Source organism: Hemitrygon akajei, chromosome 9 (genome assembly GCF_048418815.1).
Source record: "Hemitrygon akajei chromosome 9, sHemAka1.3, whole genome shotgun sequence".
In the NCBI taxonomy this organism is placed as follows: Eukaryota; Metazoa; Chordata; class Chondrichthyes; order Myliobatiformes; family Dasyatidae; genus Hemitrygon; species Hemitrygon akajei.
In genome coordinates, this window is record NC_133132.1 from 112,394,020 (window position 1) to 112,538,198 (window position 144,179).

The following is a 144,179-nucleotide window of genomic DNA, read 5'->3' on the forward strand; positions in this document are numbered from 1 at the left end:
GGATTTAATTTCATTTTTTTAAAAACAGGACAGCCCCTTCCCCTCTGCCTATCTGCCTGTCCTTTCAATAAAATTTGTCTCCTTGGATGTCAAGTTCCCAACTATGATCTTCTTCCTTCTTACCACTCTTTAAAGCCTAAAACATCTTAGCTACCCATTTCTAACTGTATTTCAAGACCTTATTCTGTGTGCTGTGTACATTTAAATATAATACCTTCAGTCCTGTTTCCATCACCCTTTTGGATGTTGTCCCATGTTACATTAACTGCAATGTTGCCTTATTGCCCTTCTATCCTTCTTCACAATCTCAATAGGCAAATGCATCTACTTGTATGCTACCTGCCCCTTCCTCAGCCCATTCACTCCAGTTCCCATTCCCCTGCCAAAATAAATAAAATATGAACCAGTTCACTTCTTGCTGCTGTTGCAGTCGGGGAGATTGCATGTCCCAGATCTTCCATATCTTGTACAAGGAGCACACCACATGAGGTCATCATTAAGTAAAGTATAGTCATACATATGATTTATTGAAAACTGAAAAGCTGTTGACCTGAAATAAGAATCGATTGAAAGAGAAACCAAGTTAACATTCCAGCTTGATCACCTTTCTCCACTTCTAGGGATATTTAGAAATCAAACATACAGAACATTAAATTGTAGAGAAGGGAAAGTGTGGAGAGAACGAGGGAAATATCTGAGATGGATACTATTTATCAGCTTTGTGACCCTTGCCCTTCATTTGTCAATCTACATTGCACCTGTTGTGCAGTTCTCACACTATATTCTGGACTGTTTTTCTTTTTGCTAGCACAATGTACTATGGAATCATCTGTCTGGATGGCATACATTTCATTGTCATTGAATCAGAGATTCATAAAATACCCAGTTAACCATGTCCTCTGGTTATGGTCTCAACCAACCTTGGTGGAAAAAGCTTGCTTGCATTTACCCCATCTATATCCTTAAGTTTGTATACCTCTATCAAATTTCTCCTTAATCTTCTATATTCTAGGGAATAAAAATCTGACCTATTCAGTCCTTCCTTATAATTCAGGTCCTTCAGACCCAGCAACATCTTATAAATTTTCACTGTACTCTTTTAATCTTATTTACATTATTCCTGTAGGTCGATGACCAGAACTGCAGAATTAGGCCTCACCAGTGTCCTGTACAACTTCAACATAACATTCCAACTCCTGCACTCAGTACTTTAATCTATGAAGGCCAATATGCCAAATGCTTTGTTTTTGACTTTATCTACCTGTGACATCATATTCAATGAATTATTGACCAGTATTCCCAGGTGCCTTTGCTCTACTGCTCCCCAGTGCCCAACCACTCATTATGTAGGATCTACTCTGTGGTACCCCAAAGTGTAAACACCTCACACTTGTTAAGTTCCATATGCCATTTGTCAGCCCATTTATCCAGCTGCAATTTCTGATAGTCTTCCTTGCTGTCCACTAAACCCCAATCTTGGTGTCATCCACAAATTTTCTGATCCATTTAACCACATTATCACCCAGATTATGTATAAAGATGATAAACAGCACTGGACCCATCACCAGTCCCTGTGGCACTCCACTAGTCACAGACCTCTAGTCTGAGGGACAATCATCTACAACCACCCTTTGTCTTGTCCTGCAAAGCCAATGTCTAATCCAATTTACTACCTTATCTTGAATGCCAAGTGACTGAACCTTCTTGATCAACCAGCCATGTCAGCTCTTACCAAAAGCCTTGCTGAAGTCCATGTAGGCAACATCCACAGCCTTGCCTTCATCAAATTTCCTGGTAGCCTTCACAAAAAATACTACAAGTTTGGTTAGACATGACCTACCATGCACAAAGCCATGTTGACTATCCCTAATCAGTCCCTATCTATCTAAATACTTATACATCCAGTCTCTTAGAATATCTTCCAATAACATTTTCACCACTATTGTCAGGCTCACTGGTCTATAATTTCCAGGTTTATCTTTAGAGCCTTTCTTAAACAGTGGAAAAGCCTCAGCTATCCTCTGAATCTCTGGTATCTCTCTTGTCACTAAGGATGATTTAAATATCTCTGCAAAACCTCCTGCAATTTCTGCACTTGCCTCCCACAGGGTCCAAGGGAACATCTTGTCAGGTACTTGTGACAATAATAAACTGATCACAATTACATTATTGTTTATATGCTCAGGTAATCCATAATCACTATGTAAATATTAAGTGCTATAAAGAATAATTGTGAGTTGCTCTGGAGATTATAATTGCCTTCTCTAGTGGTGGCACCAATTGTGGCATAATAATAGGTGATTATTATGCTTATTTTACATACCAGTTTGTTAAGATTCTAGTACTTTGAATCAAAAGGCAAATCACAGTTTTTTATATATTTTAATGACAAAACTAATCTGTACAATAAATTTCATGATAATAGATCAACAATGTATTCAATAAGTGAGTCCATGGACACAGTCATCTTAATGTGACCACAAAAGAATGAAAGCTTTTGAATTTATTACAACTTTTAATAAACTCTGTGAAATAAATATGGCTGTATATTGAGCCCAGCCTTGGGCTCCATCCCCATTGTCTCCAGCACTAAGTACTATCACTTCTTCAGGATTGGCTGCTTCAGGCTATTTGAATCCCATCTATATCTCTGTCAACTCTAGACTTCTCTAATGTTGAATGATGCCTCATCCAAACTTGTTGAGAAGCATAACCAGCTTTGTCCATATTTATAGCTTTCATTTATTGTGCTTTTGCTTATTTGATGTAAAATTCCTTGATTCTGGAACCTTACCTTTTGTGGAGATCCATGCACAAAATGTAATTTTTTTTATCTGTTTTCTAACTGTCCTTGCTTTCATTGCCTGATAAGGAGAATCCTTCAGGAATTGAATTCTTGTAACAAGAAGCTGCATCAAGACCATATGCATTACAAGTTTTTCAAATGCTTCAGATTTAGAAAGTTACTGAACTATAAAGATAATGAATTTGAGGTGTAATTTGGATTGTATGGAGTCAAAATCAAAATGCTGAATTTTCAAATGTTTACTTTGCATTTTGTTCAGGACTGCTTTTTCAGTCACCAGTCATTCTTCAATCAAAGGAATGCAGTGAGTGACATTTGCTGATGACCAGATTATGTCAGCAGCTTTAAAGCAAGACAAATCACACAGGGGGAAAACAAGAAGTAAAAGAAGAAAATATTCATAGGCAAAAGGATTTGATCAGGAGAAAGATCGATTTATACAGATGAAAAGTGATATTGCTCAGCCTTTACAGAGTACAAAGGCTTGGAGTGGATATGATCAGCAAAAGAAAGTAGTTGAGCAGGAAATGGAAAAGTCAAGTATGTTCATGGAATCAAAAAGGTAGTAAATCTTTGGCTTAGTTTTTTTTTGAATAAGAAACACAGGCAATATTTAAACTTTATAAAACATGAAACCTAGGTCAAATATAATTGAAATACACATTTTATAAAATTTGTGATTATGAATGTGGATAATTATTTTCTGAAACACAAAGCAGCAAAGCCATTTCTATAGCCCTTTATTGCAGCAAATGATCCATAGGAAAATAAGTGAATCCTCATCCTGCCCAGGATGCCCAAACTGCCCAAACTGCTGGAGGAGCTCAGCAAGTCTGGCAGCATCTATGGAGAAGAAAAATCAGTCAACATTTCAGGCTGACGATTCACTTATTTTCCTCCTGTCACCTATGGATCATTTATTGCAATAAAATGCCATAGAAAATCTTTTACTGATTTGTGTTTCAGAAAAATAGGGGAAGTGGGAGAAATTACTGGAAGTCATTCCCCATTGAGGAAGGACATGAAGCTTTCAATGCCGACCTTTTATTCGGGAATATGGGACATTCTATGTTTCAAGCATACACTGGTAATGGCCCCCAATATTTTTTCTACACTCCATTGACCCCCTTGTTTGCTCATCCCAACCCGATGACCTCCCACCTGCAAGTGGGACAAGTGCTGCACCTGTCACAACACCACCTCCATTATCACCATTCGGGGCCCCAAACAGTCCTTCCAGCTGAGGTATCGTTTCACTTTCGAGTCTGTGGAGGTCATTGCTGAATCCGGTGTTTCAGGTGCACTTCCTCTACATCATAGAACATAGAGGAAGTACAGCACAGGAACAGGGCCTCTGACACACAATGTTGTTCTCAAAACAAATAAGTTAGTAGTGAAATGGCTAACTAAGCTAATCTCTTCAGACTACATAAAGTCCATATCCCTCCATTCATGTGTTTATCTAAGCATCTCTTAAAAGTCCCGAATGTTTCTGCCTCTACAACTACCTCAGGTAGTGCAATCCAAGCGCCCCATCACTCTGTTTTTTTTTAAAAAGTGCCCCTCGCATCTCCTTTCAAAAGACCCCTGTTAACCTTAAATGCATGTCCTCTGGTTTTAGATGTATCCATCCTGGGAGAAGATACTGTCTCTCTCCTCTGCCTATGCCTCACATAATCTTATAAACATCTATCAGATATTCCCTCAGCTTCCACCACTCCAGAGAAAACAACCCAAGTTTGTCCAAGCAGCACACACAAAATGCTGGAGGAACACAGCAGGCCAGGCAGCATCTATGGAAAAAAGTATAGTCGATGTTTTGGGCTGAGACCTTTCATCAGGACCAAGTTTGTCCCAGCCCCTCATTATAGCACATTCCCTCTAATCCAAGCAGCAACCTGGTAAACCTCTTCTGAAACTTTTTCGAGGTCTTGACATGCTTCTGATAAAGGGTTGACCAAACTATATGCAATACTCTAGATGCAACATAACAGGAGATCTAATACTGCAATGTAACTTCCTGAGTTTTGATCTCACTGCTTCGACTAATAAATGCAAGCATATCATATGCCTTTTTAACCACCCTATCAAGCACTGAGCATACCTGTATGAAACATTGTTGTAAAAAAGCAGTATCCTCACCACCCAGACCATACTCTTTTCGCGGTGCTGCCATCATTTAGAAGGCACAAGACCATCAGGATTCACACCATCAGGTTCAAGAACAGTTACTACCCCTCAATCATCAGACTCTTGAGCAAAAGAGGACAACTACACTCATTCTAATTCTAGTGTTCCCACAGCCAATGATCTCACTTTAAGGACTCTTTATCTTGTTATTTCATGTTCTCATTATTTATTGCTATTTATTTATATTTTCATTTGCACAGTTTGCTGTTCCTTGGTCCTGTTTACAGTTACTGTTCTACAGGTTTGCTGAGTATGCCCACAGGAAAAGGAATCTCAGGGTTGGATGTGGCGACATGTATGTGACATGATAATAAATCTTACTTTGAATTTTGAACCAGAGTGGACACTTTCAGGAAGCTATGAACTTGATTCCCAACATCCCTCTGCTCATCGACACTGTTAAAGATCTTGCTATTAACAGTATACTGTCTGCTTACAAATGACCTACCAAGGTGCAACACTTAACATTTAGCCAGGATAAACTGCATCTGCTGTTTCTCTACCATATCTGCAACTATATTCTTTCAAAATCCCACTGTATTCTTTGCCAGTCTTTTACACTCTCCATAACACCACTAATTCTCATATCATCTGCAAACTTACTAATTCATAGAAACATAGAAAACTTTCAACATAATACAGACCCTTCAGCCCACAAAGTTGTGCTGAACATGTCCCTACCGTAGAAATTACTAGGCTTACCCATAGCCCTCTATTTTTCTGAACTCCATGTACCTATCCAAAAGTCTCTTAAAAGACTCTATCGTATCCACGTCCACCACTGTTGCCAGCAGCCCAGTTCACACACTCACCACTCTCTGCATAAAAAAACTTACCCCTGACATCTCATCTGTACCTAATCCCTAGCACCTTAAACCTGTGTCCTCTTGTGGCAACCATTTCAGCCCTGCGAAAAAGCCTCTGGCTATCCACATGATCAATACCTCTCATCATCTTATACACCTCTGTCAGGTCGCCTCTCATTCTCCGTGCTCCAAGGAGGAAAGGTTGAGTTCACTCAACCTGTTTTCATATGGCATGCTCCTCAACACAGGCAACACCCTTGTAAATCAATGCACCCTTTCTATGGCTTCCACATCCTTCCTGTAGTTAGGTGACCAGAACTGAACACAGTACACCAAGTGGGGTCTGACCAGCGTCCTATATAGCTGCAACATTACCTCTCAGGTCCTAAATTCAATTCCACAATTGATGAAAACCAATACCCCATATGTCTTCTTAACCACAGAGTCAACCTGCACAGCTGCTTTGAGCATCTTATGGACTCAGACCCCAAGACCCTTCTGATCCTCCACACTGCCAAGAGTCTTACCATAAATACTATATTCTGCCATCATATTTGGCCTACCAAAATAAACCACTTCACACTTATCTGGGTTGAAATCCATCTGCCACTTCTCAGCCGAGTTTTGCATCCTATCAATGTCCCGCTGTAACCTCTGACAGCCACTATACTATCCACAACACCTCCAACCTTTGTGTCATCAGCAAACTTACCCATCCCTCGACTTCCTCATCCAAATCATTTATAAAAATCATGAAGAGTAAGGGTCCCAGAGCAGATCCCTGAGGCACACCACTAGTTACTGACCTCCATGCAGAATACGACCTGTCTACAGCCACTCTTTGTCTTCTGTGGGCAAGCCAATTCTGGATCCACAAAGTAATATCCCCTTGGATCCCATGCCTCCTTACTTTCTCAATATGCCTTGTATTGGGTACCTTATCAAATGCCTTGCTGAAATCCATATACACTACATCTACTGCTCTTCCTTCATCAATGTGTTTAGTCACATCCTCAAAAAATTCAATTAGGCTCGTAAGGCATGAGCTGCCTTGGACAAAGCCATGCTGACTATTCCTAATCATTTTATGCCTCTCCAAATGTTCATAAATCCTGCCTCTCAGGATCTTCTCCATCACCTTACCAACCACTGAAGTAAGACTCACTGGTCTATAATTTCCTGGGTATCTCTACTCCCTTTCTTGAATAAGGGAACAACATCTGCAATCCTTCAATCCTCCAGAACCTCTCCCGTCCCCATTAATGATGCAAAGATCATTGCCAGAGGCTCAGCAATCTCCTACCATGCCTCCCACTGTTGCCTAGGGTACATCTCATCTGGTCCCAGTGACTTATCCAACTTAAAGAGCAAACTTTAATTCTGATATGTCTGTCCATGGCCTCCTCTACAGTCAAGATGAAGCCACACTCAAGTTGGAGGAACAACCCCTTGTATACTGGCTGGGTAGCCTCCAACCTGATAGCATGAACATTGACTTCTCTAACTTCTGTTAATGCCCCTCCTCCCCTTCTTACCCCATTCCTGACAATATTTAGTTGTTTGTTTTTTTTCTCTCTCTCTCTGCCCATCACTCTGCCTGTTCTCCATCTCCCTCTGGTGCTCCCCCCTCCTCCTTTCTTTCTCCCGAGGCCTCCCGTCCCATGATCCTTTCCCTTCTCCAGCTCTGTATCACTTTCGCCAATCACCTTTCCAGCTCTTAGCTTCATCCCACCCCCTCCGGTCTTCTCCTATCATTTCGCATTTCCCCCTCCCCCCACAACTTTCAAATCTCTTGGTATCTTTTCTTCAGTTAGTTCTGACGAAGGGTCTCGGCCCGAAACGTCGACAGTGCTTCTCCTTATAGATGCTGCCTGGCCTGCTGTGTTCCACCGGCATTTTGTGTGTGTGTTGTTTGACTTATCCAACTTGATGCTTTCCATAAGCTCCAGCACATCCTCTTTCTTAATATCTACATGCTCAAGCTTTTCAGTCTGCTGCAAGTCATCACTACAATCACCAAGGTCCTTTTCCATAGTGAATACTGAAGTATTCATTAAGTACCTCTGCCATTTCCTCCAGTTCCATACACACTTTCCCACTGTCACACTTGATAGGTCCTATTCTTTCACGTCTTATCCTCTTGCTCTTCACATACTTGTAGAATGCCTTGGGGGTTTTCCTTAATCCTGCCTGCCAAGGCCTTCTCATGGCCTCTTCTGGCTCTCCTAATTTCCTTCTTAAGCTCCTTCCTGTTAGCCTTATAATCTTCTAGATCTCTAACGTTGCCTAGCTCTCTGAACCTTTTGTAAGCTTTTCATTTCTTCTTGACTAGATTTATTACACCCTTTGTACACCACGGTTCCTGTACCCTACCATAAATTCCCTGTCTCATTGGAACATACTGTTATGAAACCAGTAACTGGTTTCACTTACCAGCAAAGATAGATATGTCAGTTGAAGTCCAATGGTACTATTTTCAAAAGTTTTATTAATAAAGGGGCACAAAAATTAAGGTTAATACAAACATTCAGATAACATGCGTCAATACTCAATCTAAAACGCAGGTACATTAATAATCACTCAGAAATAAGCTCTTTCATTGTCTAGGGTATAATACTGAGTCCAATTGGAAATATAAAGAGTCACTCTGAAGTCTGCAGGCTTTTCCCTTTTTGGTTTCACGTGTTGGAGAGAGAGAGAGAGATTGTTAGGAAAAGAGAACACTTGCCGTTGTCTTTATGAATCAAATCCTCAGCCTCAGAGGATTTGGCTTCCCTGGTGTTAAATAAAAGCGGTTTTCCGTTGGTTCTAGCCACAAACTCCGCATCCGGAATTTAACGCACGTGGTTTCCTTCAAAATGGCTTCCCGTTCCCACGGGAAGCGGTATCGTGCTTCTCGGTGTCTCCTTGGTGCGTCTGAGGGTCGTCCTCTTTCAGACCCTTCTTTATACTGCCTCACGGGATCTCAGGTGTCAATCAGGTTGCAGGTGATGCAATCTCTCTCTCAACCAGCCCACTTTGCCCGAGGGCTTTACAATGTCCCTGCGAGTTGGCACGTCTGCAGTTCCCAGGTGTCTCCTGAGAACAATGCCACAGTCGCCAGCTTTTGTCCCAGTGGAATGCGGTATCCAGCACGTCGCTGTCTTTCCATTTCCTGTGTCCATTCGGCATGTCTCTCTCTCTCTCTTGCTCTCTCTCGGGTCATTGACCCCCCTTTCACTAGGGCTCTTGCAATTCTCACAAAGGAGGGGGCTGGTATCATAACACCTCCCCTCTTAAAGGTTTTTTACCAGCGGTTAAAAACACAGAGTGGTACAGAGTCTTACAGAAATTTTGAATCTAACACAATACAGAAGCTTTTCTTTTCACTACAGAGTAATACAGTTATACATTCAAGTCAGCATCTAAACAGTTAACAATTACAGTGTCCCTTTAGTTAATATCTTAACATTGCGTACCGTACTAAAGTCTTGTAACATCAGACTTCAATTCAATAACCACCTATTTATTTATTGTTTTCAGCAACAAAACTGCGGAGGTGTGATCTTAGCTTAGGTGCATCTACAAAAGTTTATGCGAATACTAATCGTTTCGGTCGGTTTACTTCGCCGGCAGGTCTCCAAAGGTCTGTCTTTATTATTCACAGGCTTTGGCGCAACCCGTAAAACCTGCTTTGCTGTTTAAAAAAAAATGGCATCCCCATTAACCGTCACCTCTTTTCTGGCGAGTTGGGACTTTGAGTAATTTGGCGTGGTGAACTCCCGCCCGCCTCGTTCATCGGGGCTATTTTTTCAACACCATGCCCCAAACTGTCAAGACCCTTCAGGCTATTTGTTTTTAATTCCAACTCCTCTTTCAGGTAGCATTTCGAATGTAACCTCTTCACACCCCACCCTGGCGTAACAATAGAGTGGGGGGCCCCGCTATTTCCCGACTCACTCTGTGAGCGATCTGCCAGGTTTAAAATTTCTTCCTTCGACTTGGGAACTACAGACTTTCCGTTTCCTTCAATAACAATCCTCATTCCCCCCTTAAATTCGGCATTAACCTTGGCCCCACTCTCGAATACAAACACCATGGAACTCACACTTCCCACGGTTACCAAGGTTAACCCTTTTCCTACTGAACCAACCCAACTGATCCACAAAGACGGCCGCCCCGTCCCCCTGAATCAAACACCTCAGACTTCCCCTGAGCTCTGTTACCAGGTTCAGCACCACGTGCGCCCCCATCTTGGACACACTCAAACGGGACATTGACCTCTTCCAGGCTTTCAACACCCGTACCTTTTTCAAATTCTAACGTCCCCCGATCCTTCCAGTTACTCTCTAGGCAGCCCCCCGTTGGGGAAGGCGCAACCCTGCGAGCTGAAACAACCTCCTCGGCCATGTCAGCTGACTTCTCCACAGCAAGGATACCCTTCTCCTCTAAGACTGCCCTCATTTCACTCTCGGGACCATCGAGAACATCTTTAGAACTCTCAACTTCTCCAAACAATTCTGCCAAACCAGACAGATCAACCATGTCCAACTCTGGACATTTTAACAACTTTATCCATTTCTCAACTTTAGTTCCTACCTCTAGGACCTTTCTCTTCACTAAGGGCAGGGCTATTTCCTCTCCCTTACCCCCTTTTACTTTACTGCTTTCTGTTTTACCACCCTCGGAACCCTCATGGTACAGGGTCGGTAAAAACATCTTGGCCAGATTACTGCTGGCCCGATTTAAACTGCTCACTGCTTTTCTGGACAGGCTGCGTGTGACCGCGCATGCGCGATAGCTTTGGGACTCTAGGGGCGGGGCCACCGCACTCGCCAGTCTGCGGGTCGGCATCATAGCTGCCACCTTTTCAAAAAGCAAGAAATAACTATCAACATCCGTCTCCTCGAACGGAGGTACTAATCTCAGCTCCCGACTAACATCAAACCCCTCCTCTCTCTCTATCCCTTGAGCTCTTCGCTCTTGCCTTCGCCTGTCCAGCTCCAATTCATGGATCCTTTGTTTCTCTCTCTCTGCTCGTTCCTTCTCTCTCCCGACCACTTCTAGCTCTTTTGACTTAATTTCATGTTCCCACCGTAATCTCTCTATCTCTAACTGATCCGTCGTACCAGCGGGTACTTTTTCAGGGATATTTTCCAACTCCTCTGCTTCAAACACATTCTCCCCAATGTAATACTGAGTTATGGCCCTTTGCACCTCCCGGTTTTTCATAAATTCACCCACGTCCATCTTTGCTGGTTTCCTGTCTGGCTACCTGCGTAACCAGATTTAAGTTTGGACTTACAGCCCGATTCACTGACCCTCCCGTTTGGTTTCAAATCCCGGACGAGCCCCCACTTGTTATGAAACCAGTAACTGGTTTCACTTACCAGCAAAGATAGATATGTCAGTTGAAGTCCAATGGTACTATTTTCAAAAGTTTTATTAATAAAGGGGCACAAAAATTAAGGTTAATACAAACATTCAGATAACATGCGTCAATACTCAATCTAAAACGCAGGTACATTAATAATCACTCAGAAATAAGCTCTTTCATTGTCTAGGGTATAATACTGAGTCCAATTGGAAATATAAAGAGTCACTCTGAAGTCTGCAGGCTTTTCCCTTTTTGGTTTCACGTGTTGGAGAGAGAGAGAGAGATTGTTAGGAAAAGAGAACACTTGCCGTTGTCTTTATGAATCAAATCCTCAGCCTCAGAGGATTTGGCTTCCCTGGTGTTAAATAAAAGCGGTTTTCCGTTGGTTCTAGCCACAAACTCCGCATCCGGAATTTAACGCACGTGGTTTCCTTCAAAATGGCTTCCCGTTCCCACGGGAAGCGGTATCGTGCTTCTCGGTGTCTCCTTGGTGCGTCTGAGGGTCGTCCTCTTTCAGACCCTTCTTTATACTGCCTCACGGGATCTCAGGTGTCAATCAGGTTGCAGGTGATGCAATCTCTCTCTCAACCAGCCCACTTTGCCCGAGGGCTTTACAATGTCCCTGCGAGTTGGCACGTCTGCAGTTCCCAGGTGTCTCCTGAGAACAATGCCACAGTCGCCAGCTTTTGTCCCAGTGGAATGCGGTATCCAGCACGTCGCTGTCTTTCCATTTCCTGTGTCCATTCGGCATGTCTCTCTCTCTCTCTTGCTCTCTCTCGGGTCATTGACCCCCCTTTCACTAGGGCTCTTGCAATTCTCACAAAGGAGGGGGCTGGTATCATAACACCTCCCCTCTTAAAGGTTTTTTACCAGCGGTTAAAAACACAGAGTGGTACAGAGTCTTACAGAAATTTTGAATCTAACACAATACAGAAGCTTTTCTTTTCACTACAGAGTAATACAGTTATACATTCAAGTCAGCATCTAAACAGTTAACAATTACAGTGTCCCTTTAGTTAATATCTTAACATTGCGTACCGTACTAAAGTCTTGTAACATCAGACTTCAATTCAATAACCACCTATTTATTTATTGTTTTCAGCAACAAAACTGCGGAGGTGTGATCTTAGCTTAGGTGCATCTACAAAAGTTTATGCGAATACTAATCGTTTCGGTCGGTTTACTTCGCCGGCAGGTCTCCAAAGGTCTGTCTTTATTATTCACAGGCTTTGGCGCAACCCGTAAAACCTGCTTTGCTGTTTAAAAAAAAAATGGCATCCCCATTAACCGTCACCTCTTTTCTGGCGAGTTGGGACTTTGAGTAATTTGGCGTGGTGAACTCCCGCCCGCCTCGTTCATCGGGGCTATTTTTTCAACACCATGCCCCAAACTGTCAAGACCCTTCAGGCTATTTGTTTTTAATTCCAACTCCTCTTTCAGGTAGCATTTCGAATGTAACCTCTTCACACCCCACCCTGGCGTAACAATAGAGTGGGGGGCCCCGCTATTTCCCGACTCACTCTGTGAGCGATCTGCCAGGTTTAAAATTTCTTCCTTCGACTTGGGAACTACAGACTTTCCGTTTCCTTCAATAACAATCCTCATTCCCCCCTTAAATTCGGCATTAACCTTGGCCCCACTCTCGAATACAAACACCATGGAACTCACACTTCCCACGGTTACCAAGGTTAACCCTTTTCCTACTGAACCAACCCAACTGATCCACAAAGACGGCCGCCCCGTCCCCCTGAATCAAACACCTCAGACTTCCCCTGAGCTCTGTTACCAGGTTCAGCACCACGTGCGCCCCCATCTTGGACACACTCAAACGGGACATTGACCTCTTCCAGGCTTTCAACACCCGTACCTTTTTCAAATTCTAACGTCCCCCGATCCTTCCAGTTACTCTCTAGGCAGCCCCCCGTTGGGGAAGGCGCAACCCTGCGAGCTGAAACAACCTCCTCGGCCATGTCAGCTGACTTCTCCACAGCAAGGATACCCTTCTCCTCTAAGACTGCCCTCATTTCACTCTCGGGACCATCGAGAACATCTTTAGAACTCTCAACTTCTCCAAACAATTCTGCCAAACCAGACAGATCAACCATGTCCAACTCTGGACATTTTAACAACTTTATCCATTTCTCAACTTTAGTTCCTACCTCTAGGACCTTTCTCTTCACTAAGGGCAGGGCTATTTCCTCTCCCTTACCCCCTTTTACTTTACTGCTTTCTGTTTTACCACCCTCGGAACCCTCATGGTACAGGGTCGGTAAAAACATCTTGGCCAGATTACTGCTGGCCCGATTTAAACTGCTCACTGCTTTTCTGGACAGGCTGCGTGTGACCGCGCATGCGCGATAGCTTTGGGACTCTAGGGGCGGGGCCACCGCACTCGCCAGTCTGCGGGTCGGCATCATAGCTGCCACCTTTTCAAAAAGCAAGAAATAACTATCAACATCCGTCTCCTCGAACGGAGGTACTAATCTCAGCTCCCGACTAACATCAAACCCCTCCTCTCTCTCTATCCCTTGAGCTCTTCGCTCTTGCCTTCGCCTGTCCAGCTCCAATTCATGGATCCTTTGTTTCTCTCTCTCTGCTCGTTCCTTCTCTCTCCCGACCACTTCTAGCTCTTTTGACTTAATTTCATGTTCCCACCGTAATCTCTCTATCTCTAACTGATCCGTCGTACCAGCGGGTACTTTTTCAGGGATATTTTCCAACTCCTCTGCTTCAAACACATTCTCCCCAATGTAATACTGAGTTATGGCCCTTTGCACCTCCCGGTTTTTCATAAATTCACCCACGTCCATCTTTGCTGGTTTCCTGTCTGGCTACCTGCGTAACCAGATTTAAGTTTGGACTTACAGCCCGATTCACTGACCCTCCCGTTTGGTTTCAAATCCCGGACGAGCCCCCACTTGTTATGAAACCAGTAACTGGTTTCACTTACCAGCAAAGATAGATATGTCAGTTGAAGTCCAATGGTACTATTTTCAAAAGTTTTATTAATAAAGGGGCACAAAAATTAAGGTTAATACAAACATTCAGATAACATGCGTCAATACTCAATCTAAAACGCAGGTACATTAATAATCACTCAGAAATAAGCTCTTTCATTGTCTAGGGTATAATACTGAGTCCAATTGGAAATATAAAGAGTCACTCTGAAGTCTGCAGGCTTTTCCCTTTTTGGTTTCACGTGTTGGAGAGAGAGAGAGAGATTGTTAGGAAAAGGGAACACTTGCCGTTGTCTTTATGAATCAAATCCTCAGCCTCAGAGGATTTGGCTTCCCTGGTGTTAAATAAAAGCGGTTTTCCGTTGGTTCTAGCCACAAACTCCGCATCCGGAATTTAACGCACGTGGTTTCCTTCAAAATGGCTTCCCGTTCCCACGGGAAGCGGTATCGTGCTTCTCGGTGTCTCCTTGGTGCGTCTGAGGGTCGTCCTCTTTCAGACCCTTCTTTATACTGCCTCACGGGATCTCAGGTGTCAATCAGGTTGCAGGTGATGCAATCTCTCTCTCAACCAGCCCACTTTGCCCGAGGGCTTTACAATGTCCCTGCGAGTTGGCACGTCTGCAGTTCCCAGGTGTCTCCTGAGAACAATGCCACAGTCGCCAGCTTTTGTCCCAGTGGAATGCGGTATCCAGCACGTCGCTGTCTTTCCATTTCCTGTGTCCATTCGGCATGTCTCTCTCTCTCTCTTGCTCTCTCTCGGGTCATTGACCCCCCTTTCACTAGGGCTCTTGCAATTCTCACAAAGGAGGGGGCTGGTATCATAACACCTCCCCTCTTAAAGGTTTTTTACCAGCGGTTAAAAACACAGAGTGGTACAGAGTCTTACAGAAATTTTGAATCTAACACAATACAGAAGCTTTTCTTTTCACTACAGAGTAATACAGTTATACATTCAAGTCAGCATCTAAACAGTTAACAATTACAGTGTCCCTTTAGTTAATATCTTAACATTGCGTACCGTACTAAAGTCTTGTAACATCAGACTTCAATTCAATAACCACCTATTTATTTATTGTTTTCAGCAACAAAACTGCGGAGGTGTGATCTTAGCTTAGGTGCATCTACAAAAGTTTATGCGAATACTAATCGTTTCGGTCGGTTTACTTCGCCGGCAGGTCTCCAAAGGTCTGTCTTTATTATTCACAGGCTTTGGCGCAACCCGTAAAACCTGCTTTGCTGTTTAAAAAAAAATGGCATCCCCATTAACCGTCACCTCTTTTCTGGCGAGTTGGGACTTTGAGTAATTTGGCGTGGTGAACTCCCGCCCGCCTCGTTCATCGGGGCTATTTTTTCAACACCATGCCCCAAACTGTCAAGACCCTTCAGGCTATTTGTTTTTAATTCCAACTCCTCTTTCAGGTAGCATTTCGAATGTAACCTCTTCACACCCCACCCTGGCGTAACAATAGAGTGGGGGGCCCCGCTATTTCCCGACTCACTCTGTGAGCGATCTGCCAGGTTTAAAATTTCTTCCTTCGACTTGGGAACTACAGACTTTCCGTTTCCTTCAATAACAATCCTCATTCCCCCCTTAAATTCGGCATTAACCTTGGCCCCACTCTCGAATACAAACACCATGGAACTCACACTTCCCACGGTTACCAAGGTTAACCCTTTTCCTACTGAACCAACCCAACTGATCCACAAAGATGGCCGCCCCGTCCCCCTGAATCAAACACCTCAGACTTCCCCTGAGCTCTGTTACCAGGTTCAGCACCACGTGCGCCCCCATCTTGGACACACTCAAACGGGACATTGACCTCTTCCAGGCTTTCAACACCCGTACCTTTTTCAAATTCTAACGTCCCCCGATCCTTCCAGTTACTCTCTAGGCAGCCCCCCGTTGGGGAAGGCGCAACCCTGCGAGCTGAAACAACCTCCTCGGCCATGTCAGCTGACTTCTCCACAGCAAGGATACCCTTCTCCTCTAAGACTGCCCTCATTTCACTCTCGGGACCATCGAGAACATCTTTAGAACTCTCAACTTCTCCAAACAATTCTGCCAAACCAGACAGATCAACCATGTCCAACTCTGGACATTTTAACAACTTTATCCATTTCTCAACTTTAGTTCCTACCTCTAGGACCTTTCTCTTCACTAAGGGCAGGGCTATTTCCTCTCCCTTACCCCCTTTTACTTTACTGCTTTCTGTTTTACCACCCTCGGAACCCTCATGGTACAGGGTCGGTAAAAACATCTTGGCCAGATTACTGCTGGCCCGATTTAAACTGCTCACTGCTTTTCTGGACAGGCTGCGTGTGACCGCGCATGCGCGATAGCTTTGGGACTCTAGGGGCGGGGCCACCGCACTCGCCAGTCTGCGGGTCGGCATCATAGCTGCCACCTTTTCAAAAAGCAAGAAATAACTATCAACATCCGTCTCCTCGAACGGAGGTACTAATCTCAGCTCCCGACTAACATCAAACCCCTCCTCTCTCTCTATCCCTTGAGCTCTTCGCTCTTGCCTTCGCCTGTCCAGCTCCAATTCATGGATCCTTTGTTTCTCTCTCTCTGCTCGTTCCTTCTCTCTCCCGACCACTTCTAGCTCTTTTGACTTAATTTCATGTTCCCACCGTAATCTCTCTATCTCTAACTGATCCGTCGTACCAGCGGGTACTTTTTCAGGGATATTTTCCAACTCCTCTGCTTCAAACACATTCTCCCCAATGTAATACTGAGTTATGGCCCTTTGCACCTCCCGGTTTTTCATAAATTCACCCACGTCCATCTTTGCTGGTTTCCTGTCTGGCTACCTGCGTAACCAGATTTAAGTTTGGACTTACAGCCCGATTCACTGACCCTCCCGTTTGGTTTCAAATCCCGGACGAGCCCCCACTTGTTATGAAACCAGTAACTGGTTTCACTTACCAGCAAAGATAGATATGTCAGTTGAAGTCCAATGGTACTATTTTCAAAAGTTTTATTAATAAAGGGGCACAAAAATTAAGGTTAATACAAACATTCAGATAACATGCGTCAATACTCAATCTAAAACGCAGGTACATTAATAATCACTCAGAAATAAGCTCTTTCGTTGTCTAGGGTATAATACTGAGTCCAATTGGAAATATAAAGAGTCACTCTGAAGTCTGCAGGCTTTTCCCTTTTTGGTTTCACGTGTTGGAGAGAGAGAGAGAGATTGTTAGGAAAAGAGAACACTTGCCGTTGTCTTTATGAATCAAATCCTCAGCCTCAGAGGATTTGGCTTCCCTGGTGTTAAATAAAAGCGGTTTTCCGTTGGTTCTAGCCACAAACTCCGCATCCGGAATTTAACGCACGTGGCTTCCTTCAAAATGGCTTCCCGTTCCCACGGGAAGCGGTATCGTGCTTCTCGGTGTCTCCTTGGTGCGTCTGAGGGTCGTCCTCTTTCAGACCCTTCTTTATACTGCCTCACGGGATCTCAGGTGTCAATCAGGTTGCAGGTGATGCAATCTCTCTCTCAACCAGCCCACTTTGCCCGAGGGCTTTACAATGTCCCTGCGAGTTGGCACGTCTGCAGTTCCCAGGTGTCTCCTGAGAACAATGCCACAGTCGCCAGCTTTTGTCCCAGTGGAATGCGGTATCCAGCACGTCGCTGTCTTTCCATTTCCTGTGTCCATTCGGCATGTCTTTCTCTCTCTCTTGCTCTCTCTCGGGTCATTGACCCCCCTTTCACTAGGGCTCTTGCAATTCTCACAAAGGAGGGGGCTGGTATCATAACAATACCTATGCAGAACTCCATATAAATATCCCCTGAATATTTGCCACATTTTTTCCATACTTTTTCCTCAGAACATCTATTCCCAACTTAAGCTTCTAATTTCTACCTGATAGTCTCATAGTTCCCCTTATTCTAATTAAACACTTTTCTAACTTGTCTGTTCCTACCTCTCTCCAATGCTATTGTAAAGATGATAGAATTATGATCACTATCTCCAAAATGCTGTCCCACTGAGATCTGACACCTTGACCAGGTTCATTTCCCATCACTAAATCAAGTACAGCCTCTCCTCTCGTAGGCTTATCTACATATTGTGTCAAGAAACCTCCCTGAACACACCTAACAAACTCTACCTCCTCTAAGCCCCTTGCTCTAAAACCTGGCACTGGAAGTAACCATTCCTGTCTCTGAGCCATCCAGGTCTCTGTAATGGCCACCACATCATAGCTCCACGTACTGATCCACACTCTAAGCTCATCCGCTTTGTTCACAATACTCCTTGCGTTAAAATAGACACATCTCAAACTGTCGGTCTGAGCGCGTCCCTTCTCTATCACCTTCCCTCACACACTGTCTTCAAGCTTTCTCTATTTGTGAACCAACAGCCTCTCCCTCCATCTCTTCAATTCAGTTCTCATCCCCCAGCAATTCTAGTTTAAACTCTCTCCAGTAGCCTTAGCAAACCTCCCCGCCAGGATATTGGACCCCTGGGATTCAAGTGCCACCCGTCCTTTTTGTACAGGTCACACCTGCCCCAAAAGAGGTCCCAAGGATTCAGAAATCTGAATCCATGCCCCCTGCTCCAATCCCTCAGTCAGGCATTTACCCTCCACCTCATTCTATTCCTATACTCATTGTTGCATGGTACAGGCAGTAATCCCTAGATTACTACCTTTGCGGTAGAATTCACCCAGCTATATTTTCATCCAGGTCATTTATATACATCACAAACATCAGAGACCCTGCGGAACATCACTCATCACAGATCTCCAGCTAGCATAAGTCCCCTCAATCACCATCCTCTGTCTTTTATAAGCAAGTTAGTTCTAGATCCAAACGGCCAAGTAACCATGGATTCCATGCATTTTAATCATCTGCTTGAGTCTCCCATGATGGACATTGTCAAGCGCTTTACTAAAATCTTTGTATACAACATGCAAAGCTCTACTTTAATTAACTACCCTCATCATCTTGTCAAAAAAACTCAAAGCCTTTGCATTACATTCTCTTATTGTGCACAGTTTGACAGAGAGGCCTTGAGTCTGGTTTGGGATGTAAAACTTTTAACCAGTACTTGTATGGGAGGGAGTTTAGCCTCATTACAGATTATCAACTTCTATTGTTTGTTTTCAATCCACAAAAGGGTGTAACATTAACAGCTGCAGCATGAATGCAGAAATAGGCTCTGTTTCTTGGAGGGCACAATTACAATGTTTAATTCAAGAGGGCAACTGATCATGGAAATGCTGATGGATTATTGCTTTAAAGTTGGAAAAGGAAATACCTGAAACATTTACAAAAGAGGAAACTCCTCTTGATATATTCTCCCTTATGCAAATCAAAAGTCTGCCTATTAAGGCAGAGATGATCCAAAGGCAAGATGGAGAAAAAAACACACATTCTCAGGTCCACATTTCAACTCAAAGTGGTCGGAATGTGCAGCAGAAATCCCAGTTCCCCTATTTTTACCAGCACTGAGCCAAACTTGCCCTTGATGGAGATTATCTTGTGTGGAGATTAAGAGATTTGTGTTATCCAAGCTGAGAGCTAAATTTTTGGAGGAGCTACATGCTGGTCATCTAGGTGTTGACAAAATGAAAGCATTGGCTTGAGGCTTTATCTGATGGTCTGGGATAGAATAGCGGATCAAGCATCTTGCCATGCATTGTTTGGGATGCCAATGCATCTAGGAAAAATTTATCCAGAGCTGTCAGAACCACTTCTTGCTGTCCCAGAATTAACTCCTCCAACCACCAAGGAAGAAGTCCTAGAAACTGAAATTGTTTCACAGCTGCAAGTCTCACCTGCCAAGTAGAGTGACCTCCCTGGACAGGAAAGACATTATAAGACATTATCCTACAAGAGTAAGAAATTCTCCACAGTGATTGTTGATTAAGTATTCTTTGTCTTAGCAATTCATATGTACAAGTACATGATTGTATATGTCATTATGGCACCATATCATAAGTGCACACTCACTCAAAGTGAAAATGAAGAATATTCGTTTATCCCATCTCCCTGTGCTTTTATTTTGATTAGTTTTATGTTACCCTATTGAAACCTAAGAGGGCTTGAAAAGTTGTTGGCTATTTAAATTAGTGGGAGAGTATCAAACCAGAGGACATAATTTTAAGATAAATAGCTGGTCATCTCAAATTGAGGAATATAGAATTTTGTTTTCTCTCAGGGGTGGAGAATCGCTGGAATTCTCTGACCTGGCAGATGGTGGAAGCTGGATCATTAAAAGTATTTAAATTTGAAGTGGATAGATAATAAAATCAAGACATAAAGGTGCATGGAGAAGACCAGTATGGATCAATAATGATTCTCTTATGAGGTTGATAGGCTCAAAAGGCCAGATATAGCCTATTCCTGCTCATAGTTTCTTGTATTCTCGAGCTGCTTTGTAATAAATTTTATTGGACTGACAGTTGCACAACTCATTATTTAGTGCAATCCTCAGCATTAGACAAGTACTCTGAATTTTAGCTTTTAGTTTTCTTGTGCCCTACCTTTCAAATGTAGTTTTGATAGATGCACAAGATAATAAGCCATTATCAAAAAACAACCAGAACTTTTAATTATAAATAGAAAATAATCTGCAGATGTTGGAAATCCAGATAAAATGCTGTAGGAACTGAGGACGTGAGGCAACAACTATGGAAATGAGCAAACAATCAATATTTCAGCGCAAGACCCTTCATTGGGACTAGAAGGGGTGGTGGGGGTGAAGAAGCTAGAATAGGAAGATGGGAAGGAAAACAAGCTAGAAGGTGACAGATGAAGCTAGGTGGGTGGGGTTGAAATATGAAGCTGGGATCTAATATTGAAAAAGTAAAGTGCTGGAGAAGAAAGAATCTGATATATGAGGAGAGTGGACCATGAGAGAAAAGAAAGGAGATGGGGCATAAGCAGGGGGGATGATAGACAGGTAAAGAGAAGAGAAAGAGGTAAAAGGAAGGCCAGAGTGGAGAATAGAAAAAGAGGGAAGTAAGAGGGGAAAATTTACCGGAAGTTAGATAAATAATTTTTCATGCCATCAGGTTGGAAGCCATCCAGATGGAATATGAGGTGTGGCTCCTCCAGCCTGTGAGTGGCCTCATCATGGCAATACAGGAGGCCATGGACTGACATGTTGGAATGAGAATATGGTTTGGAATTAAGGTGATTGTCCACCAGGAAATCTTGCTTTATGCAGATGGAGGACGAAGATGCTCGACAAAGTTGTCCCCAATCTGCGTCAGTTCTCACAAATGTAGAGGAAGCAGCATCAGGACCATTGGGTACAATAGACGACCCAACAGATTCACAGGTGAAGTGCTGTCTCACCTGGAATGATGCTTTGAAGTCCTGAATGGAGGTGAGGAAGGAGGAAAATGGGCAGGTGCAGCACTTCTGCTTGCAGGGATAAGCGTCAGGTTGGAGATTAGTTGAGCAGGAACTTTTAATTGTTATTACAAATCAAATAGAAACACTTCTTTAAAAAAATATATTTCAAATGCTCGAAATATGAACTCAGCAGATGAGGAAACATCTATGCAAAGAGAGACAATGATGATCTTTCATCAGAACTGGAAGATATTAGAACTGGAAATTGAATAGTCACCGTCTTTTTTCCTAAGTTAGGGGAGTCTAAAGAAGCTGAAATGGACAAATATTAAAGAATACTTAAAGGATAAGTTTTTTCACAGACAGTGTGGCAAGAATCTGGAAATGTTGAATGTGCTTCCAGAGGTTATGTGTATAATTACAACATTTGAAAGCCATCTAGACATGTGCACGGGTTAGGAAAGGATTGGAGGAGTATGGGTGAAACAGAGGCAAATGTGACTCCTCAGGTGATCAATTTTGTCTTCATGGATGTGCTGGGTGAAAGAACCTGTTACTGTGCTGTAAAGGTCTATGAATCTATATCAGAGATGAACAGCTCAAAAGCAGGAGTAGGCCTGCATGGGGATAGAAAATTACTCTAACCCACATCATAAAATCTATGAATCTGATTGTAGAATATGCTAATAAATATACCATCAATGACGAATAAGAAATCTATGCCTGAATGTGTGCCATGATCAATTTTGCTCTTGCATTTGTCACTATTTCAGTGTTGAACACTAATTTGGCAAAACATCAAAATACATTTTTAGATTTTCCAGAGAATTCCAAATTTTTACCCAGGAGGTCGAGCAGCATCTGGGAGGAGTAAAAAAATTACCTTCCCCTTACCACCTCCTCCAACACCAATGCTGCTCAACCAGCTGAGTTACTCCAGCAGACTGTTATCTCTTGTGTCTCCAAATGCATTACATATTTTAAAAATACTTCACTTTTTGCATCAAAGGATACTAATTTAATGATCATGTCCCCAGTTCATTCTCTGTCATCCAAAGGAAAAGATGACTAAACGATGTGTGTGATGGGAGATGGAACACGACCAGTTGAAGAGTTGAAAAGGAAATGATAAAAGGCAAAATGAATTGATTATGAGATGTATAAAGATACAAAGAAAAGCTGAGTATGCTAATTTGCTGCAGGAAACCAAAGTCAGAGAACCTAAGGGGTGGGGTGGGGGGGAGTAGTGGGATAAGGGGAGAGGGAGTTTAGTGCAGGTTTAGGGATGAGGAATTAATGGAAAAGGACTTCAACAAAGCAACACTTCAGATGTATCACAGAGGGAATATTGTAAACAAATAACACTCAGAACTAAAGTCACAAAGGTGAATTCATGGCCACGAAGCAGTAATTCATTGCATCTGGTCCAGGGGCCCATTAGTTGCAGGGCACAGCCTCGGTTCAGCATAGAGATGAGTAAACCTCAAGGAGCAGTGAGCTGAACCTCAGCCCAGAACACCATAAGACATAGGAGAATCAAGCCATTCAGCCCATCGAATATGCTCCGCCTTTCCATCATGGTTGATCCCAAATCCCACTTAGCCCCATACACCTGCCTTCTCACCATATCCTTTGATGCCCTGACCAATCAAGAAATGATCAACTTCCTTTTGAAGTATACCCATGGACTTGGCCTCCACTGCAGTCTGTGGCAGAACCTTCCACAGATTCACTACTCTGGCTAAAAAAAAAAGAAAAATTACTCTTTACCTCTGTTCTAAAAGGTTTTCCCTCAGTTTTGAGGCTGCTCCCTCTTGTTCTGGATACCCCCACCATAGAAACATCCTCTTCACATCCACCCGATCTATTCCTTTAAACATTCAGTAGATTTCAATGAGATCTCCCTGTATTCTTCTAAATTCCAATTAGTACAGGCCCAAAGCTGGCAAATGCTCTTCATAAGCTAACCCCTTCATTCCTGGAATCGTCCTTGGGAACCTCCTCCGCACTCTTTCCAATGACAACAAATCCTTTCTGAGATATGGGGTACAAAACTGTTGACAATACTCCAAGTACGGCCTGATTAGTCTCTTATAAAGTCTCAGCATTATCTCCTTGCTCTTGTATTCTATTTCCATTGAAACAAATGCCAACAGTGCATTTGCCTTCTTTACCACTGACTCAACCTGTAATTTAACCTTTTGGTGTCTTGCACAAGGACTCCTGATGTTTGAATTTTCTCCCCATTTAGATAATAGTCCACACTGTTGTTCCTTTTAGCAAAATGCATTATCATACATTTCCCTACACTGTATTTCATCTGCCACTTTTTTTGCCATTCATCCAATTTGTCTATGTCCTGATGCAATCACATTGCTTCCTCAGCACTACCTATCCCACCACCTATCTTCATATTATCACAAACTTTGCTACAAAGCCATCAATTCCATTATTCAAATCATTGACAAAGAATGGGAAAAGTAGTGATCCGAATACTCACCCCTGAGGAACACTAGTAGTCACAGGCAGCCTACTGGATAAGGCCCCATTTATTTCAATTCACTGCCTTCTGACTGTCAGCCATTCCTCTATCCATACCGGTATCTTTCCTGTAACACCATGGGATTTTATCTTGTTAAGCAGCCTTGTGTGGCACATTATCGGATGCCTTCTGTAAATCAAAGTAAATGATATCCACTGCCTCTCCTTTGTTCAACCTGCTTGTTACTTCCTTGAAGTACTCTAACAGATTTGTCAGGCAAGATTTCCCTTCACAGAAACAATGCTGACTTTGACTTATTTTATCATTAGTCTCCAAGTACCTCAAAACTTCATCCTTAAAAATAGACTCCAACACTTTCCCAACCACTGAGGTTAGGCTAACTGGCCTATAATTTCCTTTCTTTGCCTTCCTCCCTTCTTAAAGTGGAGTGTCATCTGCAGTCTTCTAATTCTCCAGGACCATGCCAGAATCAAGTGATTCTTAAGAAATCATGAAGAATGCATCCGCTATCTCTTCAGCAACCTCTCTGAGAACTCTGGGATGTAGTCCATCTGGTCCAGGTGACTTATCCACCTTAAGACCTTTGAGTTTGCCTAGCATTTTTTCCTTTGTAATAGCAATGGCACGCACTCCTGCTCCCTGACACTCATGGAAATCTGGTACACTGCTGCTGTCTTTCGCCATGAAGACTGATGCAAAGTACGAATTAAGTTCATCTACCATTTCTTTGTCCCCCATTATTACCTCACCAGCATCACTTTCCAATGCTCCAATATCAATTCTTACCTCCCTTTTACTCTTTATATCACTGAAAAATCTTTTTGTATCCTGTTCATATATCCACCCCTCACATACAGCCCCAATACCCCAACCTTTTCAATTTGGCTTGGCACTTAAAGTGGCCAAATATCAGCCTATTCCTTGCTCTTGAACCTGGGCCCTGTTTCTTCGATTCAGCCCCAAATCTGTTCAGCAATGGCCAAACATCAGTTGTCCTTGCTCACAGGCCCAGGCCCTGCCAAGTAAGTTATGTCAAACTTTCTTGCTAATTTATATACAGCATAGACCAGTTTGTGTCATGATTATGTCTTGTGTTACTTCAATAATTGAAACATATTTTTATAAATTTCAATCTTGTTTTATTCATTGTGCATAATGTTCCATTTCAATTGATAATGTAAAGGGGGTCAAGGCCAAAGCTGACGAAATGTGTACAAAGAGTCTGCATGAAATCCCAAAACAACCACACAGCTTTAGGAAAAATGCTTAGTTTGCTAATACTTCACTTCTCCTTACTAATTATAGCTGCTTTTTTCAGTGAAGATGATTCTTGCTTTATTTGCTTTTCTCCTTAGGGTAGGTGGAGTTGAGGACATTAACAGGATGCAGAGCTTATGTTATCTGGTGTGTACATAATATAGAACTATAGTTCCCAGTGGGCAATGCAGGTGGTTCATCTGGAACCGGAAATGATGCAGTGAACTCATCGCAAGTGCTGCGACTGGAGCAAAAGCTGTTGCTGTAAATCTGCAAATGAAATAGACATAATGCAGTGGCAGAAGTTGGTGGGAGGTCTAAACATGGTGTGTAAATAAGTACTGCAAGCGACAAAGGAAGAGACACTAGTTCTGACGAGGAAAATAAAGACTGCACCAGAAGCAAGTGAGGATGGCAACCAGTGTGGCAACACAACACATTGTTCCAGAAGTTCACCAAGAGATTAAGTTGAGAGACACCAAAAATCCCCGTAGTGGATAGCATAATTCCTCCTGCACCAATAAATGGAAGCACTTCAAACAGCAATTTAATATATATTTAGCAGCGAGCAGAACCAGAGAGGTGGAGGGAAAATTGAAAATGTCTATTTTTCTGCATGTGGAGCAAATTATGGTCACACAGCAAGAACAAGAACAGAAATGATTGGCAGAAGGATGTGAGAGAAATGAACATGTTGAGTTAAGTTCTCAGAAAAATACTAATATTAACACATCAAGTATAAGCAAGGCACCTCTGGGAACATGCAGCAGAACAAAAAGATCACCTCAAAGACGATTAAGAGTCACTGTATGAATAAGAAACTGTGTTTGTTCATTACAATTGAAGTTAATGTAAATATCTTAGTTGGAAAGGATTATTGTTTCTTGAAGGGTTATGAGGACATAGTGTTGTGTTTTTTCTTTCTTTAAAGGGAGAATATTTGTTATCATGCATGTACATGATAAAGAATTTCATTTTTTCAGTGGGAAATGTGGGTGGTTCACGAGGAGCCAAAAATAATGCGGGTTAGCTCGTTGCACATGCTGGGGATGGAACAAAAGCTATTGCTGTAAATTTGTAAATAAAATAGTTTTATCATATTTACCCATCCTGTTTGTCTTTGCAAAGAACAGAGCTGAGCTGTGAAGTGGCAGATGGAGTTCAACCCGAAGTAGTGTGAGGTGATTCAGCTTGGAAAGGCAAATTGAAAGAAGAATACGGGGTTAATGGCATGTGGATGTCAGAGGGATCCTGGGGTCCATGCTGATAAATTGCTCAAAGTTATTGCACAAATTGACAGGGGAATTAAAAAGGTGTCTGCTGCATTGGCTTTCATTAGTCAGGTGACTGAGATCAAACGCTGCATGGTAATGTTGCAGTTCTCTAAAACCCTGGTTAGGACACACTTGGAATATTGCATTCAGTTCTGGTCGACTCATTATAGGAAGGATGTAAAAGCTTTTGAAGAGGATACAGGGGAGATTCACCAGGATGCTGTCTGGTTGCAAGAGCATGCCTTTTGAAGATAGGTTGAGAGATCTTGGGTTTTCTCTTTGAAGTGATGGGAGATGAAAATTGGCTTGATAGAGGTGTACCTGATGATAAGTGGTATAGATTGGGTGAATAACCAGAGACTTTATCATAAGGTGAAAATGGCTAATACCAGGTGGCATAATTTGAAATTGATTACAAGAAAGTATGGGGGTTGTCAGAGGTAAGTTTCTTACAATGAGTGGTGAGTCAGTAGTGGTTGAGATAGATACATTAGGGGTATTTAAGAAACTTAAATAGACACATGGATGATAGGAAAAATAGAGAGTAGTGTAAGAGGAAAGTGTTAGATTGATCTTAGAGTAGGTTTAAAATGTTAGCACGACATTATGTGCTGTAGTGTTCTACTCTCTATGTTGTTAAACTGATCTGTCCTGCACTATGCATTAAGTAACAGGACATTCATTCATTGTCTTCCCTTGTGTAATTTCAAAGGGACAAAATTAGTATCAAAAATATCCCACAAAGTATCAGTTAGAAGTTAAATTGTGTGCAGGTTATATTTCCTGGAAATCATTTTAGTTAATCCATAATTGAGGCTCTCTGTTGGTCAGGATCAACCATAGATATTGCATCGTAGCTGCCTACTTTATCAGCAAGCCAATACAGTGTGATATAAGAACATAAGAAATAGGAGCAGGAGTAGGCCATCCGACCCATCGAGCCTACCCCGCCATTCAATACGATCATGGCTGATCTGTCCATAAACTCAGCTCCATCTACCTGCCTTTTCCCCATAACCCTTGATTCCCCTACTATGTAAAAAACTATCTAACTATCTTAAATACATTTAGTGAAGAAGCCTCAACTGCTTCCCTGGGCAGAGAATTCCACAGATTCACCACCCTCTAGGAAAAACCATTTCTCCTCGTCTCCATCCAAAATCTTCTCCCCTGAATCCTGAGGCAATGTCCCCTAGTTCTAGTCTCACCTACCAATGGAAACAACTTTCCTACTTCTATCTTATCTATCCCTTTCAAAAATTTGTATGTAAATAAGATCCCCTCTGATTCTTCTGAACTCCAGAGAGTATAGTCCCAGGCGACTCAATCTCTCCTCATAGGTTAACCCCTTCATCTCTGGAATCAACCCGGTGAACCTCCTCTACACTGCCTCCAAAGCCAGTATATCCTTCCTCAAGTATGGAGACCAGAACTACACATAGTACTCCAGGTGTGGCCTCACCAGTAACCTGTATAGTTGCAGCATGACCTCCCTGCTCTTGAATTCAATCCCTCTAGCAATGAAGGCCAACATTCTGTTTGCCTTCTTAATAACCTGTTGCACCTGCAAGCCAACTTGTTGTGATTCATGAACAAGTGTTCCCAAGTCCCTCTGCCCAACAGCATGCTGCAATCTTTCACCATTTCAATAATAATCTGCTCTTCTATTATTCCTTCCTAAGTGGATGATCTTGCATTTACCAATGTTGTATTCCATCTGCCGGACCTCAGTCCACCCATTTAACCTATTTGTATCCCTGTGCAGACTCTCCACGTCCTCTGTACAATTTGCTTTTCCACTCAGTTTAGTGACATCAGGGGACGTCACGTGATGACGTAGGATCGAGACGCTGGAACCCAGCTCTCCCGTAAAAAGTTAATAAATCAATGTCTAAATGAAGAAAAGTTAGTCAGTATCTTCTAAAAGTTACTTATAAACTACTCCGGACTGTGTCAAGCAATGCCTCAAAGAAGGAAGATGAAGAAAACTAATACCGGGAAGATTACGCAAGTTGGAACAAGAGCGGGGCCCGCATCTGCCGAGGAACCGCGGTCTCAGGTACGTTGTGCCACCGGCGAGGCGGAACAAGAGACCGCGGCAACAATGGCCATTCCTGAAGGGAAGGGTCATCGTGAATTGCGCAAACCCGAAGGACGGAGCATGCGCAAACGGGAGCAACAAGAACTATAAAGCCCAGCTACCACTGCAACTGAAAGTGATAGCGAATCGGAGGGAGAGTCAAATCTCTCGGAAAGATCAGATGAAGAAGAAGCTAAAAGTCCTTCTAGAAATATAGAAAAGACTTTGAGGCAAATAATGCGTAAATTAGACACATTAAAAATAATTAAAAATAATCAAAAAAGACTCGAAAAAAAAATGACCAAAATGGAGATTATGCTTGATAAAATGACAAAGAGACAGGAAAAAATGGAAAAAAGAATTACGGACTTGGAAACTACAACGGAGGACATGGTTGAAAGAATGGACAAAATAGAAAATGAAAATGCTGCTTGGGCATCAGAAAGAAAACAATTTATGGAACAAATTGATAAGCTTGAAAATTTCAGTAGACGAAATAATATTAAAATTGTTGGACTTAAAGAAGATATAGAAGGAGAAGACCCAATAAATTTTTTTCAAAAATGGATCCCTGAAAAGCTGGAAATGGAAGGAGAAATTCCAATTGAGATCGAAAGGGCTCATAGATCCTTAAGGCCAAGACCTCGAGCTGATCAAAACCCACGACCAATTTTGATAAAATGCTTACGATACCAAGACAAAGAAAAGATCCTGAAGGCTGCTGCCCAAAGTGCCAAAAATAGAAACGGGCCATTGATGATAGCAGGAAAACCAGTCCTTTTTTACCCTGATATAAGTCACAACCTGTTGAAGAGGAAGAAGGAATTTAACCCAGTGAAAAAAGCCTTATGGGTAAAGGGTTACAAATTTACAATGCGTCATCCAGCAACACTGATAATTTTTTTGGAGGAAGGAAAAAAAAAATTTTTTCCCGATTATCGAAAAGCGGAGGAGTTTGTACAAGATCTTCCATCTATTCGCTATGAAGATAGACCCAACGAACAGAATTGATGGACATTTATGGATATTATAGAAAAGGGGAGCAAAATTTTAGAAATACTAAATGAGAATGGTATTTCTTTTTTTTTCTCATACATATACGTTTTTGTGTTGCGGGGGGGCTGGGGAGCTTTGGATCGGTTATTGCGGGATTCACGTGTGTAATCATGGCGGTTGCCATGACCCGTACAGCAGAGGGGGGTAATGTTGTGTTAGTTTTCCACAACATTAGTAGGGGGGTATTTTGTTTTTTCCTTTATATTTTAATTTTCTTCTATCTTTTAGCCTGGATGATTGGTGGGGACACACATAGCAACACGGAGATTTTTATAAAGATTTCCCAAGATACCACAAAAGTGGAAAGATTAGGTATTATTATAGATTGGAATAATATAATTAAAAAAAATGACTAATCTACTAAACTTTTTAAGTTTTAATGTTAATGGGCTTAATGGGCCAGTAAAAAGAAAAAGAATTTTAACATATATTAAAAAAATGAAAACAGATATAGCTTTTTTTACAAGAAACTCATTTAACAGACACAGAACACCAGAAATTAAAAAGAGACCGGGTTGGAAATGTTATTGCAGCTTCATTTAATTCAAAGGCGAGAGGAGTTGCAATTTTGGTTAACAAAAATCTACCAATTAAAATACAAAACATATTAACTGATTCGGCGGGGAGATCTAATTATACACTGTCAAATTTTTTCAGAACTATGGACCCTTATGAACATCTATGCACCAAATGAAAATGATGTAAAATTCATACAGGAGGTCTTTTTGAATTTGGCCAACGCACATGATAAAATATTAATAGGTGGAGATTTTAATTTTTGTCTAGATCCAGCTTTAGATAGATCAACAAAGGTTGTTACAAAATCAAAAGCAGTAAAATTAACTCTATCATTGATGAAAGACTTAAATCTGATTGATATATGGAGAAGAATTAATCCAAAAGAAAGAGATTATTCATTTTATTCAAATAGACATAAGACATACTCAAGGATAGACTTTTTCCTATTATCAACAAATATTCAAGATAGAGTGAAAAATGTGGAATATAAAGCAAGAATACTGTCAGATCATTCTCCTTTAATAATGACAATGATAATGACAGATAAAGAGGAATCAGTTTATAGGTGGAGATTTAATTCAATATTATTAAAACGTCAAGACTTTTGTGATTTTATGAAAAAACAGATTCAGTTCTTTTTAGATATAAATTCACATTCAGTTGATGATAAATTTATAGTGTGGGAAGCAATGAAGGCATACTTGAGAGGTCAGATAATAAGTTATACTTCTAAAATTAAGAAGGAATATATGATAGAAATAGATCAATTGGAAAAAGAGATTACGAAATTAGAAAAAGAATCCCAAAGAAATGTGACAGAAGAAAAACGAAGACAACTCATTAACAAGAAGTTACAATATAATACACTCCAAACATATCGAACGGAAAAAGCAATTATGAGAACTAAACAAAGATATTATGAACTAGGTGAAAGATCACATAAAGTTCTTGCATGGCAGCTAAAAACAGACCAGACTTCTAAAACAATAAATGCAATTCGAACAAGAGTAAATAAAATTACTTATAAACCTTTAGAAATTAATGAAGCTTTTAAGAATTTTTACTCTGAGTTGTACAAATCAGAATCACAAAATGACAATGTCAAGATAGAAAGGTTTCTATCACAAATAACTCTTCCAAAATTAAATACGGAAGAACAGAAGGGATTAGATATGCCTTTTACATTGAAAGAGGTCGAAGAAGCCCTAGGATCACTTCAAAGTAATAAATCTCCAGGAGAAGATGGTTTTCCGCCTGAATTCTATAAAAAGTTTAAAGATTTATTAATTCCTCCTCTTATGGAGTTAATACGCCAAGCGGAAAGAACGCATAAACTTCCAGAATCCTTTTCGACAGCCATTTTAATAGTATTGCCAAAAAAAGATAGAGATCCTTTAAAGCCATCATCATATAGACCGATTTCTTTATTAAATACTGATTATAAAATAATAGCAAAAATCTTATCTAATAGATTATCTAAATGCTTACCAAAATTAGTACATATGGATCAAACAGGATTTATTAAAAATAGACAATCAGCAGATAATGTAACTCGCTTATTTAGTATAATTCATTTAGCACAGAAGAGGGAGGAAATGAGCGTGGCAGTTGCTTTAGATGCAGAAAAAGCATTTGATAGATTGGAGTGGGATTTTTTATTTAAGGTATTGGAAAAATACGGATTAGGAGTATCCTTTATAAAATGGATTAAAACCTTAAATACTAATCCCAAAGCTAAAGTAGTGACAAATGGTCAAATTTCAACACCATTTCAGTTAACAAGGTCAACTAGGCAAGGTTGTCCATTATCACCTGCTTTATTTGTGTTGGCGATAGAGCCATTAGCTGAACTGATCAGAATGGACCCAGATATTAAGGGTTTTAGAGTTAACCAAGAAGAATACAAGATCAACTTATTTGCTGATGATGTTCTACTTTATCTAACAAACCCATTGCAATCGTTGCGTAAATTATCCTATAGATTAGAAGAATATGGGAAAGTATCAGGTTACAAAATAAATTGGGACAAAAGTGAAATTTTACCTCTTACTAAAGGAGACTATAATCAATGTCGATCAATAACCCAGTTTAGATGGCCGGCAAATGGTATAAAATATTTAGGTATAAGAGTCGATAATGATATAAAGAACATATACAAATTAAATTATTTACCACTATTGAAAAAAATTCAAGAAGATCTTGATAAATGGATGGTATTACCAATAACATTAGTAGGTAGAGTAAATACCATAAAAATGAATATATTCCCTAGATTACAATACTTATTTCAATCACTACCAATACAATTACCCCAGAAGTTTTTTCAAGAGCTGAATAAGTATGTGAGGAAGTTTCTTTGGAAAGGTAAGATGTCAAGAATATCGTTGGAAAAATTGACATGGAAATTTGAGCTAGGAGGGTTACAACTTCCAAATTTTAAGAATTATTATAAAGCAAATCAACTTAGATTTATTGCATCCTTTTTTGAGAAAGACAAACCGGCGTGGATCAGAATAGAACTAGATAAAATAGGAGAAAACATACCAGAAGACTTTATATATAAATGGGAATCTAAATGGATACGGGAAAAGAAAGAATCTCCTATATTAAAACATTTGATTGATTTATGGAATAAGATAAATGTTGACGATGAGACAAAGAAATCCTTATTAGCAAAGAGATCTTTAATCCAAAATAGACTTATTCCTTTTACAATGGATAATCAACTTTTATATAATTGGTTTCAAAAAGGGATTAGATATATAGGAGATTGTTTTGAAGGAGGTATATTAATGTCATTTGATCAATTAAAGAATAAATATAAAGTATCAAACAACACTCTTTTTTGTTACTTTCAACTAAGGGCTTATTTAAGAGAAAAGCTAGGTCAAACAATGTTACTACCGAAACCCAATGAAATAGAAACTTTAATTCAAAAAGGAAAGATTAAAAAATTTATCTCTTGTATGTATAATTTGATTCAAAAACAGGCAATTAAACAAGGAGTCCATAAGTCAAGACAAAAATGGGAAAGTGATTTGAATATTAAAATTGAAGAAAAAAACTGGTCAAGACTATGTCTTGAGAGTATGACAAATACAATAAACGTTCGATTAAGATTAGTGCAATACAATTTTTTACATCAACTATATATTACACCACAAAAAATAAACAAATTAAACCCAAATCTATCTGATCAGTGTTTTCGATGTAACCAAGAAATTGGTACTTTTTTACATTCTACTTGGTCTTGCTCTAAAATTCAACCTTTTTGGACAAATTTAAGAGTTTTACTGGAACAAATCATTGGAATACAACTTCCACACAACCCAACATTACTTTTACTAGGTAATATTGAAGGGATAAAACCGATATCCAGATTGAATAAATATCAGAAAGAACTTATAAAAATTGCATTGGCAGTAGCCAAAAAAGCTATTGCAGTGACTTGGAAATCGGATACATACCTAAGTATAGATCGTTGGAAGAACGAAATTTATGGCTGTATTCCACTTGAAAAAATCACTTACAATTTAAGAGATAAATATGAAACATTTTTGAAAATTTGGCGCCCTTATTTACAAAAGACAGGATTAAATATATAGGTGCTCCGAAGATGAAATAATTGGTTACTTGGGGAAAGAAATAAATGCATACACTAAAGTTATTACGAACTCCGTGGAGCGTGTGGGGATCTTCCAATATCCAGGCATTCCCTTTTTTTTTTCTCTTTCTTTTTTTTTAGGGATGTTAGGGGGGAGGGGTTAAGGGGAGGGGGGCTGGGTAACATTTTTTTTTCTTATACACTTTTATTCTGTAACTATTTGAAAACAATAAAAAAAGTTAAAAAAAAAAAAGTTTAGTGACATCAGCAAATTTTGCTATGCTACACTCAGTCCCCTCTTGAAAATCATCAATGTAAATGGTAAACAGCTGCAGGACCAGCATCAACCCCTGCAGCAACCCACTCACCACTGACTGCCAACCGGAGAAACACCTATTTATGCCAACTCTCTGCCTTCTATTGGTTAACCAATCCACTATCCATGCCAATACACTTCCTCCAACTCCATGCATCCATATCTTATTTATAAGTCTCTTGTGCAGCACCTTATCGAACACCTGGAAATCCAAGTATACGACATCCACCTGTTCCCCTCTATCCACTGCAATCATTGATGAGCAAACTGTTGCCTATGCAGCAGGTTCCCCCTCTCCATGCAGTTGATGAATCCAAAGGAACGGTAGAGACTGATAGAGCTTGGCATCAGCAGCATCACAGGAGTTGTCAGTCAGTGTTGAACTTAATGTAGGACTTCCTTAGAGACTCTGGATTTTTCCTTGGTGTTTACTCCTTCCCTATGAGTGGGAATATCCACAAAGTGGCAGAGGTTTGATATCTGAGTTTTCCTTCTCCTACATGAGCTGCTAACCATGGCTGATGAGCTCCATCCACTACAAGTAACTGGCTTTAAGGTGCCAGTAATCTGTTTTTGCCCATCTCCTGTCAGTAGAAATGGTTCTGCAAGGTTTAGTAGCGAAGCCACGCGTGAAGGCGAGGAGCTGAACTTGGTTGTCAGAGGTTATTTGAGATACACACTATTGGGAACATTTAGTAGGTAGTGGAAGCTTATCCGAACTACTTCCCACAACAGTAGCAAGTAGCTTGTGCCATTGTGTGAGTAGCACCTTAAAATGAAAATAAGTTCAGAATTATTGGTGTCTTTACAAATTCAATTATATTTCAGATAGACTTCAACTATAAGTTGAAAATTGGGGAAACAAGCCTGTAACAAATTTTACTGTTGAAGACCAATTTATAATGCTACATTTTTGGGTTACATGAATAATATTACTCCCCAAATAGATAATGTTACATACACAGACAAGCCTTCAATTATTGCTATGCACCTGTGTTCACTCGCATGATGTTATCGTCAACAAGCAGGGTGAAAAATAAAATTTGATCCGAAGCATTTTTCATGATTTTAAAATAATGTTAGAGTAAAACCACATTTGCAGCCATTTCTTGCGAGTGCTCACACTCATAATAGCACTAATATGACCCTTCAGTTCACTCAGAAGGTAGAATTTTCTAATGACAAAAGTCGTTCAGACATACTGCTATCAGAGGATCACCCATTTTTTTAGGTGCATAAAGGAAATAACTCTTGGAGTAATTTGATTACTTAATTCGTGTTGCAAATCTCAAGACAGAAAAGCAAGTCCAATTTTAAGTAATGATTTATGATAGAGACAAAGAATGTTCTAGAAGGACGTGATATTCATCAACAATGGCTAGTAGAAACCTGGTCAGATAAAAAGAATATTTCTCTATACATTACAAGGGTAACATAACCACCAGGAACAAATGAGCGAGGCACTGTCTTTCTCAAGTTTTCCTTGTGGACTCATACTTAGCCCCTGAATGGCCCCAGAAACAACAGCTACACCTTTCCAACTACTGCACATTTACCTTTTGCAGCAACAGATAGAGTTTTTGGGTGGATCGGCACTACTTACAATAAGATTATAGATTTTTTTTTGTAGTTTTCTAATGGACAATTCCACTAGCCATTGGAATGATTGCTTCTCTAATGCTTTTCCTAGTGAAAGGTTGAATTCTGCAAGGATGAAAGCTTGTTTTCTGATTTTTGTATATAACAGCTCCAATCCTAAGACTCCATTATCTCCCACACCTGACCCGCACTACTACTGGTTATCTCTCATATTTCTGTTTTGCTATTTCTCGACTCGTATTTACATCATTACATATTCCTCTGGTTCATCCTCAGCTCAGGAAGAGTGAAGAGCAGGGTGGTTCTTAAGATTTTACCTAATGTACTTTGTAAATGTGTTGTTCACTGCCAGTGATGGCATGGTTTAAATCTTTACCAGGAGGAGAAAGATAGCTACCTCTGAGGAATAGCATACTCCTGAAGACCTCTTCACCCATTCTTTAGTGATTTCCTCAGAATCAGAGATGTAATTCTCAGGCTTCTGAGCTCTGCAATTGTCATAAGGTAGAACAACCCAAATGTGTTTGTCTTACTATTTGAGTATAAGCATATATTGCATATGTGGAACTTCTACAATATAACAAGTAGGACCACGAGCCTAATTAAAATTTCTATTTGTGTTATATTTGATGTTATAAGATCAACTTGTATATTTGGTTGATAAAATCCCATGATCTGACAGAACACTGAGTTAACTTGCTCAGTTAAACTTTCTGGGAAAACATAAGAAGTTGGGAAGATGAGTCAATTCTTCCCAGTCAGGTCCAATCCTGCACAAAGGAAAAGGGGAAGACCTGCACAATTATACAGAGTCTAGAATCATTAAATGGGGATAAACATATGCAGATGGGATGGTTGCTATCAGATTAACTTACTGCATACGAACGGGTATTCACTCCCATACAAGAGACATAACTATATTCTGACATCTTTTTTTGGGAACCTTGAATTAAAGGTAGAGACAGAATCCTCAACAGGAGAGATGTATTCTTCCTCAATTCTGTAGAAGTTTCACCATATATATTACTGAAAATCATGTTACTGATGAATCTAATTTTCTATAATTAAAATGTGAGTCAACTAATCCTTGGGAAAAAGAAGACACAAATACACTATCAGTAACTTGTTTACAAGACTTGCTTTCAGGAACCCTGATTAAACTTGTGCATAATATTGAAATCAATGCAAACACCCTAGAGAAAGAGAGAACTATCTTCAGCTTAGTGAGAGTCATTGACAGCCGATCTGATAAACTAATAGTGACAGAAACAGTGATTCAAACTTGCATCAAGAAAATGGCAAGAACCACTTGTGAGGAATAAGATCTTAAAGATGGGCTTATAATATGGATATTGATGTGTTGTCAGATGTTGATCAAATGTTATAATGGTAACATTCCTTTAAGGTTTGGGAAATATGCACAGCTGAGATTAAGGAACTGAATACACTAACGAGAAAATCACACAGAAACTGCTACATTTGGAAAGTGTTCAGTAAATTATTTGAGCTTTGGATCAAAGAGAGCCCTTCTAGCACTGGTAATAAACTAGAACAGTTGGAGGCATGATAGTCTGTTCGCAAGAGGAGCCTTGAACTCGAAGCTGATATCAGTGGGAAGATGCTGGATTAGAAATTTTTGCTTAGCAAAAAAGGGTGTGATGGATATTCACTTCCTGGTCCAGGACCTCGTTTTTTGCAAATCTCACTTTCTAAACACAGCAGCTGCCACTTGTTAAGATCAAACAGATGTAAGTAAATTTCAAAGTGACAACACACACAAAATGCTGGTGGAACACAGCAGGCCAGGCACATCGACAAGGAGAAGCACTGTCAACGTTTCGGGCCGAGACCCTTCGTCAGGACTAACTGAAAGGAAAGATAGTAAGGGATTTGAAAGTAGTGCGGGGAGGGGGAAATGCAAAATGATAGGAGAAGACCAGAGGGGTGGGATGAAGCTAAGAGCTGGAAAGGTGATTGGCGAAAGTGATACAGAGCTGGAGAAGGGAAAGGATCATGGGACGGCAGGCCTCGGGAGAAAGAAAAGGTGGGGGGGAAGTAACAGAAGGAGATGGAGAACAGACAAACAACTAAATATGTCAGGGATGGGGTAAGAAGGGGAGGAGGGGCATTAATGGAAGTTAGAGAAGTCAATGTTCATGCCATCAGGTTGGAGGCTACCCAGCTGGTATATAAGGTGTTGTTCCTCCAACCTGAGTTTGGATTCATTTTGACAGTAGAGGAGGCCATGGATAGACATAACAAAATGGGAATGGGACTTGAAATTAAAATGTGTGGCCACTGGGAGATCCTGCTTTCTCCGGCGGACCGAGCGTAGGTGTTCAACAAAATGGTCTCCCAGTCTGTGTCGAGTCTCACCAATATATAAAAGGCCACACCGGGAGCACCGGACACAGTATACCACACCAGCTGACTCACAGGTGAAGTGTCGCCTCACCTGGAAGGACTGTCTGCGGCCCTGAATGGTGGTGAGGGAGGAAGTGTAAGGGCAGGTGTAGCACTTGTTCCGCTTACAAGGATAAGTGCCAGGAGGGAGATCGGTGGGAAGGGATGGGGGGGACGAATGGACAAGGAAGTCACGTAGGGAGCGATCCCTGTGGAAAGCAGAAAGAGGGAGGGAGGGAGGGAAAGATGTGCTTGGTAGTAGGGTCCCGTTGGAGGTGGTGGAAGTTACAGAGAATTACACATTGGACCTGGAGGCTGGTGGGGTGGTTGGTGAGGACAACGGGAACCCTCTCCCGAGTGGGGTGGCAGGCGGATGGGGTGAGGGCAGTTGTGCGGGAAATGGATGAGATGCGTTTGAGAGCAGAGTAGATGGTGGAAGAAGGGAAGCCCCTTTGTTTAAAAGAGGAAGACATCTCCTTCATCCTGGAATGAAAAGCCTCATCCTGAGAGCAGATGTGGGGGAGATGGAGGAATTGTGAGGAGATAGCATTTTTGCAAGAGACAGGGTGGGAAGAGGAATAGTCCAGGTAGTTGTGAGAGTCTGTAGGCTTATAGTAGATATCAGTAGATAAGCCGTCTCCAGACGTTTAATTAATTTCTCCTTTGGCTTCTCCCACTTCCTCCAAACCAAGGATGTAGCCATGGGCACCCGTATAAGTCCCAGTTATGCCTGCCTTTTTGTTGGTTTTGTGGAACAGTCCATGTTCCAAGTCTATACAGGTATCCGTCCCACTCTTTCCCTTCGTTACATCGACGACTACATTGGTGAGGCTTCCTGCCTGCATGCTGAGCTCGTTGACTTCATGAACTTTGGCTCCAACTTACACCCTGCCCTCAAATTTACCTGGTCCATTTGCGACACCTCTCTCCCCTTTCTTGATCTTTCTGTCTCTATATCTGGAGACGGCTTATCTACTGATATCTACTATAAGCCTAAAGACTCTCACAACTACCTGGACTATTCCTCTTCCCACCCTGTCTCTTGCAAAAATGCCATCCCCTTCTCACAATTCCTCTATCTCCCCCACATCTGCTCTCGGGATGAAGCTTTTCATTCCAGGATGAAGGAGATGTCTTCCTTTTTTAAACAAAGGGGCTTCCCTTCTTCCACCATCAACTCTGCTCTCAACACATCTCTCCCATTTCCCGCACATCTGCCCTCACCCTATTCACCCGCCACCCCACTCGGGAGAGAGTTCCCATTGTCCTCACCTACCACCCCACCAGCCTCCAGGTCCAATGTATAATTCTCCGTTACTTCCACCACCTCCAACGGGATCCTACTACAAAGCACACCTTTCCCTACCTCCCTCTTTCTGCTTTCCACAGGGATCGCTCCCTATGCGACTCCCTTGTCCACTCGTCCCCCCCATCCCTTCCCACCGATCTCCCTCCTGGCACTTATCCTTGTAAGCAGAACAAGTGCTACACCTGCCCTTACACTTCCTTCCTCACCAGCATTCAGGGCCCCAGACAGTCCTTCCAGGTGAGGCGACACTTCACCTGTGAGTCGGCTGGTGTGGTATACTGCGTCCAGTGCTCCCGGTGTGGCCTTTTATATATTGGTGAGACCCGACGCAGACTGGGAGACCGTTTCGCTGAACACCTATGCTCGGTCCACCAGAAAAAGCAGGATCTCCCAGTGGCCACACGTTTTAATTCTACATCCCATTCCCATTCTGATATGTCTATCCATGGTTTCCTCTACTGTCAAAATGAATCCAAACTCAGGTTGGAGGAACAACACCTTACATACTGGCTGGGTAGCCTCCAACCTGATGGCATGAACATTGACTTCTCTAACTTCTGTTAATGCCCCTCCTCCCCTTCTTACCTCATCCCTGACATATTTAGTTGTTTGCCTGTTCTCCATTTCCCTCTGGTGCTTCTCCCCCCCCCCCTTTCTCCCGAGGCCTGCCGTCCCATGATCCTTTCCCTTCTCCAGCTCTGTATCACTTTCGCCAATCACCTTTCCAGCTCTTAGCTTCATCCCACCCCTCTGGTCTTCTCCTATCATTTTGCATTTCCCCCTCCCCCCACTACTTTCAAATCCCTTACTATCTTTCCTTTCGGTTAGTCCTGACAAAGGGTCTCGGCCCAAAACGTCGACAGTGCTTCTCCTTATAGATGCTGCCTGGCCTGCTCTGTTCCACCAGCATTTTGTGTGTGTTGTTTGAATTTCCAGCATTTGCAGATTTCCTCACGTTTGCTCTTTGAATTTCAAAGTGATGTGTTTGTTAAGTTTCTGGTTGTCAAAGTAAGCCAATGTTCAGTTCTTAAATGCAAATGGCAAGCTGTAATCAGTTTGAAGCTAAAAACACAGGTTTGTAAACAAGCTCAGTGCACATCAGACACTGTTGGTAGAAAGCAGTTGGTACTGCACCTGGCTTATTACTGATCGGGGATACAGTATAAGACAATGGGTGATTTAATTTGGCTTGTTTCAATATAGACAAGCTGACTAAGTTGCTTATATGAAGGAAGCTTGCAGACCAGATGGAAGTAAATGACTGAGCATATCACATAACTGATAATGTCGAAATGTTTATGTACTCAGAGAATTTAGCTTCACAACACTAATTATAGATAGCTGAGAACTGTGACTCCAAGATGTTTTTAGATCATTTGTGTACAATGGGTAGCTAAGGAAATATATCTGTGTGAAGTCACCCAAGTGGAAGAAATAGGGTATAAATGTGAAGAGCATTTACAAAAATTTAGAAAAATGGAAGAAACACAGAGTGAACTGGATTCTGTTCCTTGTCTTTGGTTTCTATGATAGACAATTCATTTGTCTTTTTAGTTTACAGGAACTGAATCTGTGTTTTGGAAATCCTTTGTATATTGGAAATTCTTTGTAATTTGGAAATGTTTAAGATAGAAATCCTATGTGAGTTCTAAATGTGCTTTAAGAATATTGTTTGGATTTAAACGTGTATCAAGAAAAGTAAATGAACTATGTTTTCAACTACTTTGTTAGCTGGAAGTTTATTTTCCTTGGTAGAGGCAGGGGACACATCACTCAAATAGTGGGTATTGGCAACTAAAACTTGCCATAGAGAATAAACAGGGAAGTGAAATGGTCTTTGAAGACTGGATAGTTACAGTATGATCTCCCTTTAGTGGAGTACTTGAGGCTATTTACATCAGAAAAAGCTTAAGGTCTTCGGTTGAGTTTAGAATTTCATGGTCAGCAAATCGCAATTTCATGAGGAGTTTGCAGAGTTTTGGTATGTCAATGAAGACACTTGCAAATTTCTACAGATGTACCATGGTGAGCATTCTAACTGGTTGCATCACTGTTTAGTATGGAGAGGCCTCTGCACAGCATCAGAAAAAGCTGCAGAAAGATGCAAACTCAGCTGCCTCCCAAACATTGAAGACATCTTCAAAAGGTGTTGCCTCAAAATTCTGCATCTATGTCATATGGTTTATCGTTTTTGCCTTTCTAAAATCTACAATCATCCCTTTGGTCCAGACCTCATTTTAGCCAGAGGATAGTGAATCCATTGTGATGTTTGCAATATTTTCAACTTTAGATAGATAGATAGATAGATAGATAGATACTTTATTCATCCCCATGGGGAAATTCAACTTTTTTTCCAATGTCCCATACACTTGTTGTAGCAAAACTAATTACATACAATACTTAACTCAGTAAAAAATATGATATGCATCTAAATCACTATCTCAAAAAGCATTAATAATAGCTTTTAAAAAGTTCTTAAGTCCTGGCGGTAGAATTGTAAAGCCTAATGGCATTGGGGAGTATTGACCTCTTCATCCTGTCTGAGGAGCAATGTATCGATAGTAACCTGTCGCTGAAACTGCTTCTCTGTCTCTGGATGGTGCTATGTAGAGGATGTTCAGAGTTATCCATAATTGACCGTACCCTACTCAGCGCCCTTCGCTCAGCTACCAATGTTAAACTCTCCAGTACTTTGCCCACGACAGAGCCCGCCTTCCTTACCAGCTTATTAAGACGTGAGGCGTCCCTCTTCTTAATGCTTCCTCCCCAACACGCCACCACAAAGAAGAGGGCGCTCTCCACAACTGACCTATAGAACATCTTCAGCATCTCACTACAGACATTGAATGACGCCAACCTTCTTAGGAAGTACAGTCGACTCTGTGCCTTCCTGCACAAGGCATCTGTGTTGGCAGTCCAGTCTAGCTTCTAGTCTAACTGTACTCCCAGATACTTGTAGGTCTTAACCTGCTCCACACATTCTCCATTGTTGAAAACATTTTCAACATTTTAAAACACTGCAATAGATTTTTTCCGAAGACACTGCCAACTTCTTCAGCATTTCTTGTTTATTTTTATCAGATTGTCAGTAAATGCACTATTTTGCTGTTATTTTCCTTTAAGCTAAGAGTTCATTTTAACTTGCAATTGTCCAGTGAGAAACTTTAGACAATCTACAAGGCAGAACCTTCTCTAGATCCATCATGCTGAACGCTCGCACTCCTCAGGGCTTGTGAACTGAGCACTCTGCTGTTCACACAGCTGACACATGACTGCACTGCTAGATGCAGTTCAATGAAGACACAACAGGGGTTGGCCTCATCAACAACAATGACGAGATAGCATGCAGAGAGGAGGTGGAGCTGCTGGTGGAATGGTGCCAGCAAAACATCCTGAGTCTCCCTATGGTCTGGACCAAAGGGATGATTGTGGATTTTAGAAAGCCATAAACCATAAGACAAAGGTGCAGAATTAGGCCACTCAGCCCATCAAGTCTGCTCTGCCATTCCATCATGGCTGATCCTGAATCCCACTCAACCCCATACATCTGCCTTCTCACCATATCCATCGATGCCCTATCTGATCAGAAAACGATCAACATCTGCCTTAAATATACCCACCAACTTGGCCTCCACCTGAGTGTAGCTAAAAATACCATTCTTACCTCTGTTCTAAAAGCTCACCCTCAATTTTGAGGCTGTGCCGTCTAGTTTGGGATATATCTCCACCATAGGAAACTTCCTCTCCACCTCCACCATAGGAAACTTCCTCTCCACATCCACCCTATCTAGTCCTTTCAATGTTTGTTTTCCCCACGTATTCTTCTAGATTCCAGTGAATACAGGCCCGAAGTTGCCAAATGCTCCTCATATGTTAACCCTTACATTCCTGGAATCATCCTCGTGAAACTACTCTATACTCTCTCCAAAGACATCACATCTTTCTGAGATATGGGGCCCAGAACTGTTGACAATAGTCCAAGTGCAGCCTGACTAGTGTCTTATAAAACCTCAGCATTATCTCTTTGCTTTTGTTTTCTATTCCCCTTAAAATATATGCCAACATTGCATTTGTTTTCTTTACCACAGACTCAACCTGTAAATTAACCTTCTGGGAGTCTTGCACAAGGACTCCTAAGTCCTTCAGCACCTCTGATGTTTGAAACTTCTCCCAATCTAGATAATACTCTGTACTATTGTTCCTTTTACCAAAATGCGTTATCATACATTCCCAACACTATATTCTCTCTGCCACTTTTTTGCCCATTCTTTCAATTTGTGTAAGTCCTGCTGCAATCGCATTGCTTCCTCAGTACTACCTACTGTTCCACCTATTTTCGTATCATTCGCAAGCTTTGCCACAAATTCATCAATTCCATTATCCAATCATTGACATACAATCTGAAAAGTAGTCATCCCTAATACTGACCCCTGAGGAACACCACTAGTCATCAACAGACAACCAGAAAAGGCCCCTTTTATTCCCACTTGCTACCTCTTGCCTGTCAGCCAATCCTCTACCAAGGCTGACCACTCCTTATTGCACATACATGCTCCTCTGGAGAGAGGAGCACCAGGTTTCTTGGAATGCACATAACAGGCAATCTCACCTGGCCCTTTAACACTACTTCATTGGTCAAGAAAGCACAGCAGTGTCCTTTTCCTGAGGCACGTGAGATTTTCCCCTCCTGCTCTGCATCCCTACTTTAGCCAATTCGTACAAGAGCCCCATTGGGAATGCCCTGATTAGCTGCATCACCATCTGATATGGGAAATGCAAGACATCTGACTCCACATCCCTACAAAAGATTGCAAGGACTGTTGAAAGGATCATCATGGTCTCTCTTCCACCTATCAGAGGTATTTATCAGCGTGCTGCATTCACAGCATCCTTCGCATTGTCAATGATCCCTCCCATTTGTACAACAACATCAGGCAGGAGGTACGTAGCATTAGGATAAGAACTATTAGGATGGGAAACAGCTTCGATCCTCTGGTCGTAAGACCACTGAACTCTCTGCCACCACTCAGGTCTCATCACGTACAAAATGCCAATAGTATAATATTGTTGACTTTTTAACTTGTATTCTAAATGCACCTTCCATGTTTTTTAATTATTTGTAGTCACATTTCTTTATGCGTTATGTGTGTGAGTTATATGCAGTGTTGTGCACCTTGGTCTGGAGGTATATTGTTTCGTATGGAAGTATTCATGTGTACGGTTGAATGATAATACACTGAACTTGAACTTCAGGTCAAAATCACTGTATAAATGCAAGCTATTTTCGCTGCTCTTTGTAGTTATGTCATGTTGATGGTTACAGTGAGCAACATATTTGCTTTATTTGCATAAAACATCGTTAGTTTAAAACTGACATTTTAACTGTTTTCTTTCTCTCTCCAAACATTGTCAATTTTTTCCTTTCCTGGAAGAATAATGCTTAAAATATAACGGCAAAATTCCCTTTGTTAATAACTATCTGCTAACAGAAAAATTGTTGTTATTTCACAGTGAATTGGAGAATAATATTGTGGCAATTATCACACCTTTCAATATCGTAAAGCAAGGATGGGTCTGAATAACCCCATCATACAAAACTTTCAGTCTGAGTTCATTGCTAGGAAATGACATGGAATCTCCTTGAGCAACTGAAAATGTTGAAGTCACTGATCCTGACAGATGATCAAAGTTAAAAGAGAATCCAATATTGATAATTGTTACTTTGTTTTTTCAAGCAATTAGTCTGTAATTCTCTTTCCTGTTTCTGTAGAATCAGTACATGAAGAATCATGCTACATACTTAGATGCACAATTTAATTACTGAAGAAATCATCAGTCATATTCTAGAGATTTTAGTTGGGAAGGCTGCTTCTTTGTCTTGTGAGTAGCATTACTCAAGGCAGATTTCAAGTTTTTCAGTCATTCATTATTATTAATATAATGCAGCTGGGCTGCTTTTAGCTATTTCAGATCTTTGCAGTTCAGGAATATTCATGGAAACTAAAATGATCTCTTCCAATAATCACTACTGCCCATGAGTCATCAAAATCTTTTGGCATAAAGTGATTCTGCTGGACAACACACATTTGATGCAATGAGAATAATGCATTTAATAAGTCTGATAATTAAAACATGATGCTCGGGAATTCACAGACACATTCTCATATGGCATATAAGCACTTATAAGTATAACCATATAACAATCACAGCACGGAAACAGGCCATCCCGGCTCTCCTAGTCCGTGCCGAACTCTTAATCTCACCTAGTCCCACCTACCCGCACTCAGCCCATAACCCTCCACTCCTTTCCTGTCCATATACCTATCCAATTTTACCTTAAATGACACAACTGAACTGGCCTCTACTACTTCTACAGGAAGCTCATTCCACACAGCTATCACTCTCTAAGTAAAGAAATACCCCCTCGTGTTTCCCTTAAACTTTTGCCCCCTAACTCTCAAATCATGTCCTCTCGTTTGAATCTCCCCTACTCTCAATGGAAACAGCCTATTCACGTCAACTCTATCTATCCCTCTCAAAATTTTAATTACCTCGATCAAATCCGCCCTCAACCTTCTACGCTCCCATGAATAGTATAAGTATATAAGCATTTGTGGTGCAGACTCAATGGGCCGAAAGGCCTAATTCTGCTGCTATGTGTTATGGTCTCGCTTTACTTTCTCTGGCACCACATCAGTGGCTCTGGTCCAGTTGTAAAGGGAGAATATGTAATGATCAAAAAGAAGAAAATTTTCCCCGCAATACTGGGAAGAAATTGTAAAGGCAGTTTATAGCAGGAGATAAGGTCCCAGAATGTCATACCTGCAATTAAAATTTTTACTAGCCTCACCAGAATTATCAATGTAGGAATCTTATCGCTTACAACCCACACAAAATGCTGGAGGAACTCAGCATGTCAGGCCGTATCTATGGAGGTAAATAAGCAGTTGATGTTTCAGGCCGTGACCCTTCGTCGGGGAGTACGATTTCCAGCATCTTCAGAATTTCTTATGTATCTTATCTCTTACCTCAGTTACTCAGAGCTACTGTAATTCAAATTTACAGCACCCATTTTACAAATTCTATTCCATTCCTTGTAATCAAAATATCACTCTTTGCTCCATCTCTTAATTTGCCCTCATCTTATATCTTGAATGCCCTAGACAAAAATTTGAACACGGCAGGCATATTTTCTTCAAAGCTTATGTAAACCTTAGGCTTAGCCAGCAAGTGTTCGTCTAGGGGAATACAACTTCTGGCCACGCCAAACTGAGAAAGCTCATTTGTGTGGATGCTGCGTGATGTGTTGCTCGTTAACAAATCTGTACTGCAAAATATCAGACAGTACACCAAATGCAATTAAATGATTGAACTTTATTAATCTTAATCTGGATAGAGGGTTAGTAAAGAAAATAAAAAGTAAAAGGGCCCATTTTAAGGAAAAAGTCAAAAGTCAAATTTGGAGGTCACTGTTGCAGCCATTCATCAACTGTTGACCTCCTCTGAGCGTCTACGACCTTCGGACCCTTGCTCCCAGTCCACTCCATTCGGTGGTTTACCAGCGCTCTCTATACAAGTCTTCCTCCTTCTCTCGCCAACAAAAGACTGCAAAAAACCCAGCTTACAGACACGCAAGAAAGAACAATATTTCTTCATTGGCTAACGCCTGCATTCCAAAGCCCCGTTATCTCTCATCATTAACTCAAACATTGCTGCTACAGAGAAACCATTACATTAACAGTGGAACATTACATAGAAGCCATCACATTAGCCTTAACAGTGAAACCCTACAGTGTGTTACACTCTCCCCCTACCGAATTTAGTCATGTCCTTATGACTTTGAGATAATTCGCCAACCTTTCCTACAAAACACAAAGTCCAATCCAGGTGTAAAAGTCAGTGATACAGCTCCCTAATACAAGAGGGGTCACACTCTGTTCTCCTGGTTCTACGTAGGCCAGCCCATCTGGGGGTCTCTGAATTCTCTGAGACCTCTGCACCCCTTCAACTAACTCAACAGGAGAACGGCCAAGAGTCTCTTCCTCAATTAATGGGGAATAGGTGAAAGGCAGCATATACCACAAAACCAGAGGAACGAGCGCAGAGCACTCACAGTCTGGGGTTTTGGCCAAGAGTTAACAGCCTCCAACTTCACTGTCAATTTTGCCCGGCTTGTCTCACAGGGACACTGGTCATTACCATCACCGGCAACAGGTACACCGGGGCATCCCCCCCCCCCCCCCCGAAGATGACCTCCCTCTTCACTGCAAGCAATTTAGCTGCCTCTCCAGCTGTAACATAAAAGTAGAAAGCTTCTCCCCCATCTCCTGATGCATATTCTGAAACCCCACCACGAGCTCCAGTCAGCTTCCTGTCGGGCCAAAACCATTCTCCAAAGCATATAGATACTGGGCGAGGGTAGCGGAGAGTTGGCGAGTCTTCACGGCTCTCAACAGGTCAGCCGCCAACCCCTTCAAACTTTCAACCAATCTCTGTTGCTTTACATCATCAAAGCACTGCCACTCATCTACCAACTGAGAGGTCTGCTCCACCCATGTCTCATACTCCTCTTCCACCTCGGGGGTGGGTGTTATTCCAAAGAATATTCTTAGCTTCCGGTGGGGACCCTCTGCCTGTGCACTGGGCCACTTATTTGCCAGGGAGATGAGGGCTGACGCCAACTCAGAACTCTCACTCTTCACTGAGAGACGTGGACTAATTAGACTTACCAAATCTGACCACTCTTTGCCCTCACTCCTCAGAAATGATGGAACTCTGTCTTTGAAGTGTCCACCCTCAGCTACATCCATCCCAGCACAGATTTAAACACGCAACCCACCAGTTCAATGCTAAGGGCTATCATGCAGCATCCAATGGAATCAATCCCAAACATAGTCCCCACAGTTGTAACCTTCGGGCTCGGCCAGCAAGGGTTCGCCTGATGAAGAACAACCTCTGGCCCACCCAAACTGAGAAATCTCGTTTGTGTGGATGCTGCATGATGTGTTGCCTGGTTACAATCAGCACTGCAAAATATCAGACAGTACACCAAATGCAATTAACTGATTGAATTTTATAAATCTTAATCTGGATAGAGGGTTAGTAAAGAAATTAAAAAGTAAAGGGGCCAATTTTAAGGAAAAAGTCAAAAGTGCACGTTGGAGCTCACTGCTGTAGTTAGGCATCAACCATCGAGCTCCTCTGAGCGTCACCGACCTTTGGACCCTCAGTCCTAGTACACTCCATCCAGTGGTGTACCAGCTCTCTCCACACACGTCTTTCTTCTTCTCTCACCGATAAAAGATCACAAAAAACCCGGCTTACAGACGCACAAGAAAGAAGAACATTTCTTTGTTGGCTAACCCCTGCATTCCAAAGCCCCATTATCTCTAGCCATAACCCAAACTTTGCTGCTACAGAGAAACCATTTCCTTAGCAGTGGAACATTACATAGAAGCCATTACATTAGCCTTAACAGTGAAACCTTACAGCATGTTTCACTTATAAGAATATCAGAGTTGAACCCTCTTTTTCCTCTCAACAAATGAACATGTTATGAGAGGTTGTGCTCAATGAGGCTGCTTCCGAACTGCTCTGTGGATGAAGGTTTACTCAGTACGACAAATCACAGATACTCTTATCAATTCTTTATTCTGCTATTATGCTAAAAATCTATTCTTTCTGTTTTATTTCATGTCTTGATGCTTTGCTGTTAATTCAGGAAGAAGAGGCCACCTTCTCATTTACACAAAGTCTTATCCTCTGACCCTAGCTTGACCCAGCATAGGCTCACAGCATATGTACTTGAGACAAGGGAGACGAAGTGAATTCACTTGCACTTGTACAGTTCATTGAATAGCCTCCAGTTGATTTCAAAACATCTTCAGTCAGCACATGCTTACTGTATAATTCATAAGACATCCAGAGGGAAGAGAATCTGTTGCTGGGATATAGTCAGAGTGTTTATAGAAAGACAGGAGCAATGAGCACATCACTTTACTTTGCTCATAAATGAATTGATGAGGATTAAAGATTAACATTATTCCTGTGAGTTACATTTTCACACATCGATTTTCCCATCTCAGGTGTGGTGGTTAGTGTAACACGATTACAGCATCAGAAACTTGGGTTCAATTCCACTGCAGTTGTAGGAATTTCTACGTTCCCATTGTGACTGCGTGGGTTTCCTCCCAGCATTCCAGTTCCCCCTCAACATACCAAAGACATGTGGGTTCGTAGGTTAATTGGTCATATGGGTGTAATTGGGTGGTTCAGTCTCATTGGTCAAGTCCAATCCAATATAAAGATCCACTTGGATTCAGGATTTTTTTCATAGTAGCAATCTTGACTGTGTAGCTATAAGGACAAATCAAGTGAAGAATACTGCAGTGTAAAGAAAATTAAATACTTTGAAGGCAGAAGTTGTTCTGAATACTATTTGTGTAGAATGTAAAACAATTGCAATGATAATTTATGAATAAGGGTTATTAGGATTGGGCTCTCAGGAGAAAATGACTGCAGCAACTAGATCAACGGCACCATGGCCATCTCTGATGCATAGCAATAGGGCAACACAGTAGTATCGTGGTTAGCACAATGCTGTACAGTAGCAGCAACCCAGGTTCAATTCCTGTTGCTGCCTGTAGGAGTTTTTACATTCTTCCTGTGACCTCGTGGGTTTCCTCCCAGAATTAAAAGATGTACTGGGGTTGGTAGGTTAATTGGTCATTGTAGATTGTCCCATGATTAGGCTGGGGGATTGCTGGGTGGTGTGGCTGGAAGGCTGGAACGGCCTATACCACTCTGTATCTCAATCAATCAATCAACAAATAAATAGCTAGATGGAATTGGTTAAGAATAAGGAGAGAAACAGTGATAGGGGACTCCTGATAGGTAGTGCTGATGCTGAGAGGGAGACTACAGGATAGCATACTGCCTGCCTGGTTCCAGGATTAAGAATGTCTCTAAGAAAGCACAGGATATTCTGAAAGGGAAGGGTGCGTAGCCACAAGCAGTAGGCCATATTGAGACTAAAGATGTAGGAAGTGAGATGATAGCATACAAAGAGGATGTAGGAAGTTCAGCAGAAAGTTAAAAGAATCTTCAGGGTTGTTCCAGGATTACTATCCTTGACACATGCTCACAAGAAATGAACATAGAACATTGAACAATACAGAACAGGAACAGGCCATTTGGCCCACAATGTTATACTGATCCCGCTAAAAAGCAGGTTAAAGACACCCAAGCACTAATCCTTCCTACATCCCCGCTAAGAAATAGGAGCATAATGAACAGAAGCAAAGGAGATGGTGCAAGAGAGAGAGCTTCAAGCATGTGGATCATTTGATTGTTTGATAAAAGGACTGGGAGTGGGAAAAGTCTCACCTAAATTGGAGGAACATCAATATTCTAACAGGCTACTTGCTAATGCTAGTCAAGAAGGTTTAAACCAATGTGGCAGGGATTGGGATCAGACTGTCCATTAGATCAGTAAGGAAAGGGTTGAAGAAAAGTTATAAGTTAAAGGACAGGAATCATGGGTTGTGATTTCAGGATTGCTACCCTTGCCTTGCTATGTGCCAAGATAATAGACACAGAAAGTACTGCAGATGCTGGAAATCTGGAGCAATGCACCCAATGTGCTGGAGGAGCTCAGCAGGTCAGGCAATATCTGTGGATGGATAAAAACAGTCACCATTTCAGGCCAAGGGCCTTCAACAAGACTGGAAAGGAAAAGGGAAGAAGTCAGAATAAGAAGGTAGGGTCAGGGGAGGAAGAAGTACAAGGTGGCAGGTGATAGGTGAAACCAGGAGAGAAGGAAGGGTTGAAGTAAAGGGCTGGGAAGTTGACAGGTGGAAGAGATAAAGGGGGGACTCTGATTGGACAGAACAGAAGGCCATGGAAGAAAGGGAAGGGGAAGAGCACTAGAGAGAGGTGATGGGCAGGAAAGTAGTGAACACACCTATATTCACAATTGACATATTGTTCATGAACAGCTGCACTTCAGGAGTAAGTATAGCCCACTTTGCCTCTAGAGTAGACCAGTTTTGCCAGGCTTCCTTTATCTCTCAATACCTTTGATCCATCATGACAAAACTCTACTGTCAACCATTAACTTCATATTTGTACCATGTTGGAAATCTTTTGAATTGTGTTTATTAGTATCTATGAAAATTCTTAAAACATCATCCTGGTTATTTATTTGTTCCTTAATTAGTACCAAAACCCTGGCTCCCTTACTGTAATAAGGTCCACCGCAACAGTTTGTTTTACTTATTAGAAACACGAGAATATCTGCAGCCGCTGGAAATCCAAAGCAACAAACACAAAATGCTAGAGGAACTCGAGAGACTTCACAGCATCTCTGGAAAAGAATAAACACTCAATGTTTTGGGTCAAGTCCCTTCATCAGGAACTTTCAAGAGTCTTGATGAAAGGTCTTGGCCTGCAATGTCAACTGTTTACTCTTTGCTGCCTGGCCTGCTGTGTTCATCCAGCATTTTGTGTATGTTTACTTGTTTATTACTTAGATTGTTACCATAGTTGTGCAAGAGACCTGCAATATGTCATAGAATGTGCAACACCTGGACTAATTCATTAATATTCTTCTTACAGACAAATGTGGAAGCAATTCACCTTTGTGTCTTCTCCATCTGGTAGCTGACCAAATGGGAAAATCACTTTCTACAGCTTTCCTAACATAATTAGAGTCAGTATATATCTACACTAGTTCTGTTGTTTTTTCTTGCTTCAGATATAATTCCAGGGCCTTTGCCTCTGTAAATTGAGCTGTATGATTCCCTAAAGGATGAGCTTGCAACTTATGTTGTTCGAATTCAGTTGCTGATCACCATTTTCCTTCCATAATCTGGAACATAAAAACATAGAAACATAGAAAATAGGTGCAGGAGTAGGCCATTCGGCCCTTCGAGCCTGCACCGCCATTCAGTATGATCATGGCTGATCATCCACCTCAGAACCCTGTACCTGCTTTCTCTCCATACCCCCTGATCCCTTTAGCCACAAGGGCCATTTCTAACTTCCTCTTAAATATAGCCAATGAACCGGCCTCAACTGTTTCCTGTGGCAGAGAATTCCACAGATTCACCACTTCCTGCGTGAAGAAGTTTTTCCTCATCTCGGTCCTAAAAGGCTTCCCCTTTATCCTTAAACTGTGACCCCTCGTTCTGGACTTCCCCAACCTTGTGAACAATCTTCCTGCATCTAGCCTGTCCAATCCCTTTAGAATTTTATACGTTTCAATAAGATCCCCCCCTCAATCTTCTAAATTCCAGTGAGTATAAGCCTAGTCAATCCAGTCTTTCTTCAGATGAAAGTCCTGCCATCCCAGGAATCAATCTGGTGAACCTTCTCTGTACTCCCTCTATGGCAAGAATGTCTTTCCTCAGATTAGGCGACCAAAACTGCACACAATATTCTAGGTGTGGTCTCACCAAGGCCTTGTACAACTGCAGTAGAACCTCCCTGCTCCTGTACTCAAATCCTTTTGCTATGAATGCCAACATACCATTTGCCTTTTTCACCGCCTGCTATACCTGCATGCCCACCTTCAATGACTGGTGTACAATGACACACACCCAGGTCTCGTTGCATCTCCCCTTTTCCTAATCGGCCACCGTTCAGATAATAATCTGCTTTCCTGTTCTTGCAACCAAAGTGGATAACCTCACATTTATCCACATTAAATTTCATCTGCCATGAATTTGCCCACTCACCTAACCTATCCAAGTTACCCTACATCCTCTTAGCATCCTCCTCACAGCTAACTCCGCCGCCCAGCTTCGTGTCTTCCGCAAACTTGGAGGTGCTGCATTTAATTCTCTCATCTAAATCATTAATAACAGAGATTATAATTGAGTGGATCCATCATTTTGGATTTTCATTACTGATCCATCATAGTATTACAATTGAGAATATTGCTGTAAGGATGTTGTGCTATATTAGCTCGTAGAAAAAATGGTTCTGCACCTTTCATGACAGGTAGGGTTTGTAAGTCACAGATCTCAGGAATATTCCCACTTTAAGGAGTCATTTTTAAGTATTTGCCACCACCTTATCTAGTTATTATAGCTGTCTGTCCATTTGTTGGTAATTTGCTATCAGTTTTCAAAGCCAGAAACATTATAATAATTGGATTGCCCCCTTGTAGTAACCTTACTGCAAAAAGTGTATGGAATACCATAGTAAGACCTCATTCTAAGGCAGTACATTTTATTCTGCTGGGGTGAAATTATATGATGCATAGCGTATGGGTGCTTGTGTTTGTTCTCCCTCATTATAACATGGTTGCAGCGTTTTTTGGAGAAACATGAATTCACAGAACAAGAGAATGTGACAGGACTCTTTTCTAGACGTCTTTTGCTTGCTGAACTTTCATTCATTAATTTCTCTACTGTCATATTCTTTTTGGGTAAAAAAGGCTTTTCACTTTTCAGAGCGCAATATGGTTTTAATAATTAAGCTTTGGCAGGTATATAAACTCTGGTATAATTCAAGAGGCCTCGGGTTGATGTAAGGATTTAGGATTTTTGGATATCCTTTTTGAGCAACATTTTTCTAAATTGTAAGGTTAAACCACATCCCTGATTGGCAATTGTCATACCTAGGAAATTTTACTTTTGTATGACAGAACTGAGATATTTTACTGTTAATTACATAGCCTCTGTCTGTCACTTTCAAGAAGTGGGTTTGACCAGAAGCCATTAGTCAAATCTATGCAAGATTTGTGTTTTTTACAAGTCAATCTTTGCAGCACTTGTTGTAAGGATTGTTTCTATATCAAAACTGCAGGGTAGAATTTTGCCAGAAATATGAACTTCTGTAGCTTGTTTTTTCTGAGCTCCAGGGGAGAGAGTGGATATTTGAGATGGGCTCTCTCCCTTTATATATTTAGAGGGTGAAGGATGAGGTGGGTCTCATGGCGTCTGCTCAGTTTCATACTCTTCTCCATAATATTGTTGGGACCTCTTTATGTTCCCTCTGTCAGGTAAAGATTATCTTGGTTCAAAGCTTTTTTCTGCAAAGAAAGAGGGTGGAGCTAAAGGGTGTGGCCTAAATCTAGTGTCTAGCCATCAAGGATGTGAGTGAATATCTCTTCCTAAGGTAGACGTTGTTCAGGGAACTTGTTTGGTTTGTTGGTTACATCATCCATGTAGAGGGGCCGGTGTCGGAGAAGACAGTGAATGTGATCAACCTGAGGAATGAGGTTGTTTTGATGACTTTGTTATTGACCCTACATTCCCTTCAAAGGGAAAAGGGGACGGCCCTGACCTGGCACCTCGTTGCCCTTGTGCAAGAATGAGTGGTTGCCCTTGTACAAGAATGAGTGGTTGCCCTTCTACCGTCATGTGGGGTGCGCAGGATCTCTTCAGCAACCTGAAATCTTTCGTGAATTGGGTGTTCATTACAAGCTATTCTACAACTGGTATTGACATTTTCACTATGATAAAGGGATAACTTTACAGAATGATCTCAGTCTGCCCTTGCCATTTGTTCTCCGATCTTATAAGTTGTTCCTAAGCCCTGGGTTTTGACAATTCTCCTCAATACAGTACAAGTCCTCTGTGCATATCTCTACCATTTATTTGTTTATAAATCCACACGTCTATGTGAAATGGATTTCCATGCTCATGTGGAGGTGGTACCAAAGCTATGGGAAATAACATTAATAAGAATTGCTGAATATGTTGGGGAGTATGAGTGGCCCTGAAGGTATGTAAACTCCTAACATCCTGTAGAAGCCACTTCAGAATTCCTTCAGCATCAGCTGGAGACATGTTGCATACTGCCAGCTAATTCTGAATAGTCAGAAGTTCAAAAACTTGATGAGAAGTTTGCACTGATCTGCATCCTACTCTCTGTTCTATCCCCTTATCACTCCAGTCTCTGATTTAAAGAATAACATGTTCATCATGTCTAATTACACAAGCAATCCCATATTTCTGATATTCTATTAAAAGAGGATAACAAAAGATTTTTTCAGATATATAAATAGCGAAAGAGAGATGAGATTGGATATTGGTCCACTGGAAAATGCAGCTGGGGTGGTAGTAATGGGGGGAAGGAAATGGTAGATGAACTTGGTAAGTATTTTTGTGCCAGTTATCACTGCGAAAGACACTGGTAGTGTGTCTGGAATTTGAGAGTGTGAGGAGGCAAAAGTGAGTATAGTTGACCTTAATAAGGAGAAGGTGCTTTGGAAACTTGTAGGTCTGAATGCAGATAAGTCACTTGGAATAGTTGGAATACAAATGCTATGTTAGCAATCATTTTGACAGGACTAGAATATAAGAACAAGGATGTAATGCTGAGGTTTTAGAAAACATTGATCAGAAAAGACTTGGACTATTGTGAGCAGTTTTAGGCCCCTTATAAGATGTGCTGGTGTTAGAAAGGGTCCAGAGGAGTTTCATGACAATGGTTCCTGGAAGGAAAAGATTAATTTATGAAGAGAATTTGACAGCTCACTGGAGATTAGAAGAATAAGGGGAGATCTCATTGAAACCTATCGAATATTGAAAGATCTAAATCAAATGGAATTTGATCAAATTTGGAAAAGATCTTTCCCATATTGCATTGAATTGACTTTATTACTTACATCCTTCATATACATGAGGACTAAATTTCTTTACGTTACATCTCCATCTAAATGTGCAATGTGAAATTATAGCAATTTATAATAAATTTATAATAAGGGCCTGGTGGAAGAAGCTGTCCCAGAGCCTGTTGGTCCTGGCTCTTACGCTGCAGTACTGTTTTCTGGATGGTAGAAGCTGGAACAGTTTGTGGCTGGGGTGACTCTGGCCACACCTGTCTTTGTAAATGTCCTGAATAGTGGGAAGTTCACATCTACAGATGTGCTGAGCTGTCTGCACCACTCTCTGCAGAGTTCCCATACCAGGCAGTGATGCAGCCAGTCAGGATGCTTTCAATCATGCCCCTATAGAAAGTTCTTAGAATTTGAGGGGGCAATGCCAAACTTCTTCAACCGTCTGAGGTGAAAGAGGCACTGGATCACGGGTGCGGTTCTGCTTTAAGACAGCAAAGAGAGAATGCCATGGTAGTTTAAAAGTTAATTTAAGGAGATACACATTCCAATTCCCCAATACCAACTATACTGCTCTCTCTGGCAAATAAAATCGATGATTGTAGAGCAAGGTTACTGTACCAGAGGAGTCATGATGAAGGGTCTCGGCCCAAAACAAAGGAAAATCCGTTGATGTTGTGTACTTGGATTTTCAGAAGGTCTTTGACAAGGTGCCACATGCGAGACTACTTAACAAGCTATAAACCTGTGGTATTACAGGAAAGGTTCTCTCGTGGAGAAAGCAGTGGCTGATTCACAGGAGGCAAGAAGCGCAAATAAAGGGAGCTTTTCTGTGTGCTGCCTGCGACTAGTGGTGTTCCTCAGGGGACTGTGTTTCGGCTGATTCTTTGTACGTTATATATCAATGATTTGGATGATGGACTTGATGGCTTTGTTGCAAAGCCTGTACCAGAAAACTAGGTATGATTTGCGGAGGGCTATTTCAAATGCGAAGAAACAATTTTGAATAAAGTTGGAGGTGACATCGGATGCACGACAACTCTGGCAGGGTTTTCAAGACATTATTTTTTACAAAGCAAAACCTAATAGCATGAATGGCAGCGATACTTCACTACTAGATGAACTTAACACCTTCAATGCCCACGTCGAAAGGGAGAATATAACTACAGATGTGAAGATCCCTGCTGCACGATAATCCTGTGATCTCTGTCTCAGAGGCAGATGTTAGGCTGTCTTTAAAGAGAGTGAACTTTCACAAGGTGGAAGGTCCCAATTGTCAGGATGCTGTTCATCAACTATAGCTCAGCATTTAATACCATCATTCCCACAAAGCTGATTGAGAAGTTGCGGAACCTGGGCCTCTGTACTTCCCTCTGCAATTGGATCCTCAGCTTCCTAAACGGAAAACCACAATCTGTGCGGATTGGTGATAACATCTCCTCGCCCTACGATCAACACTGGTGGATCTCAGGGGTGTGTGCTTAGCTCACTTCTCTACTCTCTGTATACACGTGACTGTGTGGCTAGGCATAACTCAAATACCATCTATAAATTTTACAAGGTAGAATCTTACCATTGTTGGTAGAATCTCAGGTGGTGACGAAAGGGTGTACGGGAGTGAGATATGCCAACTAGTGGAGTGGTGTCGCAGCAACAACCCAACACTCAATGTCAGTATGATGAAAGAACTGATTGTTAATTTCCAGAAAGGTAAGATGAAAGAACACATACCAATCCTCATAGATGGATCAGAAGTGGAGAGAGTGAGCATTTTCAAGTTTCTGGGTGTCAAGATCTCTAAGGACCTAACCTCATCCCAACATATCGATGCAGTTATATTGAAGGAAAGACAGCGGCTGTACTTCATTAGGAGTTTGAAGGGATTTGGTATGTCAACGAATACACTCAAAAACTTCTATAGATGTACAGTAGAGAGCATTCTGACAGACTGCATCACTGTCTGGTGTGGAGGGACTACTGCACAGGACTGAACGAAGCTGCAGAGGGTTGTAAATCTAGTCAGCTCCATCTTGGGTACTAGCCTACAAAGTACCCAGGACATCTTCAAGGAGCGGCGTCTCAGAAAGGCAGCGTCCATTATTAAGGACCTCCAGCACCCAGGGCATGCCCTTTTCTCATTCTTACCATCAGATACGAGGTACAGAAGCCTGAACGCACACACTCAGCGATTCAGGAGCGGCTTTTTCCCCTCTGCTTTCCGATTCCTAAATGGACATTGAACCCTTGGACGCTACCTCACTTTCGTTAATATATAGTATTTCCATTTTTGCATGATTTTTAATCCATTCAATATATGTATATTGTAAATGATTTACTTATTTATTATTAACCATAGAACCATAGAACATTACAGCACAGAAACAGGCCTTTTGGCCCTTCTTGGCTGTGTCGAACCATTTTTCTGCCCAGTCCCACTGACCTGCACCTGGGCCATATACCTCCAAACCCCTCACATCCATCTACCTGTCCAAGTTTTTCTTAAATGTCAAAAGTGAGCCCACATTCACCAGTTCATCTGGCAGCTCATTCCACACTCCCACCACCCTCTGTGTGAAGAAGCCCCCCTCCCCAATGTTCCCTTTAAACTTTTTCCCCCTTAACCCATGACCTCTGGTATTTTTCACCCCTAGCCTCAGTGGAAAAAGCCTGCTTGCATTCACTCTATCTATACCCATCATAATATTATACACCTCTATCAAATCACCCCTCATTCTCCTGTGCTCCAGGGAATAAAGTCCTAACCTATTCAGCCTTTCTCTGTAACTCAGTTTCTCAAGTCCCAGTGTTATGATACCAGCCCCCTCCTTTGTGAGAATTGCAAGAGCCCTAGTGAAAGGGGGGTCAATGACCCGAGAGAGAGAGAGCAAGAGAGAGAGAGAGACAGGCCGAATGGACACAGGAAATGGAAAGACAGCGACGTGCTGGATACCGCATTCCACTGGGACAAAAGCTGGCGACTGTGGCATTGTTCTCAGGAGACACCTGGGAACTGCAGACGTGCCAACTCGCAGGGACATTGTAAAGCCCTCGGGCAAAGTGGGCTGGTTGAGAGAGAGATTGCATCACCTGCAACCTGATTGACACCTGAGATCCCGTGAGGCAGTATAAAGAAGGGTCTGAAAGAGGACGACCCTCAGACGCACCAAGGAGACACCAAGAAGCACGATAACGCTTCCCGTGGGAACGGGAAGCCATTTTGCAGTAAGCCACGTGCGTTAAATTCCGAATGCGGGGTTTGTGGCTAGAACCAACGGAAGATCGCTTTTAACTAACAACGAGGAAGATCGCTCCCCTGATTCCACGGATGTTTTGGGCAAGTTTTTCCGTTTATCTCTCTCTCTCTCCAACACGTGAAACCAAAAGGGAAAAGCCTGCAGACTTCAGAGTGACTCTTTATATTTCCAATTGGACTCAGTATTATACCCTAGACAACGAAAGAGCTTATTTCTGAGTGATTATTAATGTACCTGCGTTTTAGATTGAGTATTGACGCATGTTATCTGAATGTTTGTATTAACCTTAATTTTTGTGCCCCTTTATTAATAAAACTTTTGAAAATAGTACCATTGGACTTCAACTGACATATCTATCTTTGCTGGTAAGTGAAACCAGTTACTGGTTTCATAACACCAGTAACATCCTTGTAAACCTTCTCTGTACTCTTTCAACCTTATTAATATCCTTCCCATAATTAGGTGACCAAAACTGCACATAATATTATTAATAATATTAACAATATTATTAATAATATTTTATTTTGCCTTTTTTCTTCTATACAGTATTATATATTTTCTTCTATATTACGTATTGCATTGAACTGCTGCTGCTAATTTAACAAATTTTATGTCAGATGCCAGTGATAATAAACCTGATTCTGATTCTGAAGTTTGCAGACTATATGAAGACAGGTGGAGGTGCAGATAGCTTTGAGGAAGTAAAGAGGCTACAGAAGGACTTAGACAGATGAGGAGAATGGGCAAAGAAGTGGCAGATGGAATACAGTATCAGGAAGTGTATGATCATGCACTTTGGTAGAAGAAATGAAAAGGTTGACTACTTTCTAAATGGACAGAAAATACAGAAAACTGGGGTGAAAAGTGACTTCGGAGTTTTTAAGCAGGATTCTCTGAAGGGTAATTTTCAGGTTGAGTCTGTGGTGAGGAAAGCAAATGCAATGTTATTCATTTCAAGAGGTCTAGAATATAAAAGCAAGGATGGAATGTTGGGGGTTTATAAAGCACTGATGAGGCCTCACTTGGAGTTTTGTGAGTAGTTTTGAACCTCTTATCTTAAAAAGGATATGCTGAATCTGGAGAGGGTTCAAATGAGGTTCATGAAAATCATTCCAGGATTGAATGGCTTCAGGCCTGTATTCACTGGGATTCAGAACCTCTGAAACCTATTGAATGTTGAAAGACCTTGATAGAGTGGTGTGGAAAGAATGTTTCTTTCATGGGAGAGCATAAGCCCAGAGGACACAGTCTCAGAATAGAGGGGTGTCTTTTTAGAACGGAATTGTGGAGGAATTTCTTTAGCTAGAGAGTGGTGAGTCTGTGGAATACTTTGCCACAGGCAACTGTGGAGGCCAAGTCTTTATGTGTATTTAAGACAGAGGTTGATAGATTCTTGATTGGTCAGGGCATGAAGGGATACAGGGAGAAGGCAGCAGATTGGGGCTGAGAGGAAAATTGGATCAGCCATGATGAATGACAGAGCAGGTTCAATAGGCCAGATGGCCTAACTCTGTTCCTATACCTTATGGTCTTTGAAAACACCGATTTTACTCTGTTCCATAGATGCTGTCTGGCATGCTGAGTTCCTTCAGCATTTTGTGTGTGCTGTGAACATTAAGACCTATTGTGTTTTTTTTTGTTTTACGTAGATCTGGATGTCCTCCGCCATTCTGGATATAGCAATACAGCTTGATGGTTTTGTTATTCACTGCCAAGATAAGATTGCTGAGTCTTTCAGAGGCAGAGGAGATGGAGTATGCTTTATACTTCAACTCTTCATTGTGCACTAGCCTGACCTGGAACATCTTGTGATCAAGAATCACCCAGTTTATCTGCTGTGAGAGTTTTCACTTGGTAGCGGTGTACATTCCACCTCAGGTCTATGTCAAGTAGGCTGAAGACCAATGATTTCCAAAGGGGGCGGTTATGTGTCCTAAGGGGGGCATTGGGGGGAAATAGAAGTCAATGGGGGGGGGGTGTTCAAGATTCATGGGAGGAGGTAAGAAGTGACACTCTAACTTGAGGAACGGAACCTGACTGACCATTAGTAGAGCAGGCACTTCCAAAAAGATGGGTGAGGTGCTGGAAAAGGAAGAAATGTAACTTTGCAGGCAGTGACTACTTGCCATCACAATGCATCTGAAGCTTTGGAATCTCCCCGAATCGTACCAACTAAACAGGCATTATTGGGGATGTATAAATTAGCCCAACAGTTTCCCTTGACTCAGGGCACAGAACAATTTCATGCAATTTAACATTTAGTAAGTTAAGTACGACATCTCAACTTTCTCTACAGATCTACAGAAAACATGTCATACAATGATACTGCAAACACGAGGAAATCTGCAGATGCTGGAAATTCAAGCAACACAAACAAAATGCTGGTGGAATGCAGCAGGACAGGCAGCATTTTGTGTGTGTTGCTTGATACAATGATAGAGTGCAGGCCGGAACCAAACAGTGAACTAGAGTCAATGAGTGAACCTGCTGACCCTGAGGATTTCTCTTGTGTGGTTCAGAGCGATCTCGGCTTCAATGTGCAGTCAAGAACCAGCTTTCGGGATTATGAGACCTTGCGTGATTGCTCAATCGTCCTAACTGGAATACTATAATAATTGCTTGCTGAACACCAGATCCATACCAAATATTGGAACAATCAGATTCCAATCTGAGTCGTCAACTTAATTTTCACTGTTGTGATAGTCTTCATCTTTGCATCACCATTCCTTAGCTCCATCATTCCATCCATGTCAACTCACTCAGCGTCCAATAGACATTCCCAGTTTCTGTTAATTTCTTGTTTTAATTTTTAATTTTTATTTAGCCCCGTTAATGATGAATAAAAACATACGGCATGATCTCTGTGAGCCTGAAGGTGGTGAAACCTTGAATGCTGATCCTGCTGAGAAATAGAAACTACAGAAAGATTGTCAATATAATGTTACGTACCTGGAGTATGGTTTTATTCCATTCCCATCAGATCAGCACATTCCACATGCTTTATTTGTAATACTGTACTGTCAAATGAAGCCATGAAAATATCAAGATTGCAGGAACACTTCCGTAAAAAACACCCTGAAAAAGCTACTTATGGTATTATTCAGTTCCAGAAGATGAAAGAAGCATTTGAAAAACATTGCACACTCAAGTTACTTGGCAAGGAAGCTAAATAGTACCTTGATAGTGATCTAATTACTTATTACATTTCCAAAATGCTAGCAAAGTGTGGAAAATCTCATCCAATTGGTGAAAGAATAATAATGCCTATTGTATCATAAGAACTCACTACTGTCCTCAAAATGGATACCAGTATTTTAAAATCAATTCCTTTGAGTAATAACCTAGTAGAACTCATTGTATTGATGAAATAAGTGAAGACTTTGAGTATCAACTATGCACATAGCTACAAAAACAGAATTTTGGATGCAACTGGATGAGTCAACTGTACCCTTTTCCATAGACACTGTCTGGCCTGCTGAGTTCCTCCAGCATTTTGTGTGTGTTGCTTGGATTTCCAGCATCTGCAGATTTTCTCTTGTTTGCTTAAAATGTTTCTTCAATTTTGTTGACACTCTAGTTGAAATTGTTTTCAAAATTGACAAGTGCTTGGGAAAAAAGATTGAACCTCTACATGGAGATGTGGCATACCTAGATGATCCGTATGACAAAATGAACAGTCTAAATATGAAACTGCAGGGTGAGAATTTCAAATTAATCTAAACAAAGTGTGCACTTTCATAAAAAAAATTGAAATGTTTAAGCAAAACATTGGTGGAAGAATGTTATCACAGTTCCCCTGCATGGTTAGTATGACACTTACTTTCACAGATGGTGATTTGTAACTGCAGTCACTGAAGAAGGATTTTCAGAATCAATTCAAGAATATTTCAACTCTTGCTAAATACCATCAATCTCAAGGATAACATTGATATCAAAGTTGCTGTGCAGGGCACAGGTACTGTGTAAGCTTGATTTAAAAACAAATAAGAATTTAAAGCAGAGTCATTTTTCTCATGTTAGCATATGGTAGACATGTTTTTTTATACAATGGAGGCACCAAAAAGTATATTGTGCCTAAGAGGGCTGTTGGCAAGTATGAAAGTGCTTTTGGGGGATGTTGGCAAGTATGAAGGTGCTTTAGGTGGGTGTTGGGCTAGAAAAGAGTTTGGGAATCACTGCTCTAGATAAACTGAGCAACATTTAAGGTAAAATTGGATAGGTATATGGACAGGAAAGGAGTGGAGGGTTATGGGCTGAGTGCGGGTAGGTGGGACTAGGTGAGATTAAGAGTTCGGCACGGACTAGGAGGGCCGGAATGGCCTGTTTCCGTGCTGTGATTGTTATATGGTTATATTATATGGTTATAACCAGCAGGCATGAAACAGCACACCCTGATACCTACCCCATTATTTTGGTTGAATTGCTCCAAGCACCTAGCCGATTTAATGAGATCGAGAATGTCCTCGCGCTTGGTGGCCCAAGCATATCATGGTGCCAGGGTCTAGGTCCTAGATCGAGGCACTACTTGGTGCTTGGACAATTTAAACACTGGTCCAGATAGATTAGAAACTCAAGTGTCGGGATGGAGGTTGATTTCTGGTTTTGGAATGCTGTTGGCTTGTGTCCATTGTTTGCATGATTTATTGATTTTTTTTCCCCCTCTCTTTTTCTGCACAGTGGTTTTTGGTTTTCCTTTTTCTTAAATTGGGTTCTTCGGGTGTTTTGCTTTGTGTCTGCCTGTAAGCAAACAAATCCAAGGTGTATAATTTATACATTCTTTGATAATAAATGTGCTTTGAACCGTTCAATCCTCAGTATTGGGAAGGCTAGTTCCCATAATGGAGTTAGTTGAGTTTCAAACTTTCTGCAGCTTTTTTCTGATCCTGTGCAGCAGCCCTTCCATCTAGATTGTGATGCAACCTGTTAGAATGCTCTCCCCTGTATTCCTGTAGAAATTTGTGAGAGCCTTTGGTGACATATCAAGTCTCCTCAAACTTCTAATGAAATAAAGCCACTGTCATGCCTTCTTTGTAAATGCATCAATATGTTGGAGAAGGATAGATCTTCAGCAATGTTGACACCCAGGAACTTCAAACTGCTTACCCTTTCCACTACTGATCCTTCAATGAGGATTGGTGTGTATTCTCTCAATTTCCTCTTACTGAAATCCACAATAAGTTTCTTGGTCTTACTTACGGAGAAGTGCCAGGTTGTTGTTGCGATACCACGCAACCAGATGATCTACCTTGCTGCTATATGCCTCCTCAGTACCATTCTGCCAACATCAGCGAATTTATAGATGATGTTCAAACTGTTCCTAGCCCCACAGTCATGGATGCAGAGAGACTAAAGCAGTAGGCTAAGCACACATACTCGAGGTAAGCCATTTGGGAGATAATATTTCTGACCCACATTGACTGTGGTCTCCTGATGAGGAAGTCAAGGATTCAATTACAGAGGGAGATACAGAGGCCCATGTATTGGAGCTTGTTGATTAGAACTGAGGGTATGATTGCATTGAACGCTGAGCTCTAGTCAATAAAGAACAGCTTGATGTAGGTATTACTATTGTCCAGGTGATCCATGGCAGACTGGAGAGCCAATGAGATGGCATCTATTGTACACCTATTGTAGCAACAGGCAAATTGTAGTGGGTCCAGATTCTTAAGCAGGAGTTGATTCTGGCCATGACCAACCTTTCAATGCACTTCATCACATGTGCAGATGTGAGTGCAACTGGGCAGCAGTTGCTGAGGAAGCTCACCTCGCTCTTCTTGGGCACAGGTATGATGGTCGCCTTTTTGAAGCAGGTGGAAAACTCCAACTGCAGCAGTAAGAGAACGCTCCCATCAGTAGGTCAGCACTGGTTTTCAATGCCCTTGCAGGTACAGCATCAGGACCTCATGCCTTGCGAGGGTTCACCTCTTGAATGATGTTCTGATGTTGGCCTCCAAGACAGAGGTCAACAAATGGTGAAGGGATTTCTTCCTTTTAAAGCATATTTAAAAATGGATCTGGGAGTGAAGCATCACAGCCATTCTCGAAGTAATGGCTTACAAATCATGCAAGTTGTGCCAGAGCTGATGTGCATTCGATTCCGTCTCTAACGTCAATCAGATTTTTTTTTCTCCCTTTATGCAGTCTTGTGTTGGATGTACCTGGATGACTTGTATAGTTCTGGATCACCAGTCTTGAATGCCACAGATCTAACCCTCAGCAAGTGACATATCTCTTGGTTCAAGCCTGGATTTTGGTTTGGGTATGTTTCAGTATGTTCTTGAAGGCACACAGGTCTTGATGAATTCAGTGACAACTGTGGCAGGTTCATTCAGATTTGAAGATGAGTCCCTGAATATTGTCCAGTCCACTGACTCAAAGCAGCCTAGGAGTTGCTCCTCTTCTTCCCTTGACTATACCTTTCTGATCTTCACAACTATTGCTGCAGTCTTTAGTCTTGCCTATATACAGGGAGTAGAAGTACAGCCAGGTGATCAGACTTTCCAAGGTGTGGTCTTGGGATGATTTGGTAAGCATTCTTGATGGTCGTATAACAGTGTTCAAACATGATGGCTCTTCTGGTTCAACAGGTGAAATGTTGGTGATAGTTCAAGCTGGTTTGGTTGAAATCTCCCACAGTTACAGTATATAGAAGGCATTAGGATGTATTTTTTCATCAATGCTCAGCTCCTTCAGAAACTGTCTACCATTGGCTTGATGTAGAATGTACACCATGACCAAATTAATGGTGGATATCTCCCTTGGCAGGTAAAATGGATGACATTTGACCACTAGATGATCCAGGTCATGTGAGCAGGACTGAGATAGAACCACCATATCTGCGTACCATGATAAGAAAATCATAAAGCGTAATCTACTTCCTCTACCTTTGAAAGACTGAGCTGTTGTTTAATTTGCAGAGAATGGTGAAGCCATCAGCCTGCAGAGCTGATAGTTCTCAAACCCAGCATAATGGGTTTGAGACATGTTTCCATAAAACAATGTACACAGCTATCCCTTATGTCCCTCTGGTACTGTAATCTTGCTCAGAGATCTTCAATTTTATTTTCCAGAGATACCAGCCAACAGCATAGTTACATATAGAGGTCTACAGCCTCTGCATTTCAATTATACTTGTAAACCAATATGCTGTCCCTGCCTCCATTTTCCTAAAGGGGAACTGCACTCAAGATTCATGGCTGGGTTCTGCTAATATCACAAGATTTGAGTATAAATCAATTTTTTAAAAACATCTTAAAATGATGTTACTTACTGAAGAACTTGTGGTTGAGTCTGTGGATTTCAGCTGTAGCAGTCCTAAATAGGAATATTTTATGATTCCCATCAGAAATTATTAGGGCTATTTGAAGAAGAATAAAAATTCCAAAATGAATTTCCACATTCAGCTGTGGAGGCCAAGTCACTGATAATAATTAAAGCAGAGGTTCATAGGTTCTTGATTAGCCAGTGATGGTTTTGGGTTTGCTGAACATGGAGTTCTAAACTCAAGCTTAAGCCATACTGGATATAAATAGCTATGATGCTATCACTAAATGTAGATTATACAGTAACAACCCAATCTTCAATGACTAGTGCACTTATTTGTACAGTGAGTTTCAGCTGCCAATACTCACTATTTGAGTGATGGGTCCCCTCTCCCCAAAAAGGAGTTGATATTTCCAGCTAACAAAGTAGCTTAAAACAGTTTTATTTGTTTTCAGTGATTCACATTTAAATACAAACACCATTCGTAAAACACACTTAAATGTCACAGAGGATATCTATCTTAAGCATTTCCAAACTACAAAGCATTTTGAAAATACAAACAATTTCCACAATACAAAGGTTTTCCAAAACATGGGTACAATCCCATTAAACTAAATAGCCAAACCCACACTGCAGATGAATGACTTATCCATTGCAGAAACCAAAGCCAGAAGAATAGATTTGAGGTCACCCCATGGTTCTTTCTTTTTGTTGATATTCCTTAATCACACCAAATTTGCCTGAACTGTTCTCTACACTTATACCCTTTTTCTCCCATTTGGATGACTTCATAGAAACATAGAAAAACTCCAGCACAATACAGGCCCTTCGGCCCACAATGCTGTGCCAAACATGTACTTACTTTAGAAATTACCCAGGGTTACCCATAGCCCTAAGCTCCATGTACCTATCCAGGAGTCTCTTAAAAGACCCTATCATATCTGCCTCCAGCACCATCACCGGCAGCCCATTCCACACACTCACCAATCTGCGTGAGAAAACTTATCCCTGACATTTCCTCTGTATCTACTCCCCAGCACCTTAAAACTGCACCCTCTCGTGCTAGCCATTTCAGTCCTGGGAAAAAGCCTCTGATGATCCACACAATCAATTCCTCTCAACATCTTATACACCTCTATAAGGTCAACTCTCATCCTCTGTCACTCCAAGGAGAAAAGGCCAAGTTCACTCAACCTATCCTCGTAAGGCATGCTCTCCAATCCAGGCAACATCCTTGTAAATCTCCTCTGCACCCTTTCTGCAGTTTCTACATCTTTCCTGTAGTCAGGCGACCAGAACTGAGCACCCTCCAAGTGGGGGTCTGACCAGGGTCCTATACAGCTGCAACATTACCTCTCAGCTCTTAAACTCAATCCCATGATTGAGTTTAATCATGCACCATATGCCTTCTTAACCACAGAGTCAACCTGCGCAGCAGCTTTAAGTGTCCTATGGACTCAGACCCAAGATCCCTCTGATCCTCCACACTGCCAAGAGTCTTACCATTAATACTATATTCTGCCATTATATTTGACCTACCAAAATGAACCACCTCACACTTATCTAGGTTGAACTCCATCTGCCACTTCTCAGCGCAGTTTTGCATCCTATCAATTTCCTTACTTCCACAATAAGCCTTGCATGGGGTACCTTGCTGAAATCTATATATATACATATTACATCTACTGCCCTACCTTCATCAACGTGTTTAATCACATCGTCAAAAAATTCAATCAGGCTCGTCAGGCACGACCTGCTTTTGACAAAGCCATGCTGACTATTCCTAATCACATAATGCCTCTCTAAATGTTCATAAATCCTGCCTCTCAGGACCTTTTCCATCAACTTACCAACCACTGAAGAAAGACTCACTGGTCTATAATTTCCTGGGCTATCCCTACTCCCTTTCTTGAATAAGGGAACAACATCTACAACCATCCAATCCTTTGGAACTTCCTCTGTCCCCATTGATCATGCAAAGATCATTGCCAGAGGCTCAGCAATCTCCTCCCTCACCTCCAGCAGTAGCCTGGGGTACATCTCATCTGGTCCCGGAGACTTATCCAAATCGATGCTTTCCAAAATCTCCAGCACATCCTCTTTCTTAATATCTATATGCTCAAGCTTTTCAATCCACTTTGTCATCCCTAAAATTGCCAGGATCCTTTTCTGTAGTGAATACTAAAGCAAAGTATTCATTCAGTACTTCAGCTATCTCCTCCACCACCATACACACTTTTCCACTGTCACACTTGATTGGTCCTTTTATCTCACGTCTTGTAGAATGCCTTGAAGTTTTCTTTAATCCTGCTCGCTATGCCTGCTCATGGCCCCTTCTGGCTCTCTTAACTGCATTCTTAAACACTTTCCTGCTAGCCTTATAATCTTATAGATTTCTATCATTACCTAGGTTTTTGAACCTTTTGTAAGTTTTTCTTTTCTTGTTGACTAGATTTACAACAGTCTTTGTACACCATGGTTCCTGTACCCAATTCTCCTTTCCCTGTCTCATTGGAATGTACCTATGCAGAACACCACGCAAATATCCCCTGAACATTTGCCACATTTCTGCCATACGTTTCCCTGAGAACACCTGTTCCCAATTTATGCTTCCAAGTTCCTGCCTAATAGCTTTATATTTCCCCTTATTCCAATTAAATATTTTCCTATACTAATTTAAAAGAAGAAAGAAAAATCTAACCCCTACCAAAACCGAAGCTGTTCATTAAGGAGAAAAGAAGGTAAATACCTTCTTATATAATAAAAATTAATAATAGCCAACATCTGAGTTTAAATAAGGAATTGAAGGTTTTGAAAATAAACTTATGAACACACCTAACAAACTCTACCCCATCCAAACCTCTTGCTCTAGGGAGATGACAACCGATATCTTGGAAATTAAAATCTTCGACCACAACAACCCTGTTACGATTACACCTTTCCAGAATCTGTCTCCCTATCTGCTCCTCGATGTCACTGTTACTATTGGGTGGTCTATAAAAAACACCCAGTAGAGTTATTGACCCCTTCCTGTTTCTAACTTCCGCTCACAGGTACTCAGTAGACAATCTCTCCATAACTTCCTCCTTTTCTGCAGCCGTGATACTATCTCTGATTAGCAGTGCCATGCCCCCACATCCTTTGCCTCCCTCCCTGTCCCCCCTGAACCATCTAAAGCCTGGCACTCTAAGTAACCATTCCTGCCCCTGAGCCATCCAAGTCTCTGTAATGGCCACAATATCATAGCTCCAAGTACTGATCCATGCTCTAAGCTCATCCACTTTTTCCATGATGCTTCTTGCATTTAAAATAGATACATCTCAAACCATCAGTCTGAGCATATCACTTCTCTGTCACCTGTCTATCCTCCCTCTTGCACTGTCTCCAAGCTTCCTCTATACATGAGCCAACTGGCCCTTCCTCCATCTCTTCAGTTTGGTTTCCACCCCCCAGCAATTCTAGTTTCAACTTCCCCAGTAGCCTTAGCAAGCCTCCCTTCCAGGATATTGATTCCCCTCAGATTCAAATGCAATCCGTCCTTTTTGTACAGGTCGCGCCTACCCCAAAAGAGGTCTCAATGATCCAGAAATCTGAATCCCTGCCCCCGCTCCAATCCCTCAGCCACGCATTTATCCTCCACCTCACCCGATTCCCTAAGCCATGTGCATATATAATATTTCCTCAGATACCCATTTGACTTTCTACTGTCAGGCAAGAGTCTATGTGCAACAAATCAGCAACAGTCAGGATGAGAAACAATTTCTTTCCCCAGACCATTAGGCTTCTGAACTCCCTGCCGCATCATATTCAAAGTGTCACTGGTTAATATGATGCATACCTTACAATATTTAATATTAATGTACTTTAGTTTGTTATTTATGTGTGAGTCATTTGTCGATTTTATGCAAGCCTTCATATGTTATTGTGCGTAATGTGTCATGCGTACTGCCGTGCTTTACACCTTGGTTCAGAGAAACTTTGTCTTGTTTCTATATACATTGCATCATTATATATGTCATATACATGTATACATTTAAATAAAATAAACCACTTGATTTTACTCAAATAGTCTAAAAGCATCTTGGAGACACAGTTCTCAGCTGCCTATAATTAATGCTGTAAAGCTAAATTCTCGGAGTAGCTAAACATTCCAATGTTAGTAGATCAGCTATGTGATATGCTCAGTCATTTGCTTCCATTGGGTCTGCAAGCTTCCTTGAAATAATCAACTTTGTTAGCCTGCCTGTTTTGAAGTAATCCAAATTAAATGTCCCGTTGTCTGATACTGCATCTGTTGAGCAGTAATAAACCACGTGCAGCAACCAACATCTGCTTTCTACTGATGGAGCACCTACTGTATACTCAACTTGTTTGCAAAGTTATGCTTTTAAATTCAAGCTGATTACTGCCTGCAATTTGCATTTTAAGAACTGAAATGTTCTTAAAATATGTCGGTAGAGTAGAACAGTGGGCTGAGCATGCATCCTTGGGCTGTGGCAGTGTTGATTATACAGTAACTGAAGAGATATTATTTCTGATATGTACTGACTGTGGTTTCCTGGTGAGGAAGTCAAAGATCCAGAGGGAGGCAAAGAGGCCAAGGATTGGGAGACTGTTGAATAGTACTGAAAGAATGATGGTGTTGAATGTTGAGCTGTAGTCAATAAACAGCACTGACATAGGTATTACAATTGTCCGGGTGATCCTAGGCTGTGTGGAGAGCCAATGAGAATGCATCTGCTGTAGACCTATTGTGGTGTTAGGCAAATTGCAGCAGGTCCATGTCTTTTCTTAAGCAGGAGTTGATTCAAAGTTCAAAGTCAATTTACAGTATTATCACTATCTCACCACACACAGCCCTGAGATTTATTTTCTTGCAGGCGTACACAGTTTGGCCAATGACAATGATGTCATCAGCAAAATTAAATATGGCATTTGAGCTGTGCTTAGCCTCATAGTCGTAAGTATAAAGTGAGTAGGGCAGGAGGCTAAGCACCTCTGCTCATGGAAACTGTGGAGGAGATGTTGTTGCTAATACGATCTGACTAGGGTCTGCAAGTCATGAAATTGAGGATCCAATTACACAAGCAGATATTAAGCCCAAAATCTTGAAGCTTATTGATTAGTTTTGAGGAGGTGATGATATTGAATGCTGAGTTATAGTCGATAAAGTGCATCCTGATGCATGCAACTTTGCTGTCCAAGTGTTCCAGGGTTGAGTGAAGAGCTTATGAAATGGAAAATGCTGTGGACCTGTTGAGATGGTAAGCCAAGTGGAACAGATCCAAGTCATTTTTCAGGCAGGCGTTGATATGGTTCATCAGCAATCTCTCAAAGCAGATTTGCCCTAGAGTTCTGTACTTTAGGTTCATCAAGTTGCATTGATAGAGTTAACAAGAAAGTAGACTTTTTACCCCAGTTTGTCCAAGCTGACCAAGGTGCTTATCATTGTGGATGAAAATACTACTGGATGATGCTCATTGAGGCAGGTTACCATGTCTTCTTATGCACCAGTATAATTGAAGTTTGCTTTAAGCGGGTGGGTACCTCAGCCTGCTGAAGCAAGAGGTTAAAGATATTGGTGAACATTCCAGCCAGTTGAACAGCATAGGTCTTTAGTATTCGGCTAGGTACCCCTTCTGGGAAACTTACTTTCCATGGATTCACCCTCCTGCAAGATGCTCTCACGCCAGCCTCAGAGACTGTTTTTATAAAGTCTGTGAGAGCCGTGGTGTTTTCATTCTAATCCTCTGCTTTTTACCTAGTGGGCACAACCATAAGCTGCTCTAAAAAACCATCATCAGGAAACCTATTGAGTGGTTAATAGATTTCAATGAAATCACCCCCCCCCCCATTCTTCTAAACTCCAGCAAGTACAGGCCCAGAGTGACAGACCTCCTCATAGATTAACTCTTTAATTCCTGGAATCATTCTCATGAACCTCCTTTGGACCCTCTCTAATGCCAGCACATCTGTTCTTAGATAAGTGGCCCAAAACTGCTCACAATACTCAAGTATGGTCTGACCTATGCTTTGTAAAGCTTCAGCATCTAGCTATGCCCTTATATTCTGGTCCTCTTGAAATGAACGCTAATGTTGCATTTACCTTCCTTACCGCCAAATCAACCTGCAAGTTAACCCTTAGGGAACCCTGCACAAGGACTTGCAAGCTCTTTACATCTCTGATTTTTGGATTTTCTGTCCATTTAGAAAATAGCCTGACTTCATTTCTTCTACCAAAGTGCATGACTATACACTTTCCTACACTATATACTTTGCCATTCCTCCAATCTGTCTGTCCATTCTGCAGAGTTCCAGCTTCCTCAAAACTTCCTGCCCCTCCACCTATCTTTGTATCATCTCCAAATGGCCACAAAACCATCAATTCCGTCATTCATATTGTTGACATCCATAACGTGAAAAGAAGTGGTCCTAATATTGATCACTGTGGAAACTCACTAGACACTGGTAACCAACTAGAATAGGCCCCCCTTATTCCCACTCTTCAGCTTATGCCAGTCTGTTCTGTCCATGCTCGTATCATTCCTGTAATACCATGGGCTCTTATTTTGTTAGCAGCCTCATGTGTAGCACCTCATCAGAGGCCTTCTGAAAATCCAGATGCATCTTCATCCTCCACTTAGAATACTTCTTCATCATTGAGAATCATACATCATACAGTATCTATCCTGTGCCTTCTGAATTGACCGGAATCTTCAGCCATTGCTGTTCTGCTGTCATGCTTGATAGTGTCCCCTTCCAATCAACTTTGGCCCGCTCCTCTCTCGTGCTCCTGTAATTTTATTTACTCCACAATGGTACTGATACATCTGACTTTATTCCTGCAGTCTCTTAATCCTAACGATAAGGATTCTACGTCTTTTGATCTTTTATCACCTCTTTCTATGGATTTTATCACCTCTTAACAAAAGTGCCACACTACCCCCTCTGACTACCTGTCTGTCCTTTCAATACACCGTGTATCCTTGGATGTTAAGCTCCCAACTATGATTTTCTTTCAGCCATAATTCAGTGATGCCCATAACATCATACCTACCAAACTCTAACTGCGCTAGAAAATCATCTGCCTTATTCTGTATACCGCTTGCATTCAAATAACACACCTTCAGTCCTGTATTCATCATGCTTTGTGATTTTTCTCCCATGTTACATTTCAATTCATTCCACTGATTGAAATTTTGCTCTATCATCTGCCTATCATTCTTCAGTCTCATTACACATTCCCCCATCCTCGGCCCTATCACTCCAGTTTCCATCCCCCTGCTAACTTTGTTTACACTCTTCCCCAGTTGAGCAAAGCTGTCCACAATGATATTGGTTCCCCTTGATGACCATCAACCCTCATCAAAGGATCAGCAGTGGAAAAGGTGAGCAGTTTTAACTTCCTGGGTGTCAATGTATTTGAAGATCTATCCTGATCTCAACATATTCATGCACTTACAAAGGCACAACAGTGGCTATGTTTTATTGTGAGTTTGAGGGGATATGCTCTGTCACCCAAAACTAACACGTTTCTAGAGAGGTTCCGTGGTGAGCATTCTAAATGCTTGCTCTCATCATCTTGGACACCTCTGTCAGGTCACCTCTCATCCTCCTTCGCTCCAAGGAGAAAACCTGAGTTCATTCAACCTATTCTCATAAGGCATGATCCCCAATACAGGCAACATCCTTGTAAATCTCCTCTGCACCCTTTCTATGGCTTCCACATCCTTCCTGTAGAGAGGCGACCAGAACTGAGCATAGTACTCCAAGTGGGGTCTGACCAGGGTCCTATATAGCTGAAACATTACCTCTTGTCTCCTAAATTCAATTCCACGATTGATGAAGGCCAATATATCATACGATTTCTTAACCACAGAGTCAACCTGCGCAGCTGCTTTGAGTGTCCTATGGACTTGGACCCCAAGATCCCTCTGATCTTCCACACTGCCAAGAGTCTTACCATTAATACTATATTCTGCCATCATCTTTGACCTACCAAACTGAACCACTTCACACTTATCTGGGTTGAACTCCTCAACACTTCTCAGTTCCTCAAGTCCTGGTACTTGTACATTTTCTCTGCACTTTTTCAATCTTACTTGCATCTTTCTTGATAGTTTGTGACTGAAACTGCATTCAGTACTCCAAATTAGACCTCACTAATGTCTTATACTTTTTCAACATTACATCCGAACTCCCACACTCAATACATTGATTTATAAACCATATCTACCTATGATGCAGATCAAGGAATACTGGATCTTTATTCCCAGATCAATCTGTTCTACTGCACTCCTCAGTGACCTATCGCTCACAATATAAGACCTACCCTGTTTGGTTGTCCCAAGATGCAACACCTCACACTTGTTTGCATTAAATTAATTCTGTCATTTTCAGCCTATTTTTCTAGCTGGTCCAGATCCCACTGCAAACTTCGATCATCTTCCTCACTGTCCATTACATCCACTGCCATCACCTTTCCTGGCAACTTCCTCGATAAACTCTGCATGATGTACGGTGGAGAGCATTCTGACATTCTGCATCGCCATCTAGTATGGGGGAGGGCTGTCTGTTGCACAGGATCAAAAGAAGCTACAGAAAGTTGTAAAATTCATCAGCTCCATCTTGGGTATTAACCTCCATAGTATCCAAGACATCTTCAAGGAGCAATGCCTCAGAAAGGCAGTGACAATTATTAAGGAACCCCATCATCCAGGACATGCCCGCTTCTCAGAGTTACTATTAGAAAGGAGGTACAGAAATTTAAAAAACACACATTCAGCGATTCAGGAACAGCTTCTTCCTCTCTGTAATCTGATTCCTAAATTGACATTGAACCCATGAACACTACCACACTTTTAAAAAAAAATAGATAGTATTTCTGTTTTTGCACTATTTAATATACATACTTACTGTATTTGATTTACTTATTTATGTATATGTTTATTTTGTCTATTTTATCATGTGTTGTACTGCTGCTGCCAAGTTAACAAATTTCACAACATATGCCAGTGATATTGAACCTGATTCTGATTCAATGGGATGTCTCCTTGGGACTGTGGTGCATAAGATGTCATATTGTTATTTATAGGTTAAACGTAACTGATATTGTATTTTATTGTGCAACACACTGTACTGCTGCCGCCAAGTAAACAAATTTCATGACATATGCCAATGATATTAAATCTGATTCTGTTTCTGCTTCTGAAAGACAAGAAATTTCTAAACATGCTTTGGGAATTTCTCCCCCAAACACGATTTTGCATCATGTTACTATGATCCCAGCAGATACTTGGATAGATAAATTCCTTTATTCCCCCATAATCTATGACTATTGAGCATCTTTTCATTTCTTCTGTGAAGATTCCCGTATCCTAAGTTTTCTAGTTGGCAGCCTGAAATGCGGTAATACACCATTATTTCTTCCTCCTAAACATGTGGATTCTCTTCCTCATCATTAGAAGACATTTCAACCTTTTGTTGAACCAACATTGCCACACCCTTTCCTTTCTCCTGTTTCAATCTTCCCTAAACATTTTGTATACAGAAATATCTGTAACTTCTCCTGAATTTTTTAGTCATGTTCTTGTAATCCCATATGCGCAGGTGCATTGGCATCTCACCCACCTTTGTTTAATATAGTTCTTACATTAATGTACTTTTTCCATTCTGAATTTCTATATTTCTTGTTCTGTTGATAATAAGTTTTCTTAGTGTTTTTCCTACATTTTCCCTCCGTTTCAATGCTTTGAATGTGCTTTTACTGTACACTCAAAGGAAAAGTTTATCTTTAAGAGGTACCTTGAAGGCTGAAGGACAGGTACAATTAGTAGAAAGTCACCATGGTGACTAATTTGACCCAGGGTATGCAAAGATCATGCAAATACAATTAAAGGTTAAGTTGTCCTCATTGCAACTTGAGCTTGAAATTCCATATCTTTTTGTGATGGATTAGAAGATTTTAAGAAGAAAATGTTTAAAATTATTCAAAACAATCAAGCAAAGCCTTCCAGGCCTGTATGCTTTGAAGAGAAATGGAACCATTGATTATAAAATGTGTAATCACTGTACAATAAAGCTTCTGATAGAGCTTATTCAGAGAGATAATGAATGGAGCAAATTAACGATAAAAACACACAGCTTTCATGAATAAAATAATAAGGTACATTATCTGGCAGTATGATTTTGAACAATCAACTAATTGAGATAACATATTTATTACTGATGTATAAAAGAAACATGACCAAGTTTGTTTAAGAATTTGATGAACTATTCTCTGCATGTAAAAAGTAGTTAAGAATAATTTAATAATGTATAAAGCTACTCAATTATTTCTGAAAAGAGATGGCCATTCAACCTGAATTTTAAAATTGATTTCATTCATACTCTGATAATTATCTGCAATGCCAGCTTCCTTAAAAGTTAGTGTTGATTGATGCGTCAATTTCTTTGGAAGTAAAATAGTTCCACATGCATTGAAAGGAAATAACATTCTGGGAAATTAGCCCAAAGGGCAATTGTGTTTTGCAGAAAATCGTTATGCAAGCTTTGTTGCAGTATTAGCTTTCTCAGTGGCATTATTCCAGTCAGCATACTTTAACCATACCACAGGAAGGAGTAAGCTTGGTGAGCAGCTGATTCAAACCAAGTTCCTAAATAATTAGTAGCAACTCACTATGGAATTGTCCTAAGCATAAACCAGTCAATGAAAATAACAGATCATGGAATAAGATATACAACACATGTTCCAGATATCTGGAATGCTACATGGGGGTGAATTCACAGAAGGACATATGAGGTGGATTATGCCGTGATATGTGAGCAATGATTATTTTTCTGGTAAAACTTAGACAGGCATAGGACTAAAATCCTATTTGTCTTCCATAGAACATCAGGGGACCTATGTTAATTGGAGATGGCAATGTAGCCAATAATTTGGTCAGTGTCTATTATACCTGGTCTGTCTCTGGAGATAGTGGTTGTGAGAGAAATAGATATCTACCATGGGTAAAGAATGGGTTTCCATTCCCATAGCAAAATGACAGAGCTGAGCATCCCTACATCCACCAATGGTGCTGAGTAGGAGATGGTTGAGAGTTTCAAGTTCCTAGGTGTTAACATTAGCAATTTTTTCCAATCCTACCACATAGATACTATGACCAACAGAGCACACCAGTATCTCTATTTCCTGAGAAGACTATGTGAATTTGACGTGTTCCTATTTAGCCTCATTAACTTTTATAGATGTATGATGGAAAGCATCTTGTCCAGGTGTGTCACAGCTTGGTATGGCAGCTGCTGGGCCAAAGACTGCAAGAAACTACAGAGAATTGTGGACCGAGCTCACACAAAGTGCTGAAGGAACTCAGCAGGTCAGATAGCATCTGCAGAGAAATGAACAGTTGATGTTTCTAACCGACCCCTTCATCAGAACTGGAAAGAAAGAGGGTAGAAGCCACAATATAAAGGTGGGGGATAGGGGAGAGGCATAAACTTGATGGTGATAGTTGAATCCAAGTAAGTGAAGGAAATCGCGATGATGGGAGAAGCTGAGAGATGAGAAATGGAAGATGATAGGAGATGACAGTTGACCATGGAATAAAAGAAAAGGGATCGGGAACCAAAGTTGCGGACAATGAGGCAGGTCTTGATGGAAGTGAAGGGAAAAGAGAAGGGTTAAAGGGCCAACGGATTAAGGAAAAACAAAGAAGAGGTGTTAGGAAAGAGGGAAGTGGTTAAGTGGCTAGGGATAACATTGTTCATGCCATTAGATTGGTGGCTAGCAAGTTGGAATATGAGGTGTTGCCCCCTCCAATTTGTATCTAGCCTCAACTTGGCAGAAGTAGCAGCAATGGATAGACATTAGTGTGGGAAGGGAAATTAAAATGGCTGACCATGGGAAGATAATAGCTGTTATGTCTGATGGAGCAAAGGTGTCTGAAGCAATCTCCCAAACTGTGCCAGGTCTCACAGATGTAGGGAAGGCTGCACTGGGGCATTGGATGCTATAAAAGATCTGATGGATTCACATGCGAAGTGCTGCCTCACCTGGAAGGACTATTTGGGAACATGAAAGGGAAGAAGAGAAGAGGTGTAGGTTTGAAGTTATAAGTGCAGAGGAGGCAACAGTGAGAAGGGACAAGTGGACAAGGGAGTCAAGCAGAATGTGATCCCTTAAGAAAGTGGAGTAGGGTGGGGAATAGAAGATCTACCTGATAGTAGGATCCCATTGGAGATGGTTTAAGTTGCGGAGAATAATGTGCTGGATGTGAAAGTTTATGGTGTAGGAGAGGACAAGGGGAATCCTACGCCTCTTCTGTTAGTGGGGAATGGGATGAGGGCAGAAATGTGTGAAGCAACCACTCTTCTCCTATCATTTTTCTACCATCAGCCCTTTGCCTCTTCCACCTATCACCTCCTAGCTTCTGCTGTTATTTTCTCCCAGTTTCCTACATTCCCCTCTCTCTCAATACACATACAACCCACCAGCTTTTGCTCCTCCCTATCCTCCTACCTTTGTATTCTGGTTGCTGCCCACTTCCTTTCCCATCATGAAAGAAGCTGAAATTTGGACCCTCTGTAGATTATGCTTGACCTGCTGAGTTCCTGCAGCATTTTGTGTGTGTTGCTCCAGATTTCCAGCATTTGCAGTCTTTTATGTATTCTCTCCATTGACCCTGCCTGTTCCACCACTGCCTTGGTAAAGCGGCCAATGTAATCAGGAGCTCCTCATTCCTACCCTTTCAATCATGTAGAAGACATAAAACCTTTCAAATCTGCACTACTAAACACAGAACTTCTTTATCACTGTTTCTTGAATAGATCTATTCAATGATAAAACGAACTCTTAATGTCACAATCAACATTGTCTTGGCCCTTGTGTCTCATTGCCTACCTGAATTAAACTTTCTCTGTAACTGTAACTTGCTACACTCTATGCTTTTTTTCCTTTGTACTAACTGATGTTCTTAATGTTTTGAAATATTCTGTTTGGACATAATGCAAAACAAAGCTTTACACTGCATTTTGGCAAGCATGACAGCAATGTAGCAATTATGAATATTGTAACTATTATGGAAGACTGCTTCTGCATAACAGACCTGCAGGCCTGTCACCTGTGCAAATAAAAATGCCAGGAGTATCAACAATCCAAAGTTCCACATCACTGAATTTCCCCTGCACTTGTCCTCTGTGTACCATTGCATCTGTTGTAGAGGAGAACAGGGACACACATCACAATCCTCAGATATTCATGAAAATTGAATGGTGCAGTGCTCAAAGATGTGTGACTACATGATCCAATTTCAAGGCAATGATGGAAGATGGAAGAATTCTTACATAAACAATATCTTAGAAAAGTAAGTTCTTTGCTAATTAGGTAGTCAAGCTTAAAAGAAGAAATGAATTGACATTACTAAAATAATGCCTAAGATTCTAATAGTTATTACAGTTTGAAATATAAGGATTCATAGTTGCAAAATTTAAGTTCTAGGTCAAGTTCAAGTTCAAATTCAAGTTTTTCTTCCAACTATATATGAATACTCCTGAATGCAAGCAAAACAAATAACGTTCCTCTGGGGCCAACTTCCAAAACACAGTACCAAGTCATAATTAGCACAAGGCACATGTATCACATATAAGAAACTGTATATGTAAAAAGATCCTGATGGAAGTTATATACAAGCCCCAAACAGTAGCCAAGAAGTGGTATATAAATTTCAATAGGAAAGAGAATAGAATGTAAAATGGACAGTAGTTACCAAAGTCATGGTGACTTTCAAAATGCAGGTAAATAGTGAAAATCAGGTTAGTGCTAGATCCCAAGAGAAGGAATTTGTAGAATGCCTACAGTTGGCTTTTTAGAGCAGCTTGTGGTTGAGCCCACTAAAGGAAAAGCAATTCTGGATTGGGAGGTTGTGTAATGTGCCAGATTTGAGTAGGGACCTTAAGATAAAGGAACTCTTGGGATGCAATGATCATATGATTCTCTTCTCCCTCACCTTGCGATTTGAGAGGAGGAAGAAAAGTCAGATGTATCAGTATTGCACTGGAGTAAAGGGAATTATAGAGGCATGAGAGAGGAGCTGGCCAAAGTTGATGGAACACTTGCAGGGATGACAGGAGAACAGCAATGGCTGGAGTTTCTGGGGGCAACTCGAAAGGTGCAGGATAGATGCATCACAAAATGAAGAAGTATTCTAAAGGGAGGATGGAGCAACCATGGATGACAAGGGAAGTCAAAGACAGCATAAAAGCAAAAGAGAAGGGATATAACAGAGCAAAAATTACTGGGATGTTAGAAGATTGGGAACCAACAGAAGGCAACTAAAATGACTATAAGGAGAGAAAAGATGAAATGTGAAAGCAAGCTAGCCAAAGTATCAAACAGGATATATAAAGAGTAAAAGAGATGTGAGAGTAGATGTTGGACAACAGAAAATGAAGCTGAAGAAGTAGTAATGGGGGATAAAGAAATGATGGATGAACTTAGTAAGTATTTCAGTAGGTACACTTAATAGCAGAAAAGAGTATACAATATATATCCTGAAATTATTTTTCTTTGCAAACATCCACGAAAACAGAGGAGTGGCCCAAAGTATGAATGACAGTTAAAACTTTTGAACCCAAAAGAACCCCCCCTATGCACAAGTAGCAGCAAACCAATGATCCCAACTGCAAAAAAGCATCAGCACCCTCCACCGAGCACATAATCGTGCAGCAAAGCATCAAAAAGACATAGACTTGCAGTACCCTAAAGACTAGTTGTTCATCTGGTAATTCAACAAACCACAGACTCTCTCTCTCCCTAATAAGGGAAAAAAGAGGTGTCTCAGTTTCACAGTGAGAGGATAGCCAAAACAAACAACTTGCTGATTTATGATGTTAAAAGTCTGTTGCATTGCTTTTTCAGCGCTCCCCACCCAGAGAGTCGACACCATAAAGGTGCAGGTCTCCGGACACACAAATCCTGGCAGCTAACCCGCTGCTCCCAATGTTCCCTGTTCTCCTGCAATGCTTCAGTCAGCGGCACTGGCCTAGAATTAGCACGTCCCCAGAGCCACTTAATTCTAGAACCCTGAAGGTATGCTCCTCATCGTCCAGGCTATGTCCTTGGGATATCAAAAGCTGGCCGGTTATGAGGAACTGGGAGCGGGTTCCATTCCCCCAAAGGACAAAGTCAGAGTGTAACTACAGATCAGGGTCTTCAAAAGTACCTTGAAAAGGGAAAAAAAAAGATATTGATTGAAATAGAGCTGTTTCCAAAGGTGCAAGCAAAGGAATTACTGTTTAACACCACCTTGACTTCACTGCAGCAGTCTTCACTGTGGAAGACACTAGCCAGGGGGCAGAAGTGAGTGTATCTGCTAATACTAGGGAGAAGGTACTTGAGAGCAAAAAAAGTCTGAAGGTAGATAAGTCACCTGGAGCAGATAGACGACACACCAGGGTTCTAAAAGAGGTAGCTGAATAGATTGTGGAGACATAAGAAATGATCTTTCAAGAATCACTAGATTCTGAAATAGTTCTCAAGGATTAGACAATTACAAATGCCATTCCACTTTTTAAGAAGAAGTGGGCTGTAGAAAGGATATCAGATAGTCTGACTTTAGTGGTTACGAAGAGTCCATTATTAAGAATGAGGTTTTATGGTACTTGGTGGCATGTGATAAAGTCGTCAAAGGTTTCAAAGGTACATTTAATGCCATAGAAATGTATATGCTGTAATATACAAACCCCATTTCCAGAAAAGTTGGGATATTTTCCAAAATGCAATAAAAACAAAAATCTGTGATATGTTAATTCATGTGAACCTTTATTTAACTGACAAAAGTACAAAGAAAAGATTTTCGATAGTTTTACTGACCAACTTAATTGCATTTTGTAAACATACACAAATTTAGAATTTGATGGCTGCAACACACTCAACAAAAGTTAGGACAGAGTTAAAATAAGATTGAAAAGTGCACAGAATATTCAAGTAACACCGGTTTGGAAGACTCCACATTAAGCAGGCTTGACTGGGTATAAAAGTAGTGTTCATCAAAGGCTCAGTCTTTGCAAGCAAGGATGGGTCGTGGCTCACCCCTTTGTGCCAAAATTCGTGAGAGAATTGTTAGTCAGTTCAAAAGGAAAATTTCTCAATGCAAGATTGCAGATAATTTAGGTCCTTCAACATCTACAGAACATAATATTGTGAAAAGATTCAGAGAATTCAGAGACATCTCAGTGCATAACGGGCAAGGTCAGAAACCACTGTTGTAATGCGTGTGATCTTCGAGCCCTCAGGCGGCACTGCCTAAGAAACCATCACGCTACTGTGACAATTATAGCCACCTGGGCTCGGGAGTACTTTGGAAAACCATTGTCACTTAACACAGTCCGTTGCTGCATCCAGAAATGCAACTTGGAACTGTATTACACAAGGAGGAAGCCATACATCAACTCTATGCAGAAATGCTGGTGAGTTCTCTGGGCCCGAGCTCATCTCAGATGAACCGAAAGACTGTGGAACCGTGTGCTGTGATCAGATGAGTCCACATTTCAGCTAGTTTTTGGAAAAAACGGGTGTCGAGTTCTCCGTGCCGAAGATGAAAATGACCATCCTGATTGTTATCAGCGAAAGGTGCAAAAGCCAGCATCTATGGTATGGGGGTGCATCAGTGCCCACGGCATGGGTGAGTTGCATGTATGTGAAGGTACCATTGTCTCTGAGGCGTATATTAGGATTTTACAGAGACATATGTTGCCATCAAGGCGACGTCTCTTCCCGGGATGTCCATGCTTATTTCGGCAGGACAATGCCAGACCACACTCTGCATGGGCTACAACAGCGTGGCTTTGTAGACACAGAGTGCGTGTGCTTGACTGGCCTGCTGCAAGTCCAGATCTATCTCCTATTGAAAATGTATGGCGCATCATGAAGAGAATCAGACAACGGAGACCACGGACTGTTGAGCAGCTGAAGTCTTATATCAAGCAAGAATGGACAAATTTCCAATTGCAAATCTACTACAATTAGTATCTTCAATTCCAAAACAATTAAAAAGTGTTATTAAAAGGAAAGGTGATGTAACACAATGGTAAACATGCCTCTGTCCCAACTTTTGTTGTGTGTTGCAGCCATCAAATTCTAAATTTGTGTATATTTACAAAATACAATTAAGTTGGTCAGTAAAACTATTGAAAATCTTTTCTTTGTACTTTTGTCAGTTAAATAAAGGTTCACGTGAATTAACATATCACAGATTTTAGTTTTTATTGCATTTTGGAAAATATCCCAACTTTTCTGGAAATGGGGTTTGTATATCCTGAAATGCTTTTTCTTCGCAACCATCCATAAAAACAGAGGAGTGTTCCAAAGAATGAATGACAGTTAAATGTTAAAACCCCAAAGTCCCCCTCTCTCGCGTGTAAGCGGCAGCAAGCAACGATCCCCCCTCCACCCACCGGGGAAAAAGAAGCATCAGCACCCATCACCAAGCACTCAAGAGTGCAGCAAAGACACAGACTTGCAATACTCCGGAGAATATGCGTTCATCCGGTATTCAATATACCACAGGCTTTCTCTTTCCCTAATAAGGGAGAAAGAGATGTCTCTGTTTCACAGTGAGAGGGGAAACATAACAAACAATTCACTGGTTTACAATGTTAAAAGTCCGTTGCATTGCTTTTTCTGAGCTCTGTGCCCGAAGGTCTCTGGGCACGCAGCCAAAGATCTTCCAGCTCCCACAACACACTGGTCTGTCAGGACACCAACCTTTGATCCACCCGTCTCCAGAGCCCCGAGATCCTAGGCCTCCAAAGGTGAGCCAAACTCTTAGGCCAGGCCCTTGGCATGTTGGATAACAGCCAATTCTGAAACCTTGAGAGTGGGTCCCATTCCCTCAAAGAACCAAAGTAAGAGTGTAACTCCAGGTCAGGGTCTTCAAAAGAACCCTGAAAGGGAAAAGTATAGATAATAAAGATAGAAATAGCACTGTTTCCAAAGATGGAAGCAAAGGAGTTGCCATTAGGTGCCAAGGGAATACTTCGAGGAAATAACAGGCAGGATAGAAATTAAGAGTCAGTGGATGTTGTTTATTTGGATTTTCAGAAGGCCTTTGACAAGGTGCTACACATGAACATGTTTAACAACATAACAGATATTAACAAAATAATATGGAAAAGGTAAAAGAATGGGTAGATTGTCTGATTCATATTATATGTTAATGACTTAGATGATGGAATTGATGCCTCTGCAGCCAAGTTTGCAGATTATACAAAGGTAGATGGAGGGCAGGTAGTGTTGAGGAAGCGGAAGATCTGCAGAAGGACTTGGACAGATATGGAGAAAGGGCAAAGAAGTGCCAGATGGAATATGGTGTGGTACTTTGGTTGAAGGAATAAATACATTAACTATTTTCTAGATGAAGAGAAAATTCAAATATCAGAGGTGCAAAGTAATTTGGGAGTCTTTGTGCAGGATTCCTTAAAGATTAACTTCCAGGTTGAGTCAGTGGTAATGTTCACTACTGCAATGTTAACGTTCATTTCAAGAGGACTAGAATATAAAAACAAGCATGTGATGCCAAGCTTTTATAAGGCATTGGTCTGACCACACTTGGAGTATTCTGAACAGTTTTGGACCTCTTATCTAAGAAAATATACAGTGGCATGCAAAAGTTTGGGCACCATGGTCAAAATTTCTGTTACTGTGAATAGCTGCGTAGTAGAACAGTGCACCACCACTCCAGAGTCTGCTAAATCTTCCTGAACGTCTTTTGCAGTCAAACGGGTGTTTTGATTTGCCTTTCTAGCAATCCTACGAGTAGTTCTCTCTGAAAGTTTTTTTGGGCTTCCAGACCTCAACTTGACCTCCACCGTTCCTGTTAACTGCCATTTCTTAATTACATTATTAACTGAGGAAATGGCTAATGAAAACACTTTGCTATCTTCTTATAGCCCTCTCTTGCTTTGTGGGCATCAATTATTTTAATTTTCAGAGTTCTAGGCAGCTGCTTAGAGGAGCCCATGGCTGCTGATTGTTGGGACAAGGTTTGAAGAGTCAGGGTATTTATAATTTTTTGAAATTTGCATAACCTGGCCTGTCGTAACAATGATTGTGAACAAGCCATAGCCCTAACAAGCTATTTAAGGTCTGAGACCTTGGTAAAAGTTATTTGAGAGCTCAAACCTCTTGGGGTGCCCAAACTTTTGCATGGTGCTACTTTCCTTTTTACACTCTAAAATTGTACAAAAGAAATATAACAGACTCCTCTTGCTTAAAATGTTGAAAAGAATGTTTCATCTTAAACTTTATGACTTTTGGAGATCAGTTCATCATCTACTCAATCAACTATTCACAATAACAGAAACTTTGACCGGGGTGCCTGAAATTTTGCATGCCACTGAATGCTGGCATTGGAGAGGGGGCACAGCAGGGGTTCCCAACCTGGGTGTGTGACCCCTTGCTTAATGGTATTGGTCTATGGCATAGAAAGGTTGGGAACCCCTGGCCCAGAGGATTTTCATGAAATGGTTTCGGGAGTGAAAGCATTAACATATGAGGAGCAGTTGATGAGTCTGGACCTGTACTCGCTGGAGTTTAGAAGAAAGAGGTGGAACCTCATTGAAACTTCTCAAATATTGAAAGGTTGAGGACATAGTGGATGTGGAAAGGATGTTTCCTATACTGGGTGACTCAAGGACTGAAGGGTCAGTCTCATAATAGAGGGATATCCATTTAGAACAGAAGTGAAAAAGAATTTGTGTAGTTAGTGGTTAATCTGTGGAATTCTTTGCCACAGAGACAAAGTCTTTGAGAGTATTTAAATCAGATGTTGATGTGTTCTTGGCTAGTCAGAGTATCAAAGGTTATGGTGAGAAAGCAGGAGAATGTGGTTGAGAGGGATGATATTTCAGCCAAGATGGACTGGCAGAGCATTCCCAAGTGGCCTAATTCTGCTCCTATGTCTTATGTCTTATCGAAGAAACATAGTAACACAAAAAAATAGAATATAGCCTAATTCCCTGAGTGTCATGTCCTGTAGATTGATGGTGCATGAATGTTGTTGGCCAGAACAAGCCTGTAAGTGGACTGCAGATCAATGCAGTACAGCTTGTCTTCCACTGAGCGAACACTAGAGGGCAGCACCCAGCCTAGCTGGATGCTGCACCACACAGCCTCGGGCATCTGAGCGGCTGCAACAGGCAACCCGGCATCATGAGGCCTAATCTGCACTACAAACGAGGCCATGCAGCTCCCCGAACATCTATCTCACCAGTAAGTCAGTGAACTGGACCTGCAATACTCTACATTATCGATATCCAACAGAGGCTTACGATCACAAGAAAAATGTCCAGGACAATCACTCGCTGTTGGACTGCATATCACCTTTGTGCACCAACTCCAACGCTTGCACAAAGTCCAGCTCCCCCCACCTTCTTTATAGGGCCCCTGCCCCCTCCTTTAGTCCTGACGAAGGGTCTCGGCCCAAAACGTTGACTGCTCCTTTCAACGGATGCTGCCCGACCTGCTGAATTCATCCAGCTTTTTTGTACGTCTTGATTTGACCACAGCATCTGCAGTGTACTTTGTGTTTACATTTTATGTCTCATTTCTGACTTCTTGAGGAAATTTGGATTTAAACACCAGAATCCATCAATACTTTGTGAATGTTCTAGCATTTTTGTGGCGATGTCTTTCAGCAAATTCTGTTGAATACAGTGAATGAAATCTGCCATATTTGCTTCGGACCATCATACCACGTAATTCAATGAAATAGGGAGCTGTTGATATGACCACCCTTCAAGGAGATACACCACCTGGTATCAGCTTTTGGATTAGTTTCATCAGATCTTTTCCTACGTTGCCATCCAATTTTTATATCAGTGGAAGTTCATATATCTTTACTACAAAATCAGCCTATCCTCTTTAATGATGACTTTTTTTTCCATTTACGATCACATACCCATGTATTTGTATTCTATATTGATATCATTACCTTATGGTCGAACAAGATAATGCCAGTGCTGGAAATCTGAGTAAGGTACGGAAGACCCTGGAATTACTTAGCAGATGAAAGAATTTTCTCAGATACATCATCAATGCTGTTTCATCATCGAGAGAGTTCATTACCCATAGAAAGCAGTGGAACTGTAACAGATTGTGGGTGAGTTGGAAACTAGGGAACAGCAGGGCATGAGTGAGAAGAACAAAGCGAAGTACTTCAGGACAGAAGGTAATACAGAGCTGGTAGTGAAATGCAAAGGATGTTGGGTGATAATGAAACAAGAAATAAAAGTTGAATCTGGATTGCTGTGACAATCTGCCACTGAAAATTGAGTGAACTACCTACCTGTTCCCAGCATGAACCAATTAAGTTCTGAATGCCAAAGTTGCTGGGCTTGTTCTCTGAGAATTGGACACTGCAAATTGAATAAAAGATGAGGATTAAACTGTTTGAATGTGCATTGAACATCTCTGCTGCTGACATACACTAGCTTTCTGGTATATTTTTGAAGTTTAAAAAGATGAATTTTGATTCGGTTTGGTTGGGTGATGGGCACTTTGAAATTGGATCTGCAACTGATTAAATGGGATATGGAAGCAAAAATGAATTGAGCAGCTAGAAACATCAAGTAAAACATAGGCCAAAGAACATCTGCAAAGGAAAGTACTTTTACATTATACAAAGTTCAAAAAGTTCGAAGTAAGTTCATTATCAAAGTTCATACAATGCTGAGATTCATTCTATTACAGGTTTACTCAACAAATCTATAGAACACTAAACATAACAGTATCAATGAAAGATTTCACCATCTTGGGCATTCAACCAGTGTGCCAAAGACAACAAAACTGTGCAAATACAAAAAGAAAGAAAGAATAATAATTAAATAACAAGAACATGATAGACTTCAAAGTGAGTCCATAGGTTGTGGAAACATTTCAATGATGGAGCAAGTGAAGTTGGGTGAAGTTATTCCCTTTGGTTCAAAAGCCCGATGTTTCAAGGGTAATAACTGTTCCTGAACCTGATGGGGTTAGCCTGAGGCTCCTCTAGATTCTTCTTGATGGCAGCAGTGACAGGAGAACAGTGGTGGTGGGAGTCCCTGATGATGGATTGCTGCTTTCCTGTGATAACGTTTCCTGTAGATAGATAGATAGATAGATAGATAGATACTTTATTCATCCCCATGGGGAAATTCAACTTTTTTCCAATGTCCCATACACTTGTTGTAGCAAAACTAATTACATACAATACTTAACTCAGTAAAAAATATGATATGCATCTAAATCACTATCTCAAAAAGCATTAATAATAGCTTTTAAAAAGTTCTTAAGTCCTGGCGGTAGAATTGTAAAGCCTAATGGCATTGGGGAGTATTGACCTCTTCATCCTGTCTGAGGAGCATTGCATCGATAGTAACCTGTCGCTGAAACTGCTTCTCTGTCTCTGGATGGTGCTATGTAGAGGATGTTCAGAGTTATCCATAATTGACCGTAGCCTACTCAGCGCCCTTCGCTCAGCTACTGATGTTAAACTCTCCAGTACTTTGCCCACGACAGAGCCCGCCTTCCTTACCAGCTTATTAAGACGTGAGGCGTCCCTCTTCTTAATGCTTCCTCCCCAACACGCCACCACAAAGAAGAGGGCGCTCTTGCGCTCTCTCGATGCCCTCGATGTTGGGGAGGGCGACTTATCTTGTTATCTTCCAGATCTTACAGAAACTGAATTTTGATTTTCAGATAATGAAAGACTCTGGTACAGTATATTCACAAGACAATTTGTTTTCAAATGAAGATTATATAACAATGCAGCTGACGTCAATTAATACCTTGTTTATTTACATTTGCTTGTGTTTTCTTAATTAGATTAGTGTTTTACTTTTCGTTACAATGTACAGCTGTTTTACATTCTTTATTGCTTCAATCAGCACTATCAGGTGCGTTAATGTGCTGAAATAAGGAAATTCAAAAAATAAATAAATTTTAGTTTACATTCTCATCAACATTTGAATTTTTTGGTGGAAGTTGTTTAATATCTGATCACGTTAGGGTGTTAATTTTATTCTTGAATCTTCTTTTAGGAAGCAAAGGCAAGAGAAGAGACAGGGTAGGTGATGTGAAGGGAGATATTTATTCATTTGAGAGGTAAATGCCTTCCCTGGGCTGACTGTTCTGTTTTTCTTGTTGAAATTTTCCATGCATTTATATTTCTTTCAGATTATATGAAAAAGCAGAAGGTTTTTTTCCATTTTTGAGCAAGTCAAAACTCTCAATTTCTTTTATAAGACAAAGCAGGAAAATGTTTTCCCTGAATAGAATATCCAGAACAAGGAATCAACATCTTATAAAAAGGGATGGGCCATATAGGACAAAGGTAAAAAAGATAATAGAGAGTGTTTTTTAAAATTCACTTCCCAAACTGCAATAGATTCACAATTGCTGAATGTATTCATGATAGCAGTAGTTTAATTTTTCATTGTTGAGAAATCAAAGGGCTGAAGCAAGAATGTGGTCATGAGCTGAAGGATTAGCCATAAACTCATTTAAAGAGTGAGTAGCCATACCCCCTCTCGCAGACTGTTTGCTTCCTTCTGTGTATTGTTTTTTGTGTATTGCATTGTACTGCTGCTGTTAAGTAAACAAATTTCACGACAAGTGCCGGTGATAGTAAACCTGACTCTGATTTAAAGTTAGACTTTGGCTCAGTTGGTATCATTAAACCCCTTCATGTTTTCTAAGATCTCTGTTAGTTAGTAGGTCGGGCTGGTAGGAAATCACCAAAACCCTTTAACATGAATGGGGCTTGATCTGAAGTGTCAACTGTTCAATTCCTTTTACAGAAGCTGATTAACTCTCTGAGTTCCTCAGTAGATTGTGGTTTTCTCTTCATGCACACATGGGGTTAAAAATCCAGGCTAGCCATGATTCTAAGTATTTGGGCCCTGAGCATCAGTGGCAAAGCCAGCATTTATTGTCAATCTCTAACTGCCCTGGACTGTGAGACTAATCCAGATGATTTTATGAGTCAACTGTATTGCTACAGCTCTGGAGACATGTAAGGGGCAGACTAGGTACTGATGGCTAATTTCCTTCTCTTGAGTTGATGAACAGTGGCCTTTTCTCCTTGGAGCAACAGAGGATAAGAGGTGACCTGATAGGGGAGTACAAGATAATCAGAGGCATTGATCGTGTGGATAGTCAGAGGCTTTTTCCCAGGGCTGAAATGGCTAGCACAAGAGGATATAGTTTTAAGGTGCTTGGAAGGAGGTACAGAGGAGATGTCAGGGGTAAGTTTTTTTTATGCAGGAAGTGGTGAATGCATGGAATGGGCTGCCAGCAGTGGTGGTGGAGGTGAAAACGATTGGGTCTTTTAAGAGACTCTTGCATAGGTACATGAAGCTTAGAAAAATAGAGGGCCATGGGTAAGCCTAGGTAGTTTTAAAGTAAGGACATGTTTGGCACAGCTTTGTGGGCCAAAGGGCCTGTATTTTGCTGTAGGTTTTGTATGTTTCTATATGTTTCTAACATCAACTTGATTTGCTCCTCGTTATCATTACTCAGATTGAGTGAGTTTTCTTTTAAACAAAAGAATTCCATGTCAACTGATTTTAAATTCCACATTTGGTTTAATGGAATTTCAAATCTGGATTGTTATAGCACCCTTTAGGTCAGTAATAACCACTGAGTTCCCACTGTATCCTAAAACTCTTCCACCTACTGATTTGGTCTATTCTCTATGCTCTTCCACTGGCGATCACAACCTCATAGTCCATCACCAGCTCCTTGTGAGTCCGATCTGATTTTCTTTATGCAATCCACCCACTCCCAATCTGTCCCCTTTCCTTCTGACTCCATCCACACATCAAATGATCCCAATTTCCTGCATCTTCATGTCACTGAGCATGTTTAAGTCAAAATTCTTTCACCTTCAGCTGAGAAGCCAGTTCAGCAGAAGGGATTAAAATCAGAATCTCCCCAGAGCATCGGATCAGTATTACTGGGTCCTTTTTAGATGATTGCTTGCACAGAGTGTGTAGCATAAAAGCTCATTCATGAGGTGTGAAGTTTGTGTATGTTCTTACTGTAAGGCCCCTTCTATTGCATGCACAGAGGAACCGAACCTATTTACCTTTGAATGTTCACACACAGAACATAAGAACTGTGAACTGGTATATCTTTAAGAATAAGGTAGCGCGGCGGTACAGCAGTTCGTGCTCCTGCCTTATAGCTAAAGGGTTAAGTCTTGATTTCAGGCACTATAAAGGGTCTGCACATTCACTCTGTGACCATGCGGGTTTCTTCTACCTCCCAATGGCAAGATAAATGGCTCTGCCAGGTCCCTCTGGGTGCAGATTAAAGGCTAAAAGATGCAATGGGGAGTTATGAATATGAGAGAATAAAATTACAGCGTACAGAGAAAAATAGAGAACTGAAATTGAATGAATTGTTTGGCAAGGAGACAGCATTTATAAAATAGGCTGGCAGGTCTCTTTCTGCATTATAGTAAGAAATTGAACATTGCTCATTCTTTTCAAGAGCATAAAACCATAAGGCACAAGAGCAGAATTAGGTCATTTGGCCATGCTCCCTTTACAGCTCTAGTCTCATGAACAAACTAAAACACAGAATTAAACTCACTATGTCTCAGGAGTATAGGCACTTTGGCAAGCTACCTTTCAAATTTATGGATGCTCTAGGACACACACAACAACCTGACCAGTTTTCCATTCTTCTGGCCACAGTCTTCCTGGTAACACAGCCCCACTGTCTTAGTGTGTGCTGTGTGCTTCCACATCAGCTTTCCTTGATCCTTCAAAGTAGTATATGTAGTTGTCTGTGCTTGAAAGGACTCAAGGCAGTTCTTTTCTGGTAGGATCTCACCAGTACCCAGTCTCCTGTCTGGTAGGTCGGACACTATGCAGCCAACATGATATTCAGGGCTTCAAGTACCTGTTGACAGTTACTTCATTGGCTTATGTTAGTGCTATACAGTCCCGCCCCATGCGTTTTTTGCTATGATTGAGAATCTCTCATTTTCGATTATTCTTTGTAGTCTTGCACATAGCGTGCACAAGGTCTTTTCAACCACTGGGGTGCTGAGTGGTCGGAAGAATTTGCTGTTTCTGCCCTGCAAAGGAGGCCACTCGCCTGTTCAACATTCCTGTTAGTATGAGCTGCACATTTTATAACAGAATTTCAGTAGGAAATTATATAGCAGAAGAAAAAGATTCATAGTTACCTCACTGTGTTTTATCATAATTCCTGAAGTGTTGAGAAACCCCCAGAGTTTCCATAATTGCCTATTGTCATATGTTACCTCGAAGGCATAACGAGATTCAGTGTAAATGTTTACAGCAGTGCCAGCTGCAAGGATGCAGGTTTTGCGAAGAGGTTCAGCTGCCTTAGCAGAACAGGAGGGAAGGTCGCTTCAGGGCAGGCAGTTGTGTTGCCTCTGCAATTGTATGAGGTGAACACACCACATATCCATTAAAATGTTCCACTAAAGTTTTTCCCAGCATCAGATTGGGAGGAAAAGCCATCAAAGAAAAATTACATGTGACTCATATCAGGTGGCATTTTACAGCAGGCAGAGTTAAAATTGCATAGATTCTGAAGTACAGTTCGGGAACAGTTTATTTAAACTGTCAATGGTGCTGGTGGGATGCAGACTGAAACTGTTATCAAAGTTCCCTTGGCACTGAAGGCATCTTTGAGCCCAGTGGCCAGGTTGTCCTCAAACAAAAACATATCCCTCACAGACACCCCCATGTTCTACCCCTAACCTGTCCACTACCCCATTTCTATGCTTGTTGACTTGAATCAAAGAACTATAAGACCCCATATTTAGAAAATAATGTAGAAATCTACAACAGAATACAGGCCCCTTGGCCCACAATGTTATGCTGACAATGTAATCTACTCAAGAAGCTGACTAGATTTACCCTACCACATTGTATTATCTAAATCATTACACTTTTCAAAACAAAAATAATACTGGTCACAAGTGGGTCACAGAGCTCAATGTATACAAAGCAGGTAATGTTAAAGCTAAGTTTTCAGTGAAATTAAATCAGAAGTTAATCTGATAATGATTAGCCAAAATTTGATCACGGTCAGTTTAGTTCAATCAAAAACAAAATTAGAAGTTAAAATACCATTCAAATCATTTAGGACAGCTGTCACAATACTCCTGCAGAATATTGCCCAGAGATTATAGTGGAACAGTCAGGGGTACATAGTGTAGTTTAAATAGCCATTTTGTTTTCTTCGTGCTAGATGTTGGACAACTGGGAGACCAAGAGTCCCCCAGGGAACTACATGTCCATGAAGTGCATCTGGCTGCAGCACCTTGAAGGGATCTGGAGCAGCAGCTGGATGACTTCCTGCTTATACGGAGAGTAAGGAGATTATCAATCAGAGTTATAGGGAAATAGTCACCCAGAGTTGCAGGAGGAGGAATGAGAAGGTGAACAAGCGGTTAGTGCAGAGCAGCCCTGTGGTTATTCCCCTCAATGATATGTTTTCCATTTTGGATACTGTTGTGGAGGATGATCTCCCTAGGAATGCCACGGAGACCAGGTTACTGTAACTGAGCATGGGGTTGTGGTGCAGAAGGGAACGAGGGAGAAGAGAGGAGTGGTGGTGAGGAACAGACAAGAGATTCTGTGGACGTGACCGGGACACCTGGATGGTACGTGCAAACCAGGTGCTGAGGTTAGGGACAACTTGGATCATGTCCACAACATTTTGGAGGGGGAGGGAGTCAGCCAGATGTCTTGGTAGATATTGTACCAATGACATAGGAAGGAAAAGCAAAGAGGTCCTGACGACAGAATTTAGAGAGGCAAAAGGCTGAGAAGCAGGAACTCCAGGGTAGTAAATCTGAATATTGCTACCTGTGCCATGCACCAGTAAAGATAGAAACAAGATGATTTGATGGATAAATGTGTGGCTTAGAAGCTGGTGCAGGGCTTAAGGTTCTTGGATAATTGAGATCTGTTCTGGGGGAGGTGTGACCTGTACAAAAGGGATAGGTTGCACTTGAACCCGAGGGGGACAAGTATTCTCATGGACAGATTTGTTAGAGCTGTTGGGGAGAGTTTAAACTAATTTGGCAGGAGGATGGGAACTGGAGTGAAGGGGCTCAGGATAGGATGGATGGTATAAAAGGAAAGATAGCGTGCAGTCTGTCTGTCAGGAAGGGTAGGCATATGATAGGACAAAATTGCTGCCAGCAGGGTGAGCATCAGTGCATTAGGGATGGAGAATCAAAAAGAGTAGCAAATAAGATACTCAGAGTGTTAAAACTCAATGCATGGAGTTTAGGAAATAAGGTGGATGATCTTGTTGCACTTTTACAGATTGGCGGGTATGACGTTATGGCCATCACTGAATCGTGGCTGAAGGATGGTTGTAGTTGGGAGCTGAATGTCCAAGGTTAAATGTTATATCAGAGGGATGGGAAGGTAGGCAGAGGGGGTGGTGTGGCTCTCCTGGTAAAGAATGAATGAAATCATTAGAAAGATGTGACATAGGATCAGAAGGTGTTGAATCCTTGTGGGTTAAGTTAAGAAAATGCAAGGGCAAAAGGACCCTAATGGTAGTTATATATAGGCCTCCAAACAGTAGCTGGGATGTAGATGACAGATTATAATGGGAAGTAGAAAAGACACGTTTAAAGGGCATTGCTATGGTAGTCATAGCAGATTTAACATAAAGGCAGATTGGGAAAATCAGTTTGGTAATGGACCTCAAGAGAGTGAAATTGTTGAATGCCTATGAGATGGCTTTTTAGATCAGTTTGTCATTGAGCCTACTAGGGGATCATTTATACTGGATTGGGTGTTATGTAAAGAATTGGAGGCGATTAGGGAGCTTAAGGTAAAGGGACCCTCAGGAGACAGTGATCACAATATGATTATCAACTTGATATTTGATAGGGAGAAAGTAAAGTCTGATGTAGCAGTATTTCAGTGGAATAAAGGGAATTACAGCAGTATGAGAGAGGAGTTGGTCAAAGTAAATTGCAAGGAACTGCTAGCAGGAATGACAACAGAACAGATATGGCTTGAGTTTCTGGGACAAATAAGGACCGTGCAGGATAGATATTTTCCAAGTACAAAGAAATACTCAAATGGCAAAATAGTACATCCGTGGTAGACAAGGAAAGTCAAAGCTAATGTAAAAGCAAACGAGAGAGCATACAATAAAGCAAAAATTAGCGGGAAGATAGAGGATTGGTAAGCTTTTAAAACCTACAGAAAGCAACTGAAAAATCATTGACAAGAGAAATACTGCAGAACCTGGAAATCCAAGCAACACACACAAAATGCTGGAGGAAACCGCAGGCCCTGCAGCATCTATGGAAAAGAGTACGGTAGACAGTTCAGGCCGAGACGTCAACTGTACTTTTCTCCATAAATGCTGCCTGGCCTGCTGAGAGTCTCCAGCTTTTTGTGTGTGTTCTTCAAAAGAATCATGAGGAGGCAAACAATAAAATTTGAAAGCAAGCTTGCAAGCAATATCAAGATGAATAGTAAAAGCCTTTCAAATATTATAAACTATAAAACAGAGCTGAGAGTGGATATAGGACCGCCAAAAAAAAAAGCGGGAGCAATGAGGAAATGGCAGATGAACCAAATAAATATTTTGTATCAGTGTTCACTATGGAAGATACCAGCAGTGTGCCAGGTGTTGAATGGTGCTAGTCTTCAAGGCCATGTCCTTGGTATATCGAATAGCGGCCAGATGTGAGACCCCGAGAGTGGGTCCCATTCCTGGAAAAAACCAAAGTCAGTGTGTAACTCCAGATCAGGGTCTTCAAAAGAACCCTGAAAGGGAAAACTAGAGATGTTAAAGATAGAAACTTCCTTGCCACCATCCACACATATGTATGCACACAGACCATGCATTTTGGAATTTTTTTTTAACCACACACCACACACTTACATGTTACTGCAGGATGCACTCCAAACCAGGGCAACCTCTTTTTTATCTTTACTCTCACGGGATCTGACCCAAACTTTCGCAACCCTTTTCTTTCCCTGCTCCCACAGCATCTGACCCAGACCTTGGCAACTTCTTCCTGTACTCCTATGGGATCCTACCCAGCCCAGGGTTTTAACATGCGCCTGTGAGATTCGACCTGGAGTGGGGCAATTTCCTTCTTTTTTGCCCTGCACCTTCTCTAGGTTGATAACTAAGGTAACTACTGCACCCAGGAGAAAATCTGCTTTCAATCAGCATGTTCATTCCATTGCTCAGATATGAGCTGCCTTGAATTTAGGACTGATCTGTTTCTGAGGCTGAATTCCATTCTTTTGTATAAAGAAGTCAAGTATTCGCCATCTTGAAACCTCCAAGTAACTGGTTCCGGATTAAGATGGCACTACTGAAGTTGGGCGATAATTTACTGGTGTTTCACAAAGCAAAACATATAGCTAAATACTTTACTAATAACACTTATTCTGTGGGAAATTGTGGTAAACTATCACCACAAACAATGAAGAGGCGAGTGAAAGCAAGGCTGACTTGAGGGTCGAGGCATGTGGTTACGATGCAAAGTCGGTGCAAGGACATAAAATGAGAAGAGTGAGGTCAAGATATGTTCAAGATGGAGATGGAGTGAGTGGATTGGAGAAAAGTCAGAGCGGAGGAGTTTCGGAGCCAGCCCACCTAAACAGAGAGCAAGGTTGGATTGATTGAAGCGCCAGGCCGATTTGTAAAGGTTGGGTACAAGACTGAACATGGCGGCAGAGTCCAGACCCAGAGTGTATCGATGCAGCGGGGCCCGGGTCCTTGTGCGGGCAATGACCTGATGTTTGGACAATGTGAACGCTGCGCCAGGTGGATTGAAATGGCAGTGTGTCAGGACCAGAGGTAAAGGTCAGGCAATTTCTGCTTGCTGCACTGCGAGGTTTACACTGCTCTCTGCAGCCCTATGGCTACAGCTGCTCCAGGCTTCATGTCTGTGAGCTTTGCATGATTCGGCCTGCTGTATGACGAACTAAGGCTGAGGGTATGGGCCTGCTTTGGGACTATGAACTCACTTTCATTCTGAATGCTTTGGGTTGCTTTTATAGTTTGCATGTTTTTTTAAAATCTCTCTTTGCATTAAGTGTTGGTCCTTTTTAAATTGGGTTCTTTCAGGCTTCTTATTTTGTGGATGCCTGTAAGCAGATGAATCTCGAGGTTGTATAATTTATACATACTTTGATAATAAGTACAGTTTGAACTTTGAAATATCATCGCTGATTAACTGGACTCTGAAAGCTCACACATATTCCTCAAACAACATTTTATTTTGCTTGTTTATAAGAACAGCTTGCTCCCTGTTACCACACTGTTCTAAAGTCAAAACAGAAAAATGCTATTTTTATACAGTATTGACTAACAGTTACAGATTTTGTAAACTGGGTTAGGTTTGAATTCCTTACTTGCAAAATCAATCATCATTCACAATACAGGTGTTAAAAATCAATAGAAATTACAAACTAACAATTGATGATACTTTGAAGTTAGTAATCATCCCCTTGTCAGTGTGTGTGTTTGGCATCCTTCTGTTAAATTCTTATCTTGTCTGTTGTAAGCCAAAATAACTCTGGGAATCTTCAAAGTATAGAGTAGCTGTGCTCTTCAAAGACATAGAAATATAGAAAACCTACAGCACAATACAGGCCCTTTGACTGACAATGCTGTGCCGAATATGTACTTACCTGAGAAATTACCCAGGGTTACCCATAGCCCTCTATTTTTCTAGGCTCCATGTATCCATCCAGGAGCCTCTTAAAAAACCCTATTGTATCCGCTTCCACCACCGTCGTTGGCAGCCCATTCCACGCAATATTCACTCTCTACATAAAAAAACTTATCCCTGACATCTCCTCTGTACCTACTTCCAAACACCTTAAAACTGTTTCTTCTTGTGTTAGCCATTTCAGCCCTGGGAAAAAGCCTCTGACTATCCACACCATCAATGCCTCTCATCATCTTGTACACCTCTATCAGGTCACCTTCATCCTACATCGCTCCAATAGAAAAGGCCAAGTTCACTCAACCTATTCTCATAAGGCATGCATGCCAATCAACAGAACCTCCTTGTAAATCTCCTCTGCACCATTTCTATAGTTTCCACATCTGTCCTACAGTGAGGAGATGAGAACTGAGCACAGTACTCCAAGTGAGGTCTGAGCAGGGTCCTATATAGCTGTAACATTACCTCTTGTCCCTTGAACTCAATTCCATGGTTGATGAAAGCCAATACACCATATGCCTTCTTAACCACACAGTCAAAGTGCACAGCAGCTTTGAGTGTACTTTGTAGCCTGGGCTGTCTGCACTCTATCTGCAATCCATCCTTACCTAGATATTATGTTAACTCTTGCCTTACTGCAACTTCCACAGAAGAGATGCACTTAAACTTAATGTGCATTATTATACTTAAAGTGTATATTAAAGGAATGTTAAAATTTAGTGTTAACATTCATATAAGGAGAGCCAAAAAGAACATGAGGGATTTTTAAGTAATTTGCAAATCTGTCACATGCTCAATCTGCTGAAATGCTGTTAGCACAACATTATTCATTTTCAACATGCTAGTAATCAATACAGTTTCTTACAGATTGAACTCATTTAAACCTCCCAAGTGTAGATTTTTACTCTGTTGATCCATTGTCAATGTTCTTAGAATCATTATTACTTGGGAGAGAAAAATCTATGTTTGATGTTTTCAGAATAAGTATCTTCAGTAGTACTTTGGATCAGACAGTCAGCTACTTGGTCTGTGGTTCTGCAATATGTTCTCCATAGGACCTATCATGGGATTTATTAAACTCAGCATTATGAAGTCAGAGCAGTTGACATATCTACTTGTGCCCCAGTACTAATCTGTGTATTTGTCACCTTGGTGTATGGCTTTTCTGATGCACTTCTCGCAGTCTTCCTCCATTAAAATCAAATAAGAAATCAGATGCAATCCATAACACCCTGCCATATTGCCATCCAGAAATATACTCTTTCATCTTTGAACTCCAAAAGTAACATTCCCCAGCAAAATGATTTTACGATTTGCATCCTAGCTTTTCAAACTTGTTATGGTCTTGCCCCAGTGATTTTCACCTGTTCCTCTGCCACCCTGAACACGTTCAGAGACTGCTTCTTCAGTGATTTATATCTATGGTGCAGAAAGTACTTGTTAAATCCAGCAGCTTTTTTACCCACCTCCAGTCATGTCCCATTGCCATCAGGCAAGTTTACAATGCTAGCCTGATATTTTTAATTATATACATCTCCCTGTAATTGAAGACTCCATAATTGTATCCAGTAATCACAAAGAACATGTATGTGCTTCTCCTTGAATCCACGGCTATAAAATGGACAATCTGCAAGTCAGGCATTGAGATTGTGACATGATTCTTTGTCTCAATTTGCCACACCATATTAAACAATTTCTGCAAGTTTTTCATTGGGATAATTTTAATGCGTTTGCTCTCCATAGGCTTATTGCTTTGCTGGAAAACAAATTTTGATTGCTAGCACCAAATAAAGCCAGATGACACTTAAAGGGAGGAGATTGTTCTACCGTTGGTATTGGCAGGAGTTCTGTAAATGTAATTAATTTAGGAAACATTCACCTAACAGCCTAACATGAATAAAGCGAGATCCATACTCTCCACACTCCCTGCACCCATGGAGTTGACAGTAGTTTACCATTCCAATAGGGAAATGATGTGCAGTTACAGATCCAATGGCAAGATATCAAAGGTTGTCTTACAGCAGAGATATAGGGTCTTTTAAGAGGCTCCTGGATAGGTACAAGAAACTTAGAAAAGTAAAGGGCTATGGGTAACCACAGGTAATTTCTGAAGTAAGTACATGTTCGGCACAGCATTGTGGGCCGAAGGGCCTGCATTGTGCTGTAGGTTTTCTCTGTTTCTATGTTTCTTACATAGAAACATAGTGTTGGCCTGAAATCTCAGACTTCTCAAAGCATGGTCAGACTGCTACCATCTTGTCTCTGGATATCAATGTTATGGACAATTTGTAAAATAATTCAACACATATCAAGCTACTGACACGTTGAGGTGTCAAGTCTGATGAGCAGCAGTGGTTCTCTGAATTTGCCTCGCCCAAGATGACAACATTTGAGATCCAATCCCCAAATTTCCATCTGTTCTCATGCATTTACCTTCAGTCAGTTAGCTCAGTTTGTTGTCCCTTCATCCAAAAAAGTGCAGTCCGAAGTTGGATCTGGCCCATCCATGCCAATAAGACCATATGACATAGGAGCAGAATTAGGCCATTTGGCCCATCGAGTCTGCTCCACCATTCAATCATGGCTGATCCTTTGTTCTCCTTCTCAGTCCCACTCCTCGGCCTTCTCCCCATACCCTTTGATGCCATGGCCAATCAAGAAACTATCAATCTCTGCCTTAAATACACCCAACAACCTGGCCTCCACAGCTGGCTCTGGTAATAAATTCCACAAATTCACCTCCCTCTGATTAAAGAAATTTCCCCGCATCTATGTTTGAAATGGACACCCTTCTATCCTGCAGCTGTGCCCTCTTTTCCTAGGCTTCCTCATCTTGGGAAACACCCATAAGACTATTTTCTCACAGGGAGAAGATTCAAATATCAGAGGTGCAAAGCGACTTGGGAGTCCCCCAGCAGGATTCCTTAAAGGTTAACTTGCAGGTTGAGTTGGTGGTAAGGAAGGCGAATGCAATGTTAGTGTTCATTTTGAGAGAACTCTAGTATAAACGAAAGAATGTAATTCTGAAGCTTTATAAAGCATTGGTCAGATCAGACTTGGAGTATTGCAGGTGCCTTTGAGTCCCTTATCTGGTCTGGGAGTTGATCCAGAGGACATTCACAAGAATGATCGCAGGAATGAAAGAGTTAAAAGTATGAGGAATATTTGATGGCTCTGGGCATGCACATGCAGAAGTGTAGATGAATGAGCAGAGATCTCATTGAATCGTTTCAAGTATTGAAAGGCCTAGATTGAATGGATATGTTGTTTCTGATAATGGGAGAGTATTAGACCAGAGGGCACAGCCTCAATATTGAAGGACATCTATTTACAACAGGGATGAGGAAGATAGAAGGACATCCCTTTAGAACAAAGATGAGGAGAAATTTATTTAGCCAGAGTGTGGTGAATCTGTGGAATTCATTGTCAGAAGTAACAGTGGAGGCCAAGTCATTGGGTTTATTTAAAGAGGAGTTTGATATATTCTTGATTGGTAAGGGTGTCAAAGATTATGGGGAAAAGGCAGGAGAATGGAGTTGAGAGGCATAATAAATCAGCCATGATGGAATGGTGGAACAGACTTGATGGGCTGAATGGCCTAATTCAGCACCTATGTCTTATGTTCTTTCTCGAATTCAATGCTGTTAATATAAACAGAGAGCGTATACTTTCCCCTTTCTAAAGTCAATGCCCAGCTCTTTTGTTGGTCTGATATTGAGGGAAAGGTTGCCATGACACCATGTCACTGGGCTCTCTATCTTCTTCTTATACTCTTAACCTATTTTTATTTGGGATTCACCCCACAGATGTGAATGTTGAGGAAATAGAATGGGGGTTAAAGAGGCAGCTGAGTGAGGCAGCAATGTTGATGACAATCATGGTGGAGGTGCTGCTGACTGTCTTTAAAATCTGGTTTATTATTCAAGAATCCAATTGCAAAGGGAGACATTGTGTCCCAGGTCTAAGATTTGAATATGAGTTTGCTTGGAATTATAATGTTGCAGGTGGAGGTATAGTCAAAAAACAATTGCCTAATGTAGGTGTCTTTACTGAGCAGTGCTCCAGAGATCAGAAAGGGTCGGGGAGATGAGCCTGTTTTGGAAGTAGGCAAATTGCACTGTGTTGAGCTTGATTGGGAGGTTGGAGCTAACGTGTGCCTCTCAATGAACTTTGTTATGGCCGATGTCAGTGGCACTGGCCAATAGTGATTAAAACATGTTTCCTTATTTTTCTGAGGTACCAGGATAATAGTGGTCTTCCTAAAATAAGTGGACTCCTCAGAATGAGCTAGTAAGGCATGGTTCAGAATGTTTGCAAGTATATTCTCTAGCTGATCTATACAGGATTCAAGGACATGGCAAGAAGCAGCATCCTGGCCAGCTGCTTTCCACTGGTTCACTCTCTAAAAGATTGACTGATGTCTGCAATGCTGATTGGGGGTATAGGCGTATTGAAGGATGACAGAGCATGTGGTGACATTGCATTCCCCTTCTGCTGAGGACATGCATAGAATGCATTAAGCTCATTGGCAGGGGATACACAGTTATTGGTGGTACTGCCTGACTTAGTATTTTAAACTGTTAGAGCATGTAAGCCCTGTCACAACAGACATCTGGTCCGGATTAGACTGATATTGTTTCGCAGCATCCCTGACAGCTTTACAAAAGCCATATCTCGAATTTTTGCATGACTCACCACCAAGTTGATGTGTTGAAATTATTTGTAACTTAGTGAACTTTAAATATTTTTACATTTTGTTTGGAATGGTAAATTTGAATTATTTTATTTTGATAATGAGATGGGTGCACATTGATTGATAGAGATGAGGGGCCACTGTTGAATTTGGGTTGGGGTTTACTACTTGCACAACTGGGGACTGGTTATAGACAGTTCTGTCAGAAAGTGGGTCTCCCATCTCCATCATTCTTCCTTTTGTTCTTTCTACTCCTGCACCCCTGTCAGTTTGCAGCTGCTTCCCACATATATGAGGATGAGGATGTCTCACCAACCTCAACCATCCCTCTCTGTGCAAAATCTTTTGAAGACTCTGCTGAATGGTGCAGGGCTGCTCCAGAGGAGAACAGTAAACTCAAATGTTCAGTTTGCTGAGCTCATCACGTTAAGCTGCATATGTTCATATGTTCACTCTTCAATTTGTTTTGTATTATTAGGAATGGTTGATTTTCACAACTGCAGAACCAGCTCCATTCTTCTAGGATGGAGACTAGTTGTCATGTGAATGAAGTCATCGGAGAAAAGTACTGGTAGACATGAAGCAGCCTCTATATTTGACGAAGTGAGATACAGCAGACATCAGATGGAGACCCTTTCAGTGGAGGTCTGCTTGGCCCAGTCCTGCACAACATTTTATATGCTAAAGGTCAAAGAAAAGTTAGGGACAATTCAAACAAATCCATATTTACAATGCTTCCTGTGAACTACAACCCCCTTTCACACCTCCCACATTCGCACCCTTACTACAGACACCCAAAAACACACAAATAACAAATTTAAATCATCATTGCCTACCCATTGTTCAGAATGGCATTTCAGATTTAATCTTCAATGCATACGCAGACCTGAAGGTTGGTCACCGAAGTCAATATTTGTTTTGTGTCTTAACCCATAAAATGCCCTAACACATATTGCTTATTGCAATATTTTAAGCACAGAGAATATAAATCTACTTTCTAATCAGGGGTTCCCCATCTTTTTTATGCCTTGGAATCTTACCATTAAAAGAAGGGTCCCTGTATCCCAAGTTGGGAACCCCTTTTCTAAGAAGAGACCCACAGTTTGTAGCTAATCACAAGATCACAATTAGCAGCATTTCTGTCTCATAACTCCAAAAGCCCAAATTCGATCCTGACCTACAATGCAGTCAGTGTGGAGTTTGTGTGTTCTAGGTCTCTGTATGACCACATGGGATTTCTTTGCATGCTTTAGTTTCTTCCTAAATCCAACAAAGTGCAGATTGGTAAGTCAATTAGCCCATTAACTTGCCCCCAGAATGCAGATGAGTGGTAATAATTTAAGGAGGGAGGGAAATGTAGAGAGAGTAAAATTGCTGAAGGTAAGATTAATTAAAAATGGGTGCTTGATGGACTTTGGGCTGAAGGGCCTGTTTCTGTGCTGTATCTTTCCAGAGTACTTAACTAAGTAAGTGTTATGCTTGCAGAGAGAATGTTAATCGCTTCACAAGTATATTACATTTTGAAACTTCTGAAGCACTTGTGGTGCTCAAAGAACATTTGTTAGCATGCAGAATTGCTCAAGGAAAGTGTTAACACTAATAACGCAAAACATTATCAAAAATACATAATAAAAAACCAACAAATTCAATGTAATGAAAGTAGAAAATGCCAAGAGAAATCAGAAGCGGCCCAACACATTACAGATTCCTGCAGCAGTTTAACTCAATCTGATTACTTACACAGGCGCAATCAAGTGGCAAACATTATGAACATTAGCAAACACCAAAATCTTGCTTTAAAATACAAACTCATAAAAGACACCATACCTTACAATGCTGATCCAGTTTCAGTCAGAGTCCTACAAATTATATTACGATAGATACTTTATTATTGATAGAACAATCCATAGCAAATGTTGAGATATATTACAGGATAAATAAACAAAAGTAACTTACTTAATTGATACAGCCTTTCCAAATGCACATAACTTAGAGAAATCAATAAGTGAAAAACACCAGAAATATGCTGAATTAAAAGATGAAACTGAAAGACTATGGAACATGAACAGGATATACATTGTCCCATTAATTATACTGTATATAAAACTGGTATCATCTCAAACTCACCACATAAGCATTACACAGTTAGGCATATGTTAGAGTGGCTTTTGGGTGAAGGTCATATACATTTAGCAATTGACTCTGGCTACCAGTCTTCACATCTGAATATGTTTGTGGATTTAATTTGGAGCACAGTGAAAAGCAGTGAATCCCAGACCAGACAAACACTAAACACCACTGGAACAGTCTGAATGTTCCTAGTCTCTGAGAAATGAGTGTGCCTGGCTATGCCCATACCTCAGGTTTTACCAGCTTAAACTGAGAAAAGATAAATATTAAAATAAATAATAATAATATTTGATGTGGAACAGTCAAAATGCACATGAGTGTAAATATTTACCATAGTCAACAAAATGTATTTCTATGGATGCTGCTGATTTCTGAGTTCCTCAAGCATTCTGTGTGTGTTTCCTTATCACCCAATCTGTCCATTTGCACATGTTTACCTATACAAAACCTATCTGCCTACATTTGACCCATATTCCCTCTACTCCTTTCCTGACCAGCTGCTTTATCAATGTTGTAGGAGTACCTGATCCTGATGCCTCCTCGAGCATCTCTTTTTAATAAGACCACCACTGTCTCTGTGAGAAAATTTCCCCTTTAAATTTTTCCCCTCTTGCCTCAATTCTTTGAACCTTTGTTCCAGAAACTGCAGTCTCAGAACACGACTTTGACTGTCTATCATTTCTATATCCCCCATAAGTTTATAAACTGCTATAAGTTCATCCATCAGCATCTAACATTCCAGTGAAAATTAGCTCAGCCTGTCCAATCTCTCCTTATAACCACAGCCATCCATTCCAGGCAACATGCTGATGAATCTTTTCTATGCTCTCTATTGCTCTCATATCAATCCTGTGCTGTGTTAACCAGAACTGTACATAATACTCCAAGTACAGTGTAACCAATGATTTGTATTGCTATAATATGATGTCCCAACTCTTGAGCTCAGTGTCTTGGCCTGTAGAGACGAGTGTACTAAATGCCTTTTTCATTGTCCTATCCAGCTGTGTGGCCACTTTCAGGGGGCTGTGGACATGTGCCGCCAACCCCCCATCTTAAGGTCTCTGTAATCAATACTCTGTAAATCAACCAGAATTTGACCTCCTAAAGAAAAGGCTCAGGACTCACACCACCAGGTTGAAGTACAGTTATTACCCCTTTTTGTTCAAGAGCCTGTTGGTTAAGGGGTAATAACTGTACTTCAACCTGCATTTACAACTGACCAGATTGATTTATATCTGACTCCAACTCTATTTTCTGAGGAGGTTGAAGAGTGCTGAACTATACATATCTATACCCTCATCCTGCTGCAAGTGTGCAGTAGAGAGTATCCTAACACGCTGCATCACTGCACGATACAGAAACTGCACTGCAGCCGACAGGAAGGCTCTATAACAGGTCGTTAAAACTGCCCAATGCATCAGCAGCACCAGCAAAAAGGGTGCTGGGAAAGGGCCAGTCACATGAAAGTTCATATTCACCCTGCTCATGGACTGTTTGTCCCACTCTCATCAGGGAAGAGGCTACATAGTATCCACACTGGGACTACCAGACTCAGAAAACAGTTGTTTTCCCCAAATAGTAAGTTGGATGAACACCTCCACACACTAATCCACCTGTCCGCACCCTCCGACACCACTTCCTGTTAGTCACCCTATGTACAGACACCCTTGTGCTTAGCTTCACTTTATGGACATATCAATAATTTATCTATAAATCGGCAATCTTTTGTATTTATATTTATGGTGTTTTTTATTATTGTGTTCTTAATCTTCTTGTGTGTATTTCTGCTGCATTGTGGTAACTATTATAACATCCTCCTTTATACTTACTTACTGGGAATGACATTAAAAAATCTTGAATTTTGAAACTTGAATCATCTGTCTGTTAGATCATCTCCATCTATGGATTATCCTGAGACATGTCCTTCTGACACCAAAAATATCAAATACAGTACATTTTGGAAAAATGTCCTGTTGTTACGAAAAAAAAACAAGCTTTTGTGTTGATTATCTTCATTCCCAGAAGAGGATTCTTATATTTTATTGTTATTTTATTGTGCAGGTATTGAATACAACAACCAAGTCTGTCCCACTGAGCTTTTCTTTGATATCAAACAAATGAAAAATCTAAAACGTAGAGGTCATTCCATTAATGATTCTGAAGAAATTATTTATTTCTGCTCCTGCTGCACATTTTGATATTATATTTTGAGTTTATTCATAGGAAGAACCAGAGAACAATATTGTAATTCAAAGAATGTGCCTGTTGGGATTAAAGTCTTTGAATCTTTGTGATAGGTGTGTTGTTCATTGCACAGTGGTGGTCCACGGTCTGGCAGTGGGGGGGGGGGGGCGGAGGCATCTATAGCTTGCTTACAGGGAGTGGGGAGCCAACCGCGCTTCAGATCAAGGCTCTTTGACAGTTGTAAGGCCATGGTCACAAACCTGATTGTTTGGCTTGTGGGACAACTAAGAAAGAAAATAATCCTTCCTTTGTTTTTACCCCCAATGTTATGGCCTTTTCAAATCTACTTAGTCAGAACTTGTGATGTGAAGGGTGATCTTTTCCAGCCTTAAACTAGGGATTAAGTGAGAATTTTAATTTAACATTTAAAATTCTAATTAGTTTGCAGTTTGTGTGTCTAGCAGGAAATTTCTTTCCTTATGTAGTACATTCAAAGAGCAGAACTGGTCACGTTTGACAAGGCTTTGTGAGACATGCAATAATTGAGTTCAAGATGTAATGACCTGTTCTATCTATGAGTTATAAAGAATTTTAATAGGATATCAGCTAATGCCAGTAAATTGTATTACTGTAATGACTATTTATTCTGATTTTTTCATGAAGATAATCAGTTGAAGCAGATCTGTATTGATTTTTCATAGTACGATAGTCATTAATGTTTAAATAGCTAAGCCAATCAATTCTAAATAGTTCTGCCATGTAATGTGAAATGAAGTTTTATATTTGTTATTTTAATGTAAATGTTGAGCAGTTATTAATTTATTTTAAGGCAAATGTATTATTATAAAACACAAATGTTGTCTTTACAATAAATCAAGAGTTAGGTGTGTATGTGTGCTAACCAATGGAAGATTAACTTTATTTGTCACATGAATATCAAAACATTGAAACACGCAGTGAAATGCATCATTTGTGTCAGCATCCACACAGGCTGAGGACTGTAGAAAGGGCAACTCGCTAGTGTTCTCGTGCTTCCGGCACCAACGTAGCACACCCGCAACTCACTCAACCTAACCATGCATTTTTGGAATGTGGAAGGAAACTAGAGAACCTCGAGAAAATACGCTGTCGTGAGGAGAATATGCAAATCACAGCAGTGGGAATTGAACCACAATCGATGGTCTCTGGCACTGTAAAACATTGCACTGTTACACTGCTGTGTAATCCCTACCAAACAACATTGGCTTGATTTTTTTTTAACATAGCTATAGAACCATGTAGCCCAGCCTGCCCATGCCAATCAAAGTGCCTTCCTGAGCTCGTGATAGAAACAGAAATACAAGGACACACAATTACTTGAAGTTAAATCAATTTATTCATGCAACAATATTGAATAAAATGCATAGCCAATTACAAGAAGACCCTTCGTCACACATCCAGAAAATGCCCCATCGATTGGATAAAATAAGTCAAATGAAGTAACAAACTTGAGCACTGCGAGGAAAGTGCTTGTTATGTAAGAAAAGTGATTGGAAAATGTTCCTGATATCATCAGTGCAGTATACTTCTGGAATTTATAGTCATGACTGGGAATGAACACCTTGGAAAACATTTCTGATTATGTATGAACTTCATACATGACAGCTGAGAATAAGATTGGATGAATGTTTGAAACCAACCAGCATGTTCCCTCAAGTTTAAAGATCAATGCTCCAATTCTTTCATGAGCATCCCCAACAAAAACTGTCATCCCCAACATAACAGCTGGAATACCAAACCCTCTGGAGCCTTTTAAGAGTCAGAGTCATGGAGTAATGCAATATAACACCGACCTTTTGGCCCAACCTGTCCATGCAGAGCAAATTGCTTTCTCAAGCTGGTCCCATTTGCCAGTGTCTGTCCAAATCCCTCTAAACCTTTTGTACCCAAATGTCTTTTAAATTTGTAATTGTAATTGTTCCTTCTATTTCCATTGGCAGCTTGTTTGTTGTGTACATACATCAACCTTTGTGAGGGGAAACTTGCTCTCAGCTCCCCTTTGAATCTTTCTCCTTTCACATTAAATCTCATCTCTCTACTTTTAGACTACCTACCTGAGTATAAAGTGTGTGGCCATCCTCCTTATCCATGATGTCTAGAATGTCATCCCTCAGTCTCCTTTGCTCCAGCACAAAACAGTCTCAGCCCATCCTGTTTTCCTTCATAACTGAAGGTCTCCAGTCCCAGCAACATCCTTGTGATTTTTTATTGCACTCTCATTTTCGACTCCACCACTGACTCAGAAAGAAACTGTAAAGAGCTTTGCTCAACCCGGTGAATATTTCCAATTTTTACTGGTTTTATTGCACAATCTTTCTTCCAGCCTTTTGTGCAAGTTTTATGAAGATTTATTGAAAAATACAGATAAATATTGTCACCAAAAGCCAGACTAAGCTTTTTCTGAAACAAGTTTGCTGCATCAGAATATCCAAACATTTGTAATAATCACTCATAAAACATTTTCTGGCATTCTTGGAAAGGAATTGTATTCACATCCTGATTCCATTTATCTTTGTAGGATCACTTACCAGCTAAAGTGAAGCACCAACTAACATTCATTTCTCTTAATGATTCATTTTCCAACTCTCATACTAACATAAATATCAATCACTCACAGAACAGATCATTTGTATTTTCCTTCAATCTCAGAAAAGCAACTTTACTTCACTAATGTGACATTTTTCTGTTACAACTGCCTGCCAAATTTTGAGCTCTCAAATTCCATCTGTAAATGATGGGGAATTTTATGATTTAGCTGTTGCCTGCCACTATAAAAGACAATCCCGATCTTGAGATTCATTTTCCAAATGATTATTATTTCATTTTTCCAGTAATCAAGTTAACAGCTACATGTTATATTTTACACCATAAGTTGACTTGGTCACTCTTCTATTTTTTTGTTGAGGCTGATTTTTATTGATAAGATAGCAATGCCTCATGTATCCATTCATATATATATAAATGATAGATGCATGCTAGAAATGCATAGAGATGCAAGTATGCATCATAGATGCACACCTTCTGTGGTAAATGTTATCTTCTCTTTGGTTCACAAATGGTTAAATTGTTGCTGAACATTGCAACAGTAAAATGCAATATTTTTTGTCAACAAATTAATCCTGCTTTATATTAATTATGTCATCTTTGTATTTTATTTTACATGAAATTATTGCTAATAATCAATGTTCCCTCATGTGAAATTTACTTGGATCATGGGTTTAAAATGAATCTTGATGGTAAAGACTTGTTGGGATAATCTCAGTTGTAAAGTCAGCAAATTGTTGTGTCAATTTATAATCCAGAGGATTTAAAAATCTTATTGCTGGTGCCATTACACAGATTTACATGTTTATTGTGTTTGGTTGAAACTTCATATTGGTATGCACTTATTATATATTTCTTCTGATGTTTCTTTTTAAACAAAGGTACATAAATCCACACTGAACTAAGACAACATTTCAAACCTGCGGACTTTAATATACCGACATATTTTCACTGGCTATTTTCATGTTATTTAAAATGTCAAATTACAGGTGAATTCCAAGTTGCTTAGATTTTACACAGAACTTCTGTGCTTAACCACAAGGTCTCTTCAACCATCTGCAATATCAGCAGTCTTAGGCCAGAGATTCCCAGAATTTAGTGAGATTTTAATAAATCCCTATTGTCCTCTGTATCATTTCCATGGGCCTGTATGCACACACGGTCAGCTGTGTATTACCAGGAGTGTTGGTTACCAATGCGTATTACTCCTGAGTCCTCTCCTGTGTATAATGTTTCCCATAAGGCAGATATCAGTTGTCCTCTGGCGATTATGAAATATCATTAGTCACAAGAGCTGGCAAGGTGTTTTTCTCTGTTAAGTTACTTCTTTACAAATATGCAAAAGTGTAACTATAGAACACAACACTTCTATGTAATTAAGGTAGCAAAGTAGCAGCTACATTGATATATGGCTAGATTTATTGCCAGAGAATGGCTGGTAAGGGTCAAGCCTGTAAGTGGAGCCAAGGATCAAACTGGGGTACGAAGGTGGGTATTATGCTGCCAACTTTGCTGGCTTCCTAGTTCAGTAGTAGTCAACAGAAGTTTGCCGTGGATGGTTAAATGATAGTATCAGAATATGGAATACCACAGCGCTGAACAGGTTATACAATTCAGGAAGTTTTGTTAAACCTGATGCCAAGTTACACTAAGTGTCTGATTCCTGTGTATTACCCATATTGTTCAATTCCCATCATATTTAAATGTCTATCTAAAAACCTCATAACTTCCACTAAACTGCCTGCTTCCAGCATTGCCCCTGGTAAACTCATTCTAGGCACCTACGACTCTCTACATAAAAAATTACCCCGAATGTTGCCTTTAAAGTTTCCCCTCGAACCTTAAGAAAATATCCCTAGTATTGACATTTCTACTCCAGGGACAAATTTCTGACTGTCTACTTTATGCCTCTCATAATATTTTCATCTGCATCATATCTCTCCTCAGCTTGCAATGCTTTAGGAAGAAAAACTCAAGATTGTTCAACCTTCCCAGATACTTTCTAATCCAGGCAGCATCTGGTAGACCATTTCTGCACTGTTCCTACAGTCTCCATATCCTTCCAATAATGGAGTAACCAGAACTACATACAATTCTCCAGATGTGGTCAGACTGAAGTTTTATATACTGTAGCTGCAGCCTGATTGCTTTATTCTTATGTTCACCACCCCTATCAATACAGATAGCAATCTATGCATCTTCCTTGCCTCCATATCCACATGCATAGCCAATTTTAGTGATCTATGAACAAGGACCCCAAGATCTCTCTGTACTTCAATGTTATTAATAACCATTTATTATATACTATCTCCTTTCCTTTGACATCGCCGAGTGCAACACTTCACACTTGTCCAAGTTGAACTTCATCTGATGTGTCTCTGCCCCTTTCTGTGACTGATCTGTATCCTGCAGTATTCTTTGATTATACTTCACTCTGTTCATGACTCCACAGTCTTGGCATTATTTGCAAACATGCTAATCCACTCATCTGTATTGTCATCCAAATAATTGATATATATTACAAGCAACAGAGGTCCCAGCTCTGATCCTTGTGGCACACGCTGTTTACAATTACTGGCCAGAGTAACAGCCTTCCACCCCTACTCTCTGTCTTCTACGGACGAGCCAGTTCCAAATCTAAACTAGTAATTTGCTCTAGTGCCATGCATCTTTATCTTCTGGATCAATGGACTTTATCAAAAGCCTTACCAAAGTCCATGTAGATAATGTGCATTGACTTAACTTTATCAAGCACCTTTGTCACTTCCTCACAAAACCCAATCAAGATTGTAAGGTATGACCTGTCCTGCACAAGGTCATGGTAAGCAGGTCATATCTTTTTAACAAGATGTAAATCCCAACCCTCAGTATTCTATACAATGGCTTCTCTAACATTAGCATGACGTTCACTGGCCTATAATTATCAAGGCTACCCCTATTTCTCTTCTTTAACAAAAGCACATTTACTACTCGTCAGTGCTCTGGGATCTCCCCTTGTTGCTAGTATAAAGTGATCCTACTCACCAAGGATATTTCATGTTCCCTTTTGGCCTTCCTAATTGTCTACTTGAGTACTTAATTTTATTCTACAAGTGCTTGGTCTGATTTTAGCTTCTTTGACCTTACATCCTAACCCTAATGCATATGTAAGATTTAGGAAGTTAAAAATCATTTCCTGAACTCTGAACTCTTCCATGAAGAATTGGCAACAGTAAATCATTGCCAACAGCCTAAGCGGTTTCTACATTTTTTGTTATCATGAAAAGTCTGTGTACATATCCCTCATTGATATTGCTGACTGACCTGCTGAGTTCCTCCAGCAATTTATAGTTTGCTTCAAATTCTAGCATCTGGAGATTTTTGTATCTCCTTCGACAGTATTTGTGCTTGACATATTTTAGTGAGGCAACTTAAAAAGGTTCCTGGGAAGACTATAGATCAGTTTTTAAATTATGTCATGTACGTATACAAATGATATTTTTAAATTACTTGAAATTATTTCATCTTATTCAGCTAATTATTTTTAAATTGGCCATTTGATTATTGGGAAGCTAAATTACAACATATACTTGTTAAATTTTATCAGCAAAAGAAGAAAAGAAGAAAATATGTTCCACATTCATTTGGAATGAATAATGTAAATATGGGCTGAAGTGAACAGGGCAACAATTATTTTCCCTTTTACCATCTAGAAAGCAATAGGCATCTTATTTACCCCTCAGTAGGCAAAACTTACTGTTTTGTTCACTACATATAGACCATCAAATGTAGTAAATCTGTAAATTTCCAAATCAATCATGTGGTCACCGCATATAATTAAGTTGCAGTTAAAGTAGGAAATAACATCATCCTGCTATATCCTATTATACTGCTGATGTATTCTAAATACCTTGTACTTCGATGACAAGCCATGAAGGCAAAGTGACAAGGTCAAGAATAAATGAGCCTGCTTGTTGATTGAATGAGAAAATGATTATGATAATGTACAGTTTATGTTGGTGTGCTATGAAAAGATTGACAGAGATACCTATCACTATGCTAAATTGCATGTACTGCTTCATCATTAAGCAGTCATTTGTTAACTAAATAAATGACAGTGGAACAGAAGATGCATCAGTTTTCATTTCTCTGAGAGCCCTTTCAACAGTAGCAAAACATTTATAGGGGTAGATAAGTGCTGGGAACTAGGTTTTCAGTAGAATATTGTATCGAGGAGCAGACCGGAAGAAATTATTCTGGGGCACCAGAAGATCTTCCCCATTATTTATAACATAGCCAGCACTGGATTAGTTAATGATGGGCAACAAGAAAATATTCCATATCATGGCAGGATTTTGTACAAGTATTCTATATTGAAATCCTTCTTGGGACAAATGACAAGGAGCTTAAATATTTTATTTACTGTGCAGCCTTGGTGGTATTAAAGTATTCTGAACAAATGTGTAGCTCTTCTTCCAATCACTTAAAGGGATTAATTTCCAATCTAATTCAACAGACAGTCAATAAACATTGCGTTAATTATTCCTTTGCGGTTAATTTCTGCGTTTTGTGTCATTTTTGGACTAAATAAATCTAATTTGAAAAATAACAGCTCGGCATTAAATATACCTGTGCAACACAAATATTGACTCAGATGTTCTAATGTAGGGGCTATTTTGCAGTGTTAAGCTATTTACTGGCAATTAAAAATACCTAATGAATTAATCAAGGGCAAGCATAAATGAAGTAACAAATTATTCATCAGCACAACTAAATCTTTGACCCATTTACATTAATATTACATTCTCAATTATGGCACCACACAGAATTCCTTGTGTACAATGAGGGTTTACTTATGTTCATCATCATCAGACTTTAGTCATTTATTTTAGCACCAGTGCATGGGTGTCAGTTCCCTCAGGTGCTAAAGTGCCTGTGAGGTAGGCAACCTTAAGCTATATTGCTGGAACAATTGAAGCACATGTTTCGAGTAGAATCTGGCATTGAAAGTCTAGGTCGCACATAACCTGTGTATTCAAGATCAATGCGGCATCACCAAGGACCCCCAACATCTAGACTGTGTCTCATTCTCACTGCTACTGTCAGGCAGGAAGTGGAGAAGCCTGAAGTCCCACGTCACCAGCTTTAGGAATAGCTGCTTTCCTACAACCTTCAGGTTCTTGAAGTGACATGCACAGTCCTAAACCTAAACAATGGGACACTATAGAGCACCTTTTCACTATCATGGACTTCTCTTTGTTTGTGGGTTTTACTTGCACAAACATATATTTTGCAGAGTCTTTTTTTCACTTTCTCATTTAATTTCTCTAGAAATTATTTTTGTCTGTTGTCTGAATCTATGTGCCCATGACATTGCTGCAAGATTTTCATTTTACCTGCACCTCATCAATCTTCTGCATATTATTGTGTTCTGGTGCTATTTTGTATTACACTACTTTAATGCACTGTTGTAAGACAGTCATCTGAATGGATGGAGCCATGTAGCCAAGTTTCAGTAATGGCTATGATGTCATAATTCCACATGTCAATCCAGGCCCTCAGCTCATCTGCCTTTCCCACAATACTCCTCGCATTGAAATATACACACCTCAGAAGATTGTTACCACCGCACACAACCTTACTATTTATGACTTTGCATGAACTACTAACATCATTTATTTTTACCCCCATTTCACTATCTACTTTGGCACTCTGGTTCCCATCCCCCTGCAAATGAAGTTTAAACCCTCCCCAATAACACTAGCAAACCTCCCTGCAAGTATATTGGTCCCCTTGTAGTTCAGGCGTAACCCGTCTCTCTTGTACAGGTCCCACCTGCCCCAGAAGAGGTCCCAATGATCTAGAAATCTGAAACCCTGCCCCCTACACCAGTTTCTCAGCCACGTGTTCATCTGGCAGAGCATCCAACTCTCCATCCTGTTCTCTGGCAAGGATGTGATTGGTAAGTGGGAGGCCTTCAAAGGAGAAATTTTGAGAGTGCAGAGTTTGTATGTTCCTGTCAGGGTTAAAGGCAAAATGAATAAGAATAAGGAACCTTGGTTCTCGAGGGATATTGGAACTCTGATAAAGAAGAAGAGAGAGATGTATGACATTTATAGGAAACAGGGAGGAAATAAGATGCTTGAGGAGTATAAAAAGAGTAAGAAAATAGAAAATACTTAAGAAAGAAATCAGGAGGACTAAAAGAAAACATGAGGTTGCTTGGCAGTCAGGGTGAAGGATAATCCTAAGAGCTTCTACAGGTATGTTAAGAGCAAAAGGATAGTAAGGGATAAAATTGGTCCTCTTGAAGATCAGAGTGGTCGGCTATGTATGGAACCAAAAGAAATGGGGGAGATCTTAAATGGGTTTTTTTGCGTCTGTATTTACTAAGGAAACTGGCATGGAGTCAATGAAGATAAGGCAAACACGTAGTGAGGTTATGGAACTTATACAGATTGAAGAGGAGGAGGTGCTTGCTGTCTTGAGGCAAATCAGAGTAGATAAATCCCCAGGACCTGACAGGGTATTCCCTCGGACCTTGAGGGAGACTAGTGTTGAAATTAAAGGGGCCCTGGCAGAAATATTTAAAATATCGATATCCACGGGTCAGGTGCCGGAGGATTGGAGGATAGCTCACGCAGTTCCTTTGTTTAAAAAAGGCTCAAAAAGTAAGCAGGGAAATTATAGGCCGGTAAGTTTGACATCGGTAGTAGGTAAATTATTGGAAGGAATACTAAGAAATAGGATCTACAAGTATTTGGATAGACAGGGACTTGTTAGAAACCGTCAGCATGGCTTTGTGCATGGTAGGTCATGTTTACCCAATCTATTAGAGATTTTCGAGGAAGTTACCAGGAAAGTGGATGAAGGAAAGGCAGTGGATGTTGTATACATGGACTTCAATAAGGCCTTTTACAAGTTCCTGCATGGGAGGTTAGTTAGGAAGATTCAGTCACTAGGTATACATGGTGAGTTAGTAAATTGGATTACACACTGGCTCAATGGAAGAAGCCAGAGAGTGGTAGTGGAGGATTGCTTCTCTGAGTGGAGGCCTGTGACTAGTGGTGTGCCACAGGGATCAGTGCTGGGTCCATTGTTATTTGTCATCTATATCAATGATCTGGATGATAATGTGGCAAATTGGATCAGCAAATTTGCTGATGATACAAAGATTGGAGGTGTAGTGGACAGTGAGGAAGGTTTTCAAAGCTTGCAGAGGGATTTGGACCAGTTGGAGGAATGGGCAGAAAATTGGCAGATGGAGTTCAATGCGGACAAATGTGAGGTATTGCACTTCAGAAGGTCAAACCAATGTAGAACATACAAGGTAAATGGTAGGACACTGAGGAGTGCAGTAGAACAGAGGGATCTGGGAGTACAGATACATAATTCCCTAAAAGTGGTGTCATAAGTAGATAGGGTTGTAAAGAGAGTTTTTGGTACATTGGCCTTTATAAATCAAAGTATTGAGTATAAGAGTTGGAATGTAATGGTGAGGTTGTATAAGACATTGGTGAGACCGAATTTGGAGTGTTGTGTGCAGTTTTGGTAAGCTAATTACAGGAAGGATACTAATAAGGTTGAAAGAGTACAGAGAAGGTTTACAAGGATGTTGCCAGGACTTGAGAAACTGAGTTACAGAGAAAGGTTGAATAGGTTAGGACTTTATTCCCTGGCGCATAGGAGAATGAGGGGTGATTTGATAGAAGTGTATAAAATTATGATGGGTATAGACAGAATGAATGCAAACAGGCTTTTTCCACTGAGGCCAGGGGAGAAAAAAAACAGAGGTCATGGGTTAAGGGTGAAGGGGGAAAAGTTTAAAGGGAACATTAGAGGGGGCTTCTTCACACAGAAAGTGGTAGGAGTGTGGAATGAGCTGCCAGGTGAAGTGGTGAATGATAGATAGATAGATAGATACTTTATTCATCCCCATGGGGAAATTCAACATTTTTTCCAATGTCCCATACACTTGTTGTAGCAAAAACTCATTACATACAATACTTAACTCAGTAATAATATGATATGCATCTAAATCACTAACTCAAAAAGCATTAATAATAGCTTTAAAAAAAGTTCTTAAGTCCTGGCAGTTGAATTGTAAAGCCTAATGGCATTGGGGAGTATTGACCTCTTCATCCTGTCTGAGGAGCATTGCATCGACAGTAACCTGTCGCTGAAACTGCTTCTCTGTCTCTGGATGGTGCTATGTAGAGGATGTTCAGGGTTTTCCATAATTGACCGTAGCCTACTCAGCGCCCTTCGCTCAGCTACCGATGTTAAACTCTCCAGTACTTTGCCCACGACAGAGCCCGCCTTCCTTATCAGCTTATTAAGACGTGAGGCGTCCTTCTTCTTAATGCTTCCTCCCCAACACGCCACTATTTGCGAGCTCACTTTTGACATTTAAGAAAAACTTGGACAGGTAAAAGGATGAGAGGGGTTTGGAGAGATATGGCCCAGGTGCAGGTCAGTGGGACTAGGCAGAAAAATGGTTCGGCACAGCCAAGAAGGGCCAAAAGGCCTGTTTCTGTGCTGTAATGTTCTATGGTTCTATGGATGCACAGTAAGTTTATCAGTGTAACTGACAATAATAAATCAGTTCAGAGACACAAGAGATTCTGCAGATGCTGGATATCTGGAGCAATGTGTGTGCATGTACACACACACAGACACACACACGGATAAATTCAATAGATCAGACAGCACCTATGGAGGGAAATGAACAGTTGAATTTCATTTGAGATCCTTCATCAGGACTAAAAAGAAAGGGGGCAGAAGCAAAAAGGGTGAGGGGAGGGAAGGAACGCAGGTTGGCATTTTGATGGCCCATTCACCCCTTTTCTTCCCTTATCCACCCTCACAACCTATGCATCTCCTCCCTCTGCTTCCCAACTTCCATTCAATTATTCCATGATCAACCTCCCTCTCCTATCATATTCCTTCTATTTCAGTTCTTTACCTATTGCACCTGTCACATCCTGGCTTCTCACATCATTCCCTTTCACCCCTACCACCCTAACAACCTAACTACTCTCTCACCTGCTTTCACCTATCACCTACCAGCTTGTGCTCCTTTCCCTCCCTCCCCCACCCACCTCTTTATTATGGCTTCTGTCCCTTTCCTTGATGAAGAGATTTCTTAGCCTGAAGTGTCAACCGTTCATTTCCCTCCATGGATGTTGCCTGACCATAATAATCCAACTTAACTAATTTCATAACAATAAACTAGTCTTCACCTGAATTGATATGTGGGTGTTCCTCCCCCCTCAGAGAAATCAAAATAAAGTCATTAGGTACATGCCAGTGCCCATGTGAGAAATCATTTTGCTCACATTTCCAGATGCCCAGTACCCCTGCAAATTATTATTCCTCATACATGCCCATTAAGCATTATGGGCGAAAGGCAGAGCACTGGGGTTAAAAGAAAAAAAAAACACGATTGAATGGCAAAACAGACTCAATGGGCCAATTGGCTTAACTCTGTTCCGATATCTTTTGGTGTTATTGCCTACTCTAAGGAGTAATTTATAGCAACCAGCATATCTTTGGGATATGGAAGAAAGCCAGGAAGAAGTAACTGCATGGTCATGAAGAGACCCAGGCAAACCTTCCAATGACAGCGCAGGTTGCTGGGATTGAACCTGATGTGATGAACTCTGAGGCATGTGCCACTTGTTCTGCCACCCACCATTGGTGTATCTAAGGTATGGAAGGTATGGCACATGCCCTGGGTGCCACTTGACGGGGGACGCCACTGAGCAGTTTCTATTAAAGTCAGACAAGCCATCCTCGGATAGTGAAAAAAGAATTTTCTTCAGATGTATGATCTGTCTTTGTTTATCATGGGTGAGATGCACTAGGAGAGCCTTATTTCAGAGCATTGTGTAGGAAGACCATAAAACATTTCTTCACAAAGAAGAAGGAAAGTGGAGTTGAAGGACAGAAGAGACAAAATTTGGAGGCAGAGGAAGCCAAGAAGTCCAACAAGTTCTTCATGCCCTTCTTTGAAATGCCTGGAACAAGTAGTTCAACACGTTTCATGGAGACGCCTGCACCTGCTACAAGTTTGTTAGAATCCAAAGGTGGATGAAGTACAAATGCATCACAAGCCAAGGAGGAAGTCAAGTCAGATAAATCAGAGTATGACGAGATTAAGAGTGAGGCTGCCACAGAGAACGTGGACATGGCAGGAAGGAAAGACGATGGGGGTGATGGTGATGTTGAGTTTATTGACGAGATTTTACCTGACGAAATTCAACTTGATGACACTGAATCTAGTGAACTTAATGGTGTCGTGGTGAGGAAGTGACTCGCTCATGGCTGGTCTATTCCCCTTCTAAAAAGTCTGTATTTTGTATCCGTTGCCTTCTCTATTCCCGGTCAGACCATCAATCCTCATTGGAGTAGGAAAGTGGATTCAACCAGTGGAAAGCACCTGAAAGGATTAGTGTTCATTAAAATGCCAAGAATCATTGAGAATGCTTCATACAGTGGAAAGAAATGGAAAAAAAAATAACTGGAAACAGAGGAGTTACTGATGCGGTATTTCAGTCACAGATTGAAAAGGAAAAGCGGAAGTGGCGTGATATTTTGATGAGAATCCTTCACTGCATAAAATTCCTTGCAACTCAGAACCTGGCTTTGCAAGGACACAGCTAGATGATGACTCCAATGTGGGAAATTTCCTTGGCTTACTGAAACTACTGGCCATCTTTGACCCTGTCATAAAAGAACACCTCACTCATTTGGAAAGTCATCCTGGATCCACATCTTATCTTTCACCGGGTATCCAGAACAAATTCATCCACATGATGGCATCCACTGTTCACCAGAGTTTACTGAGAAGCATTCGTAAAGCTAAGTACTATGGTCTCATGTTCGACTCGACTCCTGATCAGGTACACTGTGAGCAGATGTCAGAAGTAGTGAGGTATGTGGAAGTTGCTTTTGAGAGGAAAACAGTCCATTTTAGATGTTTTTTGTTTTATCTTCTTTGGTTTTATCCAGTTAAGCCAGAAGGATGCTGAGAGCTTGGTTGGAGACATATTGAAACAGTTAGAGAAGAACGAAATGGAGCTAGAAGATTGTCAGTCACAGTGCTATGACAAAGCTGCTGTGATGGCTGGACACAGAAGTGGTGTTCATCAAAGAATAAGTGAGGAAAACAGCCTGGCAGTGTTTATGAATTGTGACAATCACTCACTCAACTTGGTGGGTGTACATGCAGCCAAGCAGGGTATAATGATGGTCATGTTTTTTGGAACCATCGAAGCTCTCTACATGTTTTTCTCACATTCAACACAGCGCAGCAAGAAACTCAAGAACGCCGTGCCTGTGGTTGTTAAGTCGGAGTCCAAAACCAGGTGAAATGCAAGGACAGAAGCAGTGAAGCCTGTCAACAAGTACCTTGAGGAGATAATTCAAGTTCTCCAGGACATGATAGACAATGAAAACGAGACCAGTGAAAGAAGAAGTGACACAAGGCAGCTGTACAACCGTATGTTGAGTTACGATTTTCTGATTTTGCTGGGATTTTGGAAAAAAGTACTCATTCACATTGACCATATTCAAAAGAGGCTGCAGGATCCTAACATGAACTTCCACAATGCTGCCCTGGAAAGCCCACCAAGATCATTTCTTTGATAAAAGAGAAGTGTTGGTCAGTGAGTCACTCGAAAAAGGAGTCGGTCTCTGTCAAGAATGTAATATTAATGTTGAAAGACATCAGAAACGAAAGGCTGATGGGAGCTCAAGAGACACTGGGTTAACAGCTAAGGAGGAAATGGAAAGAGTAATGAAAGGAACACTCGACTATCTTCACAGAGAAATGGACGGAAGGTTCGCTCGTTTGCACGAAACTGATGCCAAGTTTGGGTTCCTTCTCAATGTCAAGGGACTGTGTTGTGGTGCTGACAGTAACGACCTAAAGAAGAAGCGTGAAAATTTGGGTGAATTGTACAGCTCTGATGTTGATGGACAGCAGGTAAATGAAGAAATTTTGGATTGTAGAATGTTGCTATCAAGGCAGGTCAACATGAAAATATCAAGAACTGAAGAGCTTCTTGACTTTATTGTTCAGTATGGAGATGACAGTGTCTTTCCCAATCTTCGCTTTGCTATTCAGATAATACTAAGCATCACAAGTTCTATTACCAGCTGTGAGAGATCATGCAGCAAGTTAAAACTAATACTTTTGTATTTGAGAACCTCCATGGGTCAAGGCAGACTCTGTTATCTTGCTCTACTGAGTGTAGAAAGAGAAGAAACTGAAAAAATTGACTTTGATCACATCATAGACCAATTTGCATCAATGAAAGCAAGGGAGGTGCAGTTATAATTTTCATTTAGTGCCATAATTTGTCAATCAAAAGATTAACGAGCTTGACTTGTATTTTTGAGCTGATATTATGGTAAAGTTAACTAAAAGATAGGTGTCAGATGTTTGGACAGGGGAACAATTTCAGTGCTTGCCATAGGTGCTATTTTCCGTAGATATGCCCCTGTCACCCACTTTATTATGTTCACCCCCTTTACGCAGTAAATTCTTGGCTGTAGAAGCACTGGTGGCAACATATACCCAATAATCATGATTGGAAAATTATTGCATATCCGCAAGTTTCTCTTGCTTGGTATGTTGAACAGCAGAGTGTGGAAATAATTGACCTTAAACTTCAATATCCTTTCATAGCCCTATTTTTATTATAAGCTTGTTGAGTCTGAATATAGAGGATTATTAGCAATGATGCATTCCTATTTCATCCACGTCTTCATTTATAACATCCAAAGGCATGTGAATTGGATGATTGATTTTCCAATAAAAGGAAAATAAACTTTTTCAGTTATTTGCTATCTCTCCTGATACTGAATACTCCAGAGCACTCCATAACTGTTTAGCTATTTGTGAAACATAGTTACTTTTATAGAGCTGGATTTTGTGTATAGAAAGGTCCAACAGATATTGTAATAATAAATTGTCATAAATGCTAAATACTGGAAAGCTTCCAACCAAGCACCAGGGAAACCTGCCCTGTTGTTCATTGAGTGATATCACAATATCCTTCATGTCAGTCAGAGAAGACATTTGAGTCCTTAGAAAAATATTTAATTCTCATGGTCTAACATTACACATCCAATGGATGAGAAATGTCCTCTATCACCCTCTGTTCTGAAGTTTTCCTTGTGCCTTCTCACTTCCTAAAAAGCCAAAATATTGGGAAGATTTAGGAAAAAATCTAAATCCAGAGTTCTGCCCTTGATTGCACTAAGTAGAAAAAAGTTGTGAGAGTAACAACTTCACCATCTATGCATTCTTAATTTGGAAACATAGATTAAAGGTGTCAACATTGACCTTGCAAATAAGAGAACCATCAGTCTGTCCTGTGCACCTCCATCATTGTGTGGTTTGGAGCCGCCACCAAGTAGGATAGAACCAGACTACAGCGCACAGTGAGGACTGCCGAGCGCATTATTGGAGCCTCCCTGCCCTCTATTGTGGACCTGTACTCTTCCAGGTTGAAGAAGAGGGCGGGGAACATCATAAAGGACTCCTCCCATCCTGCGCACGGACTGTTTGATCTGCTTCCGTCTGGTAGGCGCTTCAGATCCCTCCAGACTAAGACTAATAGGCACTGGAGAAGTTTTTTCCCTACTGCGGTCACTTTGCTGAACAGTTAACTGCCGGTTAACTGTCGGCTAACTATGACTTGGATTGCACTACCTGTATGTATAATTTATATTTTCATTTATATCTATCATTATTATTGTTATGAGCAGAGAGACAACATCTGCCGGAAGTAAATTCCTTGTATGTGCATAGGTACTTGGCGATTAAAGTCTGATTCTGATTCTGATTCTGATATCATCTTAGTACTTCATTGTGAACTGTTTGCCCACAGACAATCAGAATAGAGGCCAAATTCTAATTGTTGCAAATCCTTCACTGATGGAGTATTTTGGTATAAGATTTACAATCTTCTGACACCCTCCTGTGATATTAGGTAGTTGCCTCCCTCCCCTCATACACAGTCTTTCAAAGTCTTACTTAGACAGCTTATTTTTTGCAGAATACTATTTTCAGTCATTACTATTTGATCATCCCTCTCAGATCCTATTATCTGAAAAGAAATGATTTATTTCTGGACCCAATCTTTCAACCAACCATCTGCCATTCAGCAGTGAATTATTCATTCTCCCACAAGTGCCATCATTTGGAACATATTGTCATAACTCAACAGGGGATCATTTTATAGAAAGCAGGATTGAAGATATCTTGAAGTATTTCATATTCTCCTGCTGTTAGGCACAGCAACCTCAGTCTACTACAGGACTGAACTCCAAACAGCAAAGTTCAACAAAGCATAAGTGGATGAAATCAACATCAAACTTAGGAAATATCATTAAATATCATCAAAAATTACATCACCGAAGGAAATTACATCACCGAAGGATCACCGAAGCTGATCCCAGCTAACCCATACTAGCTAAAAATGAACCCAAACTTCTTGGCGTTTGTTCCGTAGGACAGTGCTAGTTATGGGTCTCCCAGTCATTTTCCAGGTCATGTTTAAATATTGTGTTTCTGCCCATTAGCTGTGATCTTCAGACTCCCACCATTTATAGGAGTTTTAATTTTACATCAACCTCTTTACACTCCTTGCAGCTTTCATCTAATGATTAATCTGTTCAGGGAAATAGTCATTATCATTTATACTACCTCATCTTCTAATAATTTGATATACTTCAATACGATCGCAATTCAATCTTCTCCCCCCAGAAAACTCAAGGCTCGAGAGTCTCATCTCAAAACTGTAATTCTCCAGCCTTGGCAACATCCTGGCAAGCTGTTTGATCAGTTCTTTCTTATCTTTGTGGGAGTACAGCAACAGATCTGTAAATGATCCGTTAGCTGTGGCCTAAGTGAATTATGTTATAATTCTATAATGATCTTCATGCTCAATAGCTGTTGCTGCTCATCTTTGTTTTCAAAACTGACTACTAAATCAAAACTCACATATTTGGACTTATGTGTTCATCTGCCAAAGTTCTCTGGATTTTCCTGACTTTGCAGAAGATCATGCGGATGAAGGCTTGTGATGAAAATCAATGAATCTAAAACATATCACAGATTCACATACAGGATAAGGCAGATGAAAAATTCCCTGAGAATAATAAACATATGAGTAGTACATATAGAACATGAACAATACAGCACAGTACAGGCCCTTCGGTCCACAATGTTGTGCCGACCCTTAAACCCTGCCTCCCATGTAACCCTCCAACTTAAATTCCTCCATATACCTGTCTAGTAGTCTCTTAAATTTCACTAGTGTATCTGCCTCCACCAGTGACTCAGGCAGTGCATTTCATGTACCAACCACTCTTTGAGTAAAAAACCTTCCTCTAATATCCCCCTTGAACTTTCCACCCCTTACCTTAAACCCATGTCCTTTTGTATCTATTCTTCTTAATATCTTGTATACCTCTATCATGTCTCCTCTCATCCTCGTTCTCTCCAAAGAGTATAGCCCTAGCTCCCTTAATCTCTGATCATAATCCATACTCTCTAAACCAGGCAGCATCCTGGTAAAACTCCTCTGTACCCTTTCCAGTGTTTCCACATCCTTCCTACAGTGAGGCGACCAGAACTGGACACAGTACTCCAAGTGTGGCCTAACCAGAGTTTTATAGAGCTGCATCATTACCCCACAACTCTTAAACTCTATCCCTCAACTTATGAAAGCTAACACTCCATAAGCTTTCTCAACTACCCTATCTACCTGTGAGACAACTTACAGGGATCTGTGGACATGTACCCCCAGATCCCTCTGCTCCTCCACACTTCCAAGTATCCTGCCATTTACTTTTTACTCTGCCTTGGAGTTTGTCTTTCCAAAGTGTACCACTTCACATTTCTCTGGGTTGAACTCCATCTGCCACTTCTCAGCCCACTTCTGCATCCTATCAATGTCTCTCTGCAATCTTCAACAATCCTCAACACTATCCACAACTCCACCAGCCTTTGTGTCATCTGCAAACTTGACAACCCACCCTTCTACCCCCACATCCAGGTCGTTAATAAAAATCACAAAAAGTAGAGGTCCCAGAACCGATCCTTGTGGGACACCAACCCTCTAATCCGAATGTACTCCCTCCACCACAACCCTCTGCTTTCTGCAGGCAAGCCAATTCTGAATCCACCTGGCCAAACTTTCCTGGATCCCATGCCTTCTGACTTTCTAAATAAGCCTACTGTGTGGTACCTTGTCAAATGCCTTACTAAAATCCATGTAGATCACATCCACTGCACTACCCTCATTTATATGCCTGGTCACCTCCTCAAATAACTCTATCAGGCTTGTTAGACACAATCTGCCCTTCACAAAGCCATGCTGACTGTCCCTGATTCTCTAAATGCCCATAGATCCTATCTCTAAGAATCTTTTCCAACAGCTTTCCCACCACAGATGTAATGCTCACTGGTCTATAATTACCTGGACTATCCCTACTACCTTTTTTGAACAAGGGGACAACATTCGCGTCCCTCTAATCCTCCGGTACCATTCCTGTGGACAACGAGGACATAAAGATACTAGCCAGAGGTTCAGAAAACTCTTTCCTCGCCTTGTGGAGCAGCCTGGGGAATATTCCGTCAGGCCCCGGAAACTTATCCATCCTAGTGTATTTTAACAACTCCAACACCTCTTCTCCCTTAATATCAACATGCTCCAGAACTCAACCTCACTCATATTGTGCTCACCATCATCAAGTTCCCTCTCATTGGTGAATACTGAAGAGAAGTATTCATTGAGGACCTCGCTCATTTCCACAACCTCCAGGCACATCTTCCCACCTTTAACTCTAATCGGTCCTATCTTCACTCCTGTCAACTTTTGTTCTTCACATAATTGAAGAATGCCTTGGGGTTTTCCTTTACCCTACTCGCCAAGGCCTTCTCATGCCCCCTTCTTGCTCTCCTCAGCCCCTTTTTAAGCTCCTTGCTTGCTACCCTATATTCCTCAATAGACTCATCTGATCCTTGCTTCCTATCCTCAGATATGCTGCCTTTTTCCATCGAACTAGGTTCTCCACATCACTTGTCACCCATGGTTCCTTCACCCTACCATTCTTTATCTTTCTCACCAGGACAAGTTTATCCCTAACAGGATGCTACTATCCCTAGTAGTTGAAGAAAGAGTTAATAATATTGCATCTACAAGCAATTTAAAACAGAACATACCCAATAAAATACAAACATTTATAAGCCCTTAGTCTTCTCTTTTGTATTCTCCATTTTACTTAATGTGTATAAAGAATTCCAATAATAAATAAAATCTCTATATGCAAAGTTATTCTTTTGCACTTGGCAATGGAGGATAAGGTAATATTAAATTAAAAGAAGTAATCACAAACACAAGAGTTTCTGTAGATGCTGGAAATCTTGAGACAACACACAAAATGCTGGAGAAACTCAGCAGGTCAGGCAGCATCTGCAGAGGGGAATAAACAGTTGATGTTTCAGGCTGAGACCTTTCATCAGGACTAGAAAGGAAAGAAAAAGCCAAACTAAGAACATGAGGGAAGGGGAGGGAGCACAAAATGGCAACTGATATGTGAAACCAGATTAGGGAGAAGGTAGCTGGATGGGGTGGGGTGGGGTGGGAGGGAAATGAAGTGAGATGTTGGGAGGTGATAGGTGGAAGATAGGTAGGGCTGAAGAATAAGTAGATTGAAAAGAGAGGACTGTGGGCCATGCAATAAAACAAAGGAGGAGGGCCATCAGTGTGAAGTGAAGGGCTTGTTGGTAGAAAAGGAAGAGCGAGAGAGGAATCAGAATGGGGAATGAAAAATATGGAAGGAGGAGTGAGAAGCAATTACTGGAAGTTTGAGAAATTGATGGTCATGCCATCAACCTAAGCATGGCCTCATCGAGGCAGTGGAGGAGAGTGTAAACTGACATGTTGGAAGAAGAATGTAAGTTGAATTGAAATGGGTGGACACCAGGAAATCTTGCTTTTCGTGCTGCATGAGGCAAAGGTGCTCGTTGAAGCAGTCCCCCAATCTAGTCAAGTCTCACTGATGTGGAGGAGGCCATATCAGGAACATGGATACAGTTGATGACCCTGAAGATTTGCAGATGAAGTGTCGTCTCACCTGGAAGGACTGTTTGGGGCCCTGAATGGTGAGGAAGAAGGGCTATGGGCAGATGTAGGACTTCTCTCACTTGCAGGGGTAAGTGCCAGGAGGGAGATCATTGGGGAGGGATGAGTGGACAACAGAGTCACATAGACAGAAATCCCTATGGAAAAGGAGAGGGTGGGGAAGATGTGCTTAGTGGTAGGATCATGTTGTAGATGGCAGAAATTATGAGAATAATGTTCTGGATGCAGAGGCTCATGGAGTTGTAAGTAAGGATTTGTTAAGACGGTTAAAGTTAAACTTTAGATTTTACTGTTTGGTTCCCTATCAATTTTCTCATTCGTGCTTGTTTGCTCTATCTATTTTATCTGACGGAATATTTTTTCTGCACCTTATCTGAATGGTTGCTGTGCATCCATGCCCTTTGGAAAATTTTCACTTCAGTTACTGCGTTCATAGACATCATAAAATTTAACATCATTTTCAAATCTCTTCTCTGGCTTTAGAGATCAATGGATAACAAACCCTTGCCTCCATTTTATATCCACCCTTTCCATGGGCTTTAGGACCAAATACCCCTCAACTGTCATTAATGCACAAGTTTCAAGCAGAAAGCAGTGGAAGATAGGAAGCCTTTACAAATGGCCCTCTTTAGACTCACAATGTTGTGCCGAATTAATTAAACCAGTAATTAAACACCTAACTAAACTAATCCCTTCTGCCCACACAATGCCCATATCCTATTCTCTGCACATTAATGACCTAAGAGCCTTTTAATTCTTCAATTTATTTGGCTGCACTACTGTCCCTGTCAGTGCATTCCAGATACCCATCATTATCTGTGAAAAAAATTACATATCTCCTTCGAACTTAACCCCTCTCACACTAATTCCATACCCTAAGTGTTCTCCTTCAAGTGATTATATAAGTTTCTTTTAAAAACTAGTATTGAAACTCCACTTGTATTCACCAAATGTATTCCAGTTACTAACAAAATTGCATTGAAGAGGTGATTCTTCTGTGGCTAACTCTTTTGCCATTCTCTTAAATCTATGCTGTTTGGTCTTCAACCTTTCTGCCTTTGGAAATGTTCTCTTTAGTAACTGTGTTCATAGCCATTATGATTTTCAAATCTCTTCTCAGCCTTTAGAGCTCAAAGGAAAAGAAACCCTTGTCTCCATTTTATTACCCATCAGAACAGAGAAGTGGACTTATTACATTGTATTTTGAAAGAGCTGTCAGGATCTTATAAATTAAATGGTGTTGTTTCCTGTTGTGCTGGAGTTTTATGACTTTTCATAATGCTGTTGCTCCCATTTCTGAAACCAGTTAATTCAGCAGTAATCCTGGCAGGCAGCCTGAGTGTGCACCTGCCAATACACCTCCTCCGTCACCTCCACTCAGGGTCAGCAATCCTTCCAGGCGAGACAACATTTCACTGGCAAATCTACTGGGGTCATCTATTGTGTCTGCTGCTCACGATGCAGCCTCCTCTGCATTGAAGAGATCTATCATAAACCATTCGTCAAGCACCTTCGTTCTATCTGCCACAAGCGAGACTTCCTAGTGTCCAATCATTTTAATTCCAATTTCCATTCCCATGACCTCCTCTTGTGCCAGGATGAGGCCACCCTTAGGGTAGAGGAGTAATACCTTATATTCCATTTGGGTAGCCTTCAACCTGATGGCATGAATATCGATTTTTCCTTCCGTTTAACAAATTCCTCCCCTCCCCCTTCCCCTATTCCCCACTCTGATCTTTTACCTCTTCTCTCCTGCCTATTACTTCCCCCTGGACCCCCTCTTTCCCTTTCTCCTATGGTCCGCTCTCCTCTCCTAACAGATTCCTTCACCTCCAGCATTTACATCCCTTCCCTGCACATTTTTATTCTACCAACTTTTCCCTTCCTTCTCAGTCCTGCAGAAGGATCTCAGCACAAAATGTTGACTGTTTATTCATTTCCATAGGTGCTCCCTGACTGCTGATTTCCTCCAGCATTTTGTATGTGTCGCTTGGGGTTTCAGCAGACTTGCTTGTGTTTACAATTTAACATTTGCTGTTTGATTTCTATACTTCAGTCATTAACTATTCCAACTTGTAGTGTCACTATGAAAGTTCTTCATCAATTTAATTATCTATCAATTTCTTAGTTTTAATTATTATTTATTTTAACCAAGAACGTGCCTCCACTGTTTTAGATATGTTCGAAGCATACTTTCACAGTTGGATTTATTTATTTTTGTCTTTGAACCATAGGCCAAATTTCTGTATTTTTACCATTGAATAATCTTGGACAGCTTTACATTTAAATACATTTTCAGCTTTAATTTTCTATCGAGCACTTGTTAGGGTTTAACTGTGGTATGGAAAAAACCAGCACTAATTCATCTACGGTTTTCATATCTGATTAGTCTGCTGTTTTTATGAAACCTGTTAGCATATTTCCCAAATTATTATAATGTAAAGGATTGTTTCTTAGTTCTTGGAACAGCTGCCCTCTTGCAGAAAATGTTAATTAACATGAGCAGTAAACTTCACTCCAATTACCCAGGTAATTGCACCTAATGAGGTACATTCTGCTGGAAAAACAACTGGGACTGTCAAAAATAGCCAGCACATTTGATACATTAATGTATCAACTGACCCATGGGAATAGCATCTTTCTACCATTAATTGCCTGATATGGTCTGTGTCCTGATAGCAAAAGTGCTTCCCAAATATAGCCCTAAAATGTGGATGGCATCAAAACCTCAGTTAATTGGAAGAGTGTGGTAAGAGTGGATGACTTGTTGATTGCACTTAGCTTCAAAAATGCATAGATAAGGACCTAGCTGTTCTGCTTTTAGCTTCTCTGTGATAGTGACAGTAATGGGGTCCTTTTATAGACATTAGCACCATAATCTGATTCTGAAAAGTCTATTCAAATAACCTGAAACTGAATGCAATCTTTAACTGTCTTAAAATACTTATTTCATTTTTTTTGTTTCACTGTATGCCATTACTTTTTGATATGCAGAGGGATCTTGCAGTCAAAGTCCGATAAAAATGGTGACACAGAAGTTCAATGTTCAAAGTTCATTATCAGAGTACATACATGTCAGCACATACAACCCTGAGGTTCTTTTTCTTGCAGGCATACTTAGCAAATCTATCGAACAGTAACTGTAAACAGAATCAATGCATAACAAACTGTGCAAATGCAAATATAAATAAATAGCAATAAATAACAAGCATGAAATAACATGAAATAACAAGATGAAGTGAGACCATCAGTTGTGGGAACACCAGAAGTAGGAGGAGCATAGTTATCCTCTTTTGTTCAAGATTCTGATGTTTCAGGGGTAGTAACTGTTCTTGAACCTGCTGGTGAAAGTCCTGAGGAACTTGTATCTTCTACCAGATGGCAACGGTGAAAATAGCTACCTAAATTAAACTCATCTTTCTCTGCATGAGAGGGCATGTGCTATAAGGAGATGCTGGGCAAACGTGGCAGTTTCTGTTTTGAGCAGCAGAGACGACCACATTTCCACAACATTGTGGGCCAAAGAGCCTGTTTCTGTGCTGTACTCTTCTATATTCTATCATCTGTCCATTTGAGAAGCCAAACATGGCCTTGCTTTATTTTATTTCCAACAAAATGACTTCTGGCATTACAGGATTATCTTAGGGTGCCCTGGCCTCTCTGAATTTTATGCTCAATTCTCTGGAATGACATTTAAATCCACATCTATCTGACTCTCTGAAGGAAAGCTATGAAGGATGCCATTGCTAACACATTTCCATTAAATTTGCCCACAGTCTAATGAAATACATTTTATTTCAAATGACTAAACCACAATCCAATTCATATCACAAAGTGTCATTGGTATTTGCACAACAGTACTTGTGTATTTTATTTTTGTTTTCTTCAGTGAATTATTGTTTAATTATTTTGCTTTTAACCTTGACATCGCTGGCTTCATTTCCGTTTTCAGAATAATGACACCTTCCAACATTCCTACATATTCAAATGCTGTTAGTTGTTTGTTTGAAGCATTTAATTCATAAGACAAACTGATTCTTGGAGTATAGAGCACAATTACATATGACTCAGTAAATGAAATAATCAATAACTAAACTTTAAGTTTAACAGCTGTTTGAATATGCCAAAAGACAATTGAAAAGAAAAAAATCTTCGAACATTCAAGATGTTTTAGTTTTGAACAGATATTAGAAAAATAGGAATGATTACAGTTTTCAGTTCCAATCACTAAGGAAGTGGTTAATCATAACAGCTAATTTTTTCTATGTATCACACAAGAGACCAGGAACTGACAGACCGTGTATGGATGCCAAGACTGAAATTAACTGTGGGTATGCAAAACCTCCACAATGATAAATAAATAATACAATACAGAATAAATGAATGAGAATATTTGACTTTAGATTTTATATTAAACCACTTCAACAGTTGCATTTCATTGACCCTATGACAACAGGTTCCAGAAAATTCATCATTCATGTGTTTTTAAGTTTGACAGTTATATTTTGTAATGAATGATTTTCAGGATAGACTGCTTGCTAATTAGAACATCCTTCAGCAGCACGAGAAGACTCAGCTGTAAATGCCATGGTCTAGGTTCTCATTCAGACCATGTTTTTCTGCAACTCTGTTTCAAATTTTTTGACAGGAGTCCATTCCATGCTAATCCCTAATGCATTTCAATTACTTGAGATGTCAGGTTCAGCTAAGAAATGAAATCTTTTCTGAGTCTGAACATTGAAAATTTGAAGTGAATCCCATGGACAAATTCTTTTCAGCAGTTCCCATTATCAATTATGAATTAATAATGAGAACTTGACATCAAGAGGTTTCATAGACAAGAAGCAAACGTAGATAGCAGATATTTATTTATTACACGGTGAGCTCAAAAATTTTCTTACATTTAAGCAAATTTCCAGATTCCTCCAATATAGGTAGAGATGAGGGCTGGAAGTAGCCTTGCTAAATAACATGTATTCAATTATATAGAATACATTTATTTTTCCACATATAGTAGCTACATGCTACAATCTTCCTAATATTACAGGTTTCATTCAGCGAGAAATAATTTGCATTGACTTTTATACAGTTTTTCACCCCATCTGTTCAACCTTTCTCATTTTAGTCCCCTCAACACATTAGCAAATTGCTCAGCTGTGATTCATCATCATTCATTTTAATCTTCTGCTGCTGTTGAATGTTTTGGAACTCAACAAGAATAGAGACACTCAAAAGGAATTTAAAAATTCTGCTTATCACTGTAATTTATATATTTAATTGTGAACTTCAATTCTGCTTCTATAAGTTACTGCTGTGAATTGTTGCTTCCATTTTCAATACATGAATTCCAACTTCTTTAATAACTCCTCTTAAAATGTGTAAATTCCAAGAAATTCTTCAAACTCATTATGATTAACAGTAAAGTTTGATTTGTTAGATAATTCTTATCTCCAAATTTAATTATATGTTCAAAGAATTCTAGGGTATTTCTTATACCACAGGGATCTTTCACTGTGAAATCTACATGATAGACTATCATTAAGGCTGATAAGTTTAGCTGAGAAATAGTAGTGATTCAATGACATTTGCTTGCATAGAAATGCTATGCTTGAAATGACCTTTAGGTAAATATCAAAGCCCTCCATGAAATGGATGTAATTTAGCCAATATCCTTTCAGAGTGTTCTGTACGTTATCACCATCTGTGGTTGGTTACAGTTTCGTAAAAATTATCAAAGCCAAAACTTATAAGATCTGATTTCCCTTTGCCCTAAGCACAAAGCAGCAGTCAATGAGACTTTCATTAAGTCCGAATATAGGCATCGCTGATGTTAGATCTTGATGTTTTTGATCCAAGGTTCTTCGGAAGTCAATGATGAGGCATAAAACTTGTTGCTTATGATAAGTTATTAAGCGTAACAGGAATGAAATGAGAGAAAAGGAAAAACGGAAGAGTAAAGGACAAAGAGCCTAGTGACAAGGAGGAAGAACAGAGAAAAAGGGGAAAAAGAGAGAACCAATATGGCTGGTTTTACAGTAAGATTGTACTGTAGAACACTTATATGAGTTTGAATTGCTCTATTAATGACTGCCATGAAACAAGTAAAGAAGATGTAAACTATAAGCATTTTAAGATGATAAGACTATAAGATATAGGAGCTGAATTAAGCAATCCGGCCCATGAAGCCTGCTCCACCATTTGATCATGGCTGATAACTTTCCCTTCTCAACTTCATTCTCCTGACTTCACCCCATAACATTTGATGCCCTTACTAATCAAGAATCTACTAGCCTGCACTTTAAATATACCCAATGAATTGCCTGCTACAGGAAAGTACTATAACTCATAGTATTGACTAACCTCAGTTTCCTAGACTTAATTGAACCCTGTCAAAGAAATCCCATCATCAGATTGATGTATTTTAGCTGTTTCATTACAAATGTGATGAGCCAAAACAGTTATGTCTTCAGACTTGTCAGATACATTGTGTAAGTACAACACTCCTTGTCTATAACTACACATGTTCCCTCCTTAATTGCTAAAAGATCTAATACATACAATTTTGAAGAACCATTTTACATAAGGCAACCATGTCTGTTGTTACTTTCTCCAAGTGATGTCATTGCTTACTCTTTCTAAATCTGTAGCAACACTTTTAATGTCCCTTGCACTTCATTTAAAGAGTGTGTGGCATATATTGACATACCCAACAGCTAGAGGTGTTTATAACATCAGCAAATTCATGTGACACTCACAAGTACGCAATATGAATCATCTCAATTGGCACATTGTGAGTAGGAAGAATTGGTAAAGATATAATAACAGGAAAAATATTAGAATAATATTCATAATGCACAGTAGTTATGGACTGTCTTCTGACTGGTTGGGTGATTTGCTCACGGTAGCTCAGCAGCATGGGGACTGAATCGGGTTACTAGGACACTAACTTCAGCCCTTGTTGTCTTTCTTGGGTACCACTTTAGCTCACTTGCAGAGTATGTACACACTTACTTTTAACTTCTATATTGACTACTGAGCTAGTAATTAATAGCCCTTGCTAAGAACCTTCCTAATGAGCTCACTATGGTCTTATATGTATTTTTTAAAATCAGGACCCACTCACTAGGAATCAGGGTGTGTCCTCCTTTTGTCTGATCATTCCAAATGGCAGAAACTGTCCCTGTAGAGTCCATGTCATTCTTACTTACTTACTGCCCAATAGCCTGCTGGTGTTTGGGACAGCAATGGTGGTCCTCCATCTCTTCTCTGTCAGTGTTCATGCCTTCCTTCATCCTGCCAGTAGCTTCCTCTTGGTTTTCACTACTGCCATGCAAGTCCCAGGTGGAGATTCAGGGATAAATGTAAAAGGATTCTTCATTGTTGTTTCTCTAATCATTTTGTTTAGCTAGTCAGGATTGTTAGCCCTGAGCTGAACCCCCAAACCTGGAGGATCAATGGACCACTCTCAGTCTGGCCTCTACCAGTTGACCAGTTTGACATGGGTGACCCTACCGTGGCCAAAACATTAAGCTCTGACTCCAGCCAGCATAGCTCTCTGAGTCACTGAGGCACAGAAACCTCCTAACCACAGCAAGGTTATGGTCCTCTTTAAAAGTTCATGTCATGTCCGACCTATCATTCCTCAGAGTTCGGATGGTAGCAGTGTCTCAGAAGATGGTCCAACGTCAAGGATATTTCCCAAGAAGAAGCATCAATGGCAGAACTTGATATGGTTATTCTTCAAATATACTGCTACCAGCACACACAAAACATCTATGTTTATATTCATTCCTTATCAATTCCTTTTATAGCCGCTAGTCAAGTAATGTGATTCCTACAACTGCAACCACTAAACAATAGAGTAATAATTACAAGTATATAAGTGATAATATAAAATAAAAACAAGCATAAAAATGTTAAACTATAAGGAAACTAAAAGTAATCCAGTCCAGTCCAATATTGACAAGCTCAGCATTTAATGATCATACTTAACTGTAAGGCCATTTCACAGGGAATTATTGACATGGGTTCCACTGGACTCTTCTGTTTTGTGTTTTCCATTCATATTTCTTCCCTGAAGCTGTGCATTTTGAATCACTCCTAGGTTGTGTTGAATTATACTTTCTGTTCTGGTTTTCTACTGATCTATTTGGTTATAGGACCAAAATAGAGCTTTCCCCAGTGCAGCAGCCACAATGTTAATGTCCTAATTTTTTTTACATTTGAGGGAGTTAGAAACTTTATGAATCCATCATCATTTAGAGAATCCTTTGATTTACTGCCAATGGTAGAGCTTTTTTAACATCTGTAGCATGGAACCAATAACCTTGTGACTGTGACCAAACCTAAGAAACGGTTCAGTTCAAGTAAGCATACAGAATTTAGGTTCACACAGCTTGATCTCTGCTGGTTTGTGGGGTTGAGTCAGTCAGTAATGAAATGTAACCTAATGTTTATGTTAATCTCAGTGTTTGACAGGAATGAAGGCAAAGGACACAAAATGCTGATCAAACAGCATCTACGGAAATAAATAAACAGTTGGTGTTTTGGACCGAGACCCTTCATCAGGATTGGGGAAAAAAAGACTGGTTTTCAGTCCTGTTGAAGGGTCTTGGCCCAAAAAGTCAACTGCTTTTTCGTTTCCATAGATACTGTCTGACCTGACAGTTCTTGTGGCATTTTGTATGTTTTGTGTCAGATTTCCAGCATCTGCAAATTTTCTTGAATGAAGGCAATTTTTTTTCCTCATTCTAGAATCTTATGTTTTTAATCAATATTAACACTCTTTGACCAACTGTAAAGGGGAATTTCCAAAATAGCTCTAAGCATTAAAGTACATTTGACTGTTCAAGAGCCAGATATCAAATGAAACCTAAAGTGAAATTAAAGTTGATTGTGTGAAGGAGAGCTCAATGGACCTAATTTTATTTGAGGACATTCTGTAATGCTGAACACTTGGAAGAAAATTACTTTTTACCAATTTCACTGGCAATTGTGATACTGATTCTTCTTAGTAGACTCATCTGAGGAAATCTTCCTTCAAGTCTGATTAGAAAAATATAGAAAAAATACATTCTGGACTAAATGCACCATTAAAAGATAAATTTAATCCGATTCATTACCTTTTAAAATGTGTTGTGAATATATGAAGTATACCTAAGTCATAATCAAATATGTTAATGATCAAGAGAAATATAGATGTGTTTACAACTTACTTCTACATTGTACCTTCAGTATTAGAAATAAAATGCAAGGTGGTTATTTAATAAAAGAAGAGTCTCGGCAACTATTCAGAATCTCCAATTTTCACACTTGTTGCATCCAGAAAACAATTTTCTGTTAATTCAAGAACATAACAAATAGAAGCAGGAATAGGCTGTATAGTCGCTCCAGCCTCTTCTACCATTCAATGGCCACATAACCATTTTGAAATTGGATGTAGCTTCAGTTTGCTGCCTTTCCCCCATAATCCTTAAATTCTCTACAATTCAAAAACCTGTCTTGGCCTCGCAGGTATTCAGCCTCCTCAGCTCTCTGGGGTAGAGGCTTCCAAAGATTCATGAGTCTTAGAGAAGGAATTCCTCTTTCCTGTGTTAAATGGATGACCCTTTATGCTGAAGATAGAACACTATGGGGCCTTAAGACTTAGGAGCAGAATTAGACCATTCAGCAAATTGAGTCTGCTCTGTTATTTGATCATGGCTGATATTTTATCCTTCTCAACCCCATTCTTCTGCCTTCTCCCTGTAACCTTGATACCCTTACAAATCAATAAAATATTAAACTCTGCTTTAAATATGCTCAATTACTTGGCCTCCACAGCTCTCCATGGCAACGAGTTCTACAGATTAACCACCCTCTGGCTAAAAAATATCCTCCTCATCTCTGTTTTGAATGCCTCCAGTTCCAAACATCTCCATGAAGAACAATAATCTCTCAATATCCGCACTCTCAAGTCCCATCAGAATGTTAATACTTCATTGAGATGGCCTCTCATTCTTCTAAATTTCAATGAGTATACACCGAACCTTCTCCACTTTGCATCACAGGACAGCCTATTGTCTGAACTACCTAAAATGCAAGGATATTCCCTCCTTAAATAAGCTGGCCAAATCTGCATTCAATAGTCTAGGTGTAGTTTTGTCAATATGTTTGTTTGTTGCAAGACTTACTCAGCTCTATATAATCCATGCTTTTACAATGAAGGCTAAAACTAGATTTGAATTTATATAATTTGCTGTAGATGTAAGCTACTTCTCTATCTTTTCTGTAGAAGGATACTTAGTATTCTGAATTCTCCTTACATTTAAACAAGAGTCACAGGTTCATATAGCACAAAAATAGGCTCTTCATTCCAAAGAACTACATTGATTTTTTTTTGTCATTTGCACTAATCCAGTTTCCCCACATTGTAGAAACATAGAAAATAGGTGCAGGAGTAGGCCATTCAGCCCTTCGAGCCTGCACCGCCATTCAGTATGATCATGGCTGATCATCCACCTCAGAACCCTGTACCTGCTTTCTCTCCATACCCCCTGATCCCTTTAGCCACAAGGGCCATTTCTAACTTCCTCTTAAATATAGCCAATGAACCGGCCTCAACTGTTTCCTGTGGCAGAGAATTCCACAGATTCACCACTTCCTGCGTGAAGAAGTTTTTCCTCATCTCGGTCCTAAAAGGCTTCCCCTTTATCCTTAAACTGTGACCCCTCATTCTGGACTTCCCCAACATCGGAAACAGTCTTCCTGCATCTAGTCCGTCCAATCCCTTTAGAATTTTATACGTTTCAATAAGATCCCCTCTCAATCTTCTAAATTCTAGTGAGTATAAGCCTAGTCAATCTAGTCTTTCTTCATATGAAAGTCCTGCCATCCCAGGAATCAATCTGGTGAACCTTCTCTGTACTCCCTCTATGTCAAGAATGTCTTTCCTCAGATTAGGGGACCAAAACTGCACACAATATTCTAGGTGTGGTCTCACCAAGACCTTGTACAACTGCAGTAGAACATCCCTGCTCCTGTACTCAAATCCTTTTGCTATGAATGCCAACATACCATTTGCCTTTTTCACCGCCTGCTGTACCTGCATGCCCACCTTCAATGACTGGTATACAATGACACCCAGGTCTTGTTGCACCTCCCCTTTTCCTAATCAGCCACCATTCAGATAATAATCTGTTTTTCTGTTCTTGCAACCAAAGTGGATAACCTCACATTTATCCACATTAAATTGCACCTGCCATGAATTTGCCCACTCACCTAACCTATCCAAGTCACCCTGCATCCTCTTAGCATCCTCCTCACAGCTAACAATGCCGCCCAGTTCGTGTCATCCGCAAACTTGGAGATGCTGCATTTAATTCCCTCGTCTAAATCATTAATATATATTGTAAACAACTGGGGTCCCAGCACTGAGCCTTGCGGTACCCCATTAGTCACTGCCTGCCATTCTGAAAAGGTCCCGTTTACTCCCACTCTTTGCTTCCTGTCTGCCAACCAATTCTCTATCCACATCAATACCATACCCCCAATACCATGTGCTTTAAGTTTGCACACTAATCTGTGTGGGACCTTGTCAAAGGCCTTTTGAAAATCTAAATATACCACATCCACTGGCTCTCCCCTATCCACTCTACTAATTACATCTTCAAAAAATTCTATAAGATTTGTCAGACATGATTTTCCTTTCACAAATCCATGCTGACTTTGTCAGATGATTTCACCTCTTTCCAAATGTGACGATATTCATCTATACTTTGCTGATTTGTTTCTCTATGTCCTAAGTGTAGTAATTGTATTTAATTCTACCACCTCTTCTGGCAACATTTTCATGATATCAACTGTACTCTGTATATATTTAAAAAAACAGGGATTTCCTTTAAATCTTCTTTCTCTCACCCTAAAACAGACAGACAGACAGACATACTTTATTGATCCCAAGGGAAATTGGGTTTCGTTACAGTCACACCAAAAAGAATAGTGTAGAAATATAGCAATATAAAACAACAATTAAATAATAATAAGTAAATTATGCCAAGTGGAAATAAGTCCAGGACCAGCCTATTGGCTCAGGGTGTCTGACACTCCAAGGGAGGAGTTGTAAAGTTTGATGGCCACAGGCAGGAATGACTTCCTACGACGCCAAGTGTTGCATCTCGGTGGAATGAGTCTCTGGCTGAATGTACTCCTGTGCCTAACCAGTACATTATGGAGTGGATGGGAGACATTGTCCAAGATGGCATGCAACTTGGACAGCATCCTCTTTTCAGATACCACCGTCAGAGAGTCCATTTCCACCCCCACAACATCACTGGCCTTACGAATGAGTTTGTTGATTCTGCTGGTGTCTTCTACCCCTTCGTAAGGGTAACAATGGCAACAATGTTTTTGATATCCGTACCATGAAGAAGAAGATTATGATTAGTTACCTTATCTAAACCTCTTATGATCTTATATTCCTCTTTCAGGCCACCCCTTCATTGGCTTTGTTCCTGAGAAAGTAAGCCAAGGCAATTCAATCTCTTCACATAACTAAAGTCCTCAAATCAAGTAATACTCTGGTGAATATTTACACCCTTCCTATAGTGCAGCAAGCAGAACTGCATGAAATACGCCGTATTTTATAATTTCCTTTATTGACTTTATTTATTTATTACAGCCTTCACCTTCTTTGCCACCCCATTATCATCTTTTTTTCAGGGTACACTGGACTTGAACCTCCAGAACTCTCTGTTCTTTAACATTCCTTGGTGTCCTACCTTGCTAAATACATTCTACCCCTATTTAACTTCCAAAAATCTGTCTCCTCACACTTGTTACAATTAAATTCCATCTGCCAGTGTACAACTCAACTTTCCACCTGATCTATATCCTGCTGTAGACTGAAGCTCCTTACCTCACTATAAAGAACACCAACAATTTTTGTGTCATTCACAGACTGAGTAATGATACTTCCTATTTTCACAAAGAAGTTTTCAATATACACTATATCACAGACAGCAAAGTACCCAGAACCAATCTCTGTGGTACACCACAGGTCACTGACTTTCAATAGTATAGCATTCCTCCATTTCCACATCTGCCCCCTATTACCAAGCCAACATTCTGCTTTTTTGCCCACTTTCAAACTTAGAACATAGAACATGGAATAGTCTAGTATGGGACAGGCCATTCTGCCCATGATGCTGTGCCATAGTCAGTTTATATTAAATGTCTTTCTCCTATGTATCATCCATATCCCTCAATTCCTTTCATAGTCATGTGCCTATAAAAGCCTCTTAAACTCCACCAAACTGTCTGATTCCATCATTGCTCCTAGCAAACTATTCTAGGCGTCTGCCACTGTCCATGTAAAAAAACTTGTTTCCCACAATACTTTTGACTTACCCCCGAGTTTATGCATATCCTTTGTCACCTCCTTGTTTCCTCCTTACAACTTGCTTCTCTGTTGCCTATATATCAACAGTGAATTTAGCTCTTTTCTAACCTCCTAATTCATGAAATTTATGCTGAATTTAAGTAGTTGAGACTTCAGCACCGATCCCTGTAGCAATCCATCAGCTACAGCATGTCATCTTAAAATAGCACATTTATCCAATTTCTGATAGCTGAACCTCAGTCCACACTTAATGTATTCCCTTTATCCCCCTGAACTCTTACTTTGTGCAGTGAACTTTCACGTGGCAACTGGAAATGCAAATACATTATAGCTACAGGTTCCTACTCCCGTTCCTTACATGAGTGCTTCATCTCTATCTCAGATGGGTAATTCCTTATTTTAAACCGTCTCCATCAGCTCTAGGTTCTCCCACTAGGGAACATTTTGTCTCTATATTTATCCTGTCAAGACACTCAGGATATTTCAAGTTTCTCCTCCTGCTACCTTAATCATGAATTTCAATTTCTTCCTGAAGACAAATGTTAGGTAGCTGGCAGATATTTTCTTGCTCTATGACCCACCCCCTTCCCTTCATTTCTCATAGAATGGAATTTATGCTTCAGAAGTTTTGTTCTGTCAAAGATATGATAAAGGTACAACATCAGTTTATCTCATAAAACAGCATAATTATTAATCACTTTTTTCTTAAATTCAATTGCAAAACCTTTTCAAAAATCTGATATTCCAATATAATTTCCAAGTAATGCAGATTCACACAAATCAATAGAGAATGCTGCTTTTCTGGCTCTTAAGTGGCAACTGAACACAATATTATCATAATGAGATATAGATTGCAACCAAAGAGAAAAGAAAGGAGTTCTAAATGGAAATACACTCAGCAGCCTCTTTATTAGGTACATTCTGTACCTAATGAAGTGACCACTAAGTGTATGTTCATGGTTTTCTGCTGCGATAGCCCATCTACTTTAAGATCTGACTTGTTGTACATTCAGAGATGCTCTTCTGCACACCACCATTGTGATGCATAGTTATTTGAGTTACTGATGCTTTCCTGTCAGCTTGAACCAGTCTGGATATTGTCCTCTGACCTCTCTCATTAATAGGACACTTTCAACCACAGAACTGCCACTCACTGGATTTTTATTTTTGGTGTTTTTGCAACATCCTCTGTAAGCACCAGAGACCGTTGTGCGTGAAAATCCCAGGAGATCAGCAGTTTCTGAGATACTTAAACCACCCCGTCCAGTACTAATAATCATTCCACAGCTAAAGTCACATTTCTTCCCAATCCTGATGTTTGGTCTGAAGCTTTAGACCACCTATGCTTGCTTTTATTCATTGAGTTGCTGCCACATGGTTGGCTGACTAGATATTTGCATTAATGAGCAGGTGTACCAGTGTGCCTATAAAATGCCACTGAGTGTATATCAAAAGAAGCAAAAGGTCCCAATACTGTACCATGTGGAATATCACTAATCACAGAAAAAACCTCTCCACCACTACCCTCTGTCTGCTATCACATGCCAACTTCAGGTCTGATTAGTCAGTTCACCTTGAAGCCTGTGCAGTTGAGAGAGGTCATTTAAGCCTACAGTGAGATATTATTCAGTTGGAAGGTTTGGTAAAACATTGGCAGATTAAATTTACTCTTGAAATGTTTGAGGTGATGCAATGTTTAAAGTTCAATAGGGGTACAATAAGCTAATAAGTGATAGGTGACACCAGGTAAGTGGGAAGGTAGGTGGGTAGAGGAGGGGTGCTGAGTTGGGAACTGATGTGTGGAAGAGGTAAAAGGCTGAAGAGGAAGAAGTCTGATAGAAAAGGAGAGTGGACAATAGGAGAGAGAGAAGGAGGAGGGAAACCAGGATGAGATGAAGGGTAGGTGAGGAGATGAAAAGGGCTAAGAGAGGAGCCAGAATGGGGAATGGAGAAAAGGAAGGAAGGGGAGGGGGAGAGTGGGTAAGGTACCAGAAGTTTGAAAAATCGACTTTCATGCATGTCAGGTTGAAGACTAATCAGACAGAATATGGAATCCTACCACGAAACACATCCTTCCCTCCCCATCCCCCACTATTTGCTTTCTGTAAACACCACTCCCGACACTGAAGTTCTTACTTCAGTGGTTAGTAAACTGATGGAGAAGATCCTGAGAGGCAGGATTTATGAATATTTGGAGAGGCATAATATGATTAGCAATAGTCAGCATGGCTTTGTCCAAGGCAGCTCACACCTTATGAGCCTGATTGAATTTTTTGGCAATGTGATTAAACATGTTGATGAAGGTAGAGTAGTAGATGTAGTGTATATGGATTTCAGCAAGGTACCTCATGCAAGGCTCATTGGGAAAGTAAGGAGGCATGGGATCCAAAGTGACATTGCTTTGTGGATACAGAACTGACTTACACACAGAAGGCAAAGAGTGGTTGTAGATGGGTCATATTCTGTATGGAGGTCAGTGACCAGTAGTGTGCTACACGGATCTGTTCTGGGACCCTTACTCTTTCTGATTTTTATAAATGACCAGGATGAGGAAGTGGAGGGATGGGTTAGTAAATTTGCTGATGACACAGAGGCTGAGGGTGTTGTAGATAGTTGGGGGGCTGTCAGAGCTTACAGCGGGACATCAGTAGGATGCAAAACTGTCCTGAGAAGTTGCAGATGGAGTTCAACCCAGATAGGTGTGAGGTGGTTCATTCTGGTAGGTCAAATATGATGGCAGAATATAGTATTAATGGTAAGACTATTGGCAGTGTGGAGGAGCAGAAGGATCATGATAGAGAGAATTCAGAAGAGATTCACCAGGATGCCACCTAGAATAGAAAGCCTAGTTATAAAGAGAGATTCAGTAGGCTTGGCTTCATCTCATTGGAACA